This window comes from Chanodichthys erythropterus, chromosome 8 (assembly GCF_024489055.1).
Source record: "Chanodichthys erythropterus isolate Z2021 chromosome 8, ASM2448905v1, whole genome shotgun sequence".
Classification (NCBI taxonomy): Eukaryota; Metazoa; Chordata; class Actinopteri; order Cypriniformes; family Xenocyprididae; genus Chanodichthys; species Chanodichthys erythropterus.
In genome coordinates, this window is record NC_090228.1 from 38,711,277 (window position 1) to 38,823,184 (window position 111,908).

Sequence of the window (111,908 nt, forward strand, 5' to 3'; positions counted from 1 at the left end):
CTGAATTATAGAGCTCTACAATTCAGTTGTTACTAGTAAGAATACAATTGCAGAGCTCTATAATTCAATTAGAGAGCTCTACAATCATAATTGTTACTAGTAAAAATTTAATTATAGAGCTCTATAATTGTAATTGTTACTAGTACAAATTAAATAATAGAGCTCTTTAATTTAATTGTTACTAGTAAAAATATAATTACGACGAGTAACGCTGGAACGTTTTTATGCTGAAACGGCCTTCCATACATTGTGTGCAGAATTATTAAGTTGATTTTTCTGATCATATTTTTTTTCCAAGTACATTTTACCAATTCCAATCCACATCAATCTTAATAACTACTATTAATATTGTTTTTAATCATTTATAAGTGATACATAATTGTTCATGAAGGCTGGAAATGAAAAACGCCTTATATTCAGGTGTGCAGAATTATTAGGCAGGTTTTCTTTTACAGGCAAAATGAGCCAAAAAAGAGATCTAACTCAGACTGAAAAGTCAAAAATGATTAAATACTCATGAGAAGGACGCAATACTAATGCAAAACAAGAAATTGCAAAGTTAAAGCATGACCAAGGGACAGCAAAACTCTCATTGGGTCAGCGGGGTCATACAAAAACAGGTGGAAAAGAAAAGACACGTTAACTGCAAAAGAATTAAGAATTAAGGTGAAGAATTAAGTGTGAAACCATCAGGAGCCCTTTAGTCTCCAGCGCCACCATTTTCCAGAACTGCAACTACCTGGAGTCTCCAGAAGTGTGAGGTGTCAGGATCTCAGAGACTTAGGTTAGGTGAAGAATCCTAAAAAATGACCCGCTCTTAATAAGAATCACAAGCTGAAGTGTTATAAAATACATGAAGACTGGGATTTTATAGGCCTTATAGACAGACAGGTTGAGAGTGACTCCTGAAGGACCTGCACCACATCCTCTTGTACACTCAAAAAAATTATACATTGTATTTACTTAATTTTTTTATGTCAACAGGTTCCACGTAACTTGGTTATGTTGCATGTAATTAACATTATTGGTTTCAGTTAACTTACATTTATTACATAAGGTTAACTCAATGCCATTTAGTTGAATCAGGCAGAGGTGGGAAGTCCAGGGGTCAGAGAGTAAAAGTCCTGCCATATTTTTATTCCACCACTGAAGCATTAATGAGATAAATAAGTGTTTAATTGAGTGATGATTGAGCATTATTGAAGACACCTGATGATAACAAGCAGAATCACCAAAGGAGAAAATCACAATTTTTAAGACACCATCGTGGAGATGAGTGTTTGTTTTAGTTGAGCTCTTGACCCTTGTCTTTTTAATATTAGATATTGATTGGGCAGTTTTAACTGCATTAAAACCAACCAGACAAGCAAAGTTAAAAGATGATCAGGTGGTGTTGGTTATGTTTTCACATAATCATTATTTGATCTGAATCACTGAACTCATTTAGAGCCCAATCTCTGAGTTAGATTTACATTATTGATTACAGCAGCACTGTGATTCTACAGCAGAGGATCAGCTTTATCAATACAAGTTTATTTACATCAGAACTTTAAAAAAAAAAACAAGTTTTATTTAGACACACAGACATCAAGAATCAGCCTGTGAATCTCAACAGTGGTGAGAATAATAAAGCATGTTGCAGTGCATTCTGGGTGCCACCAATCAAAATTCATCCATGCCTCCCATCATGCATTGCTGCATGAATAAATTATGAGCTGAATTGTCTTAGTAATTTTCTTTATTCTCACTATTTAAATTTTGCTGTTTTTCTGTGACTTTTTAGTAGCTTGTTTTCTAATGTTCAGAGTTGATCTGTTGATCAGAATATGTTGCTTGTCACCGTTGTTGAGATTCATACGCTGATTCTTGATGTCTGTGTGTGCCTAAAATAAAGCTTTTTTTTTTTTTTTTTTGTGATAAGGACAACATCTCTTAAAAAAAAAAAAAAAAAAAAAAAGTTTTGATAAAGCTGATCCTCTGCTGTAGAATCACAGTGCTGCTGTAATCAATAATGTCAATCTAACTCAGAGATTGGGCTCTAAATGAGTTCAGTGATTCAGATCAAATAATGATTATGTGAAAACATAACCAACAACACCTGATCATCTTTTAACTTTGCTTGTCTGGTTGGTTTTAATGCAGTTAAAACTGCCCAATCAATATCTAATATTAAAAAGACAAGGATCAAGAGCTCAACTAAAACAAACACTCATCTCCACGATGGTGTCTTAAAAATTATGATTTTCTCCTTTGGTGATTCTGCTTGTTATCATCAGGTGTCTTCAATAATGCTCAATCATCACTCAATTAAACACTTATTTATCTCATTAATGCTTCAGTGGTGGAATAAAAATATGGCAGGACTTTTACTCTCTGACCCCTGGACTTCCCACCTCTGCCTGATTCAACTAAATGGCATTGAGTTAACCTTATGTAATAAATATAAGTTAACTGAAACCAATAATGTTAATTACATGCAACATAACCAAGTTACGTGGAACCTGTTGACATAAAAAAATTAAGTAAATACAATGTATCATTTTTTTGAGTGTACCACTGTTTGAAGAATTCATCTTCCAAAATCTGGCAGTAAGTTTTAGAAGATCATTTTTAGTCCATCTCTGCAAGACGGACATTTCAGGATAAGAGATGGACTAAAAGTGAACTCCAACACCTTACTGCCAGATTCTGGAAGATGAATTCTTCAAACATTGGTACAAGAGGATGTGGTGCTGGTACTTCAACAGGCACTCTCAATCTGTCTGTCTATAAAGCCTATAAAAACCAGTCTTAATGTATTTTATAACATTTCAGCTTGTGATTCTCATTAAGAGCGGGTCATTTTTTAGGATTCTTTAGCTAACCTAAGTCTCTGAGATCCTGACTAGTGTTGTCAAAAGTACCGGTACTTCGGTACCAAGTCGGTACTGAAATTTTGAAAATGTGACGATACCCGCATTTCTGTGGTACCGGTAGTACCGAGAATCCGGGTATATTCGGTACCCACTGATAGGACTGTGGCAGTATTTACGTAAATATGACACGAGTGAAGCACAAAGCTTTGTTTACAAAATAAATAATTAGAGATGCTCCGATCAGCATTTTTGGGGCCGATTACCGATCACCAAGATCATGATCTGCCGATTGCCGATTACAGAATGGCAGGGGAATGGGAATCTTTTATCTATAATCTAGCAGAGTTTGCACCATTTGTAGAAATGAAACTAACTCTAAATTAACTGTATTGAGAAAAAAAACTGTAGAAATAGGCTAGAGTCAAGATCTTGAAGAACCACCAAGTGTTTATTTTAGAAAATGAGATAACTTAAGGCTACTGTAGGCCATCTTTCCCAAATAAGGCAGAGTAACATAAAATTATTCCAAACAAAGAGGGGTTAGGCAGACCAACACAGATCAGATCAGCTTAATGGGATGTAGCCACTTAAAACACTGATTACATTTAATAATTGGCTCACGGGAAACAATGCTTTGAACATAAGCATTTCAAAAGTAACAGTTTTAAAATATTTTAAAATAATTAAATAATAAACAATGAAATATAACTCGAAATGAAAAAAATACGAAACTTTAAAGTAATTTACTCTGCGTGCTATATCTCACAATTTGATGTTTGTCATAATAAAAACTGTTAGTTGGAACAAATGCTACAAAAAAAATATTCATTATTACACAGAGTAGATCACAACAGGATTAAAAAACTTTTTTTTTTTTTTTTTTCAAAGAGGCAGAAACAACAAATGGTGTTGCGTGAAACAACGTTTGCGTGTATCAGGCAGCAGCAGATCACCAGACCGTCGTGTGTGGGTGAAATATTGTCCTCAAGGACATGATTTTTGGAATATAACAATGCACAATCACAGTGACGCCAATTGTGTTAAGCATTTACCTCATCTGAGAGAAATGTAGCAGCGCGTTGATCTGACAGTCTCTTCATAGGAAAATTACAAACGGCGAAAGCCAATTGATGACACACGACGATTCTCTGTTGTTATTTTGGTGGTTTGCTTCACGATGTGAGTACAGGACTCTTTTACTTCACTGCCCCTTGTTGGAAGACATTATTTTTATTGTTTCGTCTCCTGCTTCTTGAATCTCGCGCCGCCTAAGCTGACTGGAATGCGTTTGGTTGTCATGACAATGACGTAGTTCAGGGCGGCTATATTTCGCGTTCATTTACACTAAACCAGAACGGTATCAGACTCGCCTTTGATACTAGGGGCTGAGGTAGGTCAGATTCGACGTATTTTAGGTCTTCTTTAATGCGGCATTGCGTCTTCACACTTAATTCTGAGCAGGTACAGACCCGCTTCAGAAGTCATAAATCGGCTGTGTAAAGGCATCTTAAGATGCCTAATCATGTTAGTGGTGTTAAAATGACGTTGCTTGCTTCCACCTCGAGGGATTTCATCACGACATACATTGCAAACGGCTGACAAGCTCCGCTCTGCTGTTGTGTACCTGTGCGACATGCATGCATGTGTGAAAAAGTCGCGCGAGTAATTTACGTCACGTGATCGGCTTTTTTGATCGGTGCTTTTGGGGTTCGCCGATCAAGCTATTTTTAGCCAATATCGGCCGATCATGATCGGTGGCCGATCAATCGGAGCATCACTAGAAATAATAGGTTAATAGCAATTAAATGTGACATCGTAGCCATGGAAACATTTTGGTTCATGCCGAATGACAGAGGTACGAGAGTCCATAAATTAAACTTTGTATTCTGTTCTGTGAATCGCGATCTGGTCACCTGATTATCAGAGAATTAAACAATATTCCATTAGTTATTCCACTGAACATGGAATCTCTGTTTCTTTTCCCAAATCTTCACTCACGCAGGGGATTATAAACGTTTCTTTCGTTCGTATTTAGGCCTATCAGGCTATTTGCATTCTTTACTGTGGTAAAGTAGAAAAAACACAGTAGGACAGAAACCTTTTTGCTTGCACGTCAATTTCTGTTTAACACAGTTTGTGCTTGTTATTAGACTTTATAAGGCACGTCAAGTTTATTTGTATATCGCGTTTCACACACGCCGGTGATTTTTACTTTCATTTTCTCTGGCAGCGCTAAATCAAACATAGCCTGAATGTCTTGCCCCTGCGGAGGATAAAACACGCTCTTCAGACCTTTTACAACAAGTGTCAGTTGTTTGTAACATCAGGAGAAAACATGAAGGTATTATTAAAGAGAAATGGTCTCTTTCCTGCTCGAGTCCCACATCCCTCTCAAAGCGTAGAGCGGTAGACTATATCAAAGACTAGAATAACGGGACTTTAGCTATATGATGCATATTTGTGTGGAAATAAAAAACGAATTTTTTTAAATAATATTTAACTTTCTTATTGTTTAGGTTACCATTATTTACCGATATTTATTTCATAGTTTTACAGGCTGTAGTGTGTTGTTTCACTGACGGAATAGCTAAAATAAACACGCACATCTGTTACCCCTGTTGAAAAAAAAAAAACAGCTTATGCTGGTAAGGTAGGTTTTGAAGCTGGTATGCTGATTTGAGCTGGTTTATGCTGGTCCATGCTGGTCCAGGACCATCTTAGGACCAGCATGGACCAGCATGGACCAGCACTTGATCAGCATGGACCAGCTCAAACCAGCATACCAGCTTCAAAATCTACCTTACCAGCATAAGCTGTTTTTTCAACAGTACAAAATGGATGTTTGAGCATTTATTTATTTATTTATTTATTTATTTTATATTTCAAAATGTATTTCATTGAGGTAGCCTATATATATACACACACAAACATACGCACACGCTCCAAATGGTATTTAATGGTTTTAAAATAGACTATATAAAATAGTAAAATAGTACCAAAAGATTGGTACCGAGATCCATAAAATTTTCATGGTATACCGACTACTGGAATTTTGGGCTCCTGATGGTTTCACACTTAATTCTTCACCTTAATTCTTAATTCTTTTGCAGTTAACATGTGTCCTTTCTTTTCCACCTGTTTTTGTATGACCCCGCTGACCCAATGAGCGTTTTGTTGTCCCTTGGTCATGCTTTAACTTTGCAATTTCTAGTATTGCATTAGTATTGCGTCCTTCTCATGAGTATTTAATCATTTTTGACTTTTCAGTCTGAGTTAGATCTCTTTTTTGGCTCATTTTGCCTGTAAAAGGAAACCTGCCTAATAATTCTGCACACCTGAATATAAGGCATTTTTCATTTCCAGCCTTCATGAACAATTATGTATCACTTATAAATGATTAAAAACAATATTAATAGTAGTTATTAAGATTGATGTGGATTGGAATTGGTAAAATGTACTTGGAAAAAAAATATGATCAGAAAATCTACTTAATAATTCTGCACACAGTGTACAAGTGATGCTTGCTGAAAAATGTATGCTGTATTTTAATGTCTTAAAATGAGTGCTAATTGTGGCTTTATATTCATTAAGGTGCTGTACAGCAGTCGAAACCTTCTGCGTCAGAGGCCGAAATAAAGAAATACATGGGCAGCTATCTCCGATCTGCTCCTGATAGATATGGGGGTATGGGACGGCAAAAGGGGAAAACGGCCATTGAGGTCTGTTCTGAATAAGTAGAATGCACCTATTGTTTATCTACAATGTTTCTGTTCATGAATTTGTTCATCTACAAAACAAATTACAAATTAACTTGCTCTTTGTTTTTAAAGGTCTTGAGAGCTTTGTAAAAACCTGTAATATGTCTGTCGTGATGACACAAAATGCAATATTGTTCATCAGTTAAGATTTATATCAGATTAAAATTTATATAAAAAATTCTGATATAAACCAGTGGATTTAATAAAACATGTCTTGCATTTAATACTGTTTTGTCATTATTCTTGTGGTCTAGAATAGGACATCAATGTGTTAAATGTTTTAAAAAAAAATGCAAATCAAATGAATGTCAAAACTTGACGTCAATTTAATGTCAAGTTTTGACATCAATTTGATTTGCATTTTTGACCAATTCTTTGATGTCTATGTTTGACGTCAATTTGATGTCTATTTGACATCAATTGCCCGCTGGGAAGTGAACCGAACATGTCCCCTCCCGGTCACCGTACGAGAAAAAATATTGCCAACTTTACTGAGTTAAGCACTGACCGTATTCTTTATATGCTACTTAAGTCCAAAGTAAACTCTATGAACAGCACGTACTGTAGTGTAGGGCAGGCGCTAAACTATTGCTTGGGCAGACGTGCCGTAGTGCCATCTGCGCGCCTGTCCATAACTGTACAGCGCTCTGGATGAATATCAACACACGCTCCACCCCCGGCGACACTGGTGGTACGATCCACCCGCGAGCGCTCATTATTAATGGAAAATCAGAATAATGAGTCATATTTTATGTTTGTTCAAAAATCAGATTCGGACGCAACAACCTAAACATGTAGAATCGAAAATTAAACTGAGTGACAATTATCCGTTTGTGAAGTATTCTAAAAAATGAAAAAATGAAAGTTTGAAGCCAACTTTTCATTTAGTTCATTTTGATGGTGCAAATTAAACAAAGAACTGCAAAGCGTTACACGGACCAATATAAACCATACCTGGACAGATTAAAGAGTGCAGCATGAGAAAATGTTTCATCTGTGATTTTTTTCACCCGCACAAATTAAAGGCAGTTATTTAATTCATTAAAATCACCACATTATGTTGGCGCGCACCCACATATACTTACACACACACTCACACCGCTGTACTCGGTAATAAAACTATTAACTACATATAATTGACGTAAATAAAAAAGAGAGGATAATTAGTGAAATACATTAATATTAATATAATGAGTATGTACTCATCCATCACATATGCGTTTCCCAAAAAACCCTAAGTACATCATAGGGACCATTGATTAGTGGCAAATGTTCTACGATCAACTTAGGCTTATGATGCTTTTAAGAAACGCAGTACAGGATTTTTTTAGGTGTCAGTATTTGGTCATTAATGTGTGTGCACTAATTGGGATGAATTAAATGCATTTTTTGCATATTGCTTTGTTGATCTATGATTGATATTTTTGGGGGACATGAATTTGACAGGAATGTACTGTTGTTGATTAACTTTATATTTGTAACATTTGTTTGTTTTTCTAGTTTTCCTTAGCAAAGCATCTTTCAGTCTAATTAAACTTGAAATCATAAATGGATGTAGTGTGATTTAAGTATACTGTAGTTTTGGTGCAATTTTTATCATTGGTGTTTATTTAAAGAGTCATATTTCTGAAGTGTCCACTCATGTTTTGTTCATGTCATACACTGATATGTATGATTGTTGTTTGTATTTGCAGTATGCATGCCTGGATACTGGAGTGCCTCGGCAGGAGGTATATTCACAGAGTATGTGAGTTAATAAAAGGACCATGGATCTGCTTGTCCATCAGGTTCGGCTTAAGCTTTGTGCAGATCTAGAAAATCACTATTGAAAAAAAAGAGCTCCAGGCTACAAAGAGCCAACTGGACAATGCTCTTCAGCACTTATAAATTGTCCAGGCATTATTCAGCTGTGTATTTGATGGTCTTACAATATACAATGAAACAATATTTTCATAGGTCAGAACAGCAGCAGGGGAACCCAAGCCACCTCTATCCATGTGCCTTCTTCTCCTGCAAGCTCAACCCGGCGGAGGTTAACTACGACATTGGCAACCGAGAACATCTTGCTGCCAAGTTGGCCCTTGGGGAGTGGAGGCATTGGCTGGAGGGAGCAAGACATCCCTTCCTGGTCCTTACTGATCATAAAAACCTGGAGTATCTACGAGCAGCTAAAAGACTCAATCCCAGACAAACCCGCTGGGCTTTATTCTTCACCCATTTCAATTTTACTATCTCCTACTGACCTGGATCCAGAAACGTCAAGGCTGAGGCATTATCACGACTGTACACTCCAGAAGAAAACACCAAAGAACTTGAAACCATCCTCCCAAAGAAGATCATCGTCAGCCCCATCACCTGGTCTGAAGAGACCATTCCCTCCTCCAATGCCTCCACCAACACTCCGCCGGGTTGCCCACCAGGCTTGCAGTATATCATCCGAACACAGGACACTCCCCTTATCCACTCTGCTCTCACTTCACTTGGCACTGGCCACCCAGGGGTCAATGAAACCCTCTCGTTGCTGAAAGATCGCTTCTGGTGGCCCAACATGGCATCCAATGTCAGAAGGTACGTGCAGGGATGTAGGGAATGCATCATCTCGAAGAGTCTGCGTCATCTACCATCTGGCAAGCTCCTTCCTCTGCCCGTTCCCAACCGTCCATGGTCACACCTAGGGGTGGATTTTATCACTGACCTGCCAGCTTCAAAAGACTGTACCTGTATCTTTGTGGTTGTTGATAGGTTCTCTAAATCATGTCGTTTGATTCCTTTAAGGGACTGCCTACTGCCATGGAGACATCCGATTGCGCCTACCTGAGTCCCAGGTTCATTGGCCCATTCACCATCATGGAGCAGATCAACCCGGTCACTTACAAGCTTCAACCTCCACCTGAGTATCGTATTCACTCCACAATCCATGTGTCACTCCTGAAACCTCACCACCCTTCTATTCCTTATTCCACAGAGCCTGGCGTGGCCACAGCTGAGCCCCCTCTTCCACTTCTACTGGACAACGGAGCTGCCTACGAGGTTTGTGAGATCTTGGACTCCCGGCGGCGTGGTGGTCAGCTCGAATACCTAGTGGAGACACAGGCACAGACACGCCAGGTTCCAGCACCATCCAATCCCAGTGCACTCCCTCACCTGAATACTGATCACACGCACCTGCACCTCATCAGCACGCCAATCAGCCCGCACATAAAAGACACGCACACACACACAGTCACCATCCAGTCTCGTTCGCATTAAGGACTTACCTCCATGCTTACCTCAAGGACTTCCATTGCTACTTACCTGTCTCCAGCATCTCGGTGTTACCTCCTGTGTCTTCAGTCTGTGTGTGAGTGTTGTCTGTCTGCTACGTATCATCTTCGTCACCGCATTCCACCAGCATCAACTCTGCAACCAACAAAGGACAGTATCACGATTCATTCATTCATAATTCACCTCTACTGCATCTATTTACTCACCTGTGTGCACCAATATCTCTGCTTGTGTCAAATAAACACCGTTACCTGTGATCCTCTGTCTCTGACCAGTCTATACTGTAACAACTATTGGCTGTCTGTATTATAAATGAGAATTAAACAACAAAAGAAAAGCTTAAATAATGATTCGTCTATAGTTAATTTAGACAGTTATGACTATGCAGAATTATTTTATATTTGATTATTTAATTCATTTCTGTGGTATTTTTACTTACTACTATTAGACCCACCTGGAAAAAATATATTGTTTTATTTGTATTTTTATATATTTTTACTGTGGTATCGTATTGTGCACTTTTGGTGCTAATGGTACCGACTACTAGATTTTTGGTATAGTGACATTCCTATTTGTTACTAAAAAAATGTAAGTATTATAAAGTAAATAAAAGTATTATAGTATATGTTTTAATTGTTACAGTACAGAAGGAGCTGAGATAACGGGAAACAGGTAAGTGATGTTTATTGAACAACCAGATGAGTGACACAGTGATGCAGGTGAGTAAATGGCAATTAGAAGGATGAGTGGAAGATAACTGGGTATTAATACTGTCCTTTGTGTTGCAGGAGTGAAGATCGTGGATGGTAGCAGTATGGATATTGTGGCAGAGAAGAGATTACACTTGGGAACTCACACGAAGACAGGAACACAGAAGGAGACTAGGAGCACGCTGGAGTCCTTGAGGTAAGCATAGAAGACGTTCTATGTGCAAATGAGACCGGACACTGACTGAGGTGAGTTTGAGTCTTTTATGTTGTGGCTGATTTTGGTGCTGATTGATGGCAGGTGTGTGTGCTCAGAACTCTGGTGAGGGAGTGCGCTGTGATTGGGTGATGGTGGAGTCTGGCGTGTCTGTGACATTAATAAAGTTAAAATGTTTTAAAAAGCTATAAAAGGCTAAACTATTCCTTGTTTGACTAAATTATTAAAAGTTTTTTTTATATTGTCTATCCGGTCAAGGTTTATAGGGATTTTAAGAAGTAATAAGTTACTTATTGAGTAATTAAATTACTTTTCAGACAGAGTAATTAGAAAAGTATTTTAAATACAACGTTGACATTATAATTAGTAATTAATTTTTTTGAAATAACTTACCAAACACTCGTGCAAATGATAACATGCAAAGTCAAAATGGGACTTTATACCTTCGTAATGAAATAGTGATTGCGAGATGGATCCAGTCCATCGCACTTGGGTAAAATGTCCATGAGCGTCCACTGAAAAACATCCAACAGCACTTCTTGTGCACAAAAGCATTAAATCCATGAAATATTGATATATTGTCCATTATTTGCATCACATTTCTTCTGAACGATCTGCTCTCCATCATCGTTCTTCAAGAAATTATGAAATCTGAGCACTGTTTATGCTGTAAAACTGTATACGGTCGTATACATTGGACTCTTACAAACAAATGAGTCTGCGTCCAAAGTATAAGTTTTCAAAATAGTGCAGCAGTTTTAGTTAGAATATCCAAGCAGTGCTGTCGGATCTTGTGGTGTCTTGAGAGGCATATTCTCCAGCCATTGTCATTTAATAAATCTGACGGACAAAACTTTTAGCCAATGCCAAGATGATCCAACAACGATGCCAAATCAGCAGCTGGAATTAGATGAGGTAACATGACGGCTCACAGACAGCAGACAAACGGCTAGTAGTGACAGCAGCGGTAATCCACCTGTCACTCAAGTGACCACGCCCTTAATTATGCAGAACTTTAAGGCTTAATATAATTTAAACGGATGAGTTATAAAAAAATTCACGCTCCTCAGAGTTGTCATGAAGGGCAAAATTAGCTGTATAGACAAAAAACACAATTTCTACCAGGCTGTAAACATGTTTTTTTTCTGCTGTCAACATGGGGCTCAATGGGATTCTGCTCTCTTTTGGAGCCTGTCCCTAGTGGCCAGTCGATGAATTGCGGTTAATTCACTTCCGTATTGGCTTCAAGAGGTTACTGCTTGGGCGCAAACTAATCTCACCAGTGCAGTGCTGAAGAATTAAAACAGCATAGCACGAATCGTATTACTGCTCTGCAGAAGTTCAGCTGTTTTTCACTTTACATAAGATATTGAAGATAAAGATAATGAAGTTATGCATTTCTTTTGCTCATTATCTTTCATATTAGTAGTGCACAGGGCTTGACATTAACACCCTCCAACCCGCCAAATGCGGGTAGATTTCAGCTGTGGCGGGTAAGACAGCCACTCCCACTAGCCACTTTGGCAGGTTGAATAAAATTTCAGCCTACAGCCTAATCAAAGGTAGCAAAGCCCGTCGTAGCACAAAATTACAATCCGATCACAATTCCTTATGGATTAACTTGCAGTTAGTGAAGGCAGTACCGCGGTGAATGGCACACAACAAAAGCGCTCTCTCTCTATCAGTTCTCCTTGCGTCAAATACATGCACACACAGATGTCAAAATGTCCATTGTGTCAAGCATCTCATGTGAATACAGTTGGTTATGGCTTAAGTGGATGTAAACAGGTTGGTAAAAACTGGATATGTGTCAGTATATTACATGCATTCAGCAGCCCAATTAAATACCTGTCTGTCATTAATCTTAATCAAATGTAGGGCCCGCTCGACAGAACTTACCAATGACTTTATCAATGAACAACATGATTGAACAAAGCTTCATTTGGTCCAAAAGATCCATTTCCTGACAAGAAACACCTAGCCTTAACAGAAGTGATGACGTGACTTCTTTTAACAAAGGACTCTGTCTAAAGGACTTGTTAGCTCATCAGCAATAAACTAATCAGAACCCATCACGTGGATCTGATCACATTAAATCTATTGATTCTCTCACAAAACCCTCTTGTATTATCGGACGGAACAGGAAAATACCCATCAACGGATTTAAAGACGCATCTGTCCTATCAATACCTCCCTTGTGTTGACCGTCCATCGTGACCCGGTCACTCGTGACTCCGGTCAAAGTTTAAACTATGCTTAAGGACTCAATCTTGAATCTCAAAAGGGACAATTGTCGATTACTTAAAGTATTAACTATATCCAGAATAACATTTGCTATGGTGTGATTACTAACATGTTGGATTCAATGCATTATATGTTTGTATTCCTGTATGCATCTTCTTTCTCTTATAATCATTGTTTTAATTAGGTCAGTCTAGTAATATGTGTGTAAGAAGTGTGTCATGTTTGAGCTCTAAATACAGAGTTTATAATTCTTTGTAATTCTGTGTGAATGAAACATTGAAATTCAGTATCAGGAAAATATTAAGAAACTTTATATTGTTGTTAATAAAACAGGAGAATGTTCTGCAGATATCACGCAATGTGATCAATAGACAATAGACGAGGCGTGTCTAATCTCCGTAGCAACGTCTCATTGGAGGATCGCATCTGAAGGATGGACCCAAATTGCTCCTTAAAAACTATGCTTTCCCAATAGCTAGTGGTCAGAAGATATGTAAAAGATACGTCAAAGAATCGATGTGCTGAAGAAGGGTTGAAGAACCCATCTAACTGCCGTGGCTGATTTCCATCTGACAGTCGCTGACTATCTTCATCCACGAGCCGCAACAGCCGTCACATCCCGAACCCTGAAACACTCCGTTAAACCTTTTGACCAAAGTCTCCAAAGAAGAAGAGCCGCTTCAGCCAGACTCTCAGAACAGCGCGTTTCACCAGCAACATCCTTCAAAGCTTCCGCGCAACCCACAGGGCTTTCCCGAGAAGACGTCACCTGAAAGACAGCCAATCCAGAACGGGATTCCGCTGCACACGAGTCACGGAACAACCCGATTACCTCAGCTGTCAGAGCAAACGCAGGTACAAGCAAACTTCTCTCTCTCTTGCTGGAAACTGGTGAAACTCCTTTAAACCTAAAGAATCAAGCCAAAGCTCTGCTTTTGTGATTTTCCTCAGGTTATGAGTTAAGTTAGCACTGAACTTGGGACTTTTCATAACTCATCAACTCCGCGAATGTGTGTGCATGCATGTGTGTGTGTGTGTGTTTGTGTTTAGCCTTAGTTTCTTGTAATCATTAGAAGTAGTCAATAAAGATTGTTTTGATTTTCACATATACGAGTTTCTTGTGCTGTGTATCAAATTACTGCCTTAAACGTAAAAGATCAAGTTACCTCTTGCTTATAATAATATAATAATTATAATAATAATAATCATAATAAAATATTGTTACTGTTGGCCGCAGGATAATATTTTATCCAGAATTGGTAAAATACTTTAACCTCAATTTTCGCTGGACGAATAATTGATGAAGTGTTAAATATTAATTCTGAATCATTTACAGTAAATCATTTACAGTTGATTCAATTCTTATTCCCTGTAACAATTAAATTGAGCTAATAAATTGACTTAAGGTCCCTACACAAACAACAAAAGATGTTAAATAAATGTTAAATAAACTTACTGTATCTGAAAAAAAATTGCTTCTTTGTTCTTTTTATATAGCCTAACAAAAATAACTTATATTATGGTCACTAATATTGCCCACCCGTACATACCAGCTGATATACCAAGTAGCCCTTGTCTTGATTTTGCTGGTCATTCTGCATTTGAAAGTTTTAAAGGGTTTTAAATCTAGCTAATCAAGTAAAATGACTCAAAATCAAGTAAGTTTAGCATGTCAAAGTCATCTTTAATCATATATAATGTAATTTCCCAACAGCAAAATTGTGGCCAGTGAAAATGCTGAGTGGCTAGTAACTTTGGAAAACCACTAGCCAAAGTGGCTGGTGAGCAAAAAAGTTAATGTCAAGCCCTGGTAGTACATGTAAACAAACCGTATTGTTCCTTAGGCTACTTTGAATAATTGCACACATATATAAGCCTGTAGCCTACACCATATATACTACCATTTTAGGTAATTAAAGTTTAGATACGTAATTTTTTTAATATTTAAAAATCTCTTCTTTAATGTATTGACGTACTTTCAACTGAAACAGGAAGACAGGGTGGTACATATCGAACAGTTCCGCATCCTTTTTTTAAATAGCCAATAGCATTTCATTTAGATCACAGTTTGGCCAGAGCCGTTAAAGTCAGTAAAAACTCTGATTCCTTCTAATCTCTAACCGTTTATCCTCCTAATCTCCTTTATATCGCTTTAAAATACAGCATTCTGAGCAGAATTTAAATGGGTCCGATAACTTTTGTGGTCTGAGCCGACTCATGAATATGCTCTCGTGTCCCTGGGCCAGAGCAGACTGCTCGCACTGCGTTCCCTATTCACCTATATAGTGCACTATGTGCCATTCACCATGTATAAATTAGTAAATGTTTGAACAAATGACAAATTTTAGCTGCAGCTTTAGCATCTGTTTATAGTGTAGGAGGGGGCGGGACTTCAGATTCTAGAGAGATTTGATTGGACAAAAGATTTGATGAGAAGCTGAAGTGTGAAGCTAAATGTGAATTTTGTTATTGTTTTGGAACACACCAGATTATTCATAACCTTAAGGCTAACATAATCATACTAAAAGCTAAAAAAATTACATTTTGATTTCAGGGGGACTTTAACTGTTTTTGTTTGTTTGTTTGTTTTTCAATTAAATGTTCTAGATTTTAGTTAAAAAGTATTTAATTTTTTTTAGGAGATCTTTTGTTACTAAATACTAGGCTAATTGTGCAAAAAAAGAGGCCAATTAATGACCATTTTAAATAATATTTTTTGTTCTAATATTTTTTATTATTTATATTACAATTAGTGTAGTATTAAAGTTTAAAATAGAGAAAAGGGTTTTAATTTCCAGTGCAAAAAGGCAAATTAGAGTAATTTTGTGGCCGGAAAAAGGATTTGGACTTTGACTGATGCTCTTCTATATGCTAATGATATTAACTAGGTGGCGTTTACAAGGCAGAGATCTGAAAGCATTCAGCTGTGCACAATTTCAAGATCATTTTTAATTTATAAATTTCACATCTGGAAGAGAGGCACATTTTTTCACATTTGAGAAATGATCTTAAGATGAAATGTAGGATGGTTTCTATGCAACATTTTATAAATAAGGCCCTATATGTCTATGAGTTTCTTTCTTCAGATAAACACAAATGAAGATTTTTAGAAAAATAATCAAATCTGTGAGTCCATATAATGTAAGTATACGAGACCCCCAAAGTTGACACTTCAAAAACCACATAGAACGAACATGATGGGAATCCAAACAAGCCCAGTGGATGAATCAATGTCTTCTGAAGCGAAACAATAGAAATTAACCATCACTTCCAGCTGTCATATGTGTGTTCTCTTGATGTGCATGTCTGCACATTGTGTAGCGTGATGCAAGCGTGTTGTGAAACTCATGACGTTCCTCTGTGTTTCTCTCCCTGAGATTTAGAACATGTCCACGTCTACATCATGAACACATACATGACAGTTGGCCGGAAGCTTTGGTTTATAGTTTAGAAAGTTTAAAATGTTAGTATTTCTCTCTCTCACACACACACACACACACACACACACACACCTATCGTTTAGCATCAGAAGACATTGATTCATCCACTGGGCTCTTATGGATTAGACATGTTCACTTTTTTGAAGGTCCCGTTTCCGTTGATTCATAGAGATGGACTGTTTCTCTAAAAAATAAAGTCATATACTCCTGGGATGGCATGAGGGTGAGTAAATAAGAGAAGCTTCATTTTTGGGTGAACAATCCCTTTATTTAAAGGTGCCCTAGATTCAAAATTTGAATTTACCTTGGCATAGTTGAATAACAAGAGTTCAGTACATGGAAAAGACATACATTGAGTTTCAAACTCCATTGCTTTCTCTTTCTTATGTAAATCTCATTTGTTTAAAAGACTTCCGGAAAACAGTCGGGGTGTACGCCCCAATATTTGCATATGCCAGCCCATGTTCCCAACATTATGAAAGGCATTAGACAAGGGCAGCCATGAACGTCTGGATCTGCACAGGTGAATCAACAGACTAGGTAAGCAAGAACAACAGCGAAAAATGACAGATGGAGCAATAATAACTGACATGATCCATGATATCATGATATTTTTAGTGATATTTGTAAATTATCTTTCTAAATGTTTTGTTAACATGTTGCTAATATACTGTTAAATGTGGTTAAAGTTACCATCGTTTCTTACTGTATTCACGGAGACCAGAGTCATCGCTATTTTCATTTTTAAACACTTGCAGTCTGTATAATGCATAAACACAACTTCATTCTTTATAAATCTCTCCAACAGTGTGTAATGTTAGCTTTAGCCGTTAGCCACAGAGCATAGCCTCAAACTCATAGAGAATAAAATATAAACATCAAAATAAATACTTTACTCACATAATTCGAAGCATGCATGCAGCATGCATGACGAACATCTTGTAAAGATCCATTTGAGGGTTATATTAGCTGTGTGAACTTTGTAAATGTGCTTTAATATAATCGAGAGCTCGTGTGGCGGGGAGCACATGAATTAAAGGGGCGGCACGCTGAAAAAAATCAGTGCATAGTTAATGATGCCCCAAAATAGGCAGTTAAAAAAATTTATTTAAAAAAATCTATGGGGTATTTTGAGCTGAAACTTCACAGACACATTCAGGAGACACCTTAGACTTATATTACATCTTGTGAAAAAGCATTCTTGGGCACCTTTAATTAAAAATAAAATTCCAAAAGCTAAGGGTCTTTTGAACACTTTAGCTTCTCTTATGAAGAAGTTCAGGTTGTGATTTATTATTTGTCCTGTAGTCATGTGAGCACTAATGACTCACTTTAATTTTGAGCACAAACAACTGTGTTATGTTGAGTTGTTAAACTGTGTTTGCAGGAGAAACATGAGACTTTACTGCCGAACGGACTCAAGCATACACGTCTGATACACTCACTGACTACACAATGTTTATCTTGAGTGTGTAGAATCTGTTATGAGCCTCATCACAGCTGAGATTGAGATTTATTGTAGTTCACTTCAGAGGTGTGTTCATGAACATGAGGATATATGCAGACTTATGTTCTGTTGTGCTGTTTAATTCCTCTTGAGTTCTGCTAAATTATATTTCACGTGTGGATGTTTATATTGTTCAGCTGCAAAAACAATAAAATGTTTTACTGTAACATGTTGTCTACTATTGCACTAAAATCAAGCACTACAAGTACAGTCCTGGTCCAGCAAAGACTGAAAATAAATCTGCATTGTTTATCCTTTTGATCATTCATTCCAAACATTTACAGCTATCTATCCTTTCACTGAAGTAAAACAATTTAAAGTGGAAGGAAAATCTCCTGAATGTTTTTTTTCTCTAACACACGTCAGCCATAATTAATTACACACTATTCAATACTTTTTGAAACCTCCATTTGCCAAGACAGTCTCCTATAATGTATGATGAGTTTGGAGATCAGAGATCATTCCTCCATACAGAATCTCCTCGGATCCCAGTTTAATACTCTCTCCTCTTCAGTTTTCCATTGGGTTCAGATTGGGGGACAGTCAGATTTTTATTATCTTTAGATGACTGGAACTTCTTAATTATCGTCCTGATGGTGAAAATGGGATTTTTTTTTTAAAATCTTTGTCTCCACATCAGAACTATATTCTGTGGTTTTTCTCATTGTGATGGATGATTACGTGAATTTGGCCTTGGTGTTTCATTACATTTATACTCCTGTGGAACAGGAAGTCATGGCTGGACAATTTCATGATCCTATTCACCCGGGTGAGCTAAAAACATGATATGAAGGGGAATATACTTCAGAGATATTTTACTCATAATAATTTCTAATAATATATTTTCTAATAATTGTGGCCAATGTGTATTAGAGAAAATCATAATTTGGTAATGCTTTACATTAAGGTTCCCTTTGTAAAGGGTTTATAAAAGTGTTTGTTAATGAGTAATAAGTCATTTACAAATGCATTATAAATCATTAATAATGCAGTTATAACTGCATGAATAAAAAGGGCAACTTTAATGCAATACCTGCCAAATAGTGAACTCACATGTTATAAATGCTTAATAAATGTATTTATTAACACTTTTTTAACTCAAAACCAGATTCCTGGTTTATTTCATGATGCAGCAAAAATTGACTATCATAATTAGAATGAAGAGTGTTGTATTTGTGCTTTTCTTATTAATATCTCATGACTGACACTTTTCTTACTATGTTGCTTACCAGAAGTTTCTGTCTTACCCATGATACTCTCCAAAAAGGTCATGATGCCTATCCACAGCTTGTTTATCAAGATGAAATTGAACTTTTTTTAAATCAATATATTTATTATTTTTTACATGAACAATTTACAGAATCAGTAAGCTATTTTTTCTAAACACTTTCTCACCCCTGTCCCACCCCTCAAGAGACAGAACACTTGCATGGACATTATTACAAGGCCTTGAGCTGATGTGTAAGATAATAATAATAATAATAATAAAATAAATATATAAATAAATTGGTAACACTTTATAATAACTCACGCTATGAAGCATTAGTTAAGCATTAGTTAAGCACTAGTAAATAGTCAATTCATAATTTATAAAACATTAATAGACATTAGTAATCATTTATAAATACAGCTATAAATGCTTTGTTTTTGATTTATAAGCATATCTATAATGAGTTTAATAATTGTATTTACATTATTAATGATCAAATTATCATTTCTAAATTATGTATTACATTATTCACAAACCAGTTATTTAGGAGTTGTCAGTGGTTCATAAGATCATTTAGAAAGTGTAAGTAAATGATTAAAAACATATTTAAATGTACATTTATGCATCTTATTATTTAGACATAAAGTATTAGTTACTTAGTGTGTTAATAAATGCTTTATTAACACATATTCCTAGTGTCAAAACTACCTCAGTACGAACTTTAAAACATTCGAGAACAGCAGTGCAGAAGATCACTGAACCTTTAAATCTCATTTATAAAAGCTTTACAAAGCATAAATAGTCTTCACTTTAGATGAGCTCACAAAAAATAGTTAACTGACCACTTCTAAATGTTTTATAATTACCTGAATTAATCATGAATTGCAGTAGGAATATTTGTTAATAAAGCATTTATTAACACACAAGTAACTATTACTATATGTCTAAATAATAATATGTATAAATTAATGTTTAAATAGTTTATTAATCATTTACTTACACTTCCTAAATGATTGTATGAACCACTGACAACTAAACAACTGGTTTGTAAATAATGTAATACTTAATTTAGAAATGATAAATTGATTAATAATTGTATTTTCATACTTTATTAATAAACACATTATAGATATGCTTATAAATCAAGAATACAGCATTTATAGCTGTATTTATAAACTGCTTACTAATGACTATTAATGCTTTATAAGTGATGAATTAACTATTTACTAATGCTTAACTAATGCTTCATAGCATGCAGTTATTATAAAGTGTTACCAATAAATTTAAAAAAAGTTAAAGTAAAGAAGGGTTACATTATCACATGATCTCAGACATGATGAACAGTAGTTTGCCAAACGTAGAAAAGTTTACAGCTGTCCACAGTCTGTGATGGTTATGGTTTTAGTGGGTTTACCGTCCTTAGTGCCCAGACCTGCTATTCTCTTCACCACATCCATGCCATCTTTGACAAAACCAAGAGCCACGTGCTTGAAGTCCAAGTGCTCTGCTTTCTTGAGGGTGATGAAGAACTGCGAGCTGTTGGTGTCTCTGCCGCGGTTGGCCATGGACAGCAGGCCTGGGCCCATGTGCCTCACGTCGAAGTTCTCATCCTCAAACTTCCTTCCGTAGATGGATTTTCCTCCAGTCCCATCCCCATGGGTGATATCGCCACCCTGAGAGACAACAGAGCATCACACTTAGTAGCTGGCAGCTTAACTTTAAATTGGGTGCCAGAAACCAGAGCTATAAAAACATTTATTTCATAATGTTACATATTAGCCAATATTACCTTATCAATCTACAGTTTAACATTTACAACACTGTTTAAAAATATGGGTTAATCTTCACATTAATCTGAACAAAAATGGCAGAAAATGCAAACTCACTCTCTGACTGTTGACGGCGCTTATGAAAGAGCAGAAATATAGCGGTTACCCCTGTAAACAAAGCAGCGCTGCACATATAAATACTACATTATAAGGGGCCGTTCACATAGAATGTGTTTTCCATTCCACCATGCTACTTTCCATTGTTTTTCTGTAAAAAGCACTAGACAGACATCATTGCACGAAAGTTCATTTTTGTTGCTGACTAATGAGTTTTTGGACATTGAACGGCTTTTCTGAAGTAAACCTGATGGTATATGTGACATTTGTACAAGCTGCTATTATATGTGAAATGATACGGATTACAGTACGCTGCCGTGTATCTGTCAACACTCCTTCGGATGTTAATTCATGTTTATTTCATGTAGTAACTAGTAAACAGAAGAGATGGTTCACACGCGCTCTGCTTTAAATGAAGCGCTACAGTGAACAGTGCTGTGTTTTTACTTTGATGAAATAAACACAAGCGCTGCATGTTTCAAATCATCGCCTTTTTCAGTTTAATTATTGTGATTCCTGTTTTTCCATCCCCAAATTTAAGACCTCTTGAAATGATAATTAAAGACTTTTCTTATATGATTTATGGCCTTTTATGGAATTAAATTAGTTAAAACTTCATTTTCTTAGATTTCTAGATGTCTTAATGGTATTAAACGTCTTCTGAAAGAGTACAGAATCTTCAGATCAGAATGCATGTTTTTTTTGTAAGCAGGTCTGTTTTTGTGATATATCGCATGTTCAGATATTCATACAACATTTTCTGGTGGCCATCAGACGTTTGTGAAAATGAGCAAAAACGCTGGCGGTGGCTGGCAACTTTTCAAAAAATGCTAGTAAGGAAAAAGTTAAGGGCCTGTGAGGACATGCTGTGTTTTCATATATCTATGTTTTCTTCCTCGAGGGACCATCAGTAAAGTCTGACCGTAAGCTGGTGCAGCCTCACCTGACACATGAAGTCAGGGATGATCCTGTGGAAGATGGAGCTGTGGAAACCGAAGCCCTTCTCGCCTGTGCACAGAGCCCGGAAGTTCTCTGCTGTTTTGGGAACGATGTGAGCGAACAGCTCCATGACGATTCTCCCAGCAGACTTGCCGTCGATCCCCCATGTCGAAGTACACCACAGGGTTGGTGTCTCATGAAAGCGCCTCGGCCACGGACATCTGAGCGCAGCCGGCCCGTGACATGAGGCTCTGGCAGTCGATGAACGCTCGTCTGAAGGACTCGGCCAGCTCTGGAGTCTTGAACTTGGCCGCGAGCTGCTCGACCTTCCCGTCTCCCTCTGTGGAAACACACACATGTGAACAACACTGCCAATCACAGTTTCCAGCGGATGTGGTATAAGGTCTGTACCTGAGTAGTCTGTGGCGGTCCACACCAGCGCATTGGCCGAGGTGCTCATGGGCTTGAGCTCAATGCTCTTGCTGATGGTGTGGTTGGCACAGACTTTCAGCACCTGCTCGCGTCTCATCAGCACACGGTAGCACTTCTTGACGGGGTGGAAGAGGATCTTGATGTCTCCCATGCCACGCTCCTTCCACTGGTTGAGCTCGCGATCCCAGCGGTAGAGTTTGGTCCTTTCTTTAAACAGGATCTCCTCGTCCTCCTCGCCAGACTTCACTTCCACCTGCAGGAGTCATGTCAAGACAGCTTTATTTCTACAGCACTTTATATTATAGACTGTTTCAAAGCAGCTTCATAGTAATAAACAGGAAAATAAAAAAGTTTAACTTCATCAAATATGAGACAAAATTATAAATTATATTTATATTCATTTAAAATGTATCACTTAGAATTTTAGATCACCAGATGCACTGAATAAAACAGTAAATCCACTCTCTGACAGTAGGTGGTGCAGAAATATATCAGTTACCCCGGTTACATCTGTGCTTATTAAAGGGTTAGTTCACCCAAAAATGAAAATTCTGTCATTTATTACTTACCCTCATGCCGTTCCACACCTGTAAGACCTTCGTTGATCTTCGGAACACAAATTAAGATATTTTAGTTGAAATCCGATGGCTCCGTGAGGCCTTCACAGGGAGCAATGTACACTTCCTCTCTCAAGATCCATAAAGGTACTAAAAACATATTTAAATCAGTTCATGTGAGTACAGTGGTTCAATATTAATATTATAAAGCGACAAGAATATTTTTGGAGCGCCAAAAAAACAAAATAACAACTTATTTAGTGATGGCCGATTTCAAAACACTGCTTCAGGAAGCTTCGGATCATAAATGAATCAGTGTGTCGAATGTTCGGAGCGCCAAAGTCACGTGATTTCAGCCGCTGGCAGTTTGACACGCGATCTGAATCATGATTCAATAGAGAATACGAATCTGACGTCACGCCGCATTGAGTTCTGGGTAACTTCTTTGTTTATTCGCCATCTTGACAGGATCGCGCAGCCTTTCCGTTATTGAGTTTAGCGCAGTAATTTGTTTTCTGTCATGATTGTGAAAAATGTCACCATTGTATGTCATTAATGCTGCATCGATAATCGTGATAGTAACTCAGATCATCGTTCTGAGGGAAAACAAGACAGTGAAAAACGTTTTTTCGCCTTTTCTACGTGTAAAAACACCAAGGAAGCAGGTCGAGGAGATGACGAGAAGACGCCGGATGGCAAATCTCTTAATAATGCCACTGATTAAACCCACTGCTTATCACTCACTGCGCTCGTGAATTAGCAGAACTTGACGGGGACATTCAAATGCTTAACAAGAAAAACGCTTCATGTGACAAACAAACAATTCTGTACATATTTATTAAAGCATACTGTGTGGAGATACGCAAATGAGCCAAAAATATGAACACAACACGTTTATATCTTAAACGGTTTCCTCTCATGTCCTCTCAAGAAAACGCTTAATGCACTTAGACTGATATTAAAGAGACCAAATTCTATTTACAAATAAAGCACATGCAGATAAACGGATGAGACCAAAATATAAACTTTCAGTATCACTTAAAATGCAAGCATTTTATACATTTTCTTCATAACGGTTTTATAAAGGTATGAAATTGCTTAGTGTGGTTGTCATTTGTTAAAATAAATATAAAAATACATTGTGTTCGTGTCCGTCTGTCCGCTGAATTTGACCCATAATCTCTGATTCTCCTCATCTGTGATCGTGGAAAAGGAGGATTACACTGACAACAGTTGTAGGCCCACTCAGTGCTCGTTTAAGCACCATTTAAATGTCTCCAACAAATAAATGAATCGACTTTTCTCAGCATGTTGATCACATAGATTTATTTGGATATTCATAGGATGGCTGAAGCAGTGGTGAGGGTCCAGCGTCCAACACGGTAAACAGATCAACATTGTAAACGAAATTCTACAAAACTTCAGTGAAAAAAAAATAAATAAAATGATCATGCGACGCGATAAAATAGCTTATATTCCCTGCAAACGATACCATTAAAATGTTAACGTTCCACTTAATGGCAGAAACAAAACAAAAGGTAAGCAAGAATCCGTATTAATTTCAGTACGAGTAATAGAGGGCGATCCTGTCAAAATGGCGGCGCCGCCCCGGCATGCAACGAGGCGTGACGTCGGTTCGTGTTCTCTATACAGAATTTTCAGAATTTTCAATTTTGGATGAACTAACCCTTTAACACTGCATACACATTATACGGAGGTAAGATGAAAAGAAAGGATTTAAGACTTTTCTGAATATATTCATAACCGTGAAAGCATGATGCGCAACAGATCGTTTTTACTGCGAAAAGTGCATTCATTCATGCTTCCATTCATAGCCTTTTGAAGTTTAATAAGTAATCAAATTAAACCATTCACATCTGATAGTTTCAGTGCAGTCAATCAATAATATAGCTGAATATTATTATTGCACAGTGATTATTAATACAATAATAGCAAACAAACAGTGCCAAAACCACACACCTCTGGCAAGGACACGATCGGCTAAAAGTGGATCTCGTCATCGCTGCCCTCCTCTTCTCCTTCATTTCGTGTTTGTGCACTTCCAAAGACTGTGGTTCCGGGATATGTCCATGAAAAATTAGCATCTACAGTAATAAACGTGTATGTGAAAACACTGAATACAGGTGTAACCGTCGAGAGTGGACCCTGGAGACGAACTGTTCAGCTTCCTGCCTTCTGGGAGGCGATACAGGAGTCTTAAAATCAGGACAAACAGATTAAAAAACGTTTTTATCCATGGGCTGTAAGGACTCTGAATGGGGACAAGACTTAATATATTCTATTCTGCTGTGTGCATGAAATAATTAACATTTTAAGGTGCAATATATTTTTTAATATATAATGTGACTACTTTTAAATTATTATTTATTTATTGTTATTTATCTATTTTTATGGTTCTTTTTGTGTATGGTGTGTGTGTGCTAGTTGGCACTGATCAGATGGGGCATAACAGTCGGTTATGTCTTAAGTGAATGTAAACAGTTTAGGCATATTGGATCCATGCAGCTAATAATCCTGCTGCTGTCTGTGTCATTAATTTTAATCTAACAACAAATGATAAATTTGTAACTTTAATGGATGAATTGGATGAATTGATATTTAATTTATACAGTGAAGACTATCGCAGTGCTATTTGACATTTGACATTTTAACAGGCATAATTAGCTGTGAAAATAACTGAAGGAAATATCTATAATATCTATATCTATCTTTAAGTGAATTAATCCAACTAATTTTAATTCATATTTTTTTGGTTTCTCGACCCAATATTTTTAAAAAAAAATTACAAATGCAATGAAGTACAGGTATCTGTAAGTAATGAAATTGAGGTTATCTTTATCAATGCATCCCTAACTGTACTGTACTGTATTAAGGAAAAACACTGGCCTCTGCACTCTGCACCTGTGTGTTCATGAGAGCAGCACGCCCAGAAAACTCACATAAACCTCAAACAGTAATAATACAGTATACATATGTAAGACAACTCAACAGAAAGACCTGTGAATTGGACTGCACTTTATTGTGAAAAATTTATTTAGATGAGCTGCTTTCTAATGAATCAGTCAGACACACTCAAGCAAACACAGGTCAAACACAAGCTGGTCAAGCAAACACTGGTCAATATGTAAACAGAGGACTCACCCTTTTTGCCAAAAGCGAATTCTCCTGGAGTCTTTGGACCAGACCAAAGACGTCAGACAACATCAAACACAAACATTCAGAAGGCAAATGCTGCTCGAGCCGGTTTGAATGAACGTCCCTGTGCTGGATTTATGGACACAATGAATCTCTTATTATATTGTGTTTGCACTGTGTTAGTTATGATGAACGCTTTTGTGAGAGTGCAGAAGTCGAGTTCACCAGACATGAATGTGATTGATCTTTTATGCAACAGGAGAAGATCTAAATATAATCCTGTAATAAACAATTTAATATAGATAATCTCTACAACATTAATAGTAAAAATGCAGTAAAGATTTCAGAAGCAATGATGTCAGCCAATCACATCCATGCCTCCTTTAAAGGGATACTCCACCGTTTTTTCATATTAAACTATGTTATTCCCTTAACTAAGACGAGTTGATACATACCTCTCTCGTCTCAGTGCGTGCACTAAATCGCTCTGTCTTGCGGCGAAACTTTGTTAGCACTTAGCTTAGCCCAGTTCATTCAATAGGGGCCAAGCAGAGAAGCTACCAAACACCTCCACGTTTTCCCTATTTAAATACAGTTACTCGAGTAGTGTAACTCGACCTAGGACGGTGACACAAAACAAAACGTTGCGCTTTTCTAAGCGTGTAAAATGGATAACTATATTGTATGGAGGAATACCATAGCAAGTGCTCGGGAGCACTTTGACTTGGCGCAGTAATATCTTCACTCGTGAAAAGTCCTCTCACCGGCCCCCGCTCCCTCTCCTCCTCCCTCTCATTTCCGTCAATAGAACCAACGTGACTTTTACAGGAAAGGGAGTGGGGCCGGTGAGAGGACTTTTCACGAGTGAAGATATTACTGCGCCAAGTCAAAGTGCTCCCGAGCACTTGCTATGGTATTCCTCCATACAATATAGTTATCCATTTTACACGCTTAGAAAAGCGCAACGTTTTGTTTTGTGTCACCGTCCTAGGTCGAGTTACACTACTCGAGTAACTGTATTTAAATAGGGAAAACGTGGAGGTGTTTGGTAGCTTCTCTGCTTGGCCCCTATTGAATGAACTGGGCTAAGCTAAGTGCTAACAAAGTTTCGCCGCAAGACAGAGCGATTTAGTGCACGCACTGAGACGAGAGAGGTATGTATCAACTCGTCTTAGTTAAGGGAATAACATAGTTTAATATGAAAAAACGGTGGAGTATCCCTTTAAGTTATCAGTGTTTAAATCAGGAAAGGGTTTTTCATTTCAAAATCCTTCTAACATTATAAATGCAGTTCATGACTCCTTTAATACGACTGATAAACGCTCCTCTCTCCTGATCTGCTCTCATAGTAACATGTCGACATTATCTACACTAAAAATGTCGTCACACCGGAGCCTGTCCAGGGAAGCTGCTGTGGAAATGAAGAGTGGAGGACACGCGTGTACCTGCGGTGGAGCTGGAGTCAGCCTCGCTCCTCTTTGTGGAGAGGTCAGTGGGCCGGCTGCCGTCCGCGGGAGGCTCTTCTGCTGCAGCATCATGGGAAGGCTTCGGCTTCACCTGTGTGTCCAGAACAAGACAAATGCGTATAACTAGTGCTGCAAATCACGTCACATCTCAGTGTTCAGAAAGTCACCTGACCTGTGCGAGCTGTAGTTTCTGGAGCTCGGAGCTGAAGTCGTCCGTCTGATCGACCTCAGGCTCGGAGTCGCTGCTGACGCCGCACAGGAAGGTGGGCGGCAGCAGCAGGCGTCGGGCTCTCTGCTCCTCGGCTGCAGTCGGCTTCTTCTCCCACACTATTGTGCACTCAGAGTCTGAAACACACCAGCCTCACACTCACTCTCAGCGCTGATAACCCACATCGATACGCCATCATACTAGTTACATGCGTGATGGATCCGAAATGGTCAATATTCATATTCATGCATTTCTATTAATATTAATTTTAATCATTTATGGCTTATGATTTATCAGTTTCACTTTTGATTTCCTATATTTATGTACTTCTACTTTACATATTAATTCACATCATATTTTCAAGTATTCACTTGTGATTGTACCTTTATGATTATTCTTATTTTATATTTAAGTATGCTTGTTATGTTCAATTGTTCTTCAAGTGTTCCAGTGTGACAGGTCACACTGACACGTTTGTGGTTAGACATTGGACGCCTGCCAAGTATTGTAGAAGTGATGTTTTTCAGAATTAACCATTTGAATTTGAAATCTGATCAAAATATGTCTATATTATAATATAATATTCCTGATGACATTTAAAAGGGTAAGATTTGCAAAATTCCCAAAGGGGGTCAAAACAACTCTTATATCTATTTTTGACACTGGGTAAAACCATTTAACCTTTTCTTTTAACAAAAACATCCGTTTGTGTGGGATGTAAATTTCCCTATATGCTCATGGTATAAAGCTGACCGGGTCATTGATAATTCAGCTTTTTCTCTCCTTTGCTCTCCTTGGCTTCTGCTTTTTTGTCTCTTATCTGCAAATGTCTTAATTATTGCTCTTTTTGATCTTCATCTATTAGATACAATACTCTGGATTTTACAATACTCTAAATTTTATCATTAACTATTGACTGCTTCTTTATGGTTGTTATTTTACCTTTTGGTTTTATTAAGTATTTTCATTATCGATTAAAGTTTGCGTGTGAGGCTAAATTTAATTGTAATGAATAAATAATTTTCCATCAACTTTATCTACTGCTTGGATCTCATTTTCCCAAGTTTTTGCATCAATGCCTTACAAGTTCTACAACCACACTTTAGAATTGACCTGGAACCAGAAGTATGATGCATGCTGATCCAGTAACTGATCCATCAGATACTGCTCTCATTGAAACACCATTACTTACACACTGTACTGACATTTAAACCTTTTAAATGGTTAGTTCACTCAAAAATGAAATTTCTTTCATTAATTACTTACACTCATTCGTTCCAAACCCGCAAGACCTTCATTCAACTTCAGAACACAAATTAAGATGTTTTTTATTAAATCCGAGAGATTTTTTTATCCTCCATAAAACACAATGAAATCACCACACTCAAGGTCCAGAGAAGTAATAAAGACATCATTAAAATAGTCAACGTGACTGCAGTGGTTCAACCTTAATGTTATGAAGCAACGAGAATACTTTTTGTGCAAAAAAACAAAATTAACAACTTTATTCAACATTTTTCCCTCTTCCATGTCAGTCTCCTATGCAGTTGACGCAGTTCAGAGCTTTCGTGTTCACACCAGAACAGTGGCTCTGTATTGGCCGGCTCCTGCATCAGCATCACATGCATGCGTCACGCTGCTCACGTGAACAGTGTCTGCCAATACTGAGCCCCGTTTGGATGTAAACACAGTGCGTATATCATTTAACTGACATAATATATGATTATTCATGACAGCATGCATTGATTTCCTCTGACAGGCGCTTCAAACAGTGGATCACATACAGTAAGCGAGAGATGCATTAATGGATCAAAAACAAGTGTTTGTCTTTGCTTTCTGCATCGCACAAGTTCTCTTAAATATGTCTTCGACACAAACGCAATTCATCTGCATTGTAGTTTATAAAAACGCTGCAAAATAAGTCTCAAAAGTTATCAAAGACGGCATGTTCATATATGTATTCGATGCAGAGAACAAAATGTGAATGACTGTGTTTTTATTTGTGCATTAAATCATAGCAAATGCCATGTGTATATTGTTTTGCATGTAATGGTAATTTACAGCGTGCATTTGTGGGAAGCTTTGATGCTTTTAATGAGAGCAAAATAAAACTGTCTGAATCAGAATCGGAAGCTGTTGCTGTGTTGTCAGTCTCCCCTGATCCCCCTCCACTCTGCAGCTTAACCACGCCCACTTCTGTGTCATGTTTCAAAACTGTGGTGAGAACTGACTGCTGCTGAAACAGGGTTTCATGACCCTTTAACATTGTCTTTACTACTTCTATGGACCTTGAATGTGGTAATTGACCTCTCAGATTTCATCAAAAATATCTTAATTTGTGTTACGAAGATGAACAAAGGTCTTGCAGGTGTGGAACGACATGAGTGACTTACATTGTAGGAAGTCGTTCCTGGTTCTGGGAACAATGTTGGTGAAAGTGACTGTGAAAATCAACAGACATGAAGAGTGTGATTATCATGACAAGAGAAAATGATCCCTGCATCCATTCCTAAGACATTTATATGATCTTCTACATGATATGAGATGATGGAGGATCATTTCTGAGAGCAGATGAATCTCCAGGACTTTACCTCTGTCAGAGATCTTCTTCAGCTCCTCTTTGCAGAAATCCTCCAGTTTGTCTCTCAGCTGACGGACAGATTCTCTCACAACATCAAAAGAGGAGAGAGAACTGAAGGGATCGACATTTACGTCTGTAGATTCAGGAGGAGCTGAGAGAGACTGGAAACTCTACAGAAAACAGAAATCAAAGCTCATCACCTCCACACTTCAGCCAATAACCTGCTCTACTGTCAGATTTGAGCAGCTCTTGTTGATCTTTAGTAACTCTCCTCAATCCAGCACTTTCACAGCATCAGCTTCATTCTTCTCATGTTCATTATATCATGTTAGAGCTGTAAGATCTAGTGTTTGACACTTACAGTATATGAGAACTTTCTAGGAAAACACTTGATGATCAAACATCTGCCAATAACATAAATGAAACAGATCAAGTGCATCAATGGAGTCACATGACAGGGTTGAGTAGATTTGATCACGAAAAGCAGTTCAAAGGCAACAAGTAGATTGATCATTATTTATAATATTTGAGCAGTTAGTGGCTCTGAAATTCACAAGGACTCTTAGGACACAATCCTAAGGTCAGGTTTTGTGGTTTAAATACACTGAAGCATTGCTAATATACAACCTCACTTCCTGTTTGAGGACTTCACTGTCAAATTCATTAATGTGTTACTAAAAATTATTATAAAAGGTTTCAGCAGGTTTGAAGATTATCTAATTTTGGTAAACATTAACCCTCATGTTGTGTTCGGGTCAATTTGACCCGAACACCAATTTTCTTTTTCCCGAAAATACTAGTTAATGTTATCGCTTTGGACTGAGACTTAGTGACTTTGTTCCCAAAGGGTATAACTAAATCTCAATATTTTTTTGGACATTTTCTTAATTTTTTGTGGGGGTTTTGTTACCTTGTTACACTCGTGGTGTTCCCGGTCAAAAATGACCGGCCCATAAAAAATAGCTTATAAATCACTCATTATACCATATTTTCACCCAATCTTGGATTCAATCTTTTTGTCAACTTGTTCTCTTTCAATTAGGACTGGTTTTATATTTCTGTTTGCATCTGATTAATCGTGGGCCTCATTTATCTGAGAGTAGGCATCTCATTTTTTGAGTAAATTTTTTAAAATTTTTGAATAATTTTGGAAATATTAAATAAAATCTGAAGAAAATTGGTATTGTTGATCACACTAGTCTACTCTAATGTTTCACCAGGAATTTTGTTTTGAAACTTTTGTTTTGTAAAAAATATGGCACATAGTCACACTTGTGGTGTTCCCGGTCAAAAATGACCAGCCTATAAAAAATAGCTTATAAATCACTCATTATACCATATTTTCACCCAATCTTGGATTCAATCTTTTTGTCAACTTGTTCTCTTTCAATTAGGACTGGTTTTATTTTTCTGTTTGCATCTGATTAATCATGGGCCTCATTTATCTGAGAGTAGGCATCTCATTTTTTGAGTAAAAAACAAATAATTTGTGGGTAAATTTGGAAATATTAAAAAAAAAATATGAAAAAAAATGGCTACTGTTGATCACACTAGTCTACTCTAATGTTTCACCAGGAATTTTGTTTTGAAACTTTTGTTTTGTAAAAAATATGGCACATAGTCACACTTGTGGTGTTCCCGGTCAAAAATGACCGGCCTATAAAAAATAGCTTATAAATCACTCATTATACCATATTTTCACCCAATCTTGGATTCAATCTTTTTATCAGCTTGTTCTCTTTCAATTAGGACTGGTTTTATATTTCTGTTTGCATCTGATTAATCATGGGCCTCATTTATCTGAGAGTAGGCATGGTCAAAAATGGTCACAATGGCCGACCATTGAAAGTGAATGGGAGAGACTGAAAATAACAGAACAATTTAGTTTTCAGGAGCATGTTCATTATTTTCATGTACATATATGAGCATATGTGCTTGCAAACATCGAGCCCTTGGACCTGTGCATGTATCGATACATTTATACACACGCTACCCAGACACACACACGTTAAAACATACAAACTTTTTTGAGTATTACACACATTCTTTTCCACAGAGAGAAATTTGATCCTACCCTAACCTGCATCTAATATACATTTATCCATCTGACATTACCACACACACACACACACACACACACACACACACACACACACACACACAAACACAAACTGGCCGTGACTGCAGTGACCCGGCTTCAAAAGAAGAAGGATTTGCTTTATAATTAAAATTTCCTGATAATTCACTCACCCCATGTCTTTCTTTCTTCAGTTGAAAGGAAAATAAGGTTGAGGAAAACTTTGCAGGATTTTTCTCCATATTGTGGACTTCACTGGAGTACAACGGGTAACTTCTTCATGAGTTTGACAACACATGTGCTGCAAAAGTTCACAACGCAACCAAATACAAAAACATGCTGCAAAAGTTCACAACGCAACCAAATACAGAAATGCGCTGCAAAAATTCACAACGCAACCAAATACAAAAACATGCTGCATAAGTTCACAACGCAACCAAACACAGAAACGCGCTGCAAAAGTTCACAACGCAACCAAATACAAAAACATGCTGCAAAAGTTCACAACGCAACCAAACACAGAAATGCGCTGCAAAAATTCACAACGCAACCAAATACAAAAACATGCTGCATAAGTTCACAACGCAACCAAATACAGAAACGCGCTGCAAAAGTTCACAACGCAACCAAATACAAAAACGCGCTGCAAAAGTTCACAACGCAACCAAATACAGAAACGCGCTGCAAAAGTTCACAACGCAACCAAATACAAAAACATGCTGCATAAGTTCACAACGCAACCAAATACAGAAACGCGCTGCAAAAGTTCACAACGCAACCAAATACAAAAACATGCTGCATAAGTTCACAACGCAACCAAATACAGAAACGCACTGCAAAAGTTCACAACGCAACCAAATACAGAAACGCGCTGCAAAAGTTCACAACGCAACCAAATACAGAAACGCGCTGCAAAAGTTCACAACGCAACCAAATGCAGAAACGCGCTGCAAAAGTTCACAACGCAACCAAATACAAAAACATGCTGCATAAGTTCACAACGCAACCAAATACAGAAACGCGCTGCAAAAGTTCACAACGCAACCAAATACAGAAACGCGCTGCAAAAGTTCACAACGCAACCAAATACAAAAACATGCTGCATAAGTTCACAACGCAACCAAATACAGAAACGCGCTGCAAAAGTTCACAACGCAACCAAATACAAAAACGCGCTGCAAAAGTTCACAACGCAACCAAATACAGAAACGCGCTGCAAAAGTTCACAACGCAACCAAATACAAAAACATGCTGCATAAGTTCACAACGCAACCAAATACAGAAACGCGCTGCAAAAGTTCACAACGCAACCAAATACAGAAACGCGCTGCAAAAGTTCACAACGCAACCAAATACAGAAACGCGCTGCAAAAGTTCACAACGCAACCAAATGCAGAAACGCGCTGCAAAAGTTCACAACGCAACCAAATACAAAAACATGCTGCATAAGTTCACAACGCAACCAAATACAGAAACGCGCTGCAAAAGTTCACAACGCAACCAAATACAGAAACGCGCTGCAAAAGTTCACAACGCAACCAAATACAAAAACGCGCTGCAAAAGTTCACAACGCAACCAAACACAGAAACGCGCTGCAAAAGTTCACAACGCAACCAAACACAGAAACGCGCTGCAAAAGTTCACAACGCAACCAAATACAAAAACGCGCTGCAAAAATTCACAACGCAACCAAATACAAAAACGCGCTGCAAAAGTTCACAACGCAACCAAATACAAAAACGAGCTGCAAAAGTTTACATGCACAGGTCCAAGGGCTCGATGTTTGCAAGCACATATGCTCATATGTGTACATGAAAATAATGAACATGCTCCTGAAAACTAAATTGTTCTGTTATTTTCAATCTCTCCCATTCACTTTCAATGGTCGGCCATTGTGACCATTTTGACCATGCCTACTCTCAGATAAATGAGGCCCACGATTAATCAGATGCAAACAGGATATAAAACCAGTCCTAATTGAAAGAGAACAAGTTGACAAAAAGATTGAATCCAAGATTGGGTAAAAATATGTTATAATGAGTGATTTATAAGCTATTTTTTATAGGCCGGTCATTTTTGACCGGGAACACCACAAGTGTGACTATGTGCCATATTTTTTACAAAACAAAAGTTTCAAAACAAAATTCCTGGTGAAACATTAGAGTAGACTAGTGTGATCAACAGTAGCCATTTTTTTCATATATTTTTTTTAATATTTCCAAATTTACTCATAAATTATTTGTTTTTTACTCAAAAAATGAGATGCCTACTCTCAGATAAATGAGGCCCATGATTAATCAGATGCAAACAGAAATATAAAACCAGTCCTAATTGAAAGAGAACAAGTTGACAAAAAGATTGAATCCAAGATTGGGTGAAAATATGGTATAATGAGTGATTTATAAGCTATTTTTTATAGGCCGGTCATTTTTGACCGGGAACACCACAAGTGTGACTATGTGCCATATTTTTTTACAAAACAAAAGTTTCAAAACAAAATTCCTGGTGAAACATTAGAGTAGACTAGTGTGATCAACAATACCAATTTTCTTCAGATTTTATTTAATATTTCCAAAATTATTCAAAAATTTAAAAAAAATTACTAAAAAAATGAAATGCCTACTCTCAAATAAATGAGGCCTATGATTATTCAGATCCAAATCAAAATATAAAACCAGTCCTAATTGAAAGAGAACTTGTTGACAAAAAGATTGAATCCAAGATTGGGTGAAAATATGGTATAATGAGTGATTTATATGCTTTTTTTTATGGGCCGGTCATTTTTGACCGGGAACATCACATGTGTTATAGGGTTTTGAACACAACCTGAGGGTTAAAGTAAAAAAATAAAAGTAAATGACGATGAAATGAGATGATGTTAAAATCTAGCTAGGTGAAACCAGTACCATCTGGTTAATGAATTTCACCTTGTTGTAAAAATAAATAAATAAAAATTTATAAAAGTTTTATATTAATATTAATATAAAAATGTTTCCTAAGAGATTTCCAGAGCTGAACTGCATTTGTAAGTAGACTGACTATTATTTATAACATTTGAGGTTTTGTGGTTTAAATACTGTCAAATTCAATAATGTGTTTGTAACACATTCGTAGATGTGGGAAGGAGGCGGGAACCGGCGAACGTTCAAACAAAACTTTAATTCAAAATAAACAAATACAAAATAAAAGTAATGCCGGCAGACCCTCGCGGATGTCTGCCGGCCACACAAACATAATAAAACATAAAAAAAGTCCAGGCCTGGTCCTCTCTCGTCCTTCAGTTTCCGCTCCTCTTCCCTCTCTATCCTCTTTCTCTCTTCCTCTCTCTCAATTCTTTTCCTCTCCTCTTCCTGTTTCTCTAGCTTCCTCTTCTCTTCCTCTCTCTCCATCCGTTCCCGCCTCCTTCTTCCCGTATTTACGAACTGTGTTACATTGGTGCCGAAACCCGGGAGGAAGGAGGGACATGCTGTCGGAGAGCCCTCGCTGTTGAGGGGGATCGCGGTGCTGCGGAGTTCGGGCAGCGCGGGAGTGAAGACCGCGAGAGGCTGCCCGAGGCGGTGGTACTGGAGCCTTGTGAAAGGTGGGACGGAGACCCAGATGCCGTGCTCCTGGGACGAGGTGGGGTGGCTGCCGTCCTGGAGGGAGCGGAGGAGTGCCGTCGTCTGCCGTGGGCCGGAGCCTGCTACCGTCCGCCATGAAGGGGAGGAGCAGGGGACGGCGGAATCGCTGCCGGCTGCCCTCAACCGAAGGAGCCATCGCCGGCCGCCAAGAGGTGGTCGAGGATCGGGCCGTCCACAGAGCGTCCAGTGCCGTCACATGGCACCGCAAGGAAGAGCATCTCGGCAGGCTGAGGACCGAGCGGCAGTGTGTCTGGGAACCGGACCCAGAATTTTTTTTCTCTCTTTTTTCCTCTCTCCCCTCTCGTCCTGTCGCTCCCCTTGCTTCCGTCTCCTTTCTCTCGTCTCGTCTGTCCTTACCCCCAGGTGCTGCAGCCGCCGAGACAGGCCCCGGGGGGGAGTAGAGCGCAGTCTCGGGAGTACCCCCCGGCCTGTAAGGGGTGATGGGGGTATGTGGCGACCAGGGCGGGCGAGAGCCGTGAGGGAACGGCATGAGGCCGGTGACGCGAGAGATGATGAGCATCACCTGCGAGGCGCACCGGCCTTGAGTCTCTCACGGGAGCATAAAAGGAGGAGCGATGACAGTGAAGGACGAGAGAGGACCAGGCCTGGACTTTATTTTATGTTTTATTATGTTTGTGTGGCCGGCAGACCCTCACAGACGTTCTTTCGTTTTGTATTTGTTTATTTTGAATTAAAGTTATGTTGAATGTTTGCCGGTTCCCGCCTCCTTCTTCCCGTATTTACGAACTGTGTTATAGTGTTAATGAAAATTATTATAAAAGGTTTCAGCAGGTTTGAAGACTATATGATTTTCGTTACTGAAAATTTGTAGTATAAGTCAAAGTTTGTAAAAAGTTAAGAGATGATGGGAAATCTAGCTGGGCAAGACTGAAACTAAAAATTGTTTAAATATTAGTGAAGCTTTGAGCTGTTGCTGTCTGGAAGCTCAATATATCTTTCAAGAAGATGTTTCCTAAGAGATTTCCAGAGCTGAACTGCATTTGTAAGTGCGTCTCTCTCAAAAGAAGAAGATCAGATGAGAGTCTGACTGATGATGATATAATAACCGAACACACAGATCAACACTTCAGTCAACGGCTCATTCTGCTCTCATGAAATGTTTCTCTGTGAGTCTCTTGCTCAAGTCCACTATGATCCTGTTCTTCTAGATCTCTGTTACCTGCAGGAAATGGATGTGATCCTGTGTGTGTGAAAGCTGCTCCAGCTCAGCGTCTCTCCTCCTCAGATCATTGATCTCCTGCTCCAGTCGCTCCAGTCGTCCTTCAGCTCGACTCACTGCAGTCTTTTCCTGATCTTTGATCCGCTGTGTGGCCTCAGAGCGGCTTCTCTCAATGGAGCGGATGAGCTCAGTGAAGATCCTCTCACTGTCCTCCACTGCTGCCTGTGCAGAGCGCTGTTAGGACACACATCACAATCACACAGTGGATTCAGTGAGTCCTGACTGAGACTTCACAAACTTCTCTTCTTCTCCAGACTCACCTTATGAGACTCCACAGCCTCTCTCAGCTGCTGAAGATCTTTCTCTCTCTGCTGGATCCTCTGCTGGAACAACCTCTGCGTCTCTTTCAGCTGGTGCTAAAGGACAAACCAATGACAGGAGAAACATCACATGAATCATCAAGTAAACAGATATGAATCCAATATCAGTGAAGTGCTGAGATTGAGGGTTAAAGATTTTTCATGATAAGTTTATAGGTTCAGTCATAAGTGTCAGCATTATTTCATCAATGTCTAGTTTTATAGGGATAGTTCAATGTAAGAAATGTAAATTCTTTCATTGTTTACTGTTATGGACAGATACTCAAAGAACACAGGATATGACGATGAATTATGTTTATTACAGCAGGTATAAACTGTAATGCAGGTAAGTGAGCTGGATTTGTAGGCTTGTCGGATGATAACTTGACACTTAAATGAGTCTTTGTCTAACAGATAATGATCGCGCGGATGGATTGTTGACGGATGACAGCAGACACACTCAACGGAGTTAAGTAGTCACACACAGATGCTGGAGCACGAAGACAATTAGCACACGCTGGAGTATGGAGACAGGCAAGTAACTGAAAACACTGGAGACAATCGTGGGAGAAGTCCATTACGTGTAAACGAGACCAGACAACTGAGTGAGGTGAGCAGTGCACTTAAATAGTCTGGTGATGAGTGTGCTGATTGTATGCAGATGCGCGTTATCAATACTCTGGTGAGGGAGTGCGTTGTGATTGGTTGATGGTGGAGCCTGGCAGGTCTGTGACATACTCATCCTCATGTCTTTCCAAACTTGTATGATTTTCTCTTGCAGAACACAAAAGAAGATATTCTGAATAATGTCTCTGTTTATAGAGCCCAAATCAAATATGGTGACACGTCAATAACATTAAACCTCACCGGCTCATGCATGTCAGGTGACTAAACATGCAATTATATTTGATTTTTCTTATTGTTTCAGAAGACTCAGCTTTCATCTCAATGTGCATACTATCCATCCTAAACAGTATCTGACATTAGTATTATTCAATACTATTTAGGGCGGATTAGGTAGATAGTTTGCACACTGGGATGCAGGATCAGATTACCCCCCTTGGAGTTGTATGGATCTTTTATGCCACTTTCAATATACGGACAGATGAGACATTCCTTAAAATACATTATTTTGTGTTACTTAGAAAAAAAAGCAAGTAATACCAGATTAGAATATTTTAAAATATTATATTTAAAAGGGTCCTATTATGCTTTCCCCATCTGTTTGACATTGAAAAATCTCTGCAAAATTAAAAAGCACAAAGTCACTCCAAAGGGAGTTTGGGAGGAGACTAATCATTCAGTCCTGTCAATCATCATTATGCATACCTCCACCTCCCCATCTCCACCTCTCACTCTCCCTCTACGCAGGGGCGTAGCAACCGGGGGGGACGGGGGGGACACGTCCCCCGCACTTTTAGAAACAGGTGATTCTGACCCCTGCTATTTTTTATTTTTTTGGATCCAGCGTGAATATTTCCGGCACCGGCAGTGTTCTCTGATTTGTTACTTAGATTTGAGTGAACTAACATTCAGCCAATCACAGAGCGAATCATCTCTTGGGCGCGTCTGCTATGAGCTTCAAATCTCTTGTTGCTGTTGTGAGTTTTCGTTCGTTCATTCGCTTTGCTATTAGGCCGTCTGGGATAAAATGCACCCCAGAAAAAAGCAAAGGGCGATTACATCCTTTTTTCAAACACACACTGTAAGTATGTTACAGTATGTCGCGATGACACGAATCACGCGATAAAGTTTTCATGTTATGATTTAAACTAACTGTTACTGTAACGTCAAAAGACAACAGAACCCGTATGGACCTCGTCACGTCGCGCCGGATTCAGTGTGTTAAATGCTCTCCTACTTGTCGCTTTGTATAAAAGCGTCTGCTAAATGAGACGTAACAAATTATTGGTTTCTGCTGTCTTTTGTTGCCTACGTGCTGCTCGCGGAGTAGAATTATCCTTTCACAATAAATCAAATTTGTTTTGCACCGAATATCTTAAAATACTTTATCAAATTTAAAATATAGATATTTTTATACTTTATGTAAATATTCTACTTTATGTCCTAACTGGTCTGTAGGAAAGGCAGGCTGTGACGTCACTGACAGAGAGAGGGGACAGTTGCTCAACCTCTCCAGAATGTGTACAGGTGAGATTTGTATAAAAAAAGCAGATTGACTATTTTTAAGGCAGTGTTACTGCTTGCCAATATTTTAAGGAATTACACATCAATTTAATTCCTTAAAACAAAAGATCAACCATCAATCACCTTTATTTATATAGTGCTTTTAATAATACAGATTGTGTCAAAGCACTGAACAGTATCAAATAGGAGAGTATAGTAATTTATAATGACACGATTAAACACTGAATTTCCAGTTTAAGGCATTTTATTATTGAATGCAAAGCCGTCATTGTCTAGGTCAGCTCAGTTTAAATAGGATCTGTGTAATCAAATCAACGATAATCGCTAGAAAAAAAAGATAACATTTTCTATTTTATGTTCAAACTGTTAAATAAAATTAGTTTTATGTATAAAGGCTGTGTGGTCCAATAGTGTTAACTACTGTATTAATTAATGTATAATTATATTAATTAATGTATATTAATGTATAATTCAGTTTGGAAGTTTTGTTTAAAAATCTCACTTCGATCATGAAAATATTAAATACTTGTAAATATATATTTTTTTAGGTTTTATTGATATATTTTCATAAAATGTATGCTGTATAAAATTACTGTAGATGTAATCTGTATACTCATTTAACACAACTATTAAGAAGTAAGAAAAGTTATTGTTCAAATGTAGTGTAACTGAAATATTTTAAATATCATAAAATATCTTTATCTAAATAAAGTATAGATGGTCTCACATTGGTCTCAAAGTCCTGCAGTATTTTTAAATTTTGAGGATGATTTCACAAAAATAGGTTCCTGTAAGCTATCATGGCATGTTCCCAAAATTGCCACTAGGGTGCTGTAAAATGCCAATTGGTATTCTATTTAGAATTTATTATTATGAATATCAGCTTTGGGTCACATCACCATACAGCTGTCCCCCCCACTTTTAAAATGGCTGCTACGCCCCTGCCTGTACGTAGTACCATTATTGGGGGGTTGAACTCAGCCTGAGCCTCAGGGTTCAAGGCTCCCTTGAAGACAGTAAGTTCATTTAAATGAACTATTAAGACTGAACGGGCTGGCGAACTTGTGAAATGACAATTAAAACATCATTTATAACATCTGAAATGTAAGAGAGGTATAAAATATCCTGTATTAGCCATGCTTGCGAAGATGGTTCAGGTTGATCAGTTTGTTCTTCTTGACTGTCATTATTGGACTCAGTTTTAAACCGATACAGCAAAACTGTTGCCATAGTGTAGTTACAGTAGTGTTTTCAGCATCTCAGGAAGCCTCAGCAGCTACTCACCATTTATGGTAAAGCGTGTTACATTTCTGACACACAGACTAAGCAGTAGACCAATCACAACAGACGGGGACCGGCTGACCAATCAGAGCAGACTAAGATTTTTGGAAATCGGGTCTTAAAGAAACTGAAACTAAAACAGTGTTCAGACAGAGAGACTGAAAAAAGTTGCTGCAACAATGTAAATTATAAGAAAAAATATAATTTAAGCCCCGGTGGCTTCATGGCAACTGTGCATGGTGGGCAATGGGCATTTAAAACAGTTAAACATAAAAGGACTATGTCAAAGTCATTTGACCACATTTACTGCAGCAGCTGGTGCCCATATGATCACAAACCACAACAGCCACATCCATGAGATCGTTTAAATTGAGATGACTTTCATGTCATAGAATGTTATGTCAATTTCAAACGAGTGCAGGATATCATCCTAATCTGCCATGTCTGTGTTATTTGCGCAAATTCAACAGTGCCCTTAGAAGTCTAATGCAATCTAATGCGAATATCTGTGAATATATCAAATTCCAGAGCATGCGTTTTCCAAAGAACCCGTAATAGCCGACTTCCTGTTGTGCTGGCGTATAACTTGGAGCATGAAAGTTGTTTGGCCCGATGAGGTCTATATGTGTATTGAGTTTCATACTAGGGATGGGCGATACCACTTATTTTGTTTTCGATACGATACTGATACTTTCAAGGCCAGTATCACCGATACTGATATGATACCTCTAATATGAACTTATAGATTTTAACATTTATTAAATTATTGAATTACTAAGAGTAAAATGGGTCATGATACCCACTTAACATATTTGAAAGGCATTTTAACATTCAATATGCCTTAATTGCAGTTTATTAGATTATATTTTTGTTTACACATGGTTAAAATGTTTACTTGGTAAACCATGGAAAATCTACAAATAAGCCTATGTCTAGCTGAACTATGGTCACTATAGTAATGGTTCATTTTCATAAGGGACTGCCAGAGACAGGCTGTTGCACCCATAAAATGAAACATTTGTATTCTGACAGAACATCAATATGAACTTTTAACGTTCAATTTAAATAAATGTAATTGCACAAACTATGTAGGCTACTATTTCATTTGGTTTATTGTGAAATAATAATAATAATATGTTTTTCTGTCTTCTGTTAAGCATTGTTCTTGGCTGCGTTTCCCAAAAGCATCACGATACTAAACGCCTGTTTAGCCCTGTTTTGTAGTGTCACTCTCTGTGATTGATTGGTTCTGACTTGCAGCATTTGTGTGTTCAGATCAATACTTCTACTACAAATTATTCGCTAACATAGGTTATTTGTCCATTTCAATGCATATTGTATGCATTAAATTTAAATAAACAAAATAACTGGTAAAAAAAAATATACCTTAGTATCGAAATTTTAATTTGAGTATCGATACTTTCAATACTCAACGTCAGTATCGATATATCGATACTTCATATCGATCTGCCCATCCCTATTTCATACAAATACATGCAAGCGTGTTTGATATATGGACCAAGTTTTTAGACACTGTTCAAGGGGGCGCTGTCGAGCCCCCCTGCCACGCCCAAATACCAGCTTCTGCCCGGCCCTGTTGGCCGATGATTCCGATGTGTGTGTGCAAAGTTTTTGAGCATGTTAAGGGCCCCAAAAATGCCAGAATATTCGAAAAAATAAACCTCCTAAAAAAACAACAGGGCCTTCACCTTTAAACAAACTCTCATGTTGTTCAAGGTGATCCTGACAGTAAGAGTTCAGACACACCAGACAGGACTTGATGGCTTTGTGTTTTCTTCCAGTACAGACGTCACACTGCACATCTCCAGCTCCAGCGTAACAGTCAGCAGGAAGTTTAATCTTCTTCAGTTTCTCCACCAGTTCAGCCAGAATGGTGATTTTAGCTAAAGCAGGTCTTGGACTGAAGGTCTGTCTGCACTGAGGGCAGCTGTAGACTCCCATCTGATCCTCCTGATCCCAGCAGCCTGTAATACAGATCTTGCAGTAACTGTGTCCACAGGGAATGGCCACAGGATCCTTCAGGAGATCCAGACACACTGAACACATGAAATCATCCTGAGAAATTCTGGCTTCTGCCATTTTAAAGCATGAATACAGAGACACAAACACACAACAGCTCAACTACACTACAGTTTCACTTTCTCTGAAGTCATGTGATTCCTGTTTCCTGGTTCTGTGTTTTAGTGACGTGTGTAAAACAGGCGTGTCTGTAAAGCAGCTTCCTCATTCCTGGTCCTGAAGAGCCTCATTGCTGATAAGTTTTTAGTTTTCATGGGTGTTTCCACACACACTGTGTTTAATCAGTCTCAGACACACACTCAAAAAATATAAGTTACAGAGAAGCAAGACAACACCCTTAAAACACCCTTATCTGTCCAGAATTACAGTTCCTTAAAGTCACCATGAAATGCAAATTGCCAGATCTTGTTTTAATTTAATTTTGTAGTTATAATTATATTTTTTTATTATAAATGATTTAACCATGCACATAAAGCTAGGCGATAAACAATAATTATAGAGAAAAAAATTATTTGATGAAATTATAACAAATATTTATCACACTTTTGATATAATGTTTATACACAAAAAGCCAAACAAAGTGGCTTACTGTAACGAGGCGGCAGACTCGGTGGGATCCATGTGCAGCTTTATTAAACAATCGTAGTCATACAGGCAGGGGTCAAGAACCAGCAAAAGCAGTGGGCATGCCAGATGAAGCCTTGATTCGAGGCTTGTGTCGGTAACGTAGAAATCACGTGACCAATGACAAACAAAGCCTCACTTTCTGTCCAATCACTTGCGCGATTCACTTTGCGTATCAGAATGCTCGAACCCCCAGATCTTACTTTATGAGTAGGTTTTTATTCAGACTTATTCAATTAAATTTTTAGATACCCAGTTATAGAAGTAATATGAAGAATAGAAGTCATTTCAGGAAAATAAAATATTTGCCATATGCAATTCATATGTTTACATTTGAAGAGTTTATTTGCAAAAACAGATAACTCCATTTTTATGAATTCTCACAAATCATGTTTTTTTTATTGTGCATTCCAATTAATAACAATCAAACTGCAGTTGGGCTGTTTTGATTAAGTAATGATAACTCTAAAAAATATAGGTAAATTAAAAAATTAAAATTCATTGAAAGTATGTTTTATATATATATTAAAAGTTTGTTTTTTAGCAAAAGCAGATAACTCCAACAGTCGTTTTTTGGCAAAAGCAGATAACTCCACATTTCATGTTTCATAGTTAAACAAAACCCAAGTAATTGCATTTAAAACACTCTGAAACACACATGTGCACACAAACGCACACACACACACACCCACCCACGCGCGCACACACACACACACACACACAAACAGATCGGCACACACATATACACACACACACACACGCGCGCGCACGCTCTCTCTCTCTCTCAAACACACACACACACACACAGATCGACACACACACACACACACACACACACACACACACACACACACACACACACACAGATCGGCACACAAGTACACACACACGCACTAATACACACACACACAAGCAAAAGGACAACCAATTTTTCAGCATGTAAGTCGTGTATGGTGTACAAGGACTTACAGGAGTCGAAATCATAAATCCTCGATCACTTTTAGTGAGCTTTGATAAAACTTCCCTCAGCTAGCGCGTCTTTTTGAAGTGACTAGAAGCCTTGTCACCTGACCTGAATACTGCGCGCTGATTCGCTAAAACGGACTTATTGGTTTCTGTCTGTACACAAACAAGGGCGCTTGTCGGCTTCTGCTGTAAAACGTGAACTTGCGATGCCTGAAAGTGGGCAAAACCGGCTCTTCTGACAAAATGGATTTAGGGTACAGAACGTGCTATATGTGGAGAATAATGCACAGCACTTAGTTCATTTTTTTTAAAAATGGCGTTTATCGGTTTTTGCAAATGAACTCTTCATTTATTCTTCTGTTACATCAAATTGATATTCATACTGGGATTAAATGCCACAGTTTAACCCTCTGGAGTCTGAGGCTGATTTGGGGCCTGGAGAAGTTTTGACATGACCTGACATTTGTGCTTTTTTCATTTGTTCATAAACACATTAATGACACAAGTGTCATTACACTGTATTCAGCACAAACTAGGCTACCATAATATGTGAGGAACATGTATGTACATGTTTGTGTTTTTGAAAGAATAACGTTTATGCGTGGTTATTGAAAAAACAAAAAACTTAAGTCACTGAAATAAGGCCAAAAAAAGTATATTAAATCTGTGTTCATAAGACTTCTGGGTATTGGAGGTTGTAGACTAGAGTTTTTGCTTCAGAATTATGTAAAAATTATGCTGCCTACTCCTTCATATAAAACAATATATTGATTTAGTTTTTGTAAGTCACTTTTTGTCAAGAAACACAGTATGCGTGGAGGCGTGAATGATCATGAATAATGGGCCATTTACACCTGAGAAGACAAAAGAATCAAATAATAATGACCTGAAATGACTTGCATATTAATCAGGCCTTTCAGTCAGGTAGGGTGTGAAAAAACCCTCTGTAATCATGTCTCAGCTCAATTTAAAATAATGGTATTCTATTATATTCTTTAAAATATAATGTATTTCTGTGGTGCAAAGTGTCTGAACAATTATGTTACCTCTATGGCATTTCATATAGGCTTTTAGCTTAAAGCATGCACATTTGGAGAAATATTGATGGATTCTTATATGTTTATGTCAAATTTCTATACAGAGGAGTAATATTTATTCTATATTTATTCTATATATCATCACTATGAGTGCTGGATACAATTCATACTTGCAGCCGGAGGGCGCTCTGTACACCTTTAGGCCACAAATCCATATAAAGAAGAAGAAGAACCAGGAACTAACTGCATGTCTTCTAGAGTTCGCTAACCATGGCTTTAACATCCAGATAAAAACTTTTCAAGACAATAAATACAAGATTGAGACGATGAATGCATGTATTGCTTCTGAATTTGCGTCTGAATAGCGCTGACTCCGTGGGCGTGGCCGCATTAGCGGATAATGAGCTGAATCACTGACTTCTGACATGGCTCTCTTTTCATACAGATTACATAAACACAAAATGTTTGTTTTCGATTTGACTTGCACGATTTAAAACCTGACATTTCAACGTTTCTTTAGACATAAGTTTAATTTTTTTGTCATTCGTATTCACTAAGTTACAGTTCATTTTCTGAGAACTATCAGATTGGTCTTTGTTCAGAGGGAGACGAGAGATCACGCATCATGTTAGTTTTCTTTATTTTACAAAAAGCACAACATTTTGTTTTTACTCTGAGTGTACACAAATGAAAGAAGATATTCAACAGATTAAAATGGCGTATAACTCTTAATTGTATGTGCAACATTGACGGAGTATTTTGAGTCTCTTTCACACTGGTAAGAAAAAAAACGCGGTGGTATCGCCAGCGATACCCTCAGACCTCAGAGTGTTAAAGGGTAAATTAATTTATCACGGAGATAAATTCAACACACGCGCGCACTATTAGGCTTTTATTTGAGCATGTAACATGAAACTGCGTGGATGGCTGCTTCTTCGTCCGACAAAGCTTCTTTCACAGGGTTTTGGCTGCTTTGTTTTTTACTAAACACCAGATGGCGCTGTTTTCGACACTCTCGAAGCTTTGAATCTTTACCCGAAACAATGAGGGAAAGCCTCAGTGCTTCATGAGGCATCATTTGCCCATCACTAGCGGCAGGCAAGGCAGAGTAATCCAATAAACAATCAGGTAAATCACAACGCAGGCAGGAGGCAAAACACATAATGTTAGCCAGCACAACAGGTGAATGTGTGCGTCTGCTTAAATAGTCTGGTTTATGTGGAACAGGTGTGTGTGTAATCAGCCCAGGCACGGGGTATTGGGAAATGTAGTCCAGGACAGGTTAGCACTCAGGTGAGGGAGCCCTCTGGTGGTGATCACTCTCTGATTGGTCTTGATCACATGACAACTAAACGGTGCTGCGAAATCCAGTGAGAACCGGTTGAATTCAGTGAAGTGAGTCTCTGTGATTTAAACTATTTTAAAGCCAGATGAAACAGCGCTGACATTGTTGTATCATAGATACAATGGAAAAAACTCAAAGAGAACTGAAATTTTTGATGGTCTCTTTATTTAGGACACATCTCAGCAGCCAGCAGCTGAATCCCACACTTATATGCATTTTTGGTATTGTGGACTTACAATGGCTGCCGCGTGCGTGTGTCTGTTAATTCCACTAAGGCCCTGTCCCAAATGGCATCCTAAACACTCACGGCCTTTCTGCGAGTCCACTGCTGCGGAGCTCGCACCAGTACGGGGTCAGCAAAAGTGTGCATCAAGGGCGCATATCGACCGCAAATGGGGCGCTCGCGAGCACCCTTCTGAAGCCTAAAAATGACAAAAGGGACACCCTACAATCTCATGGACTCATGTACTCACGGACACATGTACGCGGCAGCCATTGTAAGTCCACAGGACCGAAAGTGCATAGAAGTGTACCATTTGGGACAGGGCCGAAATCGTAGAGTGTCCCATTCATCATTTTAGGTTTCAGAAGGGTGCTCACAAGCACCCACCTTTTGCGGCCGCTATGCGCCCTCAGTGCACACTTCAGCTGAGTTTGCGAGTTGTGCAGAGGACTTTACCCAGCGGTCAAAGCTGCATTACGTCACAAAAGTGCGGACTCATAGGAAGACCACGAGTGTTTAGGGTGCCATTTGGAATTCAGCCACCAATACACACACGCCGCAACCAAGAGCTTACAAACCAAGAGGAGACACTTTGATACTTTTTGGGCAACGGCCACTAGATGGCGATCCTGTAGCATGGCCGCCATTATGGGCTGAAAATACTAACTGGACCATAGAATCCTTCACATCTTATACACCCAAAATCGGCGAATTTCACTGCCAAATCAGAAGCGCAATAGAACAGTTTTTTAAATTAAGTCACCAGTAAATTGTATGGCTCCTACAGTAAATGTTGTATTGTCTTATATATGTTTTATTTGACCATTTTACCAGCAATTCACACTTTTGGACACTTTTGCTTTAACGGACATTAGACAACACTACAAAATCAAGCTGTTATATTCATGTATTTATTGTCCAACATTCCCAATTTTCCTGATGCATGTCCTTAATTTAATTTCATATGTTGGTAATATTTCAGTGTTTATAAGCCTTTTAAAGAATTTTAACCCAAACTGACTGGGTTTCTAGAGAGCAAATGTTTTATGAAAAAGTGGAAGACTTAAACACAAAGTGTGTAAAATAAACTGTTAAAAGGATTTGATAATCTCTAGTGATAGTATTTTATTCTGTGTTGTCATCATTTAGGTTGGATTTCAGCTTTAATGTATTTTTTTTTTTTTTTAACAAAGCAGCTGATATTGCCATAGAAACTAGTGGACTGCCGACCTGCTTTCACCACAAAATGGCGGAAACGCAGGGCTGCTGCTGGGCGCCGGTGTTGCATTGGAACGTTCTATTGAGTGTCACTTCTTGTTAGTGTATATTCTTTGACACGGTCTAAGGACACAGCGCAGGCTGAACAGAAGTGCCGTCACCATGCAAAAGAATGTGTCACCATTTCCAAAAATGGCAAAAATAAGATAACAAAATAAGGTTTTCATGGACAAATTAGGGCTGTACTAGAATAATCGAATATTCGAATATTCGTTCGGTGGGGTGGCATTCGATTTTCAGTTTTGAGATTCGAATATTCTTTTTTTTTTTTTTCAACACGTGACTTCCGTCGCGGACTCATTCTCACTCATGCTTGAACCGCCCGTTGGCGAACGTAGTGATTTATTTCATCTCATACTGAATAGGTACAAAATGCCCAAGACCTCAGCTGTTTGGGAGCACTTTAAATTAAGTGAGGATGACAAGACAAAGGCAGTGTGTCAAATATGCGATTTGAAACTGGCCTACCACAACAGCACCACAAGTTTGAAAAATCACCTGAGTTCTGTAAGTAGCACGCGGCAAGAAATCTAGTAGATTAGACTAAGAAAATGCTATTTGTTTAGGTTGTCAGACTAGCTGAACATCTGCATCAGCAACAGATCGTTCGCAAGGGAGAAGAGCTGTCAGCAAGCCACGGAGAAGAGGAGACGGATGCGCCACCACCACCCGCCAAAAAAAAACAGCAGGAGATTTCAATGCTGATGCAGGCTGATGACGAAGAGGAAGAAGAACGCGGAGACAGCGCAAAGACAGAGATGGAGCAGTATTTGAGAGATGCTACTAAATTACAGTCGGGCCCACTGGCATGGTGGAAGCAAAACAGTGACCGCTACCCTAAACTGGCATTTGCAACCAAACACCTTCTTTGCGTTCCGGCCACTTCAACTCCATCAGAGCGCATTTTCTCAAAAGCTGGCTACATCGTCAACAAGACCCGAAGTTCCCTTTTACCAGAAAATGTGGACAAACTCATCTTCCTCGCACACAACTTGAAACGAGTATAGGTAGTTTCACAATAGTTTCCAACCACTGGGTTGCGATTTATATAGGCTAAGTGTTTGAAAGAGCCTAAATATTTTTGTCATTGAAATGTGAGCTGTCTAGCTAGGCTAACATTACCTTGTTCTATTTAACCTATTACAGTTTATTCTATATAAGGGAGTGAATAAAATGTATTACAATTACTTTAAATTTAAATAGCCAACCCGTTACGGTGTCAGTAATTATTACATTTACGAATAATAAATGAATGTAGTTCAACGAACTGCAGGCTAATAATAATAAATAAAAAAAAACACCGCAACATGCTTTCAATAAAAGCATCGCACATTTTAAAGATTTAAATTAACAAAAAGTCAGAATAAGACAAAATAAATCCCTTATATAGAATAAAACTAATTGTAATAGATATTACATTTTGTGTCATTTTAAAAACAATTCATTTATTCTTATTCAACTGTTTATAAGCATGCTACCGTGTTCTTTATTTATTACAGTTCGTTGAAATCACTGTGTGTTACTAATTTAATTTCTGTTTTGGGATTCATTTGTTTTAAAGAAATGTTCGTTATTAATACCTTATTAAAGTTCTTGCTCTCAACAGACTTTGTGTTTTGTATCACTTGTGCACTGTCCGTTTTCAGAGCATAAACCTGCCCGTATAATGCGTACCGGAAACTGTTCTATTTAAAAGATTATTAAATGTTTATTAATATTTAAAGAATGTGTGCCACCTGATCATATTGCACCAAATGCAACACTGCACTCCACTGGGTCTGCCGCAACACATTTACGATGCCGAAGAGTGAAACGTGAAGTCGTGAAAGATGATACAAATGCAAACCGACACTATTATTATATATTTAGCCCCACCCACCGAAGCTTCGAATATTCGATATTGATTGCCACCTAAGCTTCGAAGCTCAAAAAATGGCATTCGAAACAGCCCTAGGACAAATACTAAGTAAATAAATAAAAATTGAAAGAAAGGATGATTTGTGAAAATCCATTAATATTATGAGTATACATTTATATTAACATCCATCACATATGCGTTTCCCAAAAAAAGCATCGTAGGCCTAAGTCAACTTAGGCTTATGATGCTTTTAAGAAATGCAGCACAGGATGTTTCTAGGTGTCAGTATTTGGTCATCGATGTGTGTGCACTAACTGGACAATGCTCTTCAGCAGCTAGAGATTGTCCAGGCATCATTCAGCTGTGTATTTGATGGTTTTACAATATACAATAAAACAATATTTTCACAGGTCACAAAGGTAGTTCCCAAAATGAAACCTAAATCCAAAAAGACACCACCAATCAGTGACAAGTAAGTTGCAGAAGATGCAAATAATGACCATACTTAATATCTGAAATGCAGAATATTTTGACTGAGCATCTAATAACAGCATATTTACAGGTCTCTAGACTTTGGAAATGCCAAGTATGCAGGTTGTGGTATACTTAAAGACTGCACACTACTAATTTAGTATCATCTTAAGGCATGCAGACTTCCCGTCTCTATGACTCCATGAGTGGTTAAGCAGTGAAGTGCAAAATTGTACAATACTTTTAAGCTCAGAACTACAGGTATAGCCACTTCTCTGAAATCTTTTTCTCTAGGACTTCATTTGGTATTCCACATGGGTCAATCTTGTTGGGGATAAACAGTTTAGGACCCTTGAAACCAGATACTGTATGTTGAATAAAGACCCGAAAATAATAAATTAAAGGTCCCGTTTTTCATGGTTTTTTGAAGCTTTGATTGTGTTTATAGTGTGCAATATAACATGTGTTCATGTTTCGCGTGTAAAAAACCACAGTATTTTTCACATAATTTACTTATCTGTATACCGCTGTTTCCACTGTCATAAAAACGGGCTGATGACTTCCTTGTTCTATGAAGTCCCTCCTTCAGAAATACGTAACGAGTTCTGATTGTGCCAGCGGTTCCTGTGTTGTGATTCGACAGCAGTTTAGCGCATCTTGCCCGGAAAGGTCACGCCTCTTACCATAACGTGGAGATGCACGCGCTCAGTGTTATTGTAAACATGTCTTTAATTTTACCCTATCAATTTGAGCCAGAATCAGACCCGGTGATTGGACTGCGGGATGGAAATAACAGCGTTTCAACAACATGGCGACAAACACACTCTACAAACGCAACTCTTGTGTATTCCTGTGGGTGGAGGTTAGTCAAAAAACTGTTTTAGTGACGTCATTAAAGAAGGAAGTAGAGGGATGTAGTCCAAACTGGCCGTTCGATGTAGGCGACTTCTGTTAAATAAAATATCTCGCTTGGCATTGAACTTTGAGCTTTAAAATTTTACAGATTTTATTTATACTCTAACAACAACATTACACTCTAACTAAAGTTTGAAACATGGGATCACGAAGAATGGGACCTTTAAAGAAAATTTTATTGAAGAATAGTTTGCAGTTTGCAGATACTAAATACAGACATTGCCTGTAATCATAAACACCAGTATATATACACTGGTTTTTAGAAAAATATCATTTCCAATTCATTATATATTACAAGGTGATGGATCGTAAATCCACTCCTTTCACTATACCCTTATAGATAATTTTTAAGATTAAAAACAAAATTGTGGTCTAATTCAAAATAAACAACAACAAAAAATAAATAAATAAATAAATAAATAAATAACTAAGACCATCATAATCCATCTAAGTATTTTAAGTTTCTTAAATCATTGTTCAGTTTATAGACATAGCATGTACCACCTTAATTGAAGAACATCTTTTAAATCTCTTTTTTTTAAACACCTTTAAAAATAGAAATAAAAGAAAACAAATTTACATGACCATAACCATTTCAATTATCCTTTTCAATAGAACATAGAATTGTTACTTTTACTTAATAATCCTTTTGTTTTCATTTCTTTTTACAACAGATCCATTATAGCCCACAAAAATAAATAAATAAAAAATAAATAAAAACAAACATAAACCTAAACTTTTGAATTTTAAAACATTTCATTACAAAAACTTTCATCAAAATGAAAAAATATATAAATTCAATTATAATAACAATTTGTTTGTCTTGACTGACATATCTCTTTATCATGACCTCACTGTTAATAATACTCAATACCTAATTATTTTTAATCTGAAACTCACTTTTCACAACATTTCACAGTATTGAGACTGTCAAAAGTACAGCATTCAAAATAATTTAATAATAATTAAGACTTCCTTTAAAGTCAGTTTTAAACTCAAGTTTCTTGTCAATTATAACTGCATAGGCTGACCAAAATCTTAATGACCAAAATCTTAACCCTCTTCTTTGGCAGGGATATTTTTCATTATTACTCACTGCACCAAAATTGTCAAACAAAAACACAAACGGACAGATTTTCTTCCATAACACTTATAAATTATACAAATTTGTACTATAAGACATTATCAATTTCTTTAAAGCTGTTTTTGAAACAGTTTCACTTTTTTTCATCACAATAATTTCAACTGCTTATAATTTTGTCACTCTATCCCATCAAATTGTTAGTCTGCAGATCTAAAAATATATTATCGTTACTGTCTCAGTCCCACCTATCTCTATTGTTTTGCAGAAACCAAATTATTGTTTTTCTCTCAAATCCCTAGGTTTACACAGACAGCCTTATAGCTTCTTTCACCTTCAACCCTTATTACATAAATTGTATTTCTCTAGACATCTAATGTCATACATCCATTTAATGGATGAAAAGAAAAATAAATAAATAAATAATAATAAATAAAACTTTTAACAATTATATTCACTCCTCCTTTGTTTGTTTGCCCACCGGCCTTCCATAAATTTGAGGGGTTTCTCTGGATAATTTACTAGTGACTTGCCAATGTGTCACTTTCTCTCTGCTGTCAAATCTTATAACATCTAAGTTTATCATTCTGATCAAACAAAGCAGTGTTTAAATTTAGACCCTCAGTTGAATTTAGACAAGGGTTTTTAACCCATGGACGGCAATCTTCAATTCCACAATTCCAATTTATATAAATGTTCTTAAAAATACTAATCCAGAGAATAATTAAAATCAACATCATAAATGACAAAAGTCATAATTACCATTAGCGGACAGAGCTGGATATCCAATCCACTTAAAGCTCGTCCCATGTTCTGTATCGTCTGTTCATAAGATTCAATCCGAAATATCGGCTTGTCAAAATTTGTCATTTCACTTAACCCATCTGTAATGATAAAACACCCATTCCAGAGGTTAATGACATACACACACTGAGGACAGATTATTTCCACATACAAAACATAAAGTTCAGTCACCATCACACACACTCACACAAGACACATGAATATGAACCGCTAATTGTCAATGTTTGCTTTTGGTTTTAAATCTAAAAACATGAACTTAATAAGAGTAAAACCTACAGGAAAAATGTTTAGTCTCAAAGCATGTCTCTTCACTATAATTTGTTTTCAGAAAAGTCAGCTGGGTTGTTTTGGTTCTAATCTCATTGTTTTATTTAAGCTTTATCAGGCTGATAACAGAGTTTCATCCTTTTCCTCACTCAAGCAGTCTCTCTCTCTTTCTGCGCAAATAATAAAATAATTTAATATTAAGTTATTATATAGAACCCTTGGTCATTCACAAAGGTTAAAGTGTAAATGTTCAACTTTCAAATAAAGACCATTACCACCATCTAAAATATGTTATGCTAGTAGCCATTTTTTTAGGGTTATCTTTAGTTTAAATGCTGAATGCACTTATCTGTCTCCTGAATCTTCAAAATCAGTGTTCATCTTTAACCACCACCAAATTATCCTCTGCCATGTCCAATGACCTGCAGGAGTAAAAACTATGATAGAGACACATTAGTTCAAAATCAACATGGCCTCATTGATTTAGTGATTCATAGTACTGTTGAATCTAAAACTTCTATACAGTTCTTGCCAATAGGGCAACCAACATTATGTTACTAAATTTTACTCTGGTCTCCCCAGAAATTACGGACAATCACCTCATGGTCTCAGTCGGCTCTTGAAAGCTCATTCCCATCAGCTCTTATCAATAATCTTCTTCTCCTCAGGGTCTTGTCCCCTGGCATAGTTGCATCAAGTTGTGGGCTTGTCACAATGAAAAACAAGCCATCTTAGGAATGCGGTTTCTGGTGAGTGGTATAGAGGAGCATTTTTGGGGCAGACTGCTGTAACTTCTCACAGGTCATCGCCCCTTCATGATGCTGCTGGCCTCACATACATCCGCTCCACTCTCATACCCATCTCGCATAAACACCTCCCATCAGGGTAGATGCCCAGTGGCGACGGCAACCCCCTGCCTTAGGTTGTCCTCTGTCTGGCCAAAGAGGATCTTACCCGTCACTGAGAAATCACCTCGTGCACACTGGTACCCGCTCTTTCCCATTCCAGATCTTTGACAGTTTTCTTCAACAGAATCAGGTGTTTTCTGGAGCTTAGGGAGGTTGCATTCAAGAGCCACCAGAGCCATTGGACTGCCTAATAGTGTTAAAACATGGAGAAAGGTTAATGACAGCAGTATTTAATCACTGAAATCATTAGACTGTACATTCTCTCAGCAGCAACATATCAGTGCTGCGATTGTTCTCAGTGAATTTAATTCTCACTGTCCATTCAGTGTAGTGTTTTGCCACATCTGTAACCGGAGCCATCGGCACTGCACATGGGGGTGACAAAGATCAGACAAAAAGGTTACTGGTCATAGAATAAATTCATCAAAATAGTCACTTCTATCATTCAAGGTCTGTATTACCATTTTAGAGACCTCTTTATACTCATTGAGTTCTTTGACAAATTTAACAACTAATTTAACTAATTTAACCTCTTTATGGCAATCATTTCTTTCAACATCTCTGTGTCACCTGAGACATTGTGCTTTACTATAAATAGCTTGTTATCACTTATGACACAAGCTCAGATAGCAGCTTTTAGCTGACTTTGAATGAGAGAGAGACACTGAGGATTTCAGGGCTGGTACACAGCCTTTTTATAACTTTTAACATCAAACTTTACTTACTGTCTTTTAACTCTGGACCAGCTTAAGACTTTGCCAGAATTGACATTCATTTTCAAATAATCATAACTTTTATATTTGTCTTTCACCTGTATATCAGGGAATTTAGGCATTACCAACTTCAGATCAGGTCGAGTCTCTGTGACACTGGCAGTCTCATTTTTGCCATTTAAATCCTCTATGTCACTTTTACCATCATAAACCAAACATTTAGAAATGTAGGTCCTGTGATAGCGATGCTCTCATCACATAAAAACATACTTGAGGCTGTTCAAATATTTTTCCATAAATTGAAACTTTCAGAACATCCAATCATCCCTATTTTTATCCTCTACTTATTTAATATATAAATATATATAAATAAATATATATATATTTGGTAACACATGTTTTGTTTTTGTCCATTTAATATAAAACTTATTATTATAGATTTCCCTTCAAAAGGAATTCCTTAAGACTACAATCTTTTGACCTTGTTGTTATCTCTTGTTGTTTCTCAATTTCACAAGCTCATTCTCAGAGTGGAAGTCTCTTTTTTTGTTTGTTTCTTTCTTTTGTTTACAATATTTTACAATATGGCCAAGTTTCCCACACTGTCTACACTTTTTAGGTGGGTTTTTACAATTACAGGCTAGATGGCCCTGCTCACCACAATTAAAACACTCCTTGTCATCTTTATCACATTAAGTAATCAAATTGAAACATCCCTCAGTTACTTTTGGGATTTTTTTTTTTTTTCTATCAGAGGTTAATTGTAACCCACCCATTTTACAAATCCATAAACAAGTACAAACAGCTAAAAATGTGAATTTTTCTGGTTCTTTCTTTGTTTGTAGCCAGTCTGGTTGTTGTTTAACTTTCCAATCAGAATCAAAACCCTGACTAATCATTTTCTTAATAATCTCTGTCTTTGAAGTTAGAGCTTCAGAGCAGAGCTGCTTACAGCATTTTGCTCTCTTCTACCTCGTTATCTGTATCAGGACTGATCAAGTTACTGATCAATTTACTCAATTTCTTAGCCATGTTTTAGTCAAAATTAATACTCACCTGAAAGAGATGGAGGCGGCAATCTTTAAACAACACAACTTTGGCTTCTGCTTGATGAAATTGCAAAGTATACTCCAAAAATCACAGTTATATACTGGTCCAAGCCAATTAGGGTCACAAAATTTTTATTTTCGTCGGGATCGTTCCTGATGCATCCTTGACCAGCCAACCCTATCCCTATCTCTATTTTGTCATATTTAACTAAAAGCTTCATCTCTAACTTCCTGAATCACTAAATTCGGGGCACCCCTGTCTGAATGGAAGAGTCAGAGAACTTTGGTTCATGAGACACTAGTAGCAAACTGGCTTACTAGTGACCTCCTACCCTTCAATAGGAAGGAGTAATTTCAACACCTTCTGCCTCTGGCTTTCAGTGTTCCTCCGACGACCTCAATGGAGTGGAGTCCTCCAACCCCTCAATGGAGTGGAGTTATCACCCACCATCTCCCTCAGATGGCGTGACACCAGTCTGTATCCAATGATCTGGTGCACCACACTCACGTCTGAGTGTGTACGTAAACTCACCGTCTCACTTCCCAGTTCTCTCAACCCTTCCAACCAGACAGCCCTAACAAAATAATAAAACAGCTTCCTACCTTGTTTTTTGTTTAGCCAGGGATGTCACCGAAGAATGATTGCTCGCAATTCCTCCACCATAAACTGTTGGGGATAAACAGTTTAGGACCCTTGAAACCAGATATGTTGAATAAAGACCCGGAGTCAGAGTTTCAGAAAAAAATAAAATAAATTGAAGAAAAATTTAATGAAGAATAGTTTGCAGTTTCATCAGCAGAAACCAGCTTCAAGTCTCCCAAGGAGTTCGTAGGCCGCTCTGCTTACATTCACATTTTCTCAATAATTATACTCTAACAGAGTCAACTAACTACGTCATTACTTCAGGTTGGATGATTCTGATTGGCTAAGAAAAAACAGACAAGATTAGAAATTTTCCACACGTGGACAGATAGTAAGAAGCATATCTCCCTTCGTCACGGTGATGACGAGGGGGACCCTGGATTTAGGTAACGGATATCCTTTTGGGGTCATGACATGGTGTCTGCTGGTCTCAAGCAGAATGCCAGTTGTCCAGTACAAAGGGACCTGCACAAAACACTTAGCACACATACACGATTCACAGCTTCTTCAAGGCTGAAGTTGATCTGAGATCTGCTCTGAGCAGGAAAATTTCCCAAAACATACTGATAACATGTTCTTTTCTCTCAGTGAGAGGTACAGAGGAAAATAGATGCTTTAACATACACTGAAGAAGTCATTCAAATATTTTAACAGAAATATAAATGTTGATTAATAACTTAAAAGATATATATTGAAGCGGCAGTGGATTCCAGAATCCACCCCTTCACAACAAAACGTCTGAATAATCAAAATCCGGTAAAAGATTTTGTGGTGTGTACTGCCGAATGTTCAGCAGTTCATCCCTGGTAAAACTGATGGTGTTTGAAAAACAGAAAACAGGAAAAACTAACAAAAACAGAAACACTGAAGAGCTAAGCACTGTGGCTGCCATGCGCGGCACCATTCTTATTGAATTTGATACATGCATGAGTTTGTATCATGTAGTGTGTCATGTCAAATAATGTACTTCATGTAATATGATTTCACTCCATACGAAACTTCAAAAAGCAATTGTTCTCTGCTGAAAAATATAGGTGTATGTTACAATTTTTGCACATCACTTTGGGTGTTCCTGCACACCCAGGAACCCTGCATCTTTCCTTCTTATAACATATTATAGCCAATGTGAGGTATTGTCCAAAACCTCGAAAAGTACCCCTTATCGCACAATGTTATTAACACTCCTGCCTCCTCTACGCCGTGTGTTTCTCTGCACAGGGCCCGAGCACCAAGAACGCGTTCATCCCAGCCCCCATTCACTCCGGCGCCGTCACACCAGGGACCTTGGGTGCTTCAGCAGCGGAAGATGCGAGCCAGGCCTCGGACCAGGACCTCTCCTCCGCCGCCCCCGGTCTTCGACGTCTCGACACGGAACCGCTTCTCCCCTCTTCGCGAGGCAGAACGCGACGCCGTGGTCATCGGAGACTCCATCGTCCGCCACGTCCACGCTACCACAGCCAAAGGTAAGGTGCGCAGTCACTGTTTTCCTGGTGCTCGTGTTCTCGATGTCTCTGCGCAGATTCCCGCGATCCTCAACGGTGTTGAGACCATCGGAGCTGTAGTGCTGCACGCGGGGGTGAACGACACCAGGCTGCGGCAGACGGAGGTGCTGAAGCAGGACTTCAGAAGCCTGATCGAGACGGTACGAGCCACATCGCCCGCTCGCATCGTGTCCGGACCGCTTCCGACGTACCGACGAGGACATGAAAGGTTCAGTAGATTATTTGTTTTAAAAGAATGGTTGACGTCTTGGTGTAATGAACAGAAGCTGCTCTTTGTAAATAATTGGAATCTTTTCTGGGAGCGTCCTAGGCTTTTCCGTGCTGATGGCCTGCACCCCAGCAGCATCGGAGCTGATCTTCTGTCAGAGAACATCTCCAAGACGCTTCGCACCATATGACTAGTAAGTCAAACCTCAAATCACAGCCTGTGTTCTGCCCACTTCATTGATAGAAATGTGAGTGTAGTACAGTCTATAGAAACTGTGTCTATTCCCCGAATAGTGAGGTTTAACAATAAAAATAAAGGATCTAGAAAAAACCTAATCGTGATCAAACCAGATTTTTGTAAAATTACTGAACAAAAACAATCTCTAAAACTAGGGCTACTAAACATTAGATCGCTGACACCTAAGGCAGTTATCATAAATGAAATTATCACGGATAATAGTCTTGATGTAATTTGTCTTACTGAAACATGGCTTAAACCAAATGATTATTTCGGTCTTAATGAGTCTTGTCCTCCTGGCTACCGTTATAAAAATAAATGCCGCATGATTGGCCGTGGCGGTGGTGTAGCAACAATCTATAGAGAGATACTTAATGTTACTCAGAGAACAAACTACAGGTTTAATTCATTTGAAATTCTTATGCTAAATGTTACACTCTCAGATATAAGTAAAAAGTCGCTACTATCTCTTGCTTTGGCTACCATTTATAGACCTCCAGGGCCTTATGCTGATTTCCTAAAAGAGTTTGCAGACTTTCTCTCAGACCTATTGGTCAACGTTGATAAAGCGCTGATTGTTGGAGATTTTAACATTCATGTAGACAATACAAATGATACGTTAGGGGCTGCGTTTACAGATTTACTAAACTCATTTGGGGTCGAACAAAACGTCACTGGACCCACTCACCGTCTTAATCATACTCTAGATTTAATTATATCACATGGAATAAATCCTACTGATATAGAAATTCTACCGCAAAGTGATGACGTCTCTGATCACTACCTTGTAACATGCGTACTGCATACTGATGATATTTGTCAAATTGCGCCACAATATCGACTAGGCAGAACAATTCTCCCGACAACTATAGATAAATTCACAAATAATCTGCCTGATCTGTCTCAGCTGCTCATCGTACCCAAACACGCAAATGATCTTGAGGAAATGACTAGCAGTATGTGCACCATTTTTACTAGTACATTAGATACTGTTGCACCGATGAGATTAAAAAAGGTTAGAGAGAAAAATACTGTTCCATGGTACAACAGTATTACTCGCGCTATGAAAAGAGAAACTCGTAATCTAGAACGCAAATGGAGACAAACTCGTTTAGAGGTCTTCAGAATCGCATGGAAAGACAGTTCATCCCGCTATAGAAAGACTCTAAAAGCAGCCAGGGCTGAGCATCTTCGCAAACTTATAGAGAATAACCAAAACAATCCACGGTTCTTATTTAGTACAGTAGCTAGATTAACAAATAAACAGATATCACCAGAACAAAATGTTTCATTACAGTTTAGTAGTGATGACTTTATGAATTTCTTTAATGAAAAAATCGAAAGTATCAGAAATAAAATTGTAAATGTACAACCTTTGACAGATTTTTATGATTCAGCCTCAATTATCGCCCCTCAAGAACAGTTGCAGTGCTTTACAACTATAGGACAGGAAGAGCTAAATAAACTTATTACTGCGTCTAAACCAACAACATGTTTATTAGATCCAATACCCACTAAACTACTGAAAGAACTGTTACCTGTAGCAGAAGAACCTCTTCTCAATATTATCAACTCGTCTTTATCTCTAGGTCACGTCCCACGATCGTTCAAGCTAGCAGTTATTAAGCCTCTCATTAAGAAACCACAATTAGATCCAAACATATTAGCAAATTACAGACCCATTTCAAATCTTCCATTTATGTCTACAATACTAGAAAAAGTAGTGTCGGTCCAATTGTGCTCCTTCTTGCAAAATAACTCTATCTATGAAAAATTCCAGTCAGGATTCAGGTCTCATCATAGCACAGAAACTGCGCTCGTTAAAATTACAAACGACTTGCTTCTAGCTTCTGACCAAGGCTGTGTCCAAATACTAGTGTTACTTGATCTCAGTGCTGCGTTTGACACTATAGATCATATAATACTCTTAGATCGACTACAATATTACACTGGTATTCAGGGACAGGCATTACGGTGGTTTAAGTCGTACCTATCAGACCGTCACAATTTTGTTTATATAAACGGGGAAAAATCTAAGATAACGATAGTAAACTATAGAGTGCCGCAAGGATCTGTGTTAGGCCCTCTGCTATTTTCAATTTACATGCTGCCACTTGGCAATATTATAAGAAAACATGGAATTAGTTTCCACTGCTATGCCGATGATACTCAGTTATATATTTCATCACGACCAGATGAAATCTCTAAATTATCCAAACTGACAGAGTGTGTTAAAGAATTAAAACATTGGATGACTAGTAATTTTCTTCTATTAAATTCAGATAAGACTGAAGTATTACTTATTGGACCAAAAACCTGTACACAGAATCTCTCAGACTACAATCTGCATTTAGAAGGATGTACTGTTACTCCATCCTCGACAGTTAAAGACCTGGGTGTTATATTAGACAGCAACTTGTCCTTTGAAAATCATATTTCATATGTTACAAAAACAGCCTTCTTTCACCTCAGAAACATTGCTAAAATACGGAATATGTTATCTATTTCTGATGCAGAAAAGTTAGTTCATGCTTTCATGACGTCTCGACTAGATTACTGTAATGCATTATTAGCTGGTTGTCCTGCTTCCTCAATAAACAAGCTACAATTAGTACAAAATGCAGCTGCTAGAGTTCTTACCAGGTCAAGAAAATATGATCATATAACACCAATCTTATCATCTCTACACTGGTTACCTATTAAGTTCCGTATCGATTATAAAGTATTGCTAATGACCTATAAGGCTCTAAATGGTTTAGCTCCTGTATACTTAACCGATCTTCTATCGCCCTACAATCCTTCACGCTCTCTAAGGTCACAAAACTCTGGACTTCTGGTTGTACCTAGGATAGCTAAGTCCACTAAAGGAGGGAGAGCGTTTTCACATTTGGCTCCTAAACTCTGGAATAGCCTTCCTGATAATGTTCGGGGCTCAGACTCGCTCACCCAGTTCAAATCTAGATTAAAGGCGCATCTCTTTAGCCAAGCATTCACATAATGCATCTCATACCAGATCAACTGCACATGACTATCTTTGCTTAAAGTTATGAACAGCAGCTACGCTAATTATTCTCCTTTTGCTTTTCTGTTTTACCTCGGGACACCCGCCCCGAGGTGACTAGAGAGTACATCAGCTTCAGTTTGGATCCAGCCTCTTAAGAAGACCTCAGATGACCATCACCTGTGAAGAGACGGCGCCAGCTCCTGCGAGGACTTCAGAAGACGCAATCATCTGGATCAACATTCACATTGCACAATCTCTATATCCTAATTTATTGTTAATGTAATTCATTTTCCAGGAGCTCTTTGCTTCTACCTTCAGTTAAACTGCTAACAGTGATTGTAATTTAATTACCTAAAGTATATTATTTGCTAACTACATTCTTTAAATTGTAATGTTGACATCCATTTTCTGTAAAGCTGCTTTGAAATGATATGTATCGTGAAAAGCGCTATACAAATAAATTTTGAATTGAATTGAATTGAATTGTTAAAAAAAACTGAGTTTCTGAACATGCAATATAAAAAAAAAAAAACTTCATAAAATCTGACAAAATACTTCTCTACACCTTGATACACATTTTTTTATGTACAGTTCATATTTTAAATAAGATTACTAAAGCAAATAATCTTGCCTTCTTCTCACACCATGTGCTCCTGTGACCATGTGTCAGAACAGGACTTTTGATGTTTATCTGATTACCCCCAGGGCATCCAAGATGTAGGTGACTTGTTTTTTCAGTAGAACACAAATGATGATTTTTAACTCCAACCGTTGCCGTCTGTCAGTCGTATAATACATGGCAATGGGAACTTCTTTTATAAGATTAAAAAAAACATGCACAGACAAATCCAAATTGAACCCTGCAGCTTTTTCTTATGTTTAATACTGTACAGCTACTTGCTTTAAAGAAATCAAAATGACTATATAAATAAACAGAACATGACTTGACTGCAGTGCTGAATTGCAAAGCTGGTGCAAAAATCCACATTGCAATGATCAAATGCTTCCACAAATGCTGTTTTCTCATGGAGTTATTTTTTTTATTGAAAGCCCATTTACACATTCATCTAAAATCCACCTGAGGTTTTTTGCCAAGTTACTGCTCAGGTATTTTGAACTTTTTTAAGCCCTAAGCAACAACTCTGCCTGAGTATATCAGGATGCTTATGTGAACCTCAAGGTTAGCTTTGATTCTGCAAGTCTTTCCACAGTGATGGCCCATGAAAGAATTCTCTCTGATGTGAGTTATATGATTCCTAAGGTGTTCACTCTGCTCACATATAAAACCGTTCTCTCATACATAAATGCTAATTTGGTACTTTAAGGTTTCTTTATAACTCTTTCCACACTGACCATATATAAACGGCTTCTTACCAGTGTGGATGTTCATGTGGTTGAATCTCTAGGATTCCTTTTTGGCTAAAGATTTTTCCACATTGTTGGCAGGTGTAAGGCTTCTCTCCCGCGTGAATTCTCAAGTGGTCTTTAAAGTGTCCTTTCTTTTTGAAACTCTTTCCACACTGAGAGTTTCTCTTCAGAGTGAATTCTTATGTGGTCATCAAAGTGTCCTTTCTGTTTGAAACTCATTCCACACTGTGGGCAGGTATAAGGCTTCTCAGTGTGAATTTTCATGTGCCTGTTAAAGCTTCCTTTCAGAGTGAAACTTGTTCCACATTGCTGGCAAGTGAAAGGCTTCTCTGCAGTGTGAATTGTCATGTGGCCTAAAAGGATTCGATGTACACTGAAGCTCTTCCCGCACTGAGGGCATATGTAAGGCTTGTCTCCATTGTGATTTCTCATGTGCTTGTTAAGGCTTTCTTTAAGAGTGAAACTTATTCCACACTTTGGCAGGTGTTAGGCTTCTCTCCAATGTGAATTCTCATGTGGACTAAAAAGTTTCCATGTCCACTGAAACTCTTTCCACACTTTTGGCAGTTGTGAGGCTTCTCTCCAGTGTGAATTCTCATGTGGACTAAAAAGTTTCCATGTCCACTGAAACTCTTTCCACACTGAGGGCACATGAAAGGCTTCTCTCCAGTGTGAATATTCATGTGCCTGTTAAGGATTCCTTTTTGGCCGAAACGTTTTCCACATTGTTGACAGGTGTAAGGCTTCTCTCCAGAGTGAATTCTCAAGTGGTCTTTCACGTGTCCTTTCTTTTTGAAACCTTTTCCACACTGAGAGCATGTGTAGGGTTTCTCTTCAGAGTGAATTGTTATGTGGTCATCAAAGTGTCCTTTCTCTTTGAAACTCCTTCCACACTGCGGACAGGTGTAAGGCTTCTCAGTATGAATTTGCATGTGCCTGTTAAAGCTTCCTTTCAGAGTGAAACTTATTCCACACTGTTGGCAGGAGTAAGGCTTCTCTCCAGAGTGAGCTCTCAAGTGGTCTTTCAAGTGTGCGTTCTTTCTGAAACTCTTTCCACACTGAGAGCATGTGTAGGGTTTCTCTACAGAGTGAATTACTATATGGTCATTAAATTGTCTTTTCTGTTTGAAGCTCCTTCCACATTGCAGGCAGGTGTAAGGCTTTTCAGTGTGAATTTTCATGTGCCTGGTAAAACTTCCTTTCAGAGTGTAACTTATTCCACACTGCTGGCATCTGTAAGGTTTCTCTCCAGTATGAATTCTCATGTGGGCTTCAAGGTTTCCTTTTCTGTTGAAACTATTTCCACACTCTTGGCAGATGAAATTATTTCTAGTCCCTGTCTTTTCAGTCATTTTTCTAGAAAAGTCTTTTCGGTCTGTGAGCAACTAAAATATTTTTCTTCAGTAATGAAATCATGATGATTGTTATATTGATCTTTCTCTTTAACACCAGTTTATTGCACAAAGCAACAGACATCAAAACATTTATTCATGTTAAGCATCTAGCGGAACAAGAGAAAAACAAAACAATGATATAAAAATAACCAACATATGTAACACCATTAATTGTTTAAATATAAGAAAAATGTCTACCATTTAATGATGTTTATTTTCCAGAGAAACAGTTTTTGGGAAGAATTTCAATCAGGATTTAAGCCCTATCATTGCATTGAAACTGCTTGTTGAAGTTACAAATTACCTGCTTTTACCATCAGATTGTGTATCTTAGCAAAATAATGACAATAATAATGGTGGTGGCTACTGTGACTCTTGATTGCAATGTGCACATTTTGATAATTGATCTGTAGAGTAGTCTACAATCACTGTACTTTGCTTGGACTTCATGCATCCTACTTATCAATCAACTTATCTAGCAGTTTAATGATTTTGAAACCCAAAACACTATGAGCTTGGGATTCGACTCGGACAAGACCCAGAGGTCTACACAGCAGCAGACTCGCCTGACATCACTGATCGACGCAGGGTGTGGTCTAAACTGTGTAAAAGACTCATGCAGGGATTATCATCAGACTAAAGGCTAACCCCTACAAACCTGGCTAACGTCCATTCTTTAGAAAACAAAATGGATTATTTATGACTGAATTTAACCACTCAACATCTCAACTGTCAGTGCAATGCAAAACACTAATCTGGATTATGTTTATCACTGGGCACTTTCATCAGGGCAACCTGAGGACTGTACTATTGCATTATTACCAACATGTTAACTTCGCAACCAGGGGAGAAAACAAATTAGATTGGGTTTACACAAACATAAAGCAGGCCTTTAGGGCAGACCCCCATCCCGACCTTGGAAATTCAGACCATTTTTCTGTTATGCTAATGTCAGCATACATGTCTTGCTCCTACTAACAAGGAGCAAGACATCTATGAAACAGATAAGGACTTGGCCAAAGGGAGTGGTATCAGCACTCCAGACTGTTTTGAATGTATGGATTGGAATGCTACCACTGTAAATCAGCACATCAATCTAGGGGAGTATGCCAAGTCTGTGAAAGGATTTATATCCAAGTGTGTTGAGGATATGAGAATATCACCACATGTGCCAACCAGAAACCCTGGTTCACCAGAGAGGTACATATGGTCCTGAAAGCATGTTATGCTGCATACAAGTCTCTGGACAAAGAAGCTCTTCGATCTGCTATAACAATTTTGAACGGGGGTGTGAGAGCAGCAAAGTGTGCTCATGGACAGAAAATCCAGAGTTAATTCTCTGACATAAAAGTTCCCAGGTTCCTGTCTGTCACAGATCCTATCAACAACCCTGTAATGACAACAACAATGAAATCCCCTTCCAGCCCTGATGATGCAGTACTCTTGTCTTGACCCAGTTGTCATCCAAAAGACCCTACGTAAATTCAACCCATAGAAATCTGCAGGTCCAGGCAACATACCAGTATGTGTACTACAGGGTGTGTCAGTTGGTGTGGACTGAACTGACAGAAATCCTCACAGACATCTAAACATCTCACATGCTTCAAGGCCACTATCATCATACCACTGCCATGTCACCAGCATCAATACTCAGTGACTACAGCCCGATAGCTGGTTAAAGGTCACATCACACCCATACTCCCGGCAGCACTTGATCCACTTGGAAATCCACTTGGAAAATACAATGGCAGCACGGTCACACGCAGCAGCACAATGCTCTTCATATTTGTCCACATATTTAGTGTACAGCAGATCAGATCAAATTCACAGGCAAACTGACCGTACTCTCCACAATTATTCTACCGGACAGAGACACTCATCTAAATACAGAGGCTTCTAAATCTCTGGGGGAAATGATATATACCACAAAGGCACAGAAGACGTAAGAGGTAAGCAAGTGGGGTACGAACATGGCTAAAGGCTAACCCCTTTAAGCCTGCTATTTCAGGCCTTTTTCTCTCCAACGCTCAGTCGTTAAATAACAAAATGGATGAGAGAAGATTGTATTACTTCGCAAAGCTTGGACTGTTGTGCAAAGATAATAAGGGAGATGTGGTTGGATGCGAACACCCCGGACACTGCAATCAAGCTAGCAGGCCTCATAGCCTAAACCAGAAACCATGGCTAAATAATGAGGTAAGTGGGCTTCTCAGGAAATGGGACTTAGCGTTTAAATCTGGAGACTCACACACCTACAAGGAAGCTTGAGGCAGATTGAGGAGAGGCATTAAAGAAGCTAAGCACCGATAGAAGAAGCACCGATAGAAGTAGAGTACTTTAACAGCATGTGGAAGGGAATAAAGACAATTACCTGCTATAAGGGCAGCTATCCGATTTTGAACAATAGCACATTCCCAGACACACTGTACCAGTTTTTTGCCCGCTTTGACTGCCAGAATGGTGAGAACAACTGTCCTGTAGTACAGAGATGGTACCGTCCATAAAGTTAAAGCAATGCCAGGTCAAATCTACTCTTCATACAGTTGACAGACATAAAGCGGCAGGTCCAGATGGGGTGATACAAAACCTGGCTCTGTGCTGGCTCTCTAGCCTGTAGAAAGGCAAACCGGTTCTTAGAAGGCTCGTCAGTTGAACCAACTCCGAACTGGCACTAGCACTAGCTCTGAACTAGCACCTGGTTCGTGCTGGTGGAAAGGAGGTAATTTACAATGCATAATAATGCATAATATTAGTATGCCTATATAGTTAATTTTAATTACATAGGCCACCATTACATTTTATTTCGATAAATAAAAATATTGTAAAAAAACAAACAAACAAAAAAACACATTATTTGTTGTTTGTCACATGTAGTAGACCATTTTTGTGCCGTAGGTAATAGGAGGATTTTCCACCCGGCTACCACCGCAAGTATACTTCAAACCTGTGGGAAGCACTGGAGTCTCTCGCTCTCCACACTTGTGGAAGGTGCAGAGAGAATTTTAGTTGCCGTGGCTGACGTGGTTGGTGGACTTTCTAGTTCAGCAGTGGATTTTCCAAACACTGAATAGTTGGCTCAATGAGGTAGGTTTGCATTTCAATGTGTGCACTTGTGGTGGTTGACTGAGGATCAGATTCCACTGTGCTTTCTTCCAGGATCCAGTAGCGTTGAAACTATGTTTAGTGGCACAGATTCCACGTCTCTGAAACGTCTGTTCACAGCTTCAAGGAGGGTGCCTGTCATGGTTTTACTTTCCTTGTCGGCCTCGTTTTCTTGTGTGAGAGCGTGTTTAAGGACAGTGATGATAGGAATGACATCAGATGCAGAGGCTGATGAAAAGCTTACCTCTCTTGTCAGCTCCTCAAATGGGGCTAGAACCGCGATGGTCTTTTCCAGTAGCCTGCACTGGTTTGCAGTCAATGTGGCGGGCAGTTGGTATTCCGCTGTGTATGCACTCAGGGGCCGTTAATGTGCAATGAGGTTCTCGATCATATAAAAGGTGCTTTTCTACCTCGTTCGTACATCTTGTTGTAGCCGCTTTGACGGCATATTCAGCTCCACTTGAATGTCCTCCAAGTGTGAATAGGCAAGTGGTGAGTGTTTGAAGTGACCCAAGATTTTTCTGCTGATAGCCAGTGCGTCACTTACACAGCAGTCTCTCATTCACAAGAAGTTGCAGGGTAAGTGCGATGCATCCCAAACTGGGAACTCCAAGGCGACCCATTGCTTTTATTATGACATGAACTTTACTCTTATCAACTTTCCATGTATTTAACGTCTCCTCCATTGCTACAGTGATGGACTCTCCTGTGTGAGAGCCACAAAAATGTTTAGCCTGCAGCACTGCTTTTTGCAAATCAAAGTTCAAGTCGATCCACTGTGCAGTCAGGTTTAGTAATGACATTGGACACACGTCTGAGCTCCAGATGTCAGTTGTAAAGCTAATCATGGCAACATTTTCCAGAGGGGATCTAGCACAATGAATTCAGTCACTTTCTCCATTATCAGCTTGGCTTTGTTGCTGTCTGGGGGGGAGTTTCTCATGCTTCTAAATTGTTTTCCGCAGTGTTTGTTGTTGAGGCACACTTTTCTTCTTGGCACTCGTTGCCTGTATAAATTCAGCATACTCCTTTCCATGATGCGTTTGCAAGTGTTTAATCAAGTTCATGTTGAAGTTGACTCTGCTGCTGTGGATATATATGTAATTCCATACAGCTGACATGATGACCACTGACAGGTCTCACCTCTCACTCACGTTCTAGCTACTGTTCATGTGTTGCCAAGTCTGCAGTTTCACCTCCCCCCCTACGAAACATGATTGGACTAGTTTGTTTTGAGTAGCAATTGGGAGGGTTTTGTTTTGAAATCCTGGTAACCCTGCATGACGCATGCTGCTCATGTCTCTTACGGCATGTCGATCAGATGTTGTTAAGCATTTGTATGACAGTTTAGGACTAAGGTCCGTGCTTGTATTGGATTATACTCCCTCGACTCCTATGATATCCGATCCAGTGGATATCGGCGCACCCCTAGTAGAGAGTACTATGAATTGTTCGCACAGTAACTGAATTTCAAAACTGCTAAAAGAAAAGGCTCAAACTATTGCATAAAAATTATAAAGACAAACAAATTAAGTAATTAATAGTTAATAATATAGAGTATTGTAAAATCCAGAGTATTGTACTATAAGTATATATTTTGGTGGATCCAAAATGGTCAATATTCATATTCATGCATTTTATTCATATTTTATGTTAATCATTTATGACTTATGATTTATCAATATTACTTTTGATTTCATATATTCATGTACTCCTACTCCATATATTAATCCTCATCATATTTTCAAGTTATTTTTCTTTTATATTTAAGAGTATGTATGCTTATTATATTCAATTGTTCTTCAAAGTGTTCCAATATGACAGGTCATGTTGACACGTTTGTGGTTAGATATTGGACGCCTGCCAAGTACTGCAGAAGCAATGGTGTTTTCAGAATTAATTGCTCATTTGAATTCTATGTACCTTTGTATCAAAATATGTCCATTTCTATTTCTGCTGACATGTGATAATGTAAGATCTGCACGATTCCCTTAAGGGTGTCAAAACAACCCCTATATCTAATTTCATCTAATTTTTGACATTTGACCAGTCTATGACATAATGGATATTTGACCTTTTCTTATTAGCCAAAATATAAGTTTGAGTGGGATGTGAGTTTCCCTATGCTTATGTTATAAAACGGACTGGTCTTTGATAGCTTAGCTTTTCCTTTGCTTTTCTTTGCTCTTCTGTTTCTTCTCTTCTACCTCTCATTTCATTCTGCAAATGTCTTAATTTTATTCCATCTTTCTGTATATTCTGATCTTCATCTATTAGATACAATACTCTGGATTTTACAATACTCTATATTATTAACTATTAATTACTTAATTTGTTTGTCTTTATAATTTTTAATTAATAAATTTGTCATTGATTATTCAAATTTGATCTCTGACATAATCATTGCTGGACTGCCTGGATCACATTTTCTCAAGTTTTTGCATCACATTTATATATAAATATATTTGTTTTTCATTAATGTATAAGTCATATGTGACTTAAAGTCATGAATTAACATATCAGCCTGACTCCTGTTTAATGTGAATGTCTACCAAGCTAGAAAGCTATTGGTTTATTTACAGTTGTTGCACTGGTCCAAAATTATTTAGTAAATAATTCTCTACATTTGTGTCTGTATATTGTTCTACAAAGTAAGGAAAGTAATGTTTAAGTCAAGCCTGATGCCTTTCACAAAAGAATGATACCAGTCTCTTCTACACAGTGAGGCACACAGTTTATATTCAGCACTGTTTGTTTGTTTTATTTTAGTATTGGATCAATACTCTGTATTGGCAAATACTGAATCCCAGGTATCGGAAACGGAAGTGAAAAGGCAGATCGGAGCATCCCTAGTTGTGGGTGTATAGTTGACATGTAAAAGTCTAGATCCTGAATATAAGATGACCCTATTTTTCAGATGTATTTAAAATATATAATAATAATAAAACTGTCTTATATTCGGAACAATACGGTACATAAACTTTTAAAAAATATATTCTAGCTTTATGCATAATTTTTTTAATCAACACTTGAATGTGGTTAAGTTGCATTAATAAAAAGCAACATTTTGAACAATTTTGAATGTTTTTGTCAAAGACTACATCTGGATCAGATGCAGATTAGGACACTCTTCAAAAATATTAATTTCTGTAGAGCGGGACATTCATGTGGATCAAATGACTGAGTTCAGCTTTGAGAATGAAACCAACCTGTTTGTTCCTCAGTTTCTTCGTTTCACTCTGAATGTTTCTTCAATCTTCATGTCTTCAATCTCCTCTTTAATAAACGCCATCTTTAGTGTGATGTGGATCTCAGTCACTTCATCAGGAGTTTTTCTGTGTTTAAGATGAGAATAATTAACAGAAAGAAAAATAAATCCAAAATGGTGGGTGCGTTTCAATCAGCTCTAGTTCAGTGCAGAGAGAGTCAGAGTGAGAGTTAATGGACTTAAATCACCTGATTAAAATTTATGATATTTCATATTTATGATTTATATTTCGTATTCAGTTATTTGTAAATCAAATTTAATAGATTACACTTTCAATGAAAACAATAGGAGTTGGTTTGTAAAAGTTGTCATCACTCATTTGTGTTTGTTGTTCTCGTTCATTTACACTGTTTGAGCAGCTGGTGCGGTGATTCGAATCACTGAATCATTTTACAAAGCAATTGATTCAATTGACTCGAAGTTTAAAAAAAACTTATTTCCAGTACCTGAATTCATGTTTCCGATAAACTGATTCACGTTTGAGAGCTAAATGAGACGCTCATTTTCTGTTACTCATGAGTGGATGTGATTTACTCCGACAAATAATTCATTAATGTTAATAAAGCATTGCAACTTTACTTTCAATAATGGTTAATTTATTGTAAACAACTTGTAAAAACGATTCCCATTCAGTCGGTCACGTTCGACGTACGTCGGACAGACCGACGAATAGGAATCTCGCTAGAGAGGCCAATCTACTTCGAGTGTAACTAAACGAGCCAATGCACATTGGCATGCAATCATATGCATCAGCTGCTTACCTCGCAGTGCGGGTATATAATGAGCAGCAGGTGCGTTGCATCTTCAGCTTTTCGCTTCGGAGCCAAACCTTCCATGAAGACAGCTACTGAAAGCGAGTGTGGTGAACGAGTCTCTCTTCAAGACGTCTCTTTGTTGCGAGGTGCAGGCGGACAGCGCAGCAGCGGGGCCGATTCTCCTTTTGTTTTTGCCTTTTGTTTGATTGAGCAAAGCTGTAATCAGCGTGAAGGCCGTTCTCACGGCTGGTGAAACGGTGCACCTAGAGCGCTAAAAAGCTGTTGTTACAGCTGGTAAGAGGAGCGCCTTCAAGGAGAGTGCACACGACAGGCTGCACATTCCCTGTCTGTGCTGCAGCGGCTATTCCCCTGCGTGCTTCAGCACCTAAAAGAGTCAGTCCTTGAAAGAGCTAACACGAGTAGTTCGCGTCTTTTTAAAGATGTCGTTCTACTTGTGTGTTTCTGGATGCGGTCGTTACCTGGCGCCTCGGGATGGTCACCAGCGCTGTATCGCGTGCTTGGGCTTAAGGCACGCTGAGGCAGCGTTTGTGGATGAGTCATGTACCCATTGTGGGAAGATGACCATCGCGGAGTTGCGGTCGAGACTCCACTTTCTGCAAAGGGGTGGAGTCCCGGTCCCGACGCCTCGCTCCAATCCTCCTCAGAGGGTTGCTGCGAGCGGCGGGGCTGGTGACTTGAGGATAACGGTGAGCGCGCTTCCTTCGGGGAACCAACCCCCTAGGAACCCTCCCCCTCGTGCGCTCCGCAGCCAGTAGAGCTGCCCGCGGAACGTGGTGGACCACCCCAGAGGTGTGTACCATCCGTTTCCTTCGGAGCTCCCCCAGACGACCGGATGTCGATCGCTGCATCGGAGGGTGAGCCTGATGCTTCTGGGGAGGATGAGTCGGCGCAGTTGCCTCCTTCGGGGGTGACAACTGTGCCCGACACGGACCCGGAAATGATGGCTATGCTTTCCCGGGCCGCCAACAGGGTCGGGCTCGCGTGGAATCCTCCACCGTGTCCCGAACCCTCGAGGTTGGATGACTGGTATCTCGGGGTGGCCAGGGCTGGTTCTCAGCCCCCCACCCCAGTGCCCTTCTTCCCGGAGGTGCATGAGGAGCTCACAGGCACGTGGACGGCACCTTTTACTGCCCGAAACCGTGTCGGTGGGTCCTCCTCCCTCACCACCCTTGATGGCGGGGCAGCGAAGGGTTACACGCGCATACCCCCTGTGGAACGGGCCGTTGCTATGCAACTGTGCCCTAACTCCACCTGGCGGGGGGAGCCGTCTCTCCCTTCCCGGGCCTGTAAGTACTCGTCGGATCTTACCGGCAAGGCTTATCAGGCCTGTGGGGAAGCTGCCTCTGCCTTACACGCTATGGCGTTGTTGCAGGTCCATCAAGCCAAGGCACTGAGGGACCTGCACGAGGGTGGTCATGATCCACAAGTTCTCCAGGAACTTCGTGCCGCGACGGACCTCGCGCTTCGAGCGACGAAGGTTACGGCGCGGTCAGTGGGTCGTGCGATGTCCACTATGGTGGTCCAGGAACGCCATCTCTGGCTGTGTCTTGCGGACATGAGGGATACCGACAAGGTCAGGTTTCTTAATTCCCCCGTGTCCCAGACCGGCCTTTTCGGCGACGCAGTCGAGAACTTTGCCCAACAGTTCTCGGCTGTACAAAGGCAGTCTGAGGCCATCAGTCACATCCTGCCGAGGCGGTCAGCTGCTGCACCTCCACCGCCGGCGGCACCTCAGACTACCCGTCGCCGAGGGCGCCCCCCTGCAGCCGCCCCCGCTCCCGCGCCCCAGCAGCAGCAGCCTCCATCCAAGCGGCGCCGTGAAGCCGGTCGCGGGCGGGGTGCCCAGCCCGTCCAGCCACCCCCCAAGAAGAAGGGTGGCAAGGCCAAGTCCAAGCGGCCCTAGGACGGGCGACCCGGAGATGGAGGGGACTGCTCTTCAGGAGGTGGTGACTGCACCGCTCCTTCCCCCGGAGGAGGGCCGGGTGGAGAATCTTTTGTTGTTTCCTTTTGTTCCGCCGCTGGCTCAACAACCAGCGGTACCCAAATTTTCAATGAAAGAGCAGTTTCCTTTATCTCCAGGTCCGAAGAGGGCTCGGAGAGCAGTGGGAGGGCTAGAACCTCACCACTCTCATCCACCTCTTCTGTCGCCAGCGGACAGCAGCGAGCAGCAGGTAAGCAAATCCTTGACTGCTCCCTCTGTCCACCCGTGGAAGCAGGTAAGTGTTGCACAGCACACTGTGACCCCGCTTCGGGCCGCCTCACACAGAGAGCCTCCCGGGCCGCGTCCCTGCGTTCCACCTCGCTGCCCCGCGGCGGGTACACCGGTGGTCCCCTTGGTGCCGCTGGTGCGGTCTCTGGGAGCCTGGCTAGCGCTCCCCAGTCCGTCTCGCTGGCTCCTCCGGACCATCAGGCTCGGCTATGCGATTCAGTTCGCCCGGCGTCCCCCCAAGTTCAGGGGCGTCCTCTTCACTTCAGTGAAAGATGTCGATGCCCCTGTTCTGCGTGCGGAGATCGCAGTCCTACTGGCGAAGGACGTGATAGAGCCGGTCCCTCCAGCCGATTTGAGGTCAGGGTTCTACAGCCCCTACTTCATTGTACCCAAGAAAAGCGGCGGGTTACGACCGATCTTGGACCTGCGAGTTTTGAATCGGAGCCTTCACAAGCTACCGTTCAAAATGCTTACGCAGAAACGCATTTTCGAGTGCATCCGTCCCCAAGATTGGTTTGCAGCGATCGACCTGAAGGACGCGTACTTTCATGTTTCGATTCTTCCGCGACACAGGCCATTCCTGAGATTCGCGTTCGAAGGTCGAGCATATCAGTACAGAGTCTTACCCTTCGGGCTGGCCCTGTCTCCCCACGTCTTCACGAAAGTCGTGGAGGGAGCCCTTGTTCCCATGAGAGAACAGGGTGTTCGCATTCTCAACTACCTGGACGACTGGCTCATTCTAGCACATTCTCGGGATCAGTTGTGCGAACACAGGGACTTAGTGCTCAGGCACCTCAGCCAGTTGGGGCTTCAGGTCAACTGGGAGAAGAGCAAACTCGCCCCAGTGCAGAGGATCTCTTTTCTCGGTATGGAGTTGGATTCGGTCGAACGGGTAGCACGCCTCACAGAGGAACGTGCTCGGTCGGTGTTGAACTGCCTGAATACGTTCAATGGCAGGACAGCGGTCCCACTGAAGTTTTTTCAGAGGCTCCTGGGGCATATGGCGGCTGCAGCGGCTGTAACACCGCTCGGTCTGCTTCATATGAGACCGCTTCAGCACTGGCTTCACGGCCGAGTCCCGAGATGGGCGTGGCAACGCGGCACGTTCCGGGTGCCAATCACTCAGGAGTGCCGCCGTACCTTCAGCCCGTGGTCAGACCCCTTGTTTCTTCGGGCAGGAGTGCCCCTAGAACAGGTGTCCCGGCATGCTGTGGTGTTCACAGATGCTTCTGCCACCGGCTGGGGTGCCACGTACAACGGGCATGCAGTGTCAGGGGTTTGGGCGGGACCCCATCTGCATTGGCACATCAATTGCCTCGAGTTGCTGGCAGTACGCTTTGCGCTGAGCCGCCTCAAAGGCCTGCTTCGCGACAAGCATGTACTGGTCCGTACGGACAACACTGCGACCGTTGCGTACATCAACCGCCAAGGTGGTCTACGCTCCCGTCGCATGTCGCAACTCGCCCGCCATCTCCTCCTGTGGAGTCGGAAGCATCTGAGGTCGCTTCGCGCCATTCATGTCCCCGGTGTGCTCAACCGTGTGGCCGACGAGCTATCACGAGCTGCGCTGCCCGGAGAGTGGCGACTCCACCCCCAGGTGGTTCAGCTGATCTGGAGAGAGTTCGGAGAGGCTCAGGTAGACCTGTTTGCCTCACCAGAAACCTCCCACTGCCAGTTGTTTTACTCTCTGACCGAGGGAACACTCGGGACAGATGCACTGGCTCACAGCTGGCCCCGGGGCCTGCGCAAATATGCGTTTCCCCCAGTGAGCCTACTTGCACAGACCCTGTGCAAAGTCAGGGAGGACGAGGAGCAGGTCTTGTTAGTTGCGCCTTACTGGCCCAACCGGACCTGGTTCCCAGAACTTTCACTCCTCGCGACAGCCCCTCCCTGGCCCATCCCTCTGAGGAAGGACCTCCTCTCTCAGAGACGGGGCACTCTTTGGCACCCGCGTCCAGACCTCTGGAAACTCCATGTCTGGTCCCTGGACGGGACGCGGAGGTTCTAGGTGACTTACCCCCTGAGGTACTTAACACCATCACTTCGGCACGTGCACTGTCTACGAGACGTGCTTACGCCTCGAAGTGGAACCTGTTCGTCGAGTGGTGTTCTTCTCGTCGAGAAGACCCCCGAAGATGCTCGATCGGAGTCGTGCTTTCCTTCTTGCAGCAAGGGTTGGAGCGTAGGCTGTCCCCCTCCACCCTCAAAGTCCATACTGCTGCCATATCTGCTTACCACGACCACATAGATGGCAAATCTGTTGGTCAGCACGACCTGGTCATCAGGTTCCTTAGGGGGGCGAGACGGTTAAATCCTCCTCGTCCCCCCTCCATACCCTCTTGGGACCTTACTCTGGTGCTCAGAGCACTCCAGATTGCTCCCTTTGAGCCTTTGCTGTCAGCAGACTTAACCCTCTGGAGTCTGAGGCTGATTTTGGGCCCTGGAGAAGTTTTGACATGCCCTGACATTTGTGCTTTTATCAGTTGGTTATAAACATATTAATGACAAAAGTGTCATTACACTGTATTCAGCACAAACTAGGCTACCATAATATGTGAGGAACATGTATGTACATGTTTGTGTTTTTAAAGGAATAATGTTTATGCGTGGTTATTGAAAAAACAAAAAAAAAAGTAACTGAAACAATACCTCAAAATGCATACTAAATGTTTTTTCACAAGACTTTTGAGAATTGTATATTGTAGTGTAGAGTTTTTGCTTCAAAATGATGTGGAAATGATCCTCCCTACTCTGACACATAAAACATTGTATTGATTTTAAATTTCTAAGACACTTTTTGTTTAGGTAGGCCATATGCGAAGAGGTGTGACTCTTCATGAATAATGAAGTGATTTACACCTGGGGAGATTAAGACCCTGCCCCTAATGAGCCGCATAATAAGCCATTCAGTCAGGAATGTGACTGAGTCAACTAAGAAAATGCAAAGACAAGACATATCATTGTTTTTTTTCTTTTTTATTTAAAATAAAGTTAACAATATAATCCACATATAAACTAGGGTCAAAGGCACATTTTTTGTGTACAGGCAAATAAAGGTAAGGTTTATAAAAAAAAGCCCACTTTTACACCCTATACATAACCTGCTTGATCACATATAGATAATCTTTGCAGCCCAATGGTCAGTGAGAGGTGGTGAACAGAGAATCTGAACAGTCACACATCTGTGTGCCATTTTTGAAAACAGTTCAACTGAAGACACAAGTAAATGTCACATGCCTGGCATTTCCAAGGTGTGTCTTGCCTTTTACCAAGCTGTACTTTGCAAAGCATGCAGTTCCGATGACCAGCGGTGGCATTGTTCCTTGCATCTGATGTCAGCTCTGCTCCTGGAACTGGTACATGGTCACTTTTGGTCTGTTTTGGAGCTGCTTTCTGTGACGACACACCACAGAGCTCTGCAAATATATTATCATCAAATATGAATCTTATGAATATTATCATCAAATATTATCATCAAATATGATGATTTGCTACTTATGAAACATTTCTGAACAATTGTAAACAATAAATGTTTCTTGAGCTGCAAATCATCATATTAGAATGATTTCTGAAGGATCATGCGACACTGAAGACTGGAGTAATGATGCTGGACATCACAAGAATAAATGACTTTGTGAAATATATTCAAATAGAAAACAGTTATTTTAAATTGTAATAATATTTCACAATATTACTGTTTTTACTGTATTTTTAATTGAATAAATGCAGCCTTGGTGAGCAGACGAAACTTATTTTAAAAACATGAAAAATCTTACAGATTTCAATATAGGCCTACCATATAGTGGGTAAAAGTGTACTTACTCTTTCTCATGTTCGCCTGTGTTGCTGCGTGCCCTCCTAGTGGGAATTGCAGGTGAATGTGAGAGTGATGGATCCACATTCCTAAAAAAAAAAAAATGTCAAAAAAAAAAACTGTTATTATTAGAATATAAGATAATACTCTCATACCATTAGCTATGCATAACTGACAGGAAAGTAACAGGTATACAAGCATGCTGTATATGTCTGTCAATTGGCCATTACCGGACAAAGTGTGCGAATGTGTAAACGTTTACAGTCTGCTATATCAGTTTGCACATTTAGCAAATAGCAACATGTTCGCGCATTTCACAACCAAGCATATTTTAGCACATTCACGCCTATCATATACGGTACTTAGATACGCTATATATATATTTATAGATAGATGTAAATATAAGGCAAATATAGATGTACGCTTATATATAAAAAAAAACACGTCAAATAATTTAAGTATATCAACAGAAAAGCATTCTATTTATAAGCATTTTTATGAGATAAAGTTATATATATATATATATATATATATAGATAGATAGATAGATAGATAGATAGATGTAAATATAAGGCAAATATAGATGTACGCTTATATATAAAAAAAAAACACGTCAAATAATTTAAGTATATCAACAGAAAAGCATTCTATTTATAAGCGTTTTTATGAGATAACGTTATATATATAGTTATATAGATAGATGTAAATATAAGGCAAATATATATGTACGCTTATATAGAAAAAAAACACGTCAAATAATTTAAGTAAAACTAAATCACTTACTCATCAGAAACTGTATCTTCAGCTGGATCAAGTCGCTCTTCAAAATGCAGACGTTCATCGTCAAATTCGTCTTCTTCTTCCGAGGAAAGAATGAACTTCCTCACTGTCCAGGACCATCTGAAGAGCCTGCTCACCTGTGTAGTGTGCCATCTTCCAAACGCGAAGGAAAGCGAATGAATCTGATGAAACTTGATGCTTTTTAAGACGCTGTTAGGGGCGTTTACAGTTTGCATAAATCGCCTCAGCACATTATCTTATGAATAGAGCGCTCTGCGCGTGGGCGGGCACACATTAAAGATAATTAGGTCAGACAGGAGAAACAGTACCTCTATTTACTTTTATACTGATTACATAAAGGGAGAATATTTGTTTTAGAATTTATTTGTTTTGTTTAAAAGTAGATACTTAAAGCTTTCCAAAGACATATCTCTCATGTCCATGTAGCATGTATAAGCCATCTATTTTAGTTACTTTTAGTGACGTTTTAGAATGTGCACACAAAAAAAAGAAGACATTCTATAGTTTCAATTGATATATTACTTATGTCTCTATGACAAAAAATGACGGAGTATTTTAAGTCTGTTTTGCTGCAATGTGAAAAAAAAACTGCAAAACGCGCCGGCACGTTTTTAGACCTCAGAGTGTTAAAGATTCTCTCTATGAAGACTTTGCTGCTGGTGGCATTGGCCTCCAAAAAGAGGGTAGGGGACCTGCAGTCATTTTCGGTCGACGAATCGTGCCTAGAGTTCGGGCCGGATGACAGCCACGTGGTACTGAGACCCCGGCCTGGCTACGTGCCCAAGGTTCCTACCACTCCCTTCAGGGACCAGGTAGTGAGCCTGCAAGCGCTGCCCTCGGAGGAGGCAGACCCAGCCCTGGCTTTGCTCTGTCCAGTTCGCGCCTTGCGACTGTACTTAGACAGAACTCGAAGCTTCAGGACCTCAGACCAGCTCTTTGTCTGTTACGGAGGCCAGCAGAAGGGAAAGGCTGTCTCCAAGCAGAGGATGGCCCACTGGATAGTGGATGCCATCGCCCTGGCTTACCAAGCTCAGGGCGTGCCCTGCCCGCTCAGGTTGCATGCTCACTCCACGAGAGGTGTGGCATCCTCCTGGGCGCTGGCTCGTGGCGCCTCGCTAACAGACATTTGTAGAGCTGCGGGCTGGGCGACACCTAACACGTTCGCTAGATACTATAGCCTTCGTGTCGAGCCGGTCTCCTCCCGTGTTCTCGCCTCAGGTCAGAGGCACGGAGAGGCCCCGGCTTAGTGTCGGCTTGCTGCGCTACATGTGCGTTCTATTCTCCAGAGAGTCCCTACGGGCAGACCCTGTTGAGTCCTCCGGTTACCCTTCGGCAGCCGACGTGGCGGAGCGTCTGGCGCCAGGCCTATACTCCATTGTATCCTTGAGAACCGGATTTAGGCTGGGTTCCATATGTGTGACCCTACGGGGATCCCATATAGCTTTTTCCACGGCTGCTCCTAAACGAAGCCCGTGTCTTTCCCTCTGGGAGAACCCATCTCTCATCGAGTGGAGTCACCCCAGTTCTTCCATATGTTGTACAACCTACAAGGTTAGTCCATATGTACTTATCCATATAACTCCTTCGGGGAAGGATATGGCTTCCGCAGCGTTCCTTATCGCATGTAAGGCTACGCTTTCCCAGCGTTATCCAATTGTCGCACTGAGTGGGTTTTGGGAACAACAGTGATCGACCCTCTCTGCGTGAGCCTGGTCCCACCGTCCTTAGGCAAGGGGGTTCAGGTGGCTCACGACAGAGCGCTGGAAGAGGGCAGCTCCTGTGGCGCTTTGGTAGGGATTCCTATTCGTCGGTCTGTCCGACGTACGTCGAACGTGACCGACTGAATGGGAACGTCTCGGTTACATAGGTAACCCTAGTTCCCTGAAGGAGGGAACGGAGACGTACGTCCCGTCGCCACAGGCGTTGTCCTGCTGATGCTGCCGCCTGCTCGGTTCGGCTCCTCAGCGAAAACCTGAAGATGCAACGCACCTGCTGCTCATTATATACCCGCGCTGCGAGGTAAGCAGCTGATGCATATGATTGCATGCCAATGTGCATTGGCTCGTTTAGTTACACTCGAAGTAGATTGGCCTCTCTAGCGAGATTCCTATTCGTCGGTCTGTCCGACGTACGTCTCCGTTCCCTCCTTCAGGGAACGAGGGTTACCTATGTAACCGAGACGTTACATTGACTTTTTACATTGACTGTTTGGGTGCAGAAACCATTTATACCAGATATTACGCTATGATAAAACCTCTTCAGGTTTACTCACACAGCTCTTACTGGCTTACGTTCGTAACACAAATATAAAGATCAGAGACAGACAGAAATGAAATAAGTTTTAGGTTAAGTTTTTCAGGTACAGTAGGTTTCTTTAACATGTAGTTAGAAACACTGACAGAGGTCATAATCGAGTGGGAAGATAAAAGGTCATCATATAGATCACATGGGTCGCTCATCTAATGAGAGTGTTTGACGTCCTCTATTGAAACACTTCATCATTGACTCTCTTTGCTCCGATGAAAGTGAAGTATATTAATATATTGAATTATTTGTGTTCATTACAGCACTGAGAGCAGTAGCGGGACGATCACATGACAGATATAGAAAGAAAACACTGACATTATTCACCACAAACACTACATGATGAATTCAGACCATGGTATTACCACAGTTCATGTAGAAAAACATGGTTTATCATGTCAGGATACTTTCTAGATCAGGACAAGGGGATTTTACAGTTAAAGACCAGAGGACCAGATATGATGATTGAAGACCAGGAGTCCGAGATGCAATAAATTGAAGAAAATTTTACTGAAGAATAGTTTGTAGTTTCATCAGCTGAAGTCAGATTTAACACTCAGCAAGGAGTTCGTCATCCTCTCTCTCAAACAGTCACAAAACTACAGCAACTATACTTTACACAGGTCACTAAACTATGTCATTGTGTCAAGTCATCTCCATTTATATAGTGCTTTTCACTACATATTACATATTGTCTAAAAGCAGCATCACAGTGACAATAGGAAAATTATCATCGAGCTAAAGTTGGTTTTTGATTGAACCACTTCCGTTGTAAAAATTGTTAATTATTACTTTAGGGGTCTGAGTGACCCCATTGACCTCAGCTGTCATGGGAAGCTTGAAGAGTAAATATATGTTTTAACAACAGAATATACTACTTAGACATAGTTGTCTTTATATATCTTAGACAGTTATGATGAATCTTGGCTAATTTGGTTGTTTGAGCAAATTAAAGGAGCTGTATGTAAGAAATCTATTTCAATTAATCATAAAATGGCCCTGATGTGTCACTAGACATTAAGAAATCATGTTCATTTCAAATACTTATATCACTGACAAAAGTAGTTTGGCCAGGATATTGTCATTTAAAAAGTGGACTTGCAGCCCTCAACTGATGCTGATGTTGTCATTTTGTGTTTTGGCCTGACACGCCTCCCTCCACCTATCTACCAATCATGAAGTCAGTAGTGTTTCGGGATCCGTGTTGCCAGCTTTGCTGTAACCTACCCTAACTCCAGTCGGATAAAAATGTCTAATGTTACTAAATCAAAAAGACCTCGTTATAATTCAGATTCAATAATTCAATAATTCAATTCGTTGTGACAAAGTCCGAAATAAAACCAGAATTTGTATTGGAGATGCTTTTGAAAGATGGAGACGGCTGAAAACGGAGAAGAATTTGAACACAGACGCTGCTAATTTTCTCCTGGACAGGTAAGATTCATCTATGCTTGGCTAACTTGTATTTGATGTCAATGGACATTTCATATATTCATGACAGTCAAACAAAGTTATGCATGTTTGTGCAAAGTAACATAACGTTAGCTCACATGAACGTATGCTCTGTCATTATGCTGAGACGCTGAGGAAAACAACATTAGCACGCCCATTATGGCAATTTGAAACGTAATTGAGACAGTAGCCTAATGTTACCTCAGTAAAAATGATTTGTCATTTGTTCTTCACGTATATCGTGGACTAAGTGCTGCAAGTTGACCTGTATGACCATTGCTAATGTAATTTAGTTACTCTAACAATATTTTCTGATGGAACTGAAAACAACCCTGTGATAGCCATTGGTGATATTGAATTTGTCCCGCGTTATAATTGCTGTGGCAAATGTTTTGGTTATTCGTTAGCCTACTTATGACAAAAACTTACTGTGTACGTCTGTTCGTCTGTTCGTCACTTGCCATTGGAAGCTCATTGAAGCAGCCTACGTTTCTGCTGAATCCTGCAGCTCATCTGGCAACCTCGAGTCAGGGGGTAGGGGGAGGGGATACACCGCTCTACAGTATTTTTATAGTGATTGCAGTACCAATTTAGGCCACAATCCTACATACGGCTCCTTTAGTTAAGTAAAAAACAAACACATATTCCCGGAAGAAACATCGGTACTGTATTGCTGATATGAGTCAGACCCTCAGTCACTTCTCAGATACCAAATACAGACATTACCAGTAACATGAATAGAAATATATATATATATATATATATATATATATATATATATATATATATTAGAGGGATTATAAATAAATTCCTTTCAATATATTTTACATTTATTAATAAATTGACATTTATCAATTTTACAGCAAATTGTATATTTTTAAAATTTTATTATTTTAATGAATCCTGTGTGTGATTGTTTCAGTTGAAAAGTAATTTTGATAGTAATAATAAAAAAAATGATTTATGTGACATTACAATAAGAATTGAATGACTTATTTTCATCAACACAAACAGAAACAAAAGCACAGATACACACCATCACTCATCATGACACACACACACTGATCTCACTGTCTATATGAGGATTCATTAGACACATTTATTCTTCATGTTATTTCACTGACAGAAGTTCAGCTGTAGTATTAATGTAATGAAGAGAAAATAAGAAACTCTATAACATCTCACTGTTACTGATTCATCATGAGCTCAAAGCATTATGGGTAGAATCTATTCTGATTCATCAACACAGTTTCACTGATGATCTGAAATCAACACTAAACCCAGGATAGAGCGATTGAGTGAATGTGGTCTGGACTGTGTGGATGAGCCTCATTGTGTCTCCAGAGACGCTGTAGAAGGACAGAGTTCCTGCACTGTGATCCACATACACTCCTATTCTACTGCTGGTGGACTTTATAGGGAGTTTAGTCTCTCTGTTATTGTGTCTGAATGAGTAACTGGAGGGAGAGCAGAACAAACTCCAGGACTGATCATTAGATCCAAACAAACACTCTTTACCCAATCCCTTCCTGCTGATGCTCTTTGACACTGATATATCCACACCATCTCCACTCCACTCAATCTCCCAGTAACAGCGTCCACACACACTCTCTCTACACAACACTTGAGGATACACATCAAATCTGTCTGGATGATCAGGATACGACTGGAGTGCCCCAGTGACAGTAATCACTCTGTTCCTCTCAGACAGACAGAGGTATTTATTCACTGTGTTCAGATCCAGATTGAGTTGATGGGAATCTGATGGAGAAAAAACACATCACAATCAGGAATTATGAATCTGATCTTTTAATGTTTCTGAACTCTTCATGTTCAACATATCATCAGTGTCTCAGTACAGTTCACCAGATATCCTGTGAAAATCATCATTTACATCAGTGGATCTAAAGCTTTTTTTGGGCTGGTCTAATCAGTCTTCCCTGAATATTAATGTTGGTTATTATTCTGTGTTTATTATTATTAGGCCTATTACTATATTTACACAATTTAAGGTCAGTATGATTCTCTTTTAAAAGAAACTGATACTTTAATTCAGCAAGGATCCATTAAATTGATTCAACTATGAGTGTAATAATTTGATTCATAAAGTTTTGTAAGCATTATATGTCCATTGTATTGTTGGTGATTTTCACTGCTGTAGACTAAAATTTCTATCAGTTTCCCCAAAGAGACTTGTTAAAAAAATCCAGTTTAGGATAAAATCATGGTGATTTTTTTTTCCAGAAGAGTTTTCAGTTTCTTACTGTCACGTTCCCAGTCATTCCCGGCCAGCTACTGCCACCATGGAATCCCCCAAGAAAACTTTTTTTTTTTTTTTTTGCATATACCTGTGGGTGGGGCTCCCAAACTGCAATGGCTGCCTAATGCTCCTGACCTGCCTTGGCGTCCCAAGGTCTCCAAATTGCCACGGCTGCCAGATGTTCCTGACCCGCCGTGGCTGTCTGAGGCTCCTGACCCGCCAGGACGCCTAGAGTCCTCTGCCATGGGCCTCTGTCTGTCTCTGTCTGTCTGCCTGTTGTCTGCCTCTGTCTGTCTGCCTGTTACTTATCCTGTCTGTTTCCCGTTTACGATTCCCGCTATGTTACACTTACTTTCCTTAAACTCTTAAAAATCTTTTTTTACTACTGTGATTTTACCTGTAATATTGTTTAATACCTAATATTGAATGATTTTAATTGGCTTTCAGTGAAAATAATCATATTTATTCATTAGTTTCAGAAGATTGCTTCCAGCACCCCCCAATGTTCTCCAAACGCCCCCTTAAGGGATGGTACAGCCCCCATTGAAAAACATTAATTTACATGATCAACTATAAAACTCTTCTGTCATGTTTACTTTCTCCTTCTACAGGAAAAACATGAACACACTCAATAAGTTTTTGCTTGTTTTCTTAGTGACTTACATTGTAGGAAGTCGTTCCTGGTTCTGGGAACAATGTTGGTGGAAGTGACTGTGGAAATCAACAGACATGAAGAGTGTGATTATCATGTCAAGAGAAAATGATCCCTGCATCCATTCCTAAGACATTTCTAATATGATCTTCTACATGATATGAGATGATGGAGGATCATTTCTGAGAGCAGATGAATCTCCAGGACTTTACCTCTGTCAGAGATCTTCTTCAGCTCCTCTTTGCAGAAATCCTCCAGTTTTTCTCTCAGCTGACGGACAGATTCTCTCACAACAGCAAAAGAGAAGAGAGAACTGAAGGGATCGTCATTTACGTCTGTAGATTTAGGAGGAATTGAGAGAGACTGGAAACTCTACAGAAAACAGAAATCAAAGCTCATCACCTTCACACTTCAGCCAATAACCTGCACTAATTTCAGATTTGAGCAGCTCTTGTTGATCTTTAGTAACTCTCCTCAATCCAGCACTTTCACAGCATCAGATTCATTCTTCTCATGTTCATTATATCATGTTAGATCTATAAGTTCTAGAGTTTGACTCTTACACTATACAGTATGTGAACTTTCTAGGAAATCACAAATGTAAGAGATCAAGTGCATCAATGGAGTCACATGACAGGGTTGAGTAGATTTGATCAGGAAAAGCAGTTCAAAAGCAACGAGTAGACTGACAATTATTTATAACTTTTGAGCAGTTAGTGGCTCTGAAATTCACAAGGACTCTTAGGACATGATCCCAAAGTCAGGTTTGGTGTTTCAAATACGCTGAAACATCACTAAAATACAGCCTCACTTCCTGTTTGAGGACTTCACTGTCAAATTCATTAATGTGTTACTGAAAATTATTATAAAAGGTTTCAGCAGGTTTGAAGATTATATGATTTTGGTAAACATTACTCAGAATTTGTAGTAAAAAAATAAAAGTAAGGAGATGGGAAATCTAGCTGGGTGAATCTAGTACCGTCAGGTTAATGGATTTCACCTTGTTGTAAAAATAAATAAATAAAAATTAATAAAAGTTTAAATATTAGTGAAGTTTTGAGCTCTTGCTGTCTGGAAGCTCAATATATTAATATTAATATAAAAATGTTTCCTAAGAGATTTCCAGAGCTGAACTGCATGTAAGTGCGTCTCTCTCAAAAGAAGAAGATCAGATGAGAGTCTGACTGATGATTATATAATAACCGAACACACAGATCAACACTTCAGTCAACGGCTCATTCTGCTCTCATGAAATGTTTCTCTGTGAGTCTCTTGCTCAAGTCCACTATGATCCTGTTCTTCTAGATCTCTGTTACCTGCAGGAAATGGATGTGATCCTGTGTGTGTGAAAGCTGCTCCAGCTCAGTGTCTCTCCTCCTCAGATCATTGATCTCCTGCTCCAGTCGCTCCAGTCGTCCTTCAGCTCGACTCACTGCAGTCTTTTCCTGATCTCTGATCCGCTGTGTGGCCTCAGAGCGGCTTCTCTCAATAGAGCGGATGAGCTCAGTGAAGATCCTCTCACTGTCCTCCACTGCTGTCTGTGCAGAGCGCTGTTAGGAAACACATCACAATCACACAGTGGCTTCAGTGAGTCTGACTGAGACTTCTCAAACTTCTCTTCTTTTCCAGACTCACCTTATGAGACTCCACAGCCTCTCTCAGCTGCTGAAGATCTTTCTCTCTCTGCTGGATCCTCTGCTGGAACAACCTCTGCGTCTCCTCCAGCTGGTGCTAAAGGACAAACCAATGACAGGAGAAACATCACATAAATCATCAAGTAAACAGATATGAATCCAGTATCAGTGAAGTACTTAGATTGAGGGGTTAAAGATCTTGCATGATAAGGTTGTAGGTTCATTCATAAGTGTCAGCATTATTTCATCAAAGCCTTATAGCCTTAAAGTTTTATAGGGATAGTTCACCCAGAAATGTAAATTCTTTCATTGTTTACTCTGTTATGGACAGATACAGGATATGACGATGACTTCACAGCAGGTGACTAGACAAACAGCAGGTATAAACTGTAATGCAGGTAAGTGAGCTGGATTTGTAGGCTTGTCGGATGATAACTTGACACTTAAATCAGTCTTTGTCTAACAGATGATGATCGCGTGGATGGATTGTTGACGGATGACAGCAGACACACTCAACGGAGGTAAGTAGTCACACACAGATTCTGATGAATGTCTCTGTTTCTAGAACCCAAATCAAATATGGTGACACGTAAATAACATCAAACCTCACTGGCTCATGCATGTCACATGACTAAACATGTTGTGGTGTTTGTACTTTTGTAATAAAATAAAAAAGCAACCACAGACACGTGTATATTCTTCTCTCTACTTTACTACTCTCCTTTCTTTTCCCTTCTCTATTGCCATCTAGTGGCTACACATTATCTCTGCAGACACAACATTTCCCCTTTTCTTTGAAGCATTTTTGTTAGGGTACCGTCTTGGAACATTACAACATAATACTAACATAATCCAAACATCACAAGTAAAACAGGATTACTTTAAGTAAATAATTTACCTCTTTATATAAAACCAGTAATATTAACAAAACAAATGGTGTATTTACTCCTGGGTTTAAAGAACACTTTCTTTAAGGAGTGCCTTCATAACATTTAAACTAATCCAAGTAAACAACCCAAAACAACAAATGACTGGATTTGAACCACTGACTATTTCAGCACCTATTTATTTCTCTAACACTAAAGTCCTTCATCCAAGCTGGTTGTTTCAGAACTCTTGCACTTCTTCTAGGACTCTGTTCCTTCACATCACCCTGAGCCTGAGGCCGTACATTTGGTTTCCCTTCTGTCATTTTCCCCAAGCTTATCAATACCTCATTTGGAACTCCAGTGAGACGAGACGCATTCCATTTCTAACCATCCTCCAGCATTTTGTTTGGACAGTTTGGACCAACTCTCCTTCTCACCAAACATGGAGCAGTGTACCTTGTTGAGCCTTTGTGAACATGCTCTGGTTTCTTAACACGCACCTTTTCCTTGAATAACACGGTCCTTTTCCTTGAATTTATGTACCTTAGCTCCTCTTCTTTGGTCAGTATATACTTTACATTTCTGCTGTTTACATGTCACCGTGTTTTCGATCTCAGGATATGTCTTCACTTCTGCACTGACAGGCAGGACATTCAGTTTTGTACGCATCTTGCGGCCATGCAGGAGTTCAAACGGTGTAGCCCCTGTGGTAGCATGTGGTGTCACTCGGTAATTATGCAAGAACTGTGTCACAGCCGATTTCCAAGGCTTCCTTTCCTGAATTGCAGATTGGATGCATTGTTTCAACACTATTAAATCGTTCTACTGCTCCGTTGGCCTGTGGATAATATACACTGGAGTACAAATGCTGAATGTTATGCTCCTTCAGAAAGTCAGCAAAAGCAGTGGATGTTAGTTGTGGACCATTATCTGACACTAAGCAGAGTGGAGTACCTTCTCTACAGAAGATGGTGTCCAGAAAGTTTATGATGACATCTGATGACACTTGCGATGCAAAAGCTACTTCTGGCCACTTACTGTAGTAGTCTACCAGCGTTATGGAGTAGCAGCAATCCCATGTAGCAGACTCAAATGGTCAAAGGCCACTATGCGCTCTGTACCATCAGTGTGTAGCTGAGAAAATAGAAAGGATTCCTCCCACACCGTAATCAGAGGCATCAGTACTCATGTAAGTTGGCAATTGTGGGTCGAACAGAGCTAGAATGGGGCTCTTTGATAAGAGTGTCTTCAGGGTGACAAAGCTTTGCTCTGCCTTATCAGTCCAGAGAAAGTTCATGTCAGTGGAGGTCCTCAAAATATCACGGAGGGGTTCAACCACTGTTGCGTAATCAGGAATAAATTTACTATACCAAGATGTAAGGCCCAGGAATGAGCGCAGTGAAGCTGTGTCATGGGGAGCAGGTGCATGCACGACAGCAGCTATGTTATCAGGGTTCGGATGTAGTCCCTCAGAAGAAACCATGTGCCCCAAAAATGGGAACAACCCATCCTAATAAAAGCCGTTAAATCTCAACTTTCAGGGTGCAATGGAACCTGATGATATGCTGAGGACAGATCTATGGTCAAGAACACTGTCGCCCCACGCAATTCTGCCAACAGTTCCTCTATATGAGGCAAGGGGTGGCTATCTACAACTATAGCCTTATTAGGCTCCCTTAAATCAACGCACATGCTGATTCCACCTCCTTTTTTTGTGTCACTACAATTGGGGAGACCCATGGAGGTGCGTCAACCCGTTCAATTATGCTCCAGCAAGTTATTTAGTTCCTCAGAAACTGCTTGCCTAACTGCCAATGCCAGCCTTCTCAATTTTTGTTGAACCGGAACAAAACCTTCTTTCACCTTCACTTTATGTATAAATCCACTTGCGCATCCTACAGTATTCACTGGTAGTATTTCAGAATTGTCATTTGTAATCACAGCATCACCTTCAATACGGCAGTGAAGTGCTTTCAGCAGATCCATTCCCAGCAAAGGTGTGCCTGACTGTACTATGTAGAATGTGCCCACTGCAGTACTACCATCATGGAAGACATCCGTAGAGAAACAGCCCAGCACTGGAATAGTCTCTTTGGAATAAGAAACTAATTTTACTTTAGCTGGCTTGAGGGTGCATGAAGAAAAATATTTACAGTAAATGCTCTCAGGCAGTATGGATACTGATGAGCCTGTGTCAACAATTAACTCTACTGGCTGACAATGTCCATCATTAGTTTTAATTTGCACGGAACAGAGAATTTTGTCTGTCACAGTCTTAGGGTGCTTTCACACTTGGTGCGATTCCTGGTCCGAACTCGAGTTCGATTGCCCCCCCCCCCAGAACCTACGAGATCAAAGGCGGATATCGCGGGATTCACACTCGTGCGCTGTGTTGCTGATAAACTGGATGTAATTTAAGTTCTGTTGCTTTTATATGAAAATAAACATAATGAACAATACACCCAAAGTACTTGTTATTTGTTTCCATCGAAAGATGTATCAATCATTTTTACTTTAATTATAGACATGTTTTTATATATTTTTTTATAAGTGACAACGTTCGCATAAGCCATAGAGAGATCACTGTGTCAGAGAGTTTTTGGAATATTCACACATTATTTTTACACATAAAAACATGATATTAGAGTTTTAAAATCAAACATTTTAAATCAGATCAATACATCACGGTTGTTTAAACCAATAAGCTTTAAGCTATGTCGTCAGCAAGTCGTTTTCCCATCATGCTTTTGGTCAGCGCAGTCAGTGGAGAGCAACTGCGCTCGACTGCAGAATCCGACACGTCCGATCGCACTCGCGAGAGGTTTTTGATACACGTCGGCATGACATCAGAGCAAGGCGGCCCACCCTCGGACACATTTCTAACCGGCATGCATCTTGCGGTGATCACCGGTGATCGGTTCTGCGCAGAATTTGCTCATCTCAAACAAGCCTGAGGGTTTCGATTTCTTCTGATGACCAAAGTAAACCCTTCCCACTCATCTTGAATGTGACGCGTGTGCGACTGACGGCTGTCGTGTCAACCACATTACACGTCATCAACAGCGGTTCACTTCCGCAATTTGGTACGATTGCGTTCATATCAGCAGCAAACCGTACCGGGGTTCACATGAACCGTACCCCAGACCACCCTTTTTAATCGGACTCTGGTACGGTGCGCACCCGAGGTCGGAAGATCGCATTCACATCATCCAAACGTACCGAACTCTGACGTCAATCGAACCCGGGTGCGCACCAAAAGTGCTAATGTGAAAGCACCCTTAGGATCATTCATGTATAATACAGTGAGTTCTGGTATAACGATCTCACGCACCTGTTGCTGTGATGAGCGGCAAACTTTGGAAAAGTGCCCAATTTTTCCACATGAATTGCATACTGCTTTGATCGCTGGACATGAAGGTTTGTTAGCCAGATGGTTGTTGGATCTGCAACGATAACATAAACGGCGTTGTCTCGCGTTGGTGATTGGACGATCTGATGAAGAGGAAGATGCTGTCTTTCTCTCCCGATGCTTTACATTCTCCATTTGCACTGCTATGGAGACAGCTTTATTCAGAGTGAGGTCAGGTTAAAGCAAAAGTCTGTCCCGAACGCGTGAATTAGCTGCTCGCTCAACGAGCTGATCGTGTAGCAATTTTTTCTTCCATATCTCCGAAATCACATGCAGCCGAAAGCTCCCGTAAAGCAGCCAGGAACTGATTAACAGTTTCATCAGTCCTCTGTCCTTTGTCTGAATTTGTGTCTCTCAGCGACAACATTAACTGCAGGAACTAAATATTTTTTCAGTGCAACGACAGCTGTAGTATAAGTATTTCCCATGTCTGGTAAGGTATAAAACAGTCTTTGTCCTTCTGTGCCCGCTTGGCAAACTACGTCACTGCGCGTTGCATTCTGGGTAGTCGCCGCCATGTTTTATGTAACGCTCAGGAGCGTACAATGACAATAAATACAAATCACCAGATGAAAAAAACGACTTTATTTACGTTTGTTTTAAAGAGCTGCTTGTACTTGCTGAAAATAAATGGACTAATATTACACACGCATAGAAATCATACTGACGCCTTCTATCGGACCACACACAGGACAAAAGTGATTTCTCTATTTCAGTTTTTAATAACTAAGTGGCACCGATATATCTGCCAGATAAAATAATAAACTCAATATAGATTGATCTCAGCCAGTATATCATCATATCGCCCTGATTTCTTCATGTTAAAGCATTAAGGGATAACATCATGATCCTCTGTAATGCAGCTCTGAAATTAATTATATTGTGGAATCGCTACACCAAGTAAGTTTTACTGGACCTAAATGGAATAAATACATGATTTCTTACCGAGACAAGCTGAACAATGAATCAGAGGTGTTGCTTTATCAACACGGAGAGTGATCGCAACTAGGCCTATATCACAAATGACATTTCTAAACGCGTTTTCGTACATTATTCATGGCGTGAGCACGTACATATTCAAACGGATCAGAAGTTATTAATCTGTAATAAATACAAATGACAAAGCCAAATTTTGGTCAAAATTATTTTGAGTTTCACTTTCACCATTGTGTTTCTAAGCCGGAAGGCAGAAAATGAGGGCCATTATGCTTAACGTGAAAAAGCTTAACGTGGCTTAATTTAAAAAAAAAAAAGCTTAACGTGGTGTTTACAACAGAAAAGCAGATGAGCCCAGAATATGAACGCACATTTAACACAAGCATTTTCCTCCCATAAAGAAAACACTTAATGGACAGTGACTTAACGTGTAATAAGACGGGTTCTGTTCATATTCTAGGCTCATATCTGCTTTGCTGTAACTGTTACTTACAGTTTCTATGGGAGGAAAACGTTTAACGTGAAATTAAACGCGTTGCGTTCAAATTCTGCGCTATTAGTATGATGTTTACTTACATTACGCCACGTTAAGCTTTTTAGAATGTCCCGAAAATGGGACAAAATGGCGCTCCATTTCACATTTTTAACTGTATAATATAAATTTTAACATCTTCCTCCACTATTTCCCAGTCTCTACTGTACTGTCCGTGACCTAATGTCCCAGAATGCAATGCGCTGCTGACGTCACGTTCCCAGACTCTATAGCAGAACAGCTCGCTTTCTTTGCTCCGGCCATGCATCACCAGTAGCATCGATTACAAGGAGGTAATTCTCAAACATTTTGAGCCAGACAGTAAAAGTAAGTGAAGGCATACCAGGGCAAGGTAGGAATGTAGCTGGTAAAGGAAATGTAATCGACATCCTCGTCGCCAAATGTGGTTTTTGTACTTTTGTAATAAAATAAAGAAGCAACCACAGACACGAGTGTATATTCTTCTCTCTACTTTACTACTCTCCTTTCTTTTTCCTTCTCTATTGCCATCTAGTGGCTACACATTATCTCTGCAGACACAACATTATATTTGATTTTTCTTATTGCTTCAGAAGACTCTGCTTTCATCTCAATGTGCATACTATCCATCCTATACAGTATGTGACATTAGTAATATTCAATTCATAGGGCAGATAGGGTGGATAGTATGCACATTGGGGTGCAGGGTCAGATTACCCCCCCTTGGAGTTGTATTGATATCTTTTATGCTACTTACAATATACGGACAGATGAGACATTCCTTAAAATACCTTCTTTTGTGTTCCTCAGAAAAAAAAAGCAAGTCATACCAGTTTAGAATAATATTTTAAAATATTATATTTAAAGGGGTCCTATTATGCTTTCCCCATCTTTCTTTAGCGTGCAATGTTGCTGTTTGACATTGAAAAACTCGCAAAGTTAAAAAGCACAAAGTCACTCCAAAGGGAGTTATTCATTATATCACTGCACACTGTTTTTGAACTCCTTCATTGTAGTCTTGAGTTTTCTACTAGAAACGAACACGTCACAATATCCCTCATTTAAATAATTCCCGCCCAAGATATACACAAAATAAAGGGGATGAGGCCTGGTTTAGTTGTGTTAGTTGCGTGTTTTCGCCATTTTCAAGAGGCACAGTTTTGGCCTTCCTAATGCAGACTAACTTGATTGTAAAAATGTACTTTTAACACTATTCCTCAGGAGTATACAACCTCAATCTTTTATTGTGTTCTCACCATTTTTACAACATCTGCTTTCTAAAACATGCAGTTCGATGCAGGTCAGATGTTATAAATGAAGTTACAAACGTAGGTTTGGGAGGAGCATAATCATTCAGTCCTGTCAATCATCATTATGCATACCTCCACCTCCCCATCTCCACCTCTCACTCTCCCTCTACGTAATACTGTTATTGGGGGGTTGAGCTCAGAGCTCAGCCTGAGCCTCAGGGTTCGAGGCTCCCTTGAGGACAGTAAGTTCATTTACATTAACTATTAAGACTGGACGGGCAGGCGAACTTGTGAAATGACAATTATAACATCATTTATAACATCTGAAATGTAAGAGAGGTATAAAATAAAGAATCACCACTGTGAAATATCCTGCATAAGTCATGCTTGCGAAGATGGTTCAGTTTGATCAGCTTGTTCTTCTTGACTGTCATTATCGGACTCAGGTTTAAACCGATACAGCAAAACTGATGCCATAGTGTAGTGTTTGCAGTGTCTCAGGAAGCCTCTGCAGCTACTCACTGTTTATGGTAAAGTGTGTTACATTTCCGACACACACACTAAGCAGTAGACCAATCACAACAGGCTGGGACTGGCTGACCAATCAGAGCAGACTGCGATTTTTGGAAATCGGGTCTTAAAGAAACTGAAACTAAAACAGTGTTCAGACAGAGAGACTGAAAACAGGTGCTGCAACAATGTAAATTATAAGAAAAATATAGCTGCTAGCAGCGATGACAAACCCAGTGGCTTCAGGGCAACTATGCAGGGCAGGCAAAAGGCATTTAAAATGGGTAAACATAAAAGGACTATGTCAAAGTCATTTGAATACACCACATTTACTGCAGCAGCTGGTGCCCATATGATCACAAACCACAACAGCCACATCCATGAGATCATTTAAATTGAGATGACTTTCATGTCATAGAATGTCATAAATCAATTTCAAATGAGTGCAGAATATCATCCTAATCTGCCATGTCTGTGTTTTTCTCAGACAACCGCTATAAAAATTCCAGAACAAATTACATACTGTTATTTGAGCAAATTCAACAGTGCTCTTAGAAGTCTAATCCAGCCTTAATGCGAATGTCTGTGATTGCTGATGTTGTATAATCCTAACACTTCTCTTCATGTGTTTTTTGACCTCCCTGAGCTGTTGTTTGTGCACCAATCTTATGCACCAAAAGCATGCTTTCATTTAATTTCAATATGTGTGGTATACAATGAAAAAATAAAATTATAAAATTAATTAATAGAGCTAAATCACAGAACCTGCAAAATATCAGTCTCAGGTAATAGTAGAGTACATGTCTAGATTTTTCGCTCACTTGTGCAAGTTTATTGCAAACAGCCACTTTTATAAAATCATATATCAAATAATTGTAGCTCAAACAACTTTTAGAAAACTAGTCCTGTCCAAATAGTGATATAGTGTCATGGCTCAATTTCAAATGCGTGTGAAGCTATCATTTGCAGTTCAAAATTTTTATAAGTTCATCAATAAATGGGTAATCAGTAAAAGGGTTAAAGACCACTAATCAAGATTGTAATACGCACACACGCACACACACACACACACACACACACACACACGTGCACACACACACACACACACACACAGAGAGAGACTGAAGGAGGGAGGGGGAGAGGAGGGGGTTGGGGGGGGGGGGTTGGACAGAGAGAGTCAGTCTACATCTGTATATGTGTGTGTGTGTGTGTGCAGGGTTGGGAAGGTTACATTTAGAATGTATTTCACTACAGATTACAAAATACATGCTTTAAAAAGTAATCTGTAATGTATTTCGTTACATTACTCAAGTTTAGTAACTTAATCTAAATACTTTGTGTGAAGTATTTCAAAGTATTCCATATTAATACCATATTAACTTGATGTTCTGTTTTAAGTTTACAACCTGTAAATAAAAATGACCTCTACCCACCAGGATCTGGTTTTCTACTAAATTGTTTAACATCAGTTACAAAATATATATCTCCAATTTATTAGACATAACTTATGTGTTGGTAAAGAATTTCAATATCTTGATAAATTATGAAAATATTTGTTTCTTTTAACATCACATCCATATATAATTACTATTGATATATCATTCCTCAATTATATTTTTATATTTGTAGAGATGTGCATCAGAGGGATAACAAAATATTAAATAATAACAATAAAATATTGTTAATAATATTGGTTGTTTTATAGGTGTATAGAGTCGAATTGACACAGTGGTTTAAATTGTTTTATTAACAAAGATTCTTTGTAACATTTAGAATGTTTATAAAGAAAACAAAATGAAATGATCTACCCAATAATCTTGAGAGAAGGCTTATATTCAAAGCTGACTCACCTACAGTTGTTTTTGCATCTCTCCACCACCACAATTTACAGGTTTGGAAAAAAAATATGATAATTTTGTGTGAACTATCCCTAGTATAAATATGTTTATACTAATATTTAACCTTAGTGCACTGATAGCTGCATTAATATTAACCATATAAACAACAGTGAAAAAAAAAAATAGATTTTTTTAAATAATCCTTTATTTAATTTTTTTTTTAATTATCATAAGTGATGCACCTTTTTTGATCTTTTATGGCCAATAGAAGCAAATTGGCCGATTCTGATACTGGTTGCAGATTTTTTTTTTAAGCAGATTTATTTGTTGTTTATTAGTTCAAAGAATATGTGTAGCTCTTTGATATTAGAGGCAAACACTGCGATTTTATTACAATCCCGACAAAGATGTTATGAACATGAGCATGAGCAGTTGTTTTTCATTTAAATTATTCTATAATGTCAAGATTAACAGCAAAAACAGCCTGGTTTGACTTTAGCTTTGTGGAATTATACTACATAAGACACCTGCACAAAACAAAATCAGCAGACGGACTGAATGAAATGTAAATTCACTCTCTGACAGTAGGTGGCGCTTATGGAACAGCAGTGATATAGCGTTTCAATGGTTACCACTATACACAAGGCAGCGCTGCACTGGAGATAAGAGGAAAAGCCATCAAAACTTGTCTGAAGACAGTTCCCTTCAGAGATACATTCATATCAACCCCAATTTAATATTTGTATTATTCTTCCTATATTTCGCAAACAGTGAGCTTGTGCATGGTGCAGTATTTCCTCTGCTGGCGCGGCTGTTCTCCTTTTTGTGTCTGTATTCAGCGTGTGCCTGTGTTAACGTCCTGTTGACAGACTTAGTAAATATTTCAGTTTGTTTGCAAGCCCGGAATAAAGATAGACCAAAATAAAACTAAAAAACCTTTGGATTTTGTTACAGCTGGTGGTGTAGAGATGAGGCAGATCACGGATTGCCACAAACATATAACACTTTAATGAACACAAAGGTAGAGTACACCAAACTAGCTCTTAACATAAACAGAGAACGGACCGGGAGTGAAGGGAGTGAGTCCATGATAAAGGAGTGCTGACGAGGGAGTCCAGGTGACGATGGTATGTGATGATGGGGAGATGACGAGGGAAGTGAGTGCAGGTGTGGAGAACAGGAGGATCATGGGGAATGGAGTCCGGGAGACAAGGGATCTGTGACAGTACCTCCCCCTCCCGGTAGGCGCGTCCTCGCGCCGTAAATAGAATAACCGGGAGGGGGGTGGGTGCCCTGGAGAGTGGACTGGAGTGGAGGTCTCCAGGGCGGATCCATGTGCCATGGCGGGTCAGGAGCCGAAGGCGGCCATGGCGGGTCAGGAGCCGTGGGTGGCCATGGTGGGTCAGGTGCAGCGGGCAGCCATGGCGGGTCAGGTGCAGCGGGCGAAGCCGCAACGGCGTCGAGACCAGGCGACACCGAAGGCCTGGCGGGAGATGGCGGAACCAGCGGCTCCGCCGACCGAACCGTAAGCGGGGCTCCAGAAGGCCCAAGATGAGCCAAGACGACGGCCAACAAAGTGAAAACCGGAGGGAGTGAGGAGGCCAACTGGAACTGAGGGACGGAGCGGAGACGGAGGAGTGCAGTCCAGAGGGGAGGGCAGGCTGACGAGGGACCAAGGTGTGAGCGGAGGCAGGATGGAGACTGTTGAGACTGGTGGACTGATGGGCAACGGTGGAGGAGAGGGAGGTTGGAGCCAGGGTGAAGGTAATCGACCAGAGGGCCGAGGTGGAGATCTGGGTGAGGTGGCTTGAGGCGGAGGTGTAGTGTAGACCCAAATGGAAGGAGGTGGGAGAGGGAGGCAGGGAGGAAAAACAGTCTTTGTGCTGGAGAGTTCAATAGCAAAGTTCATAATAGGAGTAGGCTCGTGATAGGCTGGAGCGGCTGGCTCGGCGGCTGAGACTGGAGAGGCAGGCTCGGCGGCTGAGACTGGAGAGGCAGGCTCTGCGGCGGAGACTGGAGAGGCAGGCTCGGTGGAGACTGGTGCTGCTTGCTCGGCGGAGACTGGAGAAACTCGCTCGGCGGAGACTGGAGAAACTCGCTCGGCGGAGACTGGAGATAATAGCTCGGCGGAGACTGGAGATAGTAGCTCGGCGGAGACTGGAGATAATAGCTCGGCGGTGACTGGAGAAACTCGCTCGGCGGAGACTGGAGAAACTCGCTCGGCGGAGACTGGAGATAGTAGCTCGGCGGAGACTGAAGATAGTAGCTCGGCGGAGACTGGAGATAGTAGCTCGGCGGCTGGGGCTGAGGGCCAGTCCATTCCCTCAAATACAATTAAAATTCCCGTAGGGACGGGAGCAGGCTCGGCAGAGACTGAAGAGGGCTCAGCGGAGAATGGAGAGGGCTCAGCGGAGACGGGAGAGGGCTTCCTTTTCTTCCTCCGCCTTCTGGACCCGGCAGAGGAGTGTGGGCCCAGCATGGGACAGGCAGGAAGTTCGCTGGAGAGGCATGCGGAGGAAGACGGAGGCTGACTGACTGGCCTGGTCAACCGTGTTTCTGGATGGACTAGAGATAAACACTCATCCTGAACCCAATCCACGAAGAATTTGGAGCCATTTAACCACAAAATGGAATTAATAGTTTCGCTTAAGGAGAAGCGATAATCGGGTTCACCAAAACAGATAGTGTTATCATCTAGTCCATCCAGAAACAAAGAGATTAAATAAGCCTCAGGCCAGTCAGACAGGGAAGCGAGCTCAACGAACTCCTCCACATACCTATCCAGCGAACGACCCACCTCTAGGAGCCCGATGAGGCGATCACCAGTTGACAGAGTTGTGGAAGGCATTGGAGGAGTAGGAGCCAGGGAGCAGGGGAAAGTCTCCATGTTGGTTTGTGGAAAATCCAGCAGTTTAAGGTCCGTTCTTCTGTTACAGCTGGTGGTGTAGAGATGAGGCAGATCACGGATTTCCACAAACATATAACACTTTAATGAACACAAAGGTAGAGTACACCAAACTAGCTCTTAACATAAACAGAGAACGGACCGGGAGTGAAGGGAGTGAGTCCATGATAAAGGAGTGCTGACGAGGGAGTCCAGGTGACGATGGTATGTGATGATGGGGAGATGACGAGGGAAGTGAGTGCAGGTGTGGAGAACAGGAGACAAGGGATCTGTGACAGATTTATGACCAGTTGACTACTGCATCTCTATTTTTGATCATGAACTCGCGTACGCGCCATATACCTAAACATTTGGAATGAAATATTAAGATTTAAAGGTTGTCTGTAAAGTACACCAAGAAATTGGCTTTACAAAACATTATTTAACGCATGATTAATTGGATGTTTATTCTATGAGGATTTTGTGTTATTTTTCAAAGACCTAATAAATTCTTATATTAAACGTAGGCTAATGATAACCATAGCTCAAGGTACGAGTAAATAGGAAAATAAGGAGTAAATAAGGAAAATAACATTTTCAAAGACCAAGAACAGCTTATAGGCCTACCTCAAGATGCTTTTTCAGATTAACGTTAGATGTTGAATCCTTTGAAGCCGATAGAAGTTTTGTTGCAGGTAGACATAGCTTGCATTGCACTATGATGTTACTGTATGTCCTTTTTCATGTTTATAAGTAACTCTGTCTTTGAATTTCCACTAGAGAAATACGTTATGCCCTTTTTTCCCCGTCCATTTTTTATGTGTGATCTCATGTCTGCACTCTGCAGACTGCTAATATCTGAACAGGCTGCGCGCAGGTTTTTTGAGTCGGATAATCATCAACAATTGCCTCATTGGTTAAAAATCCTCAAACAGCTTACGTTAATATTAAATGAAATAAATGACATTAAAATTCAAAGTAATCACTTTGGTAATCTAAAATACTTTTTGAATGTAACTGTAATTTGATTACCATCTATTTAAAATGTAACTGTAACAAAATACAGTTACTCAAATTTTGTATTTTAAATACGTAACGTCGTTACATGTATTTCGTTACTCCCCAACCCTGTGTGTGTGTGTGTGTGTGTGTGTGTGTGTGTGTGTGTGTGTGTGTGTGTGTGTGTGTGTGTGTGTGTGTGAAAAATCCACATTCAAACCAAAATATCTGACTTCCTGTTGGTTGGAGCTAATGACTGTAAATTAGAAAGTTGTCCGGCTTAATGAGAACAATATGTGTCCCGAGTTTGGTGACTGTAGTTTAAACTAACCCCCCACTTTTGTCAAAAGATGGTGCTATCGAGGCCCTCCTCCCCGCCTGTTTCTACAGTTTTGCCCATGTCTACTGGTTGACATCTCTGACGTTTGTATCGAGTTTCATGCAATTTGAAGTATGCTAAGCATCTCAAAAGCATCCAAAACGAATATTAAAGTTTAATGCGTTGCCATGGCAACAGTGTTTGAGTAATCACAATTCTTTTCAAAGGTCTATATCTGCTGTGTATTGACATTACACTGATGAAGTTTGAAGCAAATTGGGTAAAAATAAGAGGGTGATCTCAAAGCATTTTGAAAGTGACACACTTCCTGCTGCCAATTGGTGGCACTATAACTTAGACTCACAATAGTCACATCCATGTGATCAGGCTCCAACAACCAACGCACTGCTGAAGTTTCATAAAAATCAATCAATGTATGCAGATGTTATAACACATTTCCTGTTTACCTTTTATCACCATAAATTTGTTGCCTCACCACAGCCAAACCATTCGAGATATCAAAAATCCGCTCACAATTTTACATCCACTATGTCTTGACTTCATTCTGGCCAAGTTTGATGGTGATCGGATTAATCACCTAGGAGGAGTATATCAAATTCCAGAGCATGCGTTTTCCAAACAACCCATAATAGCTGACTACCTGTTGAGGTGACGTATAACTTACAGCAAGAAAGTTGTTCGGCCCGATGAGGTATATATGTGTACCGAGTTTCATACAAATATGTGTAAGCGTGTTTGATATATGGACCAAGTTTTTAGACACCATTCAAGGGGGCGCTGTCGAGCCCCCCTGCCATGCCCAGATACCAGCTTCTGCCCGGCCCTGATGGCCAACGATTCCGATGTGTGTCCAAAGTTTCAAGAGTTTTCGAGCATGTTAAGGGCCCCAAAAATGCCTAAATATATTCGGAAAAAAAAAAATCCTCCTAAAGAAAACAATAGGGCCTTCGCCTTGGGCCCTAATAATGAGTTTTTTGAACAGTAAAGGATGTAAATGTATTCTAGTAGACCCCATAAACAAAATTATAAACCTGTAAATGAACATAATGGGACATCTTTAAGTTCATACCTGTTTCTCTGTCCTCTGTGCTGCAGCTGATACAGTGTCATGGTTTTTATGTTCATACATACACAGCAGACATATACACTTCTGATCAGTGCGGCAGAAAACCTCAAGGATCCTGTTGTGTTTCTGGCAGATCATCTCCTGCAGTCGTCCAGTGGCATCAGTAAGATTGTGTCTCTTTCCTTTAAAGAAGGTCTCATGTTGTTCAAGGTGATTCTGACAGTAAGTGTTCAGACACACCAGACAGGACTTGACGGCTTTGTGTTTTCTTCCAGTACAGACGTCACACTGCACATCTCCAGCTCCAGCGTAACAGTCAGCAGGAAGTTTAATCTTCTTCAGTTTCTCCACCATTTCAGCCAGAATGGTGTTTTTAGCTAAAGCAGGTCTTGGACTGAAGGTCTGACTGCACTGAGGACAGCTGTAGACTCTCTTCTGATCCTCCTCATCCCAGCAGACTGTAATACAGATCTTACAGTAATTGTGTCCACAGGAAGTGGTCACTGGATCCTTCAGGAGATCCAGACACACTGGACACATGAACTCATCCTGAGAAAATCTGGCCTCTGCCATTTCACTGCATGAATACAGAGACACGAACACACAACTGCTCAACTACACTTCAGTTTCAGTTTCTCTGAAGTCATGTGATTCTTGTTTTGGTTCTGTGTTTGAGTGACGTGTAAAACAGGCGTATCTATAAAGCAGCTTTCTCATTCCTGGTCCTGAAGAGCCTCATTGCTGATAAGTTTTTAGTTTTCATGGGTGTTCCCACACACACTGTGTTTAATCAGTTTCAGACACACAATCAAAAAATATAAGTTAGAGAGAAGCAAGACAACACCCTTAAAATTTCAGTAATTCTGTTAACTGTGTCCAGAATTACAGTTCCTTAAAGTCACCATGAAATGCAAATTGCCATCTTGTTTTTATTGAATTTTGTAGTATGTATTATACATGTTTTATCAATGCACATAGAGCTAGGCAATAAACAATAATAATTATAGCAAAAAAAAAAATATTTGATAAAATTATAATGAACATTTATCACACTTTTGATATAATGTTTATACACAAAAAGCCAAAAAGAGTGGCGTTCAGTGACCATTTATCAGCTCGGCTCATGAATGCGTTTACTCGCTGATCGGTCTTGATCTGAGAACTGAAATTCTTGATGGTCTCTTTATTTAGGACACATCTCGGCAGCCAGCGGCTGAATCCCAAATGGCACGCTTCTATGCACTTTCAGTCTTGTGGACTTACAATGTGTAACGAGGCGGCAGACTCGGTGGGATCCATGTGCAGCTTTATTAAACAATCGTAGTCATACAGGCAGGGGTCAAATACCAGCAATAGCAATGTCAATGTAATCAAAATGTAATCAGAAACAGGGACAGGCAAATGATCAGGGCAGGTGGCAGACAAGGCAGAGTAATCCAGTAAACAGTCATATATATCACAAGGCAGGCAGCAGGCAAAACACGGAGGTATAAGGCAGTCCAAGGTCATACACAGAAACACAATAAACAGGGGAAAACGCTCGGTAATGTTAGCCAGGGCAAAACAAGACTTCGCAAAGGGTTAGTGTGTGTATGGGCTTAAATAGTCCGGGTTATAGGGATCAGGTGCGTGGGTAATCAGCCCAGATACGGGGTTATGGGAAATGTAGTCCAGGACGGTTAGTACTCAGGTGAGGGAGCCCTCTGGTGCCGATCGGAGGGAGCCACAGAGGCCGAGTTCGTGACACAATGGCTGCCGCGTGCGCGTGTCCGTTAATTCCACTAAGGCCCTGTCCCAAATGGCACCCTAAACACTCACGGCCTTTCTACAAGTCAGCTGCCGCGGAGCTTGCACCAGTGCAGGCTCAGCAAAAGTGCGCATCGAGGGCGCATGTTGGCTGCAAATGGGCCGCTCGCGAGCACCCTTCTGAAGCCTAAAATTGACAAATGTGACACCCTACGGTCTCGTGGACTTAACTGACAGGCGCACGCGGCAGCCATTGTAAGTCCACAGGACCGAAAGTGCATAGAAGTGTGCCATTTGGGACAGGGCCGAAATCGTACAGTGTTTCATTCATCATTTTAGGTTTCAGAAGGGTGCTCGCGAACGCCCCCCTTTTGTGGCCGCTATGCGCCCTCAATGGGCACTTCAGGTGAGCCCGCAAGTTTGCAAGCTGTGTAGAGGACTTTACCCAGCAGCCAAAGCTACATTACGTCATGAAAGTGTGGACTCAGAGGAAGACCGCGAGTGTTTAGGGTGCCATTTGGGATTCAGCCAGCAATACACACACAAGCCACAACAAAGAGCTTAGAACCCAAGAGGCGACACTTTGATACTTTTGGGGTAACAGCCACTAGATGGCGCTCCGGTAGCGCGGCCGCCATTATGGGCTGAAAATACTAACTGGACCATAGAATCCTTCATATCTTACACACCCAAAATCAGAAGCATAATAGAACAGTTTTTTTTAAATGAAGTCACCAGTAAATTGTATGGCACCTACAGTAAATGTTGTATTGTCTTATATATCTTTTATTTTACCAGTTGTGGAATCCAACCATTCATCCATCTGAGGTAATGTAGTTAGCCTACTTTATTGAGTATTTCCATTTTATGCAACTTTACACATTTATTAATAGTAAATTAATAATTAATACATTTAAGATCATCATTTTTGCAGCGAACAATATATTTCAGACCTAGTGGAGTAATAGTAATAATATCTAGGTCTGAATTGAAATATAGATATTGTACGCTTTAATGGATCACGATACAACCATAATGATCTTATAACACATGATGCATTGCCGTGTCCGTTATCACATAATTCGCACTTTTGGACACTTTTGCTTTAACGGACATTAGACAACACTGCAAAATCAAGCTGTTATATATTTATTGTCCAACATTCCCAATTTTTCTGATGCATGTCCTTAATTTAATTTCATATGTTGGTAATAATTCAGTGTTTATAAGCCTTTTAAAGAATTTTAACCCAAACTGACTGGGTTTCTAGAGAGCAAAGGTTTTGTGAAAAAAGTGGAAGACTTAAACACAAAGTGTGTAAAATAAACTGTTAAATGATCACTAGTGATAGTATTTTATTCTGTGTTGTCATCATTTAGGTTGGATTTCAGCTTTAATGTATGTTTTTTTTTTTTTTTAACAAAGCAGCTGATATTGCCATAGAAACTAGTGGACTGCAGACTCGCTTTCACCACAAAATGGCGGAAACGCAGGGCTGCTGCTGGGCACCGGTGTTGCATTGGAACGTTCTATTGAGTGTCACTTCTTGTTAGTGTATATTCTTTGACACGGTCTAAGGACACAGCGCAGGCTGAACAGAAGTGCCGTCACCATGCAAAAGAAGTATAAAACTTTTTCCAAAAATGGCAAAAATAAGATACAAAACAAAATAAGGTTTTTATGGACAAATACTAAGTAAATAAATAAAAACTGAAAGAAAGGATGATTAGTGAAATACATTAATATTATTAGTATACACTTATATTAACATCCATCACATATGCGTTTCCCAAAAATAAGCATCGTAGGCCTAAGTACATCATAGAGACCATTGGTGGCAAATGTTCTATGATCAACTTAGGCTTACGATGATTTTAAGAAACGCAGCACAGGATGTTTCTAGGTGTCAGTATTTGGTCATTAATGTGTGTGCACTAACTGGGATGGATTGAATGCATTTTTTTGCATATTGCATCATTGACCCATGATTGATATTGTTGGGGGACATGAATTTGACAGGTATGTACTGTTGTTGATTACTTTAATTTTATATTTGTAACAGTTGTTTGTTTTTCTAGTTTTCCTTAGCAAAGCATCTTTCAGTCTAATTAAACTTGAAATCGTAAATGGATTTAATGCGATTTAAGTATACTGTAGTTTTGTTGCAATATATATCATTGGTGTTTATTTAAATAGTCATGTTTCTGAAGTGTCCACTCATGTTTTGTTCATGCCACACATTGATATGTATGATAGTTGTTTGTATTTGCCGTATGCATGCCTGGATACTGGAGTGCCTCGGCAGGAGGTATATTCACAGAGTCTGTGAGTTAATAAAAGGGCAATGGAGCTGCTCATCCATCAAGTTCGGCTAAAGCGTTGTGCTGAGCAGAAAGTTGTTCTATTGAAAAACAGCTCCAGGCTACAAAGAGCCAACTGGACAATTCTCTTCAGCAGCTAGAGATTGTCCAGGCATCATTCAGCTGTGTATTTGATGGTATTTTCACAGGTCACGAAGGTAGTTCCAAAAATGAAACCTAAATCCAAAAAGACACCACCAATCAGTGACAAGTAAGTTGCAGAAGATGTAAATAATGACCTTACTTGAAATGCAGAATATTTTGACTGAGCATCTAATAACAGCATATTTACAGGTCTCTAGACTTTGGAAATGCCAAGTATGCAGGTTGTGGCATACTTAAAGGCTGCACACTACTAATTTAGTATCATCTTAAGGCATGCAGACTTCCCGTCTCTATGACTCCATGAGTGGTTAAGCGGTGAAGTGCAAAATTGTACAATACTTTTAAGCTCAGAACTACAGATATAGTCACTTCTCTGAAATCTTTTTCTCTAGGACTTCATTTGGTATTCCACATGGGTCAATCTTAACACAGAACATTGCCCACACAGGGTGGCCAGCAAATTACAAATCGCATGGTGCTTTAATGAGTTCTTTCATGCCAAAAGTGGTAGATCCAGGTAAGAGGGATGCCGAAGCTCGCATGATTCCATAAATATCTTCTTGAAACCTATAGCTCAACTGTGCCTGTCTAGAATACAGTTCCATAATACCCTTAAATCCTCACTGCTTTTCACAGTGGATACTTTCCCTAGTGTTGTGATGACGACAGTCTCATGGAATTTGGCGCTCACGAGAAGTCGTAACATGAATTTCTATGAATGTATCTGTTGTAGCAGCTGTTCTATTTTAGTTAGAGCGACTGATTCAGCATATTCAGCTTGTGCCTCCTGTATTACATCCAGCAAATGTAATATTTTATGCACAGATCCTAATTTTGAGCTCCATCTAGTCTTGCACGATCTTTCTAGTTCCATTCATTGATTGTTTAGATGCATCTTGCAGCACAATCGACCGAGTATGCCTTTGAGTCCCAGTGAAAAAACTGTGTGCATTATTCACTATATCAAAAAAGTGGTCACATGCCCAGACACTTTGGCAGCAGTGCAAAGCACCAAACTGAGTGTACGTGAACAGCTTTCGAAAATGTTTCGCTCAGGAGAACTTGAAGCCCTCTTTTTTGACATGATTTTAGTCTATTTTTAATTGTTGGATCATACTTTGATATAAACTTGAATAGCTCCAAGAAATTCCCTTTATTAAGTGCGTCTTTCGTTTCTCTGTGCGCTCTGAGTGGAATGACCAGCTTTGCACACAAAAAGATGTCCAAAACAACAAACATGCTGCCTGTTTCACTCTACAAATGAAATTTAAAGAGTTCATGAACTGTGTTGTTTTGTTTTATAATGTTTCCTGGGGTGCACATATAATGTTAGTATGATTTTTACATCAAAAATTGTCATAATTTTGAAATAAAAGGCATTTTTTAACGCTCTGTCTGCTGTAAACACCCACTGCTGTGATTTGCTGACATATTTGCATATGAAATATGAAGTATTACTCTCTCTTTTAGCCTTTTAGTGCGTTTTTACTATTACAGCTCTCAAGGCTAATCATGAAAAGCGCTGCATTACCTACATTTATATCTATGGCATTATATTTAGATCGTGGCATGAAAGGTTGCAGTGATGAACATTGATCACAGACATGTTGTTGAGCACATGAAAGCAGTGATCTCGTCACTGCAACTCAATTTCTGCACACTAACAAATGCTTTCATCTTCACTAACAGTGCAAAACACATAAACGGGAGTTTCCAGTGTCCAGAAGTCAGTCACTGATAAACTCACGCTGTTTGATTGACAGCTCCAGCCAGGGGCGTAGCAGCCATTTTAAAAGTGGGGGGGACAGCTGTATGGTGATGTGACCCAAAGCTGATATTCATAATAATAAATTCTAAATAGAATACCAATTGGCATTTTACAGCACCCTAGTGGCAATTTTGGGAACATGCCATGATAGCTTACAGGAACCTATTTTTGTGAAATCATCCTCAAAATTTAAAAATACTGCAGGACTTTGAGACCAATGTGAGACCATCTATACTTTATTTAGATAAAGATATTTTATGATATTTAAAATATTTCAGTTACACTACATTTGAACAATAACTTTTCTTACTTCTTAATAGTTGTGTTAAATGAGTATACAGATTACATCTACAGTAATTTTATACAGCATACATTTTATGAAAATATATCAATAAAACCTAAAAAAATATATATTTACAAGTATTTAATATTTTCATGATCGAAGTGAGATTTTTAAACAAAACTTCCAAACTGAATTATACATTAATATACATTAATTAATATAATTATACATTAATTAATACAGTAGTTAACACTATTGGACCACACAGCCTTTATACATAAAACTAATTTTATTTAACAGTTTGAACATAAAATAGAAAATGTTATCTTTTTTTTCTAGCGATTATCGTTGATTTGATTACACAGATCCTATTTAAACTGAGCTGACCTAGACAATGACGGCTTTGCATTCAATAATAAAATGCCTTAAACTGGAAATTCAGTGTTTAATCGTGTCATTATAAATTACTATACTCTCCTATTTGATACTGTTCAGTGCTTTGACACAATCTGTATTATTAAAAGCACTATATAAATAAAGGTGATTGATGGTTGATCTTTTGTTTTAAGGAATTAAATTGATGTGTAATTCCTTAAAATATTGGCAAGCAGTAACACTGCCTTAAAAATAGTCAATCTGCTTTTTTTATACAAATCTCACCTGTACACATTCTGGAGAGGTTGAGCAACTGTCCCCTCTCTCTGTCAGTGACGTCACAGCCTGCCTTTCCTACAGACCAGTTAGGACATAAAGTAGAATATTTACATAAAGTATAAAAATATCTATATTTTAAATTTGATAAAGTATTTTAAGATATTCGGTGCAAAACAAATTTGATTTATTGTGAAAGGATAATTCTACTCCGCGAGCAGCACGTAGGCAACAAAAGACAGCAGAAACCAATAATTTGTTACGTCTCATTTAGCAGACGCTTTTATACAAAGCGACAAGTAGGAGAGCATTTAACACACTGAATCCGGCGCGACGTGACGAGGTCCATACGGGTTCTGTTGTCTTTTGACGTTACAGTAACAGTTAGTTTAAATCATAACATGAAAACTTTATCGCGTGATTCGTGTCATCGCGACATACTGTAACATACTTACAGTGTGTGTTTGAAAAAAGGATGTAATCGCCCTTTGCTTTTTTCTGGGGTGCATTTTATCCCAGACGGCCTAATAGCAAAGCGAATGAACGAACGAAAACTCACAACAGCAACAAGAGATTTGAAGCTCATAGCAGACGCGCCCAAGAGATGATTCGCTCTGTGATTGGCTGAATGTTAGTTCACTCAAATCTAAGTAACAAATCAGAGAACACTGCCGGTGCCGGAAATATTCACGCTGGATCCAAAAAAATAAAAAATAGCAGGGGTCAGAATCACCTGTTTCTAAAAGTGCGGGGGACGTGTCCCCCCCGTCCCCCCCGGTTGCTACGCCCCTGGCTCCAGCGATCTAATAGAGTTCTTTGAACGCTTTCTTTATATAATTTAATCATCGTTTGAATAAGAATATTTTCATCCTACTAAGAGAAACAATGTCATATGAAGAGCATGTATCAGATGCTTTAAAATATAATTGGAATAAAAATAGAAAAGGAAACTGTTAATTAATCTTAAAAACTTAAATAAACTTAAACTTAAAGAATTACCTGTTAATGTTCTGAGGTTTTAATCACAGTAGTTAATCAATAGTGTGATGACCGTGTTCAAATATTACTCAAAGCAATCGTTTTGCGATTTTTTTTGCTTTTCAATTTCTGCATGTTTGAAGTGTTCATAACAATCTTCATGAGGTTGTCGTAAATTTGACAATCTTGATTTAGACTGCTTCTTTAGATAAAGGAGGTATTTAGCGTAAGACGAGAGTAAAAAAAAAGTGCATTCATTTTTTTTTTTTTTTTTTTTTTTACATTTTTAAAGTACGTTAGACAAAATCAAAGAAAAACATGTTTGGTTAAATCCATAGTAAATATTCTTCTTTGTCTTAATTTAAATAAGTTGTTACAAATGGCTAATAATAATTCTGATCTTTTTACTTAGGTGGATCAGATCAGCAAAAGTTGAATATTGTAGCACCAGAAGCTGAAGTATACACTCAGTCCTACCTCATTAAAGCTGTAGGAGGAAAAGGCTGTCTATATAAGTGAAGTGAAGTGACCATTAGGCCACGACTGCCCCTAAATATATATCATATATATCATGCCAATACAGAAAAAAATCTGGACATCTGCCTTTTGCCCTTATCATTAAAAAAATTGAAAAATGCCACAGTTTTAATGTGCCAAATGTAACAGCTGTGCCTGTTCAAAAAATTGAGTTTCTGTTGACAGTAGCAATTAATTTTTTTTTTTTTTTTTAAACTTGGCTGCAGTTCGTTGGCTTCTTCCATCTCCGTGGGAAGTTTTGAACTGAGGACTTAAAAGTTTGTTTTGCCGAAGGTGGTCATCCCGAAGAGAAGAGGAGCGCGTGATGGGAGCTCAGTCACCAAGAAAAGAACGTGCGTGTAGTTGTCTTTTAAGGACAAACAAGCCAATTTATGATGGCTTCAGAATTGGTAACTTTTACTCCAAAAGACCTTAGAAATAGACTAATGCATGGTATCATAACAGAACATGCATGGCTAATTAAAGCATCCTGACAGAATTCATTTCAGGTTAAACATGCCAGGGTGCAAAAGACATAAAGACATAGATACAATCTTACACTCGCATATAAAGGTTTGGGGTAGAATTCACACAACTGTAGTCATAATTTAATATTAAATACATGATTAAAACTGAAATACAGCCTTACAGGATTACATTTTAATCATATTTTAACGAATGTTAAAGAGAGTCCTGGTATGTTCCTCTGTGTGTGTGTGTGTGTGTGTGTGTGTGTGTGTGTGGTGTGTATTGGGGTTTGGCTGGTGCCTGTGGCCACCTGGCCATTAACCCACATGGGGTGACTCTTTTTAAGTCCCCGGAGCTGGTGATGGGGTCATCTGTTTGGCTTCAAATGGGCAACAAAGATTCAAAAGTCACAATCTCTTCCCAGACCGGCCGGAGCCGTGGTCTGCGAGTTATAGGGAGGAGGCAGATGTTAAAAGCATTCTTTACTTTACAGTGGTACTGCTGCTCCTGATCCTGTGCAGACGTTACAAGACCCTACAGAAACTGAAGTGCCATCTACTTCCACAAAATGGTTCCTAAATATTTTCTGCTGGATGCAGAGAAGGGTTTTCCAAATCGATCTGTTGCAGGGTCTTTCAGGTCCAGATTGTGTTAGGAAAACCAATCACGTTTGAGCTTACTGGAAAAATTAAAGGAAGTTGCTGGAGTTAAAGTTGAAGCGGCAAAAGTCGTTCGTTGAACTTTGCGGCAAAACTTAGAACACGAGACTCTCACGGAAAAGAAAATTAAGTAAAAGAAAAGAAAAGTGAGTGAGTGAATGTTGGATGGCTTGAATGAGCTGCTTGTCTGTTCTTCTTGTTACTCCATGGTTACTCTTTGTTCTGCTTACTCTGGTCACTGCTGACTAGTTCACTAGTTCTTTGTCTTGTGATATGACTACTTAAACTTAGGTGTTTGTCCCACCTCTGAGAGGAGTTTTGGCCAATCAGATATTGTCCTGTTTCAAAAGGTGGCTTTTCTCCACCCCAATCATACCTAAGTGTTATCTCCATCTCCTACTGGCTTTGGCAGAGAGTACCGTTTTAGACATAATTTCTATTAAATGGAATATGATCCATTTT

At 39.5% G+C, this 111,908-nt stretch overlaps 3 protein-coding genes and 1 pseudogene across 12 annotated transcripts; all 4 read right to left on the reverse strand.

Annotated features, from left to right (window-relative positions):
• Positions 1-20,417: 20,417 nt before the first annotated feature.
• On the reverse strand, positions 20,418-27,947 carry LOC137024910 (E3 SUMO-protein ligase RanBP2-like; annotated as a pseudogene).
• A 9,680-nt stretch (positions 27,948-37,627) lies between these two features.
• LOC137024903 (tripartite motif-containing protein 16-like) lies at positions 37,628-102,532 on the reverse strand. 10 transcript variants are annotated; one of them, XR_010895791.1, is made up of 9 exons: positions 101,916-102,532; positions 87,302-87,397; positions 86,983-87,216; positions 85,879-86,038; positions 85,678-85,725; positions 83,184-84,515; positions 71,340-71,465; positions 53,694-55,275; positions 37,628-37,721 (listed from the first exon to the last, which is right to left on the reverse strand). XR_010895791.1 is itself a non-coding variant. In XM_067392857.1 (6 exons), exons 1-6 carry the CDS (start codon positions 102,483-102,485, stop codon positions 83,995-83,997), a joined length of 1,629 nt encoding a protein of 542 aa, XP_067248958.1. In that variant the 5' UTR covers positions 102,486-102,532; the 3' UTR covers positions 81,196-83,994. The 10 variants fall into 10 exon arrangements, 1 of the variants encoding a protein (XP_067248958.1); XR_010895792.1 differs by lacking the exon at positions 37,628-37,721 and having other exon boundaries at positions 49,941-55,097; positions 55,226-55,275; XR_010895793.1 differs by lacking the exon at positions 37,628-37,721 and having other exon boundaries at positions 49,941-54,439; positions 54,602-55,275.
• LOC137025227 (gastrula zinc finger protein XlCGF67.1-like) lies at positions 63,752-64,066 on the reverse strand. Its single transcript, XM_067393251.1, has one exon. The coding sequence runs from the start codon at positions 64,064-64,066 to the stop codon at positions 63,752-63,754; it is 315 nt and encodes a 104-aa protein (XP_067249352.1).
• On the reverse strand, positions 64,091-70,397 carry LOC137024914 (gastrula zinc finger protein XlCGF57.1-like). The gene has a single exon (XM_067392868.1). The coding sequence runs from the start codon at positions 64,984-64,986 to the stop codon at positions 64,099-64,101; it is 888 nt and encodes a 295-aa protein (XP_067248969.1). The 5' UTR covers positions 64,987-70,397; the 3' UTR covers positions 64,091-64,098.
• Positions 102,533-111,908: the final 9,376 nt, after the last annotated feature.

Excerpts from the sequence above, each read along its gene's own strand:
- LOC137025227 (XM_067393251.1), bottom strand. The coding sequence starts at position 64,066 with ATGAGAAATCACAATGGAGACAAGCCTTACATATGCCCTCAGTGCGGG.
- LOC137024914 (XM_067392868.1), bottom strand. The coding sequence starts at position 64,986 with ATGACTGAAAAGACAGGGACTAGAAATAATTTCATCTGCCAAGAGTGT.
- LOC137024903 (XM_067392857.1), bottom strand. The coding sequence starts at position 102,485 with ATGGCAGAGGCCAGATTTTCTCAGGATGAGTTCATGTGTCCAGTGTGT. Across the intron at positions 87,217-87,301 it reads AGGCTGTGGAGTCTCATAAG|CGCTCTGCACAGACAGCAGT; the intron begins GTGAGTCTGGAA and ends GTTTCCTAACAG. Across the intron at positions 86,039-86,982 it reads ATCACATCCATTTCCTGCAG|AGTTTCCAGTCTCTCTCAAT; the intron begins GTAACAGAGATC and ends TGTTTTCTGTAG.